Genomic DNA, 116,691 nt, shown 5'->3' on the forward strand with positions numbered 1-116,691 from the left:
GCCAAATGCAGGACACTAATTTGAGGCCCCCGCCTTGATATGAAAGTTTAATGTTAGTGCAGCCCGCGCAAGTTTGATATGGATGCTGTATGGTATCATGTACCCAGAAAAAATTATTACGTTTGATTAATGTTCATGTTAAAGGTTAAATAACTGTTAATAGTTATCCTCCCTATCCGTGTGGAAGTGGTAAGTTTTTGGCTATTTAAGTTTAAAGGAAATAACTTGAAGGCTACCGTTTAGGTCGCTAGCTCTCTAGTTTGCGAGTTAGCATGTGTCTCAAGTCCCTGCAGTTGCGCAATATGTTGTAAATAAAAAGAGTATAAATGTGACTATAGTCGTGTTTTGTCATGTCTACAGGGCTCTAATAATGCTTTGTTCATTTTAATCTGAAAAAAATAATTTGTCTACCCACCAACTATATGTGGTTTCTTAAGTTTTTATTATTTGCCGTTTTATTATATATATTAATTCTTGATTTGTTTATTTATTTTTCATCTTATTTTGTGCAGAAAAATAAAAATTAAGATATTTGAGAACAGTGGACTGTTTTATCAGAGCTTTTATTGTAGAAAATCGGAACCAAAGCACTGAAAAAGTTTGTATATTTTTCTGTTTTTAATAAATGCGTTTTTTTTTTTTTTGGGAAAACCTGATGCGGCCCAGCCTTGCCCAGACCCTAGCTCCAGTGGCCCCCAGTTAAATTGAGTTTGAGACCCCTGATTTAGTCAAAACATACTTAATAAATAATGACTAATAAACAACCACAAAAGAACATTCATACCTTTTCTATGCCGCTTACCCTACTAGGTTTGCGGTGGGTATGCTGGAGCCTATCCCAGCTGACTTCAGGTGGGAGTTGAGAGGCGGTGTACACCCTGGACTGGTGAGACCCGAGTTCAATTCCACCCTTGGCTATCTCTGTGTGGAGTTTGCATGCTCTCCCCGTGCATGTGTGGGTTTTCTCCGGATACTCGGATTTCCTTCCACATTCAAAACTTTTAATTGGAGACTCTAAATTGCCAATGTGAGTGTGAATGGTTGTTTGTCTGTATGTGCTCTGCAATTGGCTGGCGACCACTCCAGAGTGTACAACGCCTCTTGCCCAAATTCAGCTGGGATAGGCTCCAGCATACCCTTGTGAACCCAGTGAGGACAAGCGGCATAAAAGATGGATGGATGGTATTTATTTAATAATTGTTTACATTGAAGAGCCAAAGTAAAATACTTACTATGAGATTATTTGTCCAGTTGTCACCATTATAAATCTTATTCTTTCTGCACTTTTAATGCTTTTTAATGGAGATAGTCACTTTTGGATAATTCCTGTGCAAGACAACATCTCCTCCCAAAGGGTAACCGCTTGGTTTGTCTTCATCATGAGCTGACATTTGGCCCTGATTGAAGTTTTCAGAGTGTTTCATCTAAAAAAACTAAAACACAGTTTATAAAGAGACGCAGTTCTATCGTGCTCTTGCAAGCCTCAATTGGCTGCTTACAAATTGTGCGCTAGAAGGCATTTGGAGAATTTGTGTCAGTAAACAACACTAATCATGAATCGCAACAAAATATGTTAGACTTGTAATACTGTAGTAGCAGTATATACACTTTATATACAGGTATGTCATTTATTGTTTTTTTATACATTTATGATGCAACTATTCAGTAATATAACTGACAGAATTAGTATGTATGATGTTATAAGTGAACATTTTTCCATAAAATGACAACAAAGGTGAATGTGGGTCCTAAACAAATGCATTAGATGATTTATTTGACGTATATAAGACTCCTTACTGCTTTGTGCATATAAAGTGGGTCACCATAATGATTATGCTGAGCAGCATGCAATACATCAACCAGGTTTTGGCTTCAATATAAATAAACGTAGGCTTTGTTTGGTCCTTTAAATGTTGGGATGAAGTACACCCAAGATGCTTTACAATATGCAAAGTCCTTTCCAAAGCTTCTCATTAATTAAGAAGCCTCACACATACATTTTGAGATTGGACAAAAATAGTCGCCAAGGATCATCTAGATGTTAATGGGTGTGTGTGTGTGTGGGGGTGGTCTTAAAAAAAACAACAGGCCTTGTGTTAATTAATAGTGGCAGGCCTGTGTTGCTCCTGGCAGTGTGCGAGCAGACATTGTGGCTTTTCCCTCAGTGACGCCTGGTCAAAAAATAGGGCACCGTAGTGCACAGAAATGATCACAATGGTGACATCATCTTTGCCTTCAATGTGCAAGAGGCTCCCCTCAGTGCTCCTCTGAACAAAGAGCACCGGGCATGGAGGGAGGGAGGCAGATGTCACTTTGTGTCTGGGGAACATTAAGACCAACAAATGTTCTCTGAGTGTTTTGGGGGAAGCCTTTTAGTGCTTGTGTGGGGTTATACTCTGTTTCCGAAAGTCACTAATTGAAAATAAACAGCTCATTTAGCCATCGCAGTACTCTCCACAGCATGTGTATTGAAATAAAACAGTCAGATCAATGGGGTGTATGTTTGGCAGGTAAAGAATGTTCCAAAATAGCACGTTTGATGATGTTGCTACATGCTGCCTTGCTCATTTACTATTCTATTTACCTGATCTGTTCCCAATTGCAAACAATAATAACAAAATGAATCACTACCACCAGAAAAGAATCTTCCAATGAGTGAATCCATTTCCAATACAACCCCGTACACTTGAAGCCTCAGCAAATGTGCTTTTGAAGTTCATTCAACTCTGCCGTGTTTCAAGGTTCTTTCCTTTTGATTTGCACTCAAAATAACTCCCAACCTTTAGCCCGTATGTTCCTTCCGAGTGCTTTCCCAGAAAGCAGCGACTCTTGCTCTCTGTCCTCTTCAAGACACCGAGCTCAGTATTAGCGTCCCATAAAGCAGCTTTTTGTGGTGTCCGTGTGTCTCTCCAAACATAGTGTGAGAGGAAGGCAGAGAAAGGGAGGGAGCGGAAACAGATTCTCAAGACCTGTACGAGCCGTGGGAAAAGAGAGTTCTTGTAGAGGAAAAGCAGAAATGTCTCAGGACATTCCTGTGTGATTACACACTCCTGGACAAATCCAGACATTCTTCAAGTTATTTTGTGTCTTAAAGCAGGGGTCTCAAACTCAATTTACCTGGGGGGCACTGGAGCTAGGGTCTGGGCAAGGCTGGGCCGCATCAGGTTTTCCAAAAAAAAACGCATTTATTAAAAACAGAAAAATATACAAACTTTTTCAGTGCTTTGGTTCCGATTTTCTACAATAAAAGTTCTGATAAAACATTCCACTGTTCTCAAATATCTTAATTTTTATTTTTCTGCACAAAATAAGATGGGAAAAAAATAAACAAATCAAAAATAAATCAGTAATAAATAAATAAAATAATAATAATAATAAAACGGCAAATAATAAAAACTTAAGAAACCACATATAGTTGGTGGGTAGACAAATTATTTTTTTCAGATTAAAATGAACAAAGCATTATTAGAGCCCTGTAGACATGACAAAACACGACTATAGTCACATTTATACTCTTTTTATTTACAACATATTGCGCAACTGCAGGGTCTTGAGACACATGCTAACTCGCAAACTAGAGAGCTAGCGACCTAAACGGTAGACTTCAAGTTATTTCCTTTAAACTTAAATAGCCAAAAACTTACCACTTCCACACGGATAGGGAGGATAACTATTAACAGTTATTTAACCTTTAACATGAACATTAATCAAACGTAATAATTTTTTCTGGGTACATGATACCATACAGCATCCATATCAAACTTGCGCGGGCCGCACTAACATTAAACTTTCATATCAAGGCGGGGGCCTCAAATTAGTGTCCTGCGGGCCACATTTGGCCTGTGGGACGCATGTTTGAGACCCCTGGACTAAATGAAGGTTTTTCAAGCATAGAAATGGTTAAATTAACTAAGAAGAAGCATTCAAATACATTGATAATGTTACTGAGTTGTATTTACAGTGAAGAAAATAAGTATTTGAACACCCTGCTATTTTGCTATTTCTCCCACTTAGAAATCATGGAGGGGTCTGAAATTTCCATCGTAGGTGCATGTCCACTGTGAGAGAGATAAACTAAAAAGAAAAATCCAGAAATCACAATGCATGATTTTTTAACAATTTATTTGTGTGATACAGCTGCTAATAAGTATTTGAACACCTGAGAAAATGAATGTTAATATTTGGTACAGTAGCCTTTGTTTGCTATTACAGAGGTCAAACGTTTCCTGTAGTTTTTCACCAGGTTTGCACACACTGCAGGAGGGATCTTGGCCCACTCCTCCACACAGATCTTCTCTAGATCAGTCAGGTTTCTGGGCTGTCGCTGAGAAACACGGAGTTTGAGCTCCCTCCAAAGATTTTCGATTGGGTTCAGGTCTGGAGACTGGCTGGGCCATGCTAGAACCTTGATATGCTTCTTACGGAGCCACTCCTTGGTTTTCCTGGCTGTGTGCTTCGGGTCGTTGTCGTGTTGGAAGACCCAGCCACGACCCATCTTCAATGCTCTGACAGAGGGAAGGAGGTTGTTCCCCAAAATCTCACAATACACGGCCCCAGTCATCCTCTCTTTAATGCAGTGCACTCGTCCTGTCCCATGTGCAGAAAAACACCCCCAAAGCATGATGCTACCACCCCCATGCTTCACAGTAGGGATGGTGTTCTTCGGATTGTACTCTTCATTCTTCTTCCTCCAAACACGCTTATTGGAATTATGACCAAAAAGTTCTATTTTGGTCTCATCTGACCATAAAACTTTCTCCCATGACTCCTCTGTATCATCCAAATGGTCATATGCAAACTTAAGACGGGCCTTGACATGTGCTGGTTTAAGCAGGGGAACCTTTCGTGCCATGCATGATTTCACATCATGACGTCTTAGTGTATTACCTACAGTAACCTTGGAAACGGTGGTCCCAGCTCTTTTCAGGTCATTGACCAAGTCCTGTCGTGTAGTTCTGGGCTGATTCCTCACCTTTCTTAGAATCATTGAGACCCCACGAGGTGATATCTTGCATGGGGCTCCACTCCGATTGAGATTGACCGTCATGTTTAGCTTCTTCCATTTTCTAATGATAGCTCCAACAGTGGACCTTTTTTCACCAAGCTGCTTGGTAATTGCTCCGTAGCCCTTTCCAGCCTTGTGGAGGTGTACAATTTTGTCTCTGGTGTCTTTGGACTGCTCTTTGGTCTTCGCCATGTTACAAGTTAAAGTCTTACTGATTGTATGGGGTGGACAGGTGTCTTTATGCAGCTAACGACCTCAAACAGGTGCATCTGATTCAGGATGATACATGGAGTGCAGGTGGACTTCTAATGGGCAGACTAACAGGTCTTTCAGGGTCAGAATTCTAGATGATACACAGGTGTTCAAATACTTATTTGCAGCTGTATCACACAAATAAATTGTTAAAAAATCATGCATTGTGATTTCTGGATTTTTCTTTTTAGTTTATCTCTCTCACAGTGGACATGCACCTACGATGAAAATTTCAGACCCCTCCATGATTTCTAAGTGGGAGAAATAGCAAAATAGCAGGGTGTTCAAATACTTATTTTCTTCACTGTATGTCTTAGATGGCTTATTTACTCTTATTATTTCTACACGCGGCCATATGGGGCCCGCAGGACACTAGTTTGAGACCCCTGTCTTAAAGGCTCCAGCCAAATCCAAACTTTGCATAGTTTTTCTTCTTGTTTTCATGTTCTCATTTAGTCATCCAAAAATTAGCTATGTACGTAAAGAAAAGAAATATTCTCAATGACGTAGCAGCTTCATATAGCTGGATGTGCTTCCTGTCCACTTGTGATAAATGAGCAACGCCTCAGTGAGACAGGTAAATATCTATCGCACATAAAAAGAGGATTGCAGTAAGAGGAAGATATTGTGTGCACGTCTCAGGTTACATGGCCATGAGCTGGAAGAGTTTTAGCTGCCCCCAGTGGAAAAACAAGCATGTTCCTCCCTTGTCACTGCTAGCATGAATGAGAAACAGCTCTGAGGAATGCTCCATTATCATCCTATCAGTGGCACTGGGGGAGGAGAGCTTGTTGTCTCTGTTCACACAGCAGTGTGCAGAATCAGTGTGTCTGAAGCGGGAGAGTGGGGGTGAACGGTATGGCATGGCCTGGCCTGTAGCCCTGCAGTTGGTTTGAGCAGCCTCCTCCCCTTCTCCGCAGACCTTGTACTTCCTCGTTTGTCTAGGTCACGCATCCTTTTTTGTCAGCAATTAATTTGCAGCGCCCGCCTTCCTATATTTATCCCTTTCGCTCTTTGATTCTCCTTCACCTCTTGCTCTGTTAGCCTTGAGTAGATTTACATTTGGATGATCACTGTTCTGCTGTATACATGAGGCTGATAATGGATCGGTGGTGCTTTCAAGTGCAACATTTTACCAAGTATGATGAGAATGATGTTGACCTTCACATTATTATGCATATAGCTGTGCAGAAAAATGCTCCGGCTACATTTTCAGCTGCCCTTTCTGGAGCCCCAAGCACTTAACATGACGACAATGTGTGACAGTTCTAGTTGCTGAATTTGTTTTACTCCAGTGCTGTTTAGTTTTAATTATGATATCTGTGGCAGGAAAGCAAAATTAATTAAAAGTAGCCTAATGAATTACTGTGCAGACTTGAACTCAATCAAGGTTTCCTGCTAAATTAGACAGGAGTTAGAGAATGCAAATCAAATGAATGTGGCTAATCCAGGATTTATAGGGATGCCAGGATCTGCAATGCTTTTCAAAACAATTATTCAAATCGGTCTAATTAAACTTGTTAAAACTGGCTTTAATTGTCCCCCTGACTCAACAAACACCAACTTTATTAGTACAAATAAAAAAGAAGCTCTTTACTTGTGTGGGCTGAAAATGTGGAGTGAAAATTGTGAACTACAGCGTCCCTTAGTGGTTACTATTTTCATGTTTCATTTACAATGACGTCAGCTCTCAGTAGTACATGTGCTGTCTTAATGCTGAGTGTATACTAGAGCAGGGGTTCTTAACCTTTTTATACGTTGAGGCCGATTTTTTTCATTAAAAATTAACACTGTATAGATTTTATTGATCTCATTCATTTGTTTTCAATAATATATCAAATCCACTCACAGTTTAAGAAGCTAACAAGCTAAAAACAAAAGATGTTGCTCTTCCTCAGGATTGTACTTAGGTAAACATTTTGTCTTTTGGCGAGGACTGGCACCACTTTTGTCTTAATTTTTCCGTTTTCAAATTCAAATTCATATTGTTCATTGCTACTTGTCTTCTTCTGATCTTCTCTGAGCTTGTTAAACAACCGACTGACACATTACCGCCACCATCTGGTCGGAAGCTGCACTGTCACTGAGCGTCTAATGGATAACATACAGTATTAGCATAGCGGCTAGCCTCCCTCTGGTGTCTTCAGTTGATAACCTACTGTGCAGTCCCACGGCCCCAAAATCTTTTTTGCGGCCCTATAGGTGGCGCTTGAGGCCCAAGTTAGGGTAAGAATCGCTGCACTAGAGCGTATTCAACCACACACAACCAATGTATAATTATATCCATAATAATCTTTTTTTGCAGTAGTCGTCAATGTCGGTTGATATTGGTATGGGCACAGTGACCAATCATGAAAACCAATATTTAAAGGTGACCTGTTATGCTTTTTAAACTTTTCTGACCTATAAATATAAGTTAGAATGTTGTATTCTCGTGTTAAACGATGCCAACGTTTCAGATAATGAGGTTTGCACATTTGGAAGTGAGCCCTGAAAGACTTTTGGCTTGGCTTAAAACGCCTCAAAACGTAAAACTGCCCCTTTGTGATGTCACAGAGGGGTGGACTTCCTTATATGGGCATGTCTGTAACCCCTCCCCCGCCTTCCCCCCTGAGCTGTGCTACTTTGTTTACTTGCTAGCAAAGCCACATGTGGTTACAATTCTCAAAGATACCACCGTCTGGCACAAGAGATTGATTGTTTACCAGCAAAAGAAATGCATTTTAGACTGTTTTGTGAACATGGGCCAGTATGTAGCTGGACTAGCCAACGCGTTTCCAACGTTACCTGGTGTGTGAACTGAGCAAGCAGTAACAATTTATCGGTGGACCGATACATATCGGCATCGGCAGATATTGGTATCAGAGATTGAGAATAAAACAATATTGGCATATCGGTTTTCGCCAAAAAAAAAGCCAATATGGGACATCCTTAATTCATATTGTTCAGTTTTTTATGCTGAGACTGTTATAATCTAATAAAAATGTGATTTTTAAAAATGTCACCCAACGCATCCGAGAAAAAAAATGCTCAGGCAACTTAGAATAGATGAAAAACATAAGCAAAAAGACAAACAAGTAAAAATTGTGTTGTTTTCTAAGCGGATGTTTTGTTTTTTTTACTGGACGGGCAGGGTGCTCCCACGAGTGTTGGCCACGAGGTGACGCTGTTCAATTAAAGGCTGCTCTTACGAGGTTGTTGTTGCCAGATTTACTTACCTTAATATGCTATGAACAACCCATTCGCCGTTAACTATATTCTGGTGGTAATTTCACAGTAAATGTAACTTTTAAATCTTGAACTAACCAGTGCGGACTTCAACGTAAAGGGGCTTATACTCGTCGTCGCATGACATTTTCAAAACGTGTTGCACTGTACAACAAATAATAGTGATATAATTCTTTAGTAGTAGGTTAAAGATACAACAGGTTGTACTCGTGATTAATGTTCTAATCCTTGGGTGAAACGTGTGTGTGAGACTTGAGTGTTTTGGCATCGATCCACAACAGCTCGGTGAAGCTCACGCTATTTATATGCTGACACCTGACTTCCTGGAGGTTTCCTGTCAGAACAACAACGGGGCAAACTTCTTCCATGATACTGCTCAGCTGCAGTCCACACAGACGCCATCATTATTGCCACAAGGAAGGCTGAAATTCAAGGTGAGGGTTTAATACTGAGTACCTTGTTTATAGTCTTGTTTATTTTAGCCATCAATAAGTCATAAACGAACAGGCACCAAATAAATTGCGTTTGCATGCGAGTTTGAACTATAGATAGCAAGCGATGATAACCTGAGCAGCTGTACATAACATCACTGTCCACAGCTTAAACTACAAGCTAATTTGCTAATAGAAGCTAATGTTATTTTAAAGCAAATGTCGCTAAATGAGCGTTCATTCTTAATGTCATGACGCTCAGAGGTGTATAATTTGATGAGACATATGTTTTGCTATGTTGCGGTATGGCTGTTAATATCCAGAAATAAAATATCAATAACATTTTTACGAGCAATATCGGTGGTTCCAACTGGTGTCAAGGCCTGTAGTCACGTTCAAGGACCCAATATCAAAATCGACGTCTTTATTGTCTGTGCAATGCAGTCGAATAATACTGACAACTGCCTTGAGTAAAAAAAATAACGTTGCATACGTGTGCACCTTATATTTGTGTCTCGAATAGCAGTCAGGACTCGCATGTCAACTATTAAAGTGTCTTGAGTAACGTCAAATATAGTCCAGTTGATCAAGAGCATCAAAGCATCTTAAGGACGGTTGTTGGCGGTTCAAAGCCGTAAGTCGGCAGGGTAATTTCATAGGCATTTTACTACATAGTCCACAGGGAAGTCCCCCATCATCTGGATGGTACAACCGTAATATTTGCATGAAGTGGATGTCCCTTTAATAGTGATTAAAAAGACAATGGAAGCAGTGAACATGTACAGGACTTACTGGCAGGTAGTTATTGCATACTATTTATGTCAATGTGAGAGCATGTCAAGACTGATAATACCTTTTCTTGCATATCAAATAATGAGGGATCATATTGTAATGATTTTTCAGCTGACAATTGTAGCAAACCGAAAGTGTACATGCTTGGGACCTTTAGTTTTTGAAGGAAATATGCCAAGTGCCTTGAAGGAGGGAATGCACACAGGAGATTCCCTCACCACCTGATCAAGTTGGAAAATATTTCCAAATCTAGATGTGTCATGCTGCTTCGAGAGAAAATGTTACTTTCAAATGGGTGAACACTGTATTTTGGCAAAATGTAATCAATAATTTGATGTTTTATCTTTTAAAAATGGTGATTATTTTCCTCTCTAATAATTCAGGAGATCTACATGTGCATAGTTCCTGATTGTGCGTCAGAAGAAATCATTACGTTTTCCTGGTGACTGATTTCAGGTGAGTCCATGTCAGTAGCTGTTAAACATTTTGGGTGTGAGCTGTGCTTCAGCTTGTGTTGGAACATAATTAATTGAAAAGTAAATGAAAATAAACAGTAGTGTTATGCATCCAACAGCGTAATAACGTATAGTTTAACAAATGTTGTTCATAGTGCTGTTGTTTGTGCCTAAGTGTCATATTCATGTGACGGAGTTCACAGTCCCAAAGATAGGCTGATACCTAGTCCAGGAAGTCTGCATTTGTTGACGCGCGTGTGCTTCATCAGTAACGCCACACCACTGCCAGATGACGTCACAAGCAGAGGGGGGTCGGGGTCCAACTAACCATGTGAGCCAGATAGATTAAGAAAATAGTGGTAGCATTGCAAAGTTTTGCTTCAATCTTTTCCAAGTTGTCACTAGTAGACCGACTGAATATTTACTCTCAAAGAAGCAAAAACAATATGATAAAGAACAACCCTGAACTTTTGTCTATGAAAAGGATGTGATCATCCTTTTTCGGTGCTTTCCCAGTTGGCTTTGTGACATAAACTCTTTTGAGAACCAGAACAGGTTGTTGCAGTCGATGCCCCGCCTTGACTGTATTCATCAGCAACAGCATTCCTCATGTTCTTGTCATAATAGAGAGCCAGGATGGACTCCAGGTCTCGCAGGCTTCCCTTCTGCCTGTCCACTTCAAGGTCACCATACACTTCTAGTCCCACACCGTCCTCCTCATCACTGGGTTCCAATAGGCTGTACAGCAGGGACACGGGGCTGAATGAGCGCTTTCCTAGGGTGTCAACAACTTTCAAAGCAGACGTGGACCAAAAGGTAAGAGGACTGCACACACAAAATGTTTTTATTCTTATAAATGTAATATTTGATTTAATACCTATTGGTGTGTGGCATCATATTCTGTTTCTATCCAAAGTAGTGGTCAGTGTAAATAATCCACTATAGTCACTTTCCATCAGTGTGTGAGTAGTCTTTTTTTTTTTTTTTTTGGCCACATTCTCTAAACTGCCTTTTTTTGTTTTTGCCCCCAAGCCGCTCTGTATTGTTGGCTCGATTTAAAAGTCAAAAGTTTTCCAAGCAAACCCACGATGAAAGTGTGCCTCCATGCTCATCTGGGATGGCTCCCATCAGCTCATACTTGTGTATTCCCTCAGAGCCATGTGGCCTGGTAGCTAAATATGTATGTCAATGGAGCAAAAGAAGAATCTTGGGGGCGAGGGGGGGGGTCTTTTTATAGGACAGCCTAGATTCCTTGGCAGCCAACATGCGTATTGGACTCCTGCTTTTGGCCATAGCGTTTCTCACAAGATAGTGTTACTGGTAGTGTGATCTCCTTATGTTCCTGTACTTTCCTACAGAAGCAGGCAGGCTATTTATGCAGCCATATAAGGAAGAATCATTTCAGCTGCGACAGCAGAAAAATGTTTTATGTGGTTATGTATGTGATTGACTCTGAACAGATTAGCAGTAGAAAACAGGATCATTTCATGCTACTTGGTACTGAAATGTTATAATGTTGGCCTTCCTAAAGAGTTCCCGCCTCCTGCGCTCATCCAGAGATTACAGCAACATCGACAGCCACAACAGCAGCTGGAAGATGCCAACCTCTGTCATAGCGCCCACTCGACCTTACGAGCATCTGTGGACAGAATTTTCCATCAGCAGCAGGACTAAACTGGTACAAAGGCTGTGATGAGATGTCTTGGCTGATGAATTCTGTCTGAAATAAAACCTTTTTTCATTCTTACTCTTTTTGCCCAGGCTGATTCTGATGAGAGGTTAGGTCGGTCCAGTCTGTTGACGTCCACTGATGATGGGGATTCTAAACGAGCCAAATTGGCGTACAACAACAGAGGACTGTACTCAAGAGCGACTACTACTTCCCTTACAGGGTCCACCTACAACAGTAATGGGCATAACAATAGAGGTACTCAAATAGGTTCTCAAATACCAATGTAGCCATGCCTTTCCGGCTACACACCCCAACTGATCTTTTATTATTATTATTATTAGTATTACAATGTCACCGTCTGTCCTCTTCTAGCTACCAATAAGGAAAAACAAAGTGATCCTTTGGAGTCGTCATGGAGCTCCAGCCGTTTCCTCTCGCGGTCTTCCACCTCCTGTTCAAAGCCACTGTTGTCCAGCAGAGACGCCGAGACACACAATGATCCAAGTCTGTCTGGACAGCGAGAAAGGAGGACGAGGATCTCTGAGTTGACATCTTCATTGTGTAAGGCTTTCTTTGTAGACACACAGAGGACATGTTCTATAAAGGTTGCTACGACACAAACTTGTTCTCGTCTTCGCTGCTCACAGATCAGACAGACCGTGTGACCTCCACGTACGCCCAAGGTGCTCGACCCAAAGACACCGCCTACTCCTCCCTTTCTACTGGACGGGAAAGCTCCCCAGGTCATCATGTGTCGTCCTCCACTGCGAATCGCTTTTCTTTGGCCCGCGACTTAAACAACAGACCTTCTTCTCGTGTTTTGACTGGCTCGTCCAGCCGTCCTTCATCTCAAGAACACACCGACCACTCCTCTTCCTCCTCCTCCTGGTACAGCACCCCGCCGGCTAGACCAGAGGTTCTGCTCCCCCTGAGACCCGGCCTTACAGGTGCAGAACCACAAGGGCGGTCCTCCACTCGCCAGCTTTTGTCCCGCCTCTTCTCACGCAGCTCCAGCCAGGACTCCTCGAGCAGCTCGTCGACTCTCGATGATGACAGTCTGTCCTTGGAAAGTGACGAGGGCTCCAGGATGACTGCAGTGGAGCCCGACTCCAGAAGATGGCAGGCCAACACATCCAGCAGCAATCACCGCAGAGCAGACCTTGCTCCCATCCGGGAAAACAAAGACTGCGACATGTGCGCTGCCAGAATGCCATCACCGGGAGAACCTGACGAGGGCAGCGGTGCAGCCAGCGGCAACTACTCCTGGCTTTCCTCTTCCCTGCGGAGCCGCTGTCCTCCTCTTCTCTGTCGCCTGCGAAGGCACGCTCGTGAGAAGAGCGCCTCCTCACCTGCCAGCTTGGAGGAAGACCTTAGTCGTCCTCAACACCTGCTGAGAAGATGGGACGACGTTGAGCTGAGAACATCGCAGGACAGCAACAACTATGAGGAAGAGGAGGATGAAGAGTATGACGATGACGAGGATGAAGAAGAGCAAGGTGCCGTTGGTTTAGATTTCTTTGGGAGCGCCTGTCCTCGCCGGCAAGAGGAGGACAAGGCACCTGAAGTGGAGGACAATTCAGTTGGCTGGTCACAGCTCCGCAGGGTGCCTCCATTTCAGAACACCAGCAGCACTCCTCAAGGTGGCACTGAGAGGCCACTGGATGGCCTCACGTCTCCTCGCACCACCAGCACCACCACCATCACCAGCAGCAAGCAAGAGAAGCTCCGGATTATTAAGGAAAGGTAAATGACTTTTTGCTAAAACTAAGGCTGGTACTTGACAGAAAAGTCATACACTTCCTTTTTCTCTTCGAGGCTACTGCTGGAGGATTCAGACGAGGACGAAGGAGATCTGTGCCGAATCTGCCAGATGAAGGAGGAGTCTGCATCCAACCCCTTGATCCAACCTTGCAGATGCACAGGAAGTCTGCAGTACGTCCACCAGGAATGCATCAAGAGGTGGCTTTGCTCCAAAATCGGCTCGGGTATGTATAACCCTCCTCTTGTGTTTTACATTTTAATGCATAAAAAGAATCACATAACATTTGTTTATTGCATCAAAGGCTTTTTGACTTTGTCAGGAAACTCTATTTCAACAAAATAAAAACAAAAAAATTTTTTTTACTAAATTTCAAAATGGTCTGGTTGAAATTAGACCACTGTATTGTTAGGGTCGGTTTCGACCCGGTTATAATAATATGACTATTAAGCAATATTTTGAGCCACAACTGAAATCGTAAGTGTACAATTAGCCAACACAATGACATCCAGCTCCTCTTCTCATCATGTAAGCTTCAGGGGATTCTCATTTTGACCATTTTTCCAGTATACCAGCAGAAAAAACAATGTCCAGACATGTGAGGTGAATTCACTCATTTGACTGGCTGATTTCACATTTACCATTTGGATCCTGGAAAGAATGGCAAGAAGTACAGTGAACCAAGATCTGGACCTGTTCTGCTTTTTGATTTCACTTTATACTAAAGTTCTGGAACTGAAAACAATAACTTTTTCTACCTTTTCTTGACATTAATACAGTGAAGAAAATAAGTATTTGAACACCCTGCTATTTTGCTATTTCTCCCACTTAGAAATCATGGAGGGGTCTGAAATTTTCATCGTAGGTGCATGTCCACTGTGAGAGAGATAAACTAAAAAGAAAAATCCAGAAATCACAATGCATGATTTTTTAACAATTTATTTGTGTGATACAGCTGCTAATAAGTATTTGAACACCTGAGAAAATGAATGTTAATATTTGGTACAGTAGCCTTTGTTTGCTATTACAGAGGTCAAACGTTTCCTGTAGTTTTTCACCAGGTTTGCACACACTGCAGGAGGGATCTTGGCCCACTCCTCCACACAGATCTTCTCTAGATCAGTCAGGTTTCTGGGCTGTCGCTGAGAAACACTGAGTTTGAGCTCCCTCCAAAGATTTTCGATTGGGTTCAGGTCTGGAGACTGGCTGGGCCATGCTAGAACCTTGATATGCTTCTTACGGAGCCACTCCTTGGTTTTCCTGGCTGTGTGCTTCGGGTCGTTGTCGTGTTGGAAGACCCAGCCACGACCCATCTTCAATGCTCTGACAGAGGGAAGGAGGTTGTTCCCCAAAATCTCACAATACACGGCCCCAGTCATCCTCTCTTTAATGCAGTGCACTCGTCCTGTCCCATGTGCAGAAAAACACCCCCAAAGCATGATGCTACCACCCCCATGCTTCACAGTAGGGATGGTGTTCTTCGGATTGTACTCTTCATTCTTCTTCCTCCAAACACGCTTATTGGAATTATGACCAAAAAGTTCTATTTTGGTCTCATCTGACCATAAAACTTTCTCCCATGACTCCTCTGTATCATCCAAATGGTCATATGCAAACTTAAGACGGGCCTTGACATGTGCTGGTTTAAGCAGGGGAACCTTTCGTGCCATGCATGATTTCACATCATGACGTCTTAGTGTATTACCTACAGTAACCTTGGAAACGGTGGTCCCAGCTCTTTTCAGGTCATTGACCAAGTCCTGTCGTGTAGTTCTGGGCTGATTCCTCACCTTTCTTAGAATCATTGAGACCCCACGAGGTGATATCTTGCATGGGGCTCCACTCCGATTGAGATTGACCGTCATGTTTAGCTTCTTCCATTTTCTAATGATAGCTCCAACAGTGGACCTTTTTTCACCAAGCTGCTTGGTAATTGCTCCGTAGCCCTTTCCAGCCTTGTGGAGGTGTACAATTTTGTCTCTGGTGTCTTTGGACAGCTCTTTGGTCTTCGCCATGTTACAAGTTAAAGTCTTACTGATTGTATGGGGTGGACAGGTGTCTTTATGCAGCTAACGACCTCAAACAGGTGCATCTGATTCAGGATGATACATGGAGTGCAGGTGGACTTCTAATGGGCAGACTAACAGGTCTTTCAGGGTCAGAATTCTAGATGATACACAGGTGTTCAAATACTTATTTGCAGCTGTATCACACAAATAAATTGTTAAAAAATCATGCATTGTGATTTCTGGATTTTTCTTTTTAGTTTATCTCTCTCACAGTGGACATGCACCTACGATGAAAATTTCAGACCCCTCCATGATTTCTAAGTGGGAGAAATAGCAAAATAGCAGGGTGTTCAAATACTTATTTTCTTCACTGTATATATATAAAACACCATAGATGTTTCTTTAGTGATTAATACTAAAATGGTCAAATAAATAAAACTAATTGATTTAAGAGATATGTTTTGAAATATGAATTGAAATGGAGGAGTATAGTGACAAAAAAAGTCCTACACGCCCACACCAAAAGTATTAAAACCAACATTTTCATGGATAAGGAAACCTAAGAAGCTAACCAAGACATGAGAAGCAAATTTAATGGTAACTTATTGTTTTTATAGCTGATTTAATACATGGGTCAAAACCGACCCGTTAACATAAGAGATGATACCAGCTAACACAAGAGGAAGGATAAACATGTCGTTAGCAGTAATTGCTTTGGAGTTCTTCATGTTCTTCACGTTCTTGTCGGTTTCAGGCACAGATTTGGAGGCCATCACAAACTGCGAACTCTGCAAGGATAAGTTGCGCTTGAACATCGACAACTTCGACATCCAGCAGCTGTACAGGACACACGTGCAGGTTAGTCGCTCTCCCGTCTCTTAGCAAAAAAGCGCGGGCGCCTGTGTGGACGTTGAAGTGTCTCTGTGCTGGATTGGACCGTGCTGAGACGTCTCGTCTCACTCCACAGTCCGAATATGACGACTTCATCAGCAGTGGTCTCTATCTGGTAGTGCTGTTGCATTTTTGTGAACAGAGGTTCTCTGATGTCCTGGGGGCAGTGGATGCAGCAGGGGTGAGGACACACTTTTTCAGTCCTGTATTAATTAATGCACGCCTTTCAATCATAATTAGGGCTGTCAAAAAGAATGCGTTGACGGCTGTAATTAAATTAATGAACATAATTGACGCGCGCATGCTACACCTTTTCTACGGCGGCACAGTGTGGCGTCCCGACAGATGCACACGGTGCAGACTCTTTATTCTGACCCGAACTCAACACTCATAAACACGGGTCTCAAACTCAATTTACCTGGGGGCCACTGGGCAAGGCTGGGCCACATCAGGTTTCCCCCCCCAAAAAAACGCATTTATTAAAAACAGAAAAATATACAAACTTTTTCAGTGCTTTGGTTCCAATTTTCTACAATAAAAGCTCTGATAAAAAAAAAAATCAAGAAAAAAGAAAATCAATCAATCAGTAATAAAAAAAAATAAATGAAATAATAAAAATAAAACGGCAAATAATAAAAACTTAAGAAACCACATATAGTTGGTGGGTAGACAAATTATTTTTTTCAGATTAAAATGAACAAAGCATTATTAGAGCCCTGTAGACATGACAAAACACGACTATAGTCACATTTATACTCTTTTTATTTACAACATATTGCGCAACTGCAGGGTCTTGAGACACATGCTAACTCGCAAATTAGAGAGCTAGCGACCTAAACGGTAGCCTTCAAGTTATTTCTTTTAAACTTAAATAGCCAAAAACTTACCACTTCCACACGGATAGGGAGGATAACAGTTATTTAACCTTTAACATGAACATTAATCAAACGTAATAATTTTTCTGGGTACATGATACCATACAGCATCCATATCAAACTTGCGCGGGCCGCACTAACATTAAACTTTCATTTCAAGGTGGGGGCCTCAAACTAGTGTCCTGCGGGACGCGTGTTTGAGACCCCTGCTCATAAACATGTCTCTTCGGAAACGGGTCCTCATTGGCATCACAAAGGTGTGAGGGGCATTCAGGGACACGCTGAACTCTGAACATTCCAGCTTTATTATGCATGTAAAATAAAGGTGAAGAAAAAGAAAAAACCTATTTCTTATGCTGCAAAATACACAAAAAAATGAGTGAAATGAACTTAAATGGTTTGCTTTCTTTGAACAACAAGCCCTCTAAAACACAGTAAAAGTGGCCATATTTCATATTTTGGGTTCAAATACTGATTAGTCTTTTTTTTTTTTTTTCACTGGTTTGACAGCCCTAGTTTCAAAATATATAATTGCATGTGTTAAAAAAAACAACCATATATTGCATACTGCACTGTGACTCTCAGACGCCATAGTGAATGTTTTCCAAGCATGCAACTGTTCTTATGATTTGTGTTGATGCAAATGTGAAGATTTGAAGAGAGCCAATTCTCCCCTTTCACATCCAGTTATTTAACCTGGTGAGAATTCTTCCAGAAAACGTGGACAATCTTGAAAGTACGTTGGTCACTCTTCTCTCATGTCTTTTTTTTTTGTCACGTGTTGCCAACAAAGCTACACGTGTCTGACACCCTTTTGATGGCTTTTAAATGAGCTCAGCGCCTGCAAGCTCTCACTTGTTTTCTCTTCCCCTTAGACCCCCACACCCAAAGTGATGATGAGAGTGATTATGGCCGCCCTTCTATCGAGTTCTCAGACCTGGACGATGACCTCGATGACTATTGATGACGACAACGGGGGATGATGCACACATTATTGGTTTTGATCACGGCCGATAATCACATGCACAGGAAATATTTGAGTTACTGATTTGCAGATATGCAAACGTGAAATTGAGTTAGTGTTTGGTAAATATTGATTTTCTTTGTATGAGTGCACTTTATTCAGTATAATCATCCACAAATGCAACAGTTAAAAACCGCAAGTGCTTTAATGTGGGAAAGGGTTTTTGAGGGCTCCACGGAATAGAGGACAAGATGGCGGATTATGGGTCACTGACTCTTTGTGTCTGCTTTCTTAGTGAGCATTTATTTCTAGAGTGACTAACTCGCATGTTCATTGTCTTTGTTTCGGTGTTGCAGTTCAAATGTTAATGGTTGAATTTAAGTTTTATAAAATGTTAATGGATGAGTTTAAGGATTAATGTGTTTCATGATGGGAATAAAGACTACATTAATAATCTACCTTTTCAGTCTGTTATTTGGTTTAAGTACAGAAGCTGATTTGGATTACTATAAATGTGATGGATGATTTTCATTCTGTTATTTGGTTTAAGTACAGAAGCTGATTTGGATTACAATAAATGTGATGGATGATTTCCAGTCTGATATTTGGTTTAAGTACAGAAGCTGATTTGGATTACAATAAATGTGATGGATGATTTCCAGTCTGATATTTGGTTTAAGTACAGAAGCTGATTTGGATTACAATAAATGTGATGGATGATTTCCAGTCTGTTATTCGGTTTAAGTACAGAAACTGATTTGGATTACAATAAATGTGATGATTTCCAATTGCAGTGTTGGGAAATATATTTTGTAGTAAAACTATTCCACCTTTATCTTTGCAATTAAAAGACAAACACATATTAGAGAGGACTGTTTTATTGAAGATATGTTGCTGTACCTGATTTAATTTATTTTTTGTTGAAAAAAAAAACTTCACGACTGCACTAATACACTAAATTCACAAGAGTTAGAAACAAAAGCGCAGATCTTTGACATTCAATCCAGATGGAGCATCTTTGGTTTCATAATAAAGCAAACATATGTACAAAGCATGTGCAGCAAACACAGGTGCCCTCAGTGTGTAAAGTGCATTTTTTTTGCTCAGTAGTGAAGTGCATAGCAAAGTCGAGCTACCAAAAAAACAGTTGTCAGACTCATCCTAATCAGCAGGGCAACCTTTTATCATATAAACATTACTGACATCCCCCATTCTCAGATCATGAAACATCACAAATTACAAAAACATTTTCCAGTGATATCGATTTCCCTTCAGGTGAGGACTTCTAAAAAGGCACAGCGAGTGATGGCCAACTTCTACATCCAGACATGAGCATGAATTGATGGGAAATGTAATATAGTAGTCCCTTGTTGATGGTTGGTTGGTTCCAGACCCGACTGCGGTAAGTGAATTTCCACCATGTAGGATTCAATAATGGAATCTTTTTGTATTTAAGCGAAAAGAAAACCTGTTTTGACTTTGAAAATACGTTTAACATTACAGCTCTTTAGACATGGAAATAACACGCCTATAATCACCTCCATTATTCATTGTTTATAACTGTTATGCTAACCAGTTAGCCTTGAATGGGACAACATTTTTCACTCTGACTTCATGCAGCGTTAGTTTCCTGTCATTACTGCCACCTAATGACCAGAATACAACATCCATCCATCTGTTTTCTATGCCGCTTATAATCACTAGTCGCAGGTATGCTGGAGCCTATCCCAGAGAGGCGGGGTACACCGTGCTAACCACTCGTCCACCGTGCGGCCCAAAATACAACATATCAATTGTATTTTAATACGCGTAGACTAATATTAAGACCGCAGTCTACCATGAAACAGCAATTTAATTTTCTGAAAAAAACGCGACATGGTGAGGCAGCAATAATCAAACCGTGATATTGCGAGTATCCCACATTTTAGACCACGTTTGGAGTCACTCACACATACATCAGTGCAATTCGTGTAATCTGCCTGGACAGAGATACACAATTTTGTTCTTTTCTACTTAAAAATGTCAAATTTAGGGGGAACAAAAAAAAAATCTAAAACAATGCACTTAAGACACTTGCCTGATCATATTCATACCCTCCATAGAATCATACAAACGGGTGGGGAACTTGATAAATAAATAAATAGTCATTTAAAAGGGATTGGGTTGAGGGCCACAAACTCTAAACTCCCTGAGGTAAAACAGAGTCTGCTCATTCAGCGTCTGTGATAATATTGGTGGTGTCAGACTCATCCATGGTCCTCTTGTAACGCACCGACGAGGAGAAGTGGCTTCTCTTCTTCCCGTAGAAGAGGCAGCCCACGGCGAGGACGACCACAATGAGGATGACAACGAAGAAGCCCACAGCTACGGGAGAGCCGGATGACTCTGAGAGAGAGAAATAAAGGAGTGCAATCAGGTTGGTGGTCTTCTATGGAGTCAATGAGCAAAAAAAAAAAAAAGGAGCACTCACTGGTTTTGGTTTGGCAGACGACTCGACTGAAGCTCGTCTCGCAGCTGACCAGACTCCAGCTTCCTCCGTCTGCTGTCACCATGACGGCACACGGTGCTTTGGACTTCTGCCCGCTAACGGAGGCGCCAGACTTCCAGTTAGAGAATGACAGAGCAGAGCCGTCCTCCCAGGCCGTGGGAGTACCTGGATTGAGGAGGACCACAAAAACTTCTAAGTTCGAACCCCCAATATGACATACCCTACTTCTATTTCCCACACTCTGAAGAAAGATACCGAGGCATTTTTATTTTCATATTTGTTGACATGCTAATAAGGGCATATTCAGGCAAAATAATGAGTTTGAATAAAATATTAGCATTTGCATCCTGTCTAGACCAGTGATTTTCAACCACTAGTGTACCTTGAGAAACCATCAGGTGTGCCGTGAGGAATTATCCAATATCACTTTTTATAGTTAACATTGATTAATCATCATTTGCAAATATTATGTCAATAACCATGAATATTCATTCATTCATTTTCTACCGCTTTTTCCTCACAAGGGTCGGGGGGGTGCTGGAGCCTATCCCAGCTGTATGGACCCAAATATTCCAATTGCATTTGGTTTATTTGCTCAAATGGAAAGAATTGAACTGGGATGGAATATTCCTTTAACCAATCCGATTGAGGTATCTTGTACCCGCTCAAACGGAAAGTTGTCAGGGTGCGTTCTTCTTCGTGGTGTTTTTCTTCTTCTGTTGTTTATTGGCGGTTGGCAAGCAGCTTTCATGTGCATTAGTGCCATCTGTGGAACAGAATCTAAACCCTTATATACGCCATTCACAAGTCCAGTTTTATTAAAAAAGAAAATATATATCTATATAAAACATGTCCTGAGTTTAATTATAAAATATTAGCAAGATTGAATTTGATCTTTTTCTGTTTAAATTGATCCCGGGTGCATTCTTTCAGCGCATGCTCAGATATGACGTAACACGCAGATCCAGACGTTCTTCACTTTTAAAAATGGAGGCCAGCAATCGGCACTGGACTAAGCAAAGTTTGTTTTTGATTCAAACTAAATTTCAAGACTGGACAGACGAAAAACTGGCAATACGGAGTTATTCCAACAAGTGAAAGAAAAACTTGGGGAAGCCGGTATCACGTGATGTTGATGTTTACGTTTTACTGGGCATGCCCTATTGACTATCCTGGTTGATTTTCACGGTGCATGTAGACAAGAGATTGGAATATTCCTTTCCATGGATACCATTGTTTCCCGAAAGGTCATTTGGAAAGAGAAAACTGGTCATGTAAAAACGTGGCTACTGTGGAGTGTCTGTGGTGTAAAGACTGGCAGAGCAATGGAATATTGGTCCGTGTGGCATCAATATTGGCAACAACTACCTTGTTCCTCCGATAGACAGAGGTCATGGTGACATTTTGTAACATTTTTAGTTAGTGGTGTGCCATAAGATATTTCCAATGTAAAAAACGAGCCACAGCACGTTTTTTTTACATTGGAAAACATCACTAAGTCTATAGGAGGAACGAGCTAGGTGTTGCCACACGGACCAATATTCCATTGCTCTGCCAGTCTTTACACCACAGACACTCCACAGTAGCCACGTTTTTACATGACCAGTTTTTCTCTTTCCAAATGACTTTTCCTGAAACAATGGTATCCATGGAAAGGAATATTCCAATCTTTTGTCTACATGCGTTGTAATAATCAACCAGAATAGTCAATGGGGCATGCCCAGTAAAGCGTAAACACCAACATCACGTGATACCGACTTCTCCGAGTTGTTCTTTCACTTGTTGGAATAACTCCGTATTGCCAGTTTTTCGTCTGTCCAGTCTTGAAATTTAGTTTGAATCAAAAACAAACTTTGCTTAGTCCAGTGCCGATTGCTGGCCTCCATTTTTAAAAGTGAAGAACGTCTGGATCTGCGTGTTACGTCATATCTGAGCATGCGATATGATAAATTTAACCAGGAAAAGATCAAATTCAATCTTGCTAATATTTTATAATTCAACTCGGTATATGTTTTATATAGATATATATTTTCTTTTGACTTATGGACTTGTGAATGGCGTATCGATTCTGTTCCACAGATGGCGCCAATGCACACAAAAGCTGCTTGCCAACCACCAATGAAGTACAGAAGAAGAAAAACGCACCCTGACAACAAGGAATATTCCACCCCTGTTAATCCGATTATATATTCATTCGGATTGGCACTATTCTTTCGGAATGAGGCGTATACAAAAGGTTCAATTCTTTCCGTTTGAGCAAATATACCAAATGCAATTGGAATATTTGGGTCCACGTATACGTGGATATTGACATAATATTTGCAAATGATGATTAATAAATGTTAATTATAAAAAGTGATATTGGATAATGCCCTTAGTGTACCTTTAGAATCGATGCCAACTCCGAGCCACACTCGACTGGTGATGAGAGGGTTATCAGTCACGTACTTGGACACAAAGTCATTCTCCTCTTTGGATTTTATGCTGAGCAGTTGAGCATCTGTCAAGAGAAGAAGAAGAAGAAGAAGAAGAAGAGTTGGAGTGCAAACATGGCGCCTAAGTCACCGCAAGAACTCACCCATGCTCTGACAGATGCTCCTGGCCTGCGCGTTGCTGTAAACGCTGTAGTTGTAGAAGCTCATGTCAAAGGCGTAGCAGTGGTCCTGATGCTGCACCCACTTGGATGTTCCATTGCTCTGAGGGCAGTGGTTGACCTCTGACCTTGCCTGGAGTTTGGCTCCTGATTCACAACAAAAAAACAAAAACAAATGAGAATGCGGAGTGAGCAGCTAAACCGCAGTAGAGCCTCGTCTTACTTTGGGACTGGGTGGTGATGTTGGTCGTGTAGCAGATGGCGCCATCTAGCAGAGAGCTGCAGTTGCTCCGCATCCAAGAACCGGAGGGCATCACAAAAACGCAGCCCACCTCTTCCTTGTCTGAGCTGGAGCCCTCCAACGACTCGGAGATGTTTTCCCGGTATTGGTACCTAGTTCCATCTGACCATTCGTAGGATGGACCCCCAACCTGCATGGAGACAAGACACCAAAATATTATTACAAAGGTTCCTTATATGAATAATATTAGTAGTGGGCTTTTTAAAAATGTATATGTACGTTCTTACCTCCTGGTTGGACAAGCCAATCCAGAGTGGGAAACCATCAGTTTTTGCAAGGAGCTTCACGCGCGCGTTGTGCTGAGCATCATGGACACTTGCCAAATGCCCTCCACGCTCACCACACTTCTCCAGAGCCTGGTACCAATTCAGCTTTTGGGTCACCACCTCGTAGGTTATATTCCCCAAGTATTGAAAGTCCCTGACTGACTTGGAGTACTCATCTTTTGGTTCTTGGGAGAAGAACATTGGTATGTTTAAGAACACTTCAAGTGGACACAGAGTTGCAGTTAAGATGCACCAACCGTTATCCAGTTTGCAGGTCACTATGGCTCTTTGTTTGAACTCTGAGAAAAGCAGTTGGTTTGTGACGAGAAGCCATTGGCCTTGCAGAGTGAGACCTGTCATGAAGGGGCCATCTACTTCTGGTCTGCCATTTTTCCAGTTGGAATATTGGACATTGGTGCCGTCATACCACTTCATCTGGTTACCTGGAGTTGAAAACACACAAAGTCCACAATTTTAAACCAAAGTCTTTTTAGCGTTCTTTTCAGCATTAAGTATGCATGCTAGCCACTACGATAGGGACACCGACAATTGCATGAGATTCAAAACAAATTGTTACTGCCTTTATAAATATTGCGGAACTGTAATTTGGAGTGGTGTATACTATGGTAATGGTAATGGTTTTATTTCATTTGAACATGCATCAGATTACAATTGAATGCATCACATAATCAGTTCACAGTTGCACATGTCCAAAAGGAGTAGGAAGAAGCAAAGCTTATTAAATCCTACCCCTCCATCTGGTACTTTTACAATCAGTAACTGTTACATTTGTTCACTTCCTGCTTTCCATAATACAGTTCAAGGTTTTTTTTGTTGTTTTTTTTAAATAAAAAAATGCATTGCATTATTTCTAATAGGTGGACATCAGGTTATGACATCCCATAATTTCATTAAAACTTATTTTTGGTCCAGAAACACTTGACTCAAGAGCTTGTTACAGTAATATTCATTCATTCATTCATTCATTTTCTACCGCTTTTCTTCACGAGGGTCGCGGGGGGTGCTGGAGCGTATCCCAGCTGTCTTCGGGCGAGAGGCTGGGTACAATCACAGCCAATCGCCAGCCAATCACAGGGCACATATAGACAAACAACCATTCACACTCACATTCATACCTATGGACAATTTGGAGTCACCAATTAACCTAGCATGTTTTTGGAATGTGGGAGGAAACCGGAGTACCCGGAGAAAACCCACGCATGCACGGGGAAACATGCAAACTCCACACAGAGATGGCAGACGGTGGAATTGAACCCTGGTCACCTAGCTGTGAGGTCTGTGCGCTAACCACTCGATCACTGTTACAGTAATATTATACTAAATAAATCCAAACACCCACTTTTGTCTTGGAACAGTCCAAGCCACACGAACTGAACCAAGTTTTGAAACGGCAGAAGTTGTTGGTGGATGAACTCGTTCTCCTCTGCGTTGCGGATGGTGAGGATGTCTGCCCCTTCATCTGCAGCACAAATACCCGATGACGACGTGAAGCTTAAAAAATATTCCTCAAACATTGAAAGACTAAAGAGATCCTTACGCAGGCTAGCACAGATATTGCGGATGGGGCCTTGGTCGATTTGCTCCCATCTGGAAGCAGCAAGCTGGAAAAAGTAGCAGTTGTTTTTGAAGGGGATCCAGTTTGGTCCATTTATCTTATGAGGACACTTCACAGCAACATCCTCAGGTGTGGTAATGGTATCTCCTGAAGTAAAACAACAAAAAAAAAAAAATCAAGTACTCAACACAAAAATGTGTTCTTGCTCTACATGATGCATGCTTACTCACTATGTGGTTTGTGGCAGATAGCGCCGCCAAGCTTCTGCTCACACTCGGTGGCTTTCCAGAAGCCATCGGTATCGAGGTAGACACAGGAACCTGCCGTGACGTCTGCCGACCAGCGACTGAAGACAGTGTGGCTGTGGTCGGTCCAGCGGTAGTGGATACCATCCTGAGCAAGAACAAAGTATTAGGTGACGGGAGCGGTGATGAAAACATGATATCAGCTCGTACGTCTTCACTGAAGAGGCCGATCCACATGGGTGTGCGCGCACGGCTCACGTGCACACTGAGGGTGGACTGCAGCAAGGTGTCTGCCACACTTGCTAGATCCATGCCGTGACTGCTGCACTGCTCTAAGGCCTCGAACCAGGTAAGATTTTTAACAAGCAGCAGGATGGTGTGGTTGTTGACTTGGAAAGACTCTGATGGGACGGAAGGTTCCTCTACTTGATCTGAAAGGAGGAGCGAAAGAGGATGATGATCGAGAACAGATACTGTATGCAAACTAAGACAAGAGTATAGAAGGTTTTATTTTATTCATCAGCAAGGTTGAAGAAAACATGTATTTGGATTAGTAAGGTACATTTCATTCATTGAAATCATCACAGAAGCAGTGATTTACCTGCATAGTGTTGACAAAGAGCCCCATGTTGATACTGCGTGCAAGAGGTGTAGTCCCAGGTACCCATCACAGCTGAATTAGCGTTGTTGAGTAAAAACACACACAGATCCGTGCTGTCTGGTTCCAGTGTCTGCAAAAAATATTTTTTAAAAAGAAAAAAAAAAGAAAAAGAACAGAATCAACAAGTTGCAATTTGCAATATTTCCATCACTGCCTCTGTTACTACCTCAATCATATTTATTTATTTAACAACCCAATACAATACACTCATATGTGACCTTACTCATCTGTATTCACCAGTCATTATTTGCACTATGACCTATTTATCATTGCACTAAAATTAATATATCTGCAATATATCTGCTCCTGCATATGCTCCTGTGCAATACTATGTGTATATTTTGGATATCTTGTATATATCTTGTATATATCTTGTTAAATTGTCTTTTTTACTCTACTTTTATGTACTTTTTTTTTTAACTTGACTACTACACTGAAAGGAGAAGCTCTCCAATCTCCTTGTACATCTTGTATAATGACAATAAAGGCCATTCCATTCCATTCAGTGAAATGCCAAAGAAATCAATGGAGGACTAAAGTACAATAAACCAGATACAATGCAGCTCTGTACAGTATGTCCCCATAGGGCCAAACATGTATAAAGTTTTCTATATTTCATTCATAAAAAAAAAGAAATAAAGTCCACTTACGTTGACTTTTATGGCCTTGTTCATGCCAAGGAGCAGTGGATGGAAATTGACGTAACTGACCCGCGACTGGTCCACCCATTGCAGTTTGTATCGTCTGAGTTTGAGGCCAATCCATATGCCTCCCATGTCCTTCATTGTGGGCAGCAGGCTGGTGATAAAGTCTAAATGCACAAAAGCAGCAACCGCAGATGTGAGTGTATAGTACATCTTCACCGTTAGGAACATACAGTTCTTCAGATAAGGAACTTGGAGGGCAGCTTGATGTTATCATGCAGGCTTTTTCTGCTTCGTGTGTCTAATAATTACCTTGCTCCACTTGGTCTGAGATGGTGACTAGGGTTCCCCTCACTGACTGGCATGTCTCACTGGCAGACCTGAATGATACCGGCTCCACAGCCTTCATCAGCGTGTAGCACTGGAAAAAAACATTATTTCTGTTGGTATTGTTTTCAAGGTCTAAGAACAGGGGGGTTCAACGTGCAGGAGCTTGTTTTTTTATTGGGCCTCAGCATATTCTAAAAAGAAATATAGATATATTATTAGATATTACGGCGGCACGGCGGTCGAGTGGTTAGCGTGCAGACTTCACAGCTTGGAGACCAGGGTTGGAGACTGTGCATGCGTGGGTTTTCTCCGGGTATTCCGGTTTCCTCCCACATTCCAAAAACATGCTAGGTTAATTGGCGACTCCAAATTGTCCATAGGTATGAATGTGAGTGTGAATGGTTGTTTGTCTATATGTGCCCTGTGATTGGCTGGCGACCAGTCCAGGGTGTACCCCGCCTCCCACCCAAAGACAGCTGGGATAGGCTCCAGCATCTCCCGTGACCCTCATGAGGAAAAGTGGTAAAAATGAATGAATTAATGAATATTAGATATTACACTAATTATTGACCAACAGTACATTGGATTGGTTTTAGCGTCTGCATAGAATGATTCGTAATGAACTCCCACATACTTACATTTTCAGTACAAAAAGTTTCAACACCCTTGACTAAAACCATTTGAAACTGAGCCAGTTTCCAACATAAAAAATAGAATTTCATAAGCAAAAAAAAACTCAAAGAAAACCTTATTTCTGAAAGCCAGAGAGTTATTTCCACATGGCAGGCCTCCAGGATGAGGGTCTAGAGGGCTTCTCTCCACTGATGTGATGTTGTACTTTTCACACACGAAGGGCAACCGCTGCTTGCAACTGTGCTCATACTCTGCAAGTTAGTATAGTAATGCTCATGAAAAACAATACATCACATTTTAATGTACCCTTAAACACACAGACATTGTGTACTCACTTGGAAAGGAGCTCTCAGGGCTGATGGAGGTGCATCTGCCGAAGAGAGCTGAATAATAGAAGTGCAGCTGAGGTGCCCTAGAACACATGTATGCATGTATGTATTGTTAACTGTCTTGCACCTATGCAATATACAGTATGCGTGTACCGTCTTACGTCATGGGAAACATTCGCTTGGTGTCTTTCAGGTTGACCCACCAGCCTTGCTTCTGAGAAGTTGACATCTGCTCAGAATCATTTTATGATAAAGATCATTAAACTTTCATCAATATTATACATTATTGATAGGTTTAAGTGTGTGTATTTAATGAATATATGCAATACAGACTTGCCTTTTCGATGTACTTGTGAATGAGTCTGGCAGCAGTGGAGCTGGGCGCTGAAGCCAGTTTGCTGCCATTCATGCTGCAAAATAGCATTGCCTCCTCAAACGTCAACTGGGGCTCATTCACAAACCAATACTCGCCACCATCGATGAAGATAGACGTTTCATGGTGCACGCCTGTGAAGTACAACACATATTTGAAATTATGACATTTTAAAACTGGAAGACCACAACAGACATATAGTGGTATAAAAAAAGGTTTGGGCACCCCTGATCATTTTCAAGATTTTCCTTTATAAATCACGGGTTGTTGGGATCAGCCATTTCAGTTAAATATATCATATAGCAGACAAACACAGTGATAGATAAGAAGTGAAATGAAGTTTACAGCATTTACAGAAAGTGTGCAATAATTATTTAAACAGGTGCATAAATTTGTGCACTCTTGTTTTATTGATTTGAATACCTTTAACAATAATTAAATGGAACACAAACATTTGTTTGGTAAGCTCATTGACCCTTGACCTTCATATACAGTCGTGAAAAAGGGTATTTAAGGTGGCCAATTGCAAGTTGTATCTTCTCTGAAGAGTAGCAACCTGGTAGCCTGTAAACAACTGTCAAATGACTCGAAGGTAAAGATTGTTCAACATCATGGTTGAGGGGAAGGATACAAAAAGCTAGCTCAGAGATTTCATCTGTGAGGTTCCACGGTGAGGAACGTAGTAAGGAAATGGGAGACCACAGGTACACCAACAACCAATCAAAATATTGAAATTATCAAGGGTACTCAAATTATTTCATACCACTGTAAATGACAATACACAATCAGACACAAAAGGTCTTGAACGCAGCTTGTGTAAGTAGTTGTTCATTACCAGGATTGTACCAGTCCGGATACTTTGGCGTCCTTCCTATTGAATGAAACACAAAGCAAGTCAAATACAGTTTATTCTATGTAAGACCTCCATGGAATATGCTTCACACGCTTCCTTCCATGTGTCGTCTTACCACGAGGGATTTGACAGACCCATTCCAACTTGGCATCACAGTGAAACGGTGTAGCATAGAACAATGCAGGAACATGGTCGTGGAGCACAAACATAAAGAGGTGCTTGATGGTGCTCTTCATTGTCTAATGAGGACAGAAATTGTTTGCACAAATGTCATCGCAGCACAAATACAGTGATATCATAACATCAGAGATCGTGTTGCCCCCAGCAGGTCAATGATAAGTAATAAACGTATCTTTCTGACAACTCTAACTAAGACAATACAAAGTCTACTGATAAAAAGTAGGTCTTAAATCAAGTGACTGCAGCCTTGTGAGAAAATGGAGAGAAACCAATGTTCCAAGTAAGCAACCCCAATATTTCAAGATCACTGTGGGACACAGAAACAGTCAATATTGAAGAACGTACAACAGACCAATTGGATGATCGGTTTCAAGTCTTGCAACAATGTTGTCCCTTCTAGTTGTGAAAGCAATACATTTTCCAAACACAAACCCAAAGTTATTTGAACCCATGGCCATCACACCTGCTTATAGTGATAATAGAAGAAAGCATGAAACCACAAGGGGTTCCATTACAGTCAACGTCTATGTGATATACTGTTTGTGTTGCAAGGTGCTCACTAAAAAGCGTTGCCTCTATTTATAATTGATTTACAATGCAGTCTGAATCAGTTAATCTGGGATCGATTGCCTATGTCTGCTAAAGCAGAAAGGGGGAGCTCTTGGCCGCGGCACTCCATTCTGGATGAAGATGCCAGAGGGAGGCATCGTGTCCGGCCATCATTATTCACATATTTCCCCCTTTTCAGTTATGTCACGGGCATTAAATGTACTCATTGCTGTGCTGCAACATGTGAGCATTTTTAAGCATGTTTGGTGGGTTGCGGAAACTTTTTGAGACATAGTTTGGTACCAAGTTGTAGATGCTACATGGTACTGTAAGCTAGCTAACCGACGTCTGTTAGGAGGGTAATGGGACGGTTTATGTTTAATATGTGTATTTGTTTAGGTAGACGTGTACAGTATATGTTCTTTCTTTGGATGTTTAAAATAACATGCGAATATTTTGTGTTTGTGTTGTCTTAAAAAGTAGAAAGGGACACTGTTGTCTTATTGATTTGCTGTGCAGGTCTACTTGTGGGAAACAAAATGGCTGTCTGCTTGACATAAATGTTTTTTTTGTGTGTGAAATAAATAAAATAAAAGAATTCTGGATGAGGATGCCAGAGGGAGACATCGTGTCCGTCCATCCTTATTCACATATTTCCCCCTTTTTTAGGGTTATAACATTTACTCTTCCATAAATCCTTTTTTTGAGTGTCAGTTGAAATGTTTGCCCAACATCGGTCTTCTAGTTCATCTTAAAGGTGGTTTAAGGTCAGGGCAAACTAAGTTTGGTCAATGAGCTTACCAAACACACTTTGTGTTCCAATAATTAGTGTTAAAGGTGTTAAAATCAATAAAACAAGGGTGCCCAAATTTAGGCACCTGCCTACTTTAGTTTTAATAATTATTGCACACTTTCTGTAAATCCCATAAACTTAATTCCAGTTCACATCTATCACTGTGTTCATCTGCTATATGATATATTTAACTAAAATGGCTGATCCCAACAGCCAGTGATTTATAAAGGATTTTTTTTTTTCAAATGATCAGGGGTGCCCAAACTTTTTCATACCACTGTATGTATATCTAAAACACACATGTACAACTTACCTTAAATGCTGTACAGTCTCGACTGTATGCATCGTCCTCATGGAAATCATGATGTAAAATATCCAGGGATACCTGGCGCACAGGCGACAAAATTATTTTATTATTATTCATAAGAAGGAGACCCGAGTTCAATCCCACCCTCGGCCATCTCTGTGTGGAGTTTGCATGTTCTCCCCATGCATGCATGGGTTTTCTCCGGGTACTCCGGTTTCCTCCCAGATCCCCAAAATATGCTAGGTTAATTGGCGACTCCAAATTGTCCATAGGTATGAATGTGAGTGTGAATGGTTGTTTGTCTATATGTGCCCTGTGATTGGCTGGAGATCAGTCCAGGGTGTACCCCGCCTCTCGCCTGAAGACAGCTGGGATAGGCTCCAGCACCCCCGTGACCCTTGTGAGGATAAGTGGTAGAAAATGAATGAATGAAGAATATATGAGGACATCCAGTGTCACCAAAATATTACTTTGCAAAAAAACAAAACATCAAATTTGAGTAATTTTAGATAAATAGAAATGTATTTATAATAATTAGTAATTCAATACCGCATAATTCAACGTGGTGTATATATCAGGGATACAGACATAATAAAAAATCCAAATAACACCCTTACTGTGGTCTCTGGAATAAGAATAATGTCTACTCACGGGACGGCTGTCGCTCCACTGCCAGGAGCGGTCGGCTGGGTTTCTTCTGTTCAAGCCGACCCAAAAGTACCGATCATCGCTGCAGAATAAATATTGTTTTATCATTTGACAGGTTGCGGTCTTAAAGGGGCATGCCTTGCTTTTTTCAGTTGCATGCTTCATTTCATTATGTGTACCTGATGGTGTCCCTCATGATAGTATGCAGCGCATTCATCTCGTCTCTATTAGTAAAACTGGGCAGGTTGGCTCCAAGTGCCTGACAGAATCTTTCAGCTTCCTCCCACGACCGTTTGCGACTCAGTCGCTCCTCATGAAACACCTGACTCAGACAAACAAACAAGAGCTTTTAATAGAAGCTGACAACTGCACAAATATTTAGAAATATTACAAGAAGCTTTGAAATGATGCATTCAGTTCCAGCTGGGTATGTTTACTCTGCTTATACAGCCTGCACCAGTGATTTAACAAACATTATGCTTCATTGTTAATTGTGACAAAACATCTCCACTGTGTCTAAACATTCACCTTGAAGCAATATTTTACACCAGGTACGGATACCCATCCGTCCGGGCAAGGAGTGTCTGGCTCGGGTGGAGGTGGCAGAACTGGACTGAGGTCTGTCCTACAAATGGTGCCGGCCTTAAAAAGGGTACAATTTTTCACCTCCCACTTGCCAAGTGGTTTTGTGGTGGAGATTACAGCACAGCCGCCATCCTTATCTAAAGCAAACAAAAAAAAATCTGTATTATTATGCACAGTAATGTCATTTTTCAGATCAACTGATATGATGCATGATAAATACTGATGTGACGGACATAAACTATTAGCTACAAACATACAATCTATCTATCTTTACTTCACCTTGTATTTTTTGTATTTTAGTAAGACACTTTGACTTTATATTCACAATATTAACAAGAGCACATAGAGAGCAGGGGTGGGCAAATATTTTGAGTTGTGGGCCGCATTGAGTTAACAAAATTGTTCGGGGGGCCAGAACATATATTAAACACACTCACACACTATTTTATGCTTTTTCCTTGAATTATCTGTGTAATTTTATCTGTAAAACTGTATGTTCTCATGTCCCTTTTTTCAGGAGCACTCTAAACATCAGAGCACATCAAACTATGTAATTTAATTTTACAGTTTTGTTGTTGTTTTTTTAATAAATAAGACTTACAAGTCATGTTACCAGTTTGTATGTTAAACGTTGAAATAATTAGAAAGCAACAGGTGGGCCGGATTCAAACCATTGGTTGCTCGCATGTGGCCCCCGGCCGTAGTTTGCTCACCCCTGACGTAGAAAATTCAGTTTTCTGCCAAGACCAAATTAAGAGAGTATAATACAAAAAAATTATTTGACAGGCTCTTCATCGCTACTCTACTAGGTTTTGTGGAAATGTGTAGTTTTTATGACCAAATGACCAAAAATGTATTTGACAAAAAATATTTAAAAAATATTATTTTGTGGAGAACAACCCGATGAAATGTTCCGGAAATTAATAAAAGTTGGACTGGTGTATCCCTATTCAGGATAAGCGGCAAAAATGTATTCAGTGTACAGTGCTAAAGTACAAGTGCATACCTGGTTGAAACCCGCCCCAGTTGGTGTACGTAACTACACTTTGGGAATTATTCTGCCCCTGCCATTGGTACTCTCCTGTGTTCTTAACGTCCTGCAGCCCAATCCAGAAATACTGAGGTGTATTGCTAATATAATCTCCAAGCAGACGGTTGATGAAGGCTTGTTCAAATCTGAAGAGTAGAAATAAATATGAGCGTTCAGACACAACAGTAACAATAAGCGGCAGTGTGTTTCTTGATGCCAGGTGACGCAACACCTACCTGTTTCTAATAGTGACATTGCAGCCATCTTTAAAAAACACTTGTGTCGTGTTCACAAGGTAACAAGAGTTGCCGTGTCTCCTCCAGCCCTGTTAATTTACAGCACAGTAGCAACACACTTTTAAATCATGACAGAAATGACACAGAATAAATGCCATCTTTCCTGTAGTATTGTATCATGTAGAAACCCCCAGAGGTACAGCAATTGTCATTGTGGGTACGTGAATAAAAATGAAAAACAATTAGCCACTAACACTCACAATGATGAATGCGCCTGAATGCCTCATGGTACAAGAACAGAATAGAAAAGAGAGAGGATGAAATTGTTGCTCTATGTGCATCATATGAACAAATAAGTACATATTGCAGACATAAACCATAGCCATCGTGAGTGGACAAAAACCGCTCAAATTCAATCGATTCAAACGGAAGGACGGAATAAAAGATATTTGGGATAATTAATTATCTATTTACCAGTGCTCAAATGAAACTTCAACAAAATGTGACTATGCAAAACACATACTTTTGATCCGGAATTACTATTCTACAGTACAATACAGTATACTAATTTACTTGGTGAACTATTAAGTGCAAAAGCCATTCAACTGACATTCAAATCAGAATCGTAATTGTTCAACTGACATTCAAATCAGAATTATAATTGTCTGGTCTTAAACTTACATGGTTCCATAAGAGGTATTATTAGACTGGAACGGCAACAAGTCTTAAAAAATAGGAATACATATTTAATATAAACAGATAAAATAAATTATTATTGCAGGTTAGCTGAAAAATACTGATCAAAAACCTGTTTAAAGAAATGTATGCAAATGGAACAATATAATAATAATAATAAGGACCTCAAACAATGCACAACGATGAGCCAATTCAAGAAACAATACAAGCAGTTGATGTTTGCTAAATACAAGGATGAAGAGTCTTGAACCAGTCATGATGTGCTATATATATCACTATATTGACTATTTACTATGGTACCCATTATGTCATCGTATGGTCATATCACCTCGTACTTCGGTATTATTGCATTATTAAAAAAAACAAACAAAAAAAACTTAAACTGTATTGTGGAAAGCAGGAAGTGAACAAATGTAACAGTACCAGTACAGTAACAGTAAAAGTACCAGATGGAGGGGTAGGATTTAATAAGCTTTGCTTCTTCCTACTCCTTTTGGACATGTGGAACTGGAACTGATTATGGGATGCACTCAATTGTAATCTGATGCATGTTCAAATGAAATAAAACCATTACCATTACCATAATTACAATGCAAAAAACAGCCAACATTTGAGTGTATGGTGCTGCTGGCAAAAGTGAGGGGACTTTACTTTAATTTACTTTGTAAATGGATTGTACTCACATCCTCAAAGCGACAGCCAGCCACTCCCAATGATTCGCTGACTTCTCCTTTGGTCTGACACATGAAAGCTAGTGTCTCAGAGCAGCGGCCAACATGCCAACCAGACTTGGAGAAACACAAGGATTTTTTTTTTCACAAACTCTTCTGTGGCACATCACAAACCCCCAAGACTGAAGAGGTTTATGATGTAGTTATACTCATACACACCACAGAGTAGAAGACGCAGCTGGTATCCTGAGAAGGCTGCATTGGCTGATTTGGGCCCCAGAATGTGAAGGTGACTGGTGCTTGGTTGATCCATTTGAAGACAGCAGGCTTCATACCTTCACCGATCAGACCGATCCAAACATCCGACGACATTCCGTCTGATGGACGGTTATACAAATGTGATGGGGTTTTTTTTTCAACAGGTATTAAAAGTGTGATGCAAATCATGACATGAACCTGCATGAAAACTTGTGCTGATCATCTCCTTGCTGTCGATAGAGTGGAGGCTGGCCAGAAAGCTTCCATCCCCTGTGCTATTACAGTACTTCTGCGCATCAGTGAAGTTTTGAGGCTTGTCCGTCACTAACTTGTAACACCAGCCATTCCATGGCACCCAACCAGAAGCACACACCGTTTCATTATACATGAGTGACTCTGCAGGGGGGCAGACAGAGATCCAGGAAAAATTAGATTCAAAATGGTCAACTGTACACAGGCTGTCCAGATATGAATTAGCCTACCTGATGGTGTTGTTTGAGAAGAATTGACTTTCTTCTTGCAGATATATGGTAGTTGTTTGCTGCACGCTTCAGCTTCATAGTTCTGGTTGGAGTTCAGGACTCCGCAGTCTGACTCAATGATCATGGAGCTGGGTGGCATTCCTGCCATAAACCAGTAGAATATCACATCATGAAACGGTCATGTACACAGAAAGTTTTCGTACAGTGAGGCTGAGCTGTTAACAGATAACTTGGGATGTCCCCCCTGCCTCTGATCCAAAAGGGCTTCTTCAGAGACTGCCAGACATGTCTGGGCGAAAACAGCTTCAAGAATCTCTAACATGCAGCTCCTGAATCCCTTCACAGAAACAATGGCAGCTCGTGTCTGCCTAATAGCATCAGTTATGTTCCACTTTCACCACAGAGACAGAAAGTAGCAACCATATTACAATAGCTAGAAAGCCTCTATTCATTGCAATTAATGGGCTTGTTCAGCAGAAATAACACCCCCGATGCAACACTGCGTCCAACTACTGGGAACAATGAGATTCTTTACAACACTAGTCACATTGTTTACACTGACTGACACCAAGTGTTTATAGCGGGACAGTTTACAACAAGATGCCAATTTGAAATCAAACTAAATAAATAGGATGAATATTTCACTGATGCATGTATTCAATTATGTGGAAAAGGCTGTCATTGAATGTCAAATTTAACACATTCAAACATAGTTATGAATGATAAAAATCTATTTATTTTATGTATTATTGTTTTTTAACTTCCCTTTTTTAAAATGGGCAATAGGCCTGGATAGACTGATTTTGACTCATTTGACTCATTGACTCACTCAAGCACAGAAAGAGTCCATAACAGCAACTTCTATAAGACCGATTTTCACAAAATGAGTATAAGAAGAGTCCTCACCTGTTTCCCACCGCAAGATGGTAAGCGGGGAGCCATCTGACCACTGCCAGCCCTGAGACGTATCTAATTGATGGAGGCCTATCCACATTCTCTCAGGCATCCTGTTGAGGCCGTCTAAAACTAAACAAAGAAGAAAATCACAGAACACAATTAGAAAAAGAAATGTGAGAGTGGTCAACATCATTTTTTTTTTTTAAAACAGATTTGCACCAAAGACAGCGCACAAATATAAAATGATGTTGAACTATTCTATAATATGACAACTATGCAAGGGAATCAGCATGTCTTACAGGTTTTGGAGTGGAGATCATCCGGGCCAGACACGCTGAGCAAATCCGCTCCTTGGCTCCGACATGAATCTAAAGCTTGCTGCCAGGTCATGGCAGCATTGGGTACAAACTCATAGCAGGAGTCCCCCTCTGGCCCAACAAACAGAGTCTGGCAACCCTTCTCTGAAAAACCAAAAGGGACAGTGAGCGTTTCCAATCCCGGCTTTTGTTGTGATCATTGACACTAATCTTTTAAAAACGACAACATGCCAGGTTTTAGACAGTGCCCCTTCTTTCGGTCCTGGTCGTAGTCTGAAGAGGTGGAGCACCAGGAGAAACCCGGGAAGTCAGAATCTGGGAGGCATCCGTGATGCCAGCTTCCATTGTACTTGAAGGGAAACTCACAAGGAGCGCCGGCAGAGTTCCCATTGATGGTGTGAATGACTGCATGAGAACGACAAAGAAAGATGACAAGAAAAGAAAAGTAGAGTTTAAAGACAATATCCCCTTTTTTGCAGAAGGATCTTTACTAGGAACTGGTAGCTTGATATACACCAAAATCTACCCGGGTGACAAGGTACCAATCTCGTTATGGTAGGCATGGGTTAAAAAGGAAGGACTCCATATGATTTGATGCAGTGTACAAACAAACAAACTGTTCCTTATTATTGTGAGAATTAATACTAGTCCGTAAAAGGTGGATTTAATTGATGACAGCTTGTCACACGCTCAGCCCATCGATGCCAACATGTGCGATGGTTTCAAGTTTCAATCTCCTACTTTCTGGCATCTATGTTTACACATTTTGCCAGGCTCTCACTGCTTCTCTGGCAACAGTTAGCTCGTGTTACTTAACAATTTTACTCTTTTGTTATCTTTATTATAGTTATGGGTAGGCCTTTCACGATAACACATTTTGCTAGTCAATAATTGTGCTATTATCGACCGATATTTGATCATTTCAACTTTTGAAACAATATATATATTAAGATTATCATTCAGAGATCATTGTATCATGTCACATTGAGCCACTAGATGGTGTAGTGTACCTGTGTGAGACATACTATATTAGCCGAGTGTCACCATACAATTCCTACTCCTGGTGTTATGAGAAATACATACACACAGCAACACTGGAATCGTGGTATTAGGTTGACAAACTATCGCCTTTGTGCCTTCTTTGTGTATTCACATTACTCTAAAACAGGCATCAAATTAATTGTGTAATAATGTGTACTTTCATACAAGTCACAGTGCAATTGGTCTAAATAGGTTAGGTAACAAAAGAAGGCTCTGAGTTCTCTGTAACTTTGCCATTAAAATCAACAATTTTGCAATGTAAGGACCTCAAACAATGCAACGATGAGCCAATTCAAGAAACAATACAAGCAGTTGATGTTTGCTAAATACAAGGATGAAGAGTCTTGAACCAGTCATCATGTGCTATATATATCACTATATTGACACTTACTATGGTACCCATTATGTCATTGGATGGTCATATCACCTGTATCACCTGTAAACTGTATTATGGAAAGCAGGAAGTGAACAAATGTAACAGTTACTGATTGTAAAAGTACCAGATGGAGGGGTAGGATTTAATAAGCTTTGCTTCTTCCTACTCCTTTTGGACATGTGGAACTGTGAACTGATTATGGGATGCACTCAATTGTAATCTGATGCATGTTCAAATGAAATAAAACCATTACCAATGTTGGTGGTTCATGTTCTGCTGGTCTTAGTTTCACACAATACATAATCCAACCATCCCTTTTCTACGCCGCTTGTCCTCATTAGTGTCATAGGGGTATGCTAGATACTATCCCAACTGACTTCCAATAAGGTAAATTACATTGCTATACTGTACGCACTGCTACTATTTACATGAAATTCTCATCCTTAGTCACAGTAAGCTAAGGTGCATGCACAACCCAGCCCAGGCCCTCGCATTGCTTAAAAGATGCAGTCAATTGGTTGCTAGGCTTGCCATATCCGGTGCATGTCTCTACAATTGATGAATGTCAGGATTTATGGCTGATTCTTATCCATCCAGGAGGCTGCTACCAATGCAGCCGTATCTCTCGCTTGTCAAACCGCATATCTGGTCCCATTGGTTTATCATTCACAACCCTACTAGCCACAAGGTGTTTTTTGGAAGTTCCTAGCGGAGCTGGATGTGCTGAAGAAAGCTGCTGATGATGATAAATCATGGTGATTATAATACTATAGTAGAGTTGGTAGGGTTTCCCCCAATACTATGTGATTAAACCACACATTTGCATGCACTCAAGGCATACAATGCCACCTTACTTCATATCCTGTCTTTGCAAGACAAAGTACATGCAACATATTACAATGATGAAATAAGAAATGGCTAGAAAAGAAAGATGCTTCGTCAAGAACAGTAGCAAGAAGCTAAGTCACACGATAAAGTGAAAAGATAACATTAGCCATCAGATGAGGGTCTGCTAACATCACAAGACAATACATGTAACACAATCACCCACATATAAACATGAGCGACTGACACTCTTAGACTAAATATCAGCAACTTATTTTGTGTAAGCCTTTTAAGCATTTATTATATTTTTAGAATATACCACAGGGTAATTCAAAGAGCTCCAGATCGCAAATGGATCCCGTCCTGCACTTCGGACACCGCAGCTGTAGTGCATTCACTAACACACTTGAATGTGTGTGCCTGGAAGTGATGACTTGTGCAGTACAGTAAAGTAATCCAAGGTAAAAGTTCAACAGCCTCTACTACATGATTTATCAAAAGAGCATGGAGGATTTATGGTGAATCATGTGACACATGACATGAGACACTCTCTTGGGAATAAGAACTGACCGACTTTTTTGTTGTTGCAGACAGGAATGAAGATAACTCAATTGGGCTGTGTTAGAAATGTACAAAAACCAGTTTGGTCATTTGACATACACACCAGCAGGCACACCTACAAAGTACATTGTGTTTTGTCTTTCGTCTCATGGGATAGGTATTTTTTTTTTAATTCTCATTTTTGACCCGTTGTGTTGAGTTGAGGACTCCTATAGAACTGCTACACGCAATAACCCCCACAGAAAGCTTTCGAGATCTTCCAGATTATGCACATATTCCAGCTATATTTCCTTGGATTTCCAAAACGGTCTGTTTTAATTTATTCCACCCATAGCCCGCCACCCGGCACACCCACTCCGCTGTGATTGGTCCCACTTAACTTGTACAGCTTGTACCCAGGCATACCCATATGAGGAAGTCCACAAGCCAAAGCGAGTCTTCAGACCCATCCAAAACTTATTTCAGGGCTCACTTCCAAATGCACAAACCTCGTTATCTTAAACTTTGGCATTGTTTAACACGGGAAAATAACATTCTAACAACATTTAGCGGTCATAAAAGTGTAAAAAGCATGATAGGTCCACTTTAACAATATGTTTATTACTGTGGTTGGATTGTGTTGTGTACAACTAAAATCTGCAAATATTTTGGTAGCCTTATTTTGTTGCAAATTTATACAAATATACAAATTCAGTGTGATGCAAAACCCTCATAATAATAAACACATTTTAATGACTCTTGTGGTTCTTATTTTGTGGCTGCTTCTCACTTACCGCGGTATGGAATCTGGCAAAGGCTGTCCTGGGATCCCCCTCTCACCCACGTGTCATACGTATCCCGTCTGGCTGCTAACTGGCCTCCGTCGACTGTGAGACCCATTTGGTAAACTGTGACCACAGCCCCATCCACGCAGTGCCACCATAGCAGGAATTCTGAACCACAGTCCACCAGGGACAAAGACTTGGAGTGGACATCTAATGCCAAGCAGAGGGAGGTTGCCATGTGGAAAAGTCGGTGACCTGAACCCCACTTCCAGGAATGGAACGTATTGTTTGGCTCACAGGCTGAGAGAGCCAAACTTCCAGACTCCTGAGCAGATAAACACTTCCCTGTGCTGGAGTGCTGAATGGTGAAGGCATCCTCGTCTGTAACAGGATAAACATAAAACACTGAAACTTTTGCCACTTCAGGGCAAACATTAGAATCCTTGTAGTTCATTCTCATTCTGTTTTTATTAATCATCCGATCAACCAGTGGAGAAAACGGAATTTAAGCAGTAGCATGCACAACACCGCAAACTGGATAGCAATCCAATGCAGTCTTTAGTCTACTCTTTTCAACAAATAAACACGAGGTACATCTGCATAGATGAACCTTGGTGTTTCATGTTTTTTACAAGTCCAATAACTATGAACAAAATGTATATTATCTAGAACATTTCTCAAGGATTAGATCATTCATGGAAAAAAATGTAAAAAGGTGGGTCCTTTTTACATTTTTTTCCCATGACTATTTGCTAACTATCTGAGAATTGCTTTTTTCTTTCTGACATTTTCTTTTGACATGTTGTTTTCCAAATCATGGTTGGCATCATATGAATGTGAAAACTAGTCATTACAATGTATACCATGTGTCTATATCTAAAAATGACTTGACCAAGTAGAATAACTTAAAATTGTGCCACGCTAATTGATCATATTTTTACTAATGATTTTGGAAACAATGATATGTGTCCGTTACAGAAGCGCATCTCAATAAAGCCCTATTTCCTGTGTTATATGTGTGCTTGAATGTTTAAATATATATATTGTTTTAATATAATGAAGTGATGTCAGATCCCGATTTTCCTTCATTCTTATTTTCTTTTATCACCCAATAGTCAATCTATACTGTATTTTAGAGCATCAACAATTAATCGATGGTTAATTGATTACCCAATTAATCAACAACTATTTTGGTCATTGATTAATCCTTATTTTATTTGTGTATAAATATATTTCAGCTTCTCAAATGTGTATATTTTAAGATTCCCCGAGTCATCCATGAGAGCAGACCTATTATCTTTGTGTTTTAGCCAAAACAAGATATTCACACATATCAGCTTTGAAAACAGGAATGACATTTTTGTAGACCCAATCACTAACTGTAACATTGTATTATTTAACATTATTTTAACAGAATATTCAAGCAGCAAACACCTAGTATTTGTGCATTATTTCCTATTATTTCTCATTATTTTGTGCATCTGTTCAAATTTTCTATTTCTGAACAAAGAATGGGAAATTAATTACAAATTACATATTTTTAATCCAATCGAAAATAATCGACCGATTAATCTGTTAACATGTTAAGCAAAGTAATTGTGGAGAGGGGGTGGCTTTTTTTAATCTGCTTCTTCCTACTCCTTTTCGGACATATAATGTAACATGCTATAAGCATGTTGGAAAACAAAAAAAATCACTACCATTATAGGAAAATGGCTGACTAACTGACTGAAACCTAAGTTGCATATCACTTTCTATTTGCAGCGTTAGCTCCATTGATTTTGGCCTTAGCAATACGCATATTACCGTAACGTGTAGGCACACCCCTAAATGCCGATGTTTGTATCAATTTAACTATGTTTAACTTGGCAATATATATATATAAAATATGACATGAGTGTGATTTGCCTTTCAATGAAACTCAAGTTAGCATCTTTGACAATGCTAAAACTATCAAGTCACTGACTAATATAAGAGTAGCAGTCTCTCCCCTTAATTGTTATGCAGTCGGCCAGCATCTATTGTCCTGATTCATACGTCGACCAGCTCGACATCAAAACCAATCACATTTAGGCTTCGCACAATGACGAAAGTAAAGTGAAATCCTTTTGAGGAGGCTGCTTACCAAAAGTCGAGCATGTCCCCCACAATAGAGTTGTCCCAAACACCGACAACAAACAAAGTGCAGCTCGGAACATTTTCAATATTGTCGCCTTTTGTCAGGCATAAAGATCACGTCTTCTTGAAGAGTTCAGCTGTGAAATTAAGTGCGACTGATTCCCTTAAGTATGAAACGAAAGTGAATACACGGCTATCCGCCGCCTGCTGTCAATTGCCCAAGCTTCGATAACAGTGTTTGGGAAAACTGACAAGTGAGGGCTGTAGGGCATGTAGCTTCCGGTGGAGCCTACAAAATAATGTTACGGTCCGGCAATAAAATAAATTCACTGAAATACGCAATTAAAAGTGATTAATTTGGGGGGTAACACAGACCACTGAGACTCATTGACAAACGTTAGTAACACTATAAAATTGTATTGTAAAACTGGTAAAAACTGTAAAAAAAAAGTGAACACACGGCTATCCCCCGCCTGCTGTCAATTGCACAAGCTTCGACAACACAGTGTTGGGGAAAACTGACAAGTGAGGGCTGTAGGGCATGTAGCTTCCGGTGAAGCCTACAAAATAATGTTACGGTCCGGCAATAAAATAAATTCACTGAAATACGAAATTAAAAGTGATTAATTTGGGGGGTAACACAGACCACTGAGACACATTGACAAACGTTAGTAACATTGTAAAATTGTATTGTAAAACTGGTAAAAACTGTAAAAAAAAGTAAACAGTAAAAAGCAGTAGCAGTAAAAATGAAAGTGAATTTAAAAATGATATGGTGAAATACCCCACAGCCTTCGTGAGGATAAGCACGTAAGGCAGGGCTGTGCAAACTTTTTAACTCACAGGCTGCACCTGGAATTATTTGTCGAATTTTATCTGTAAAAATGTTATACAATCTGCTATATGTGTTTGCGTCCCTTATTTCAGGAGCCCTTTAAACATCAGACCACAACAAAACGATGTGTCGTATACAATATGAACTAAATGATAAAACATTCTGATAAAACAATGTCTCTCCTTGGTTGTGTGTCATACACTAATTCAAAACATCCTTGCGGTTTCATCTTGTTTGTTCAAGTGAAGTACCTTGACTGTATGTTGGAGAACAACACACATATTTCCACTTATTATGCATTATGTCCTAAACACAGTGACGTTTCATGCAACAAAACAAGCTTAATGTTATGCTTTCCTCCACAAAAAGTGGTGTTTACACACACACCCTTTCAGCAGGGAAACATTTAGTTATTATGTTATAATTTAACTTCAAATTTAGACACAATAACTGTTCTGTTGCAAAAAAAACATCCTGAAAAAAACAAAATAGATAGAGAAAATGAACAGCAGTGTGTATTGAAGTAATGCACATGTCACATTAAGTCATTCCATTACACTTTAGCTCAGCAACATTTCTTTTTTTAGGCCCACTACAAATGTATTGAAATACGCCCTTTGTAAATGTCAGCTTATAGTCTGCTTTGTATAGTTTGATATCTTTGAACATAGAAAACCTTTAAAACATGGATTTCCATCTTATATTAAAGTAATACTGACAAATAATGACAAAATACTGAATTATGATTCCCCTTTTTTTGAGATGGAGGTGATCTTCGTCGTTTTTTGAGTTGTGCATGATAGTGTCCCGTTTTCAATTTTATCAAGTCTATACTCTGCGGGCTTCCACTGCAGGCCGAAACAGCTCAGTTGGGGGAGTGTTAGATTGAAGATTAAAGGTCCCTGGTTTCGGCAAGTGGGTCCCTTTTGAAGGAAGCTCATTGCTTGCAGAGTCAGCTTTATAGTCATTTGTAGCCTCCGGTAAACAGACACAACACTATCCGGAGTGATCTTCCAGCTCTGTGATCAACACGTTACCATCAGACTCTGTATCATGGGATCCGCCTTGTCTGTAATACGCGCTACCCAAGGAAGGGAGCCCCTGAAAATGTGCAGAATTTCTCCTGTAGGCAAGCCACAGCGCTCCTGCCAGCAGAGCAAAGATCAACGCCGCTACCAGCACAGCGGCAAGGATGACTCCATAATGCAATCCTGAAATTCAGAGAACACAGTATGGTGATTATATGTCAATAAATGTTTGATCATGCTTAAAGCATGTTAATTCTGGTGCTGTATTTAATAATTACATACAGTATGTATAGCATAAAAATATATATCATTTTATTTGTACTTTAAGTCCACCTTACCATTGACTGGTTCCACTTTCACTTCAGTGGTAACATCTGAAAAAACGCATATCAAGTAGTTAGTAAAGCGAACTCAAGTCAAAATTGTCTTTGATATTGGAATCAGATAATCACTCATGATTTCAGAGCCTTTGACACAAGTTGCACTGAACAGTCAACAACAGGAGTACATCTGTCAAAAGTCAATAAAGCAATATTTGCATGTCTCTTCACACCACCAGGTGGCGGTATTGGTAATATTAAACAAAACAGCAGTTGCCAATCATTTTCACACTGAGCTCCCACCAGTTGGACTACATAGTTAATGAGAGGACGTATTTACTTCTAATGGAGAATACAGGTGCCAGTCACTGTGTGTATCCTAATATGTTGAGCATTGAGCATGCCATTTTGATGAAACTCAAAGATGACGTGACTTAACGTCAGTTTACTTTATCATTTTTCATTCATTCATTCTCTACTGCTTTTCCTCACAAGGGTCGCTGGAGCCTATCCCAGCTGTCTTCGAGCGAGAGGCGGGGTACACCCTGGACTGGTCGCCAGCCAATCACAGGGCACATATAGACAAACAACCATCCACACTCACATTCATACCTATGGACAATTTGGAGTCGCTAATTAACCTAGCATGTTTTTGGAATGTGGGAGAAAACCCACACATGCAAACGCCACACAGAGATGGCCGAGGGTGGAATTGAACCCTGGTCTCCTAGCTGCGAGGTCTGCGCGCTAACCACCCGACCACCCTAGCATTTTTCATTCTTTATCAATGTCAGTAAGTAGTAAATACTATTCAATTTACCTGAGATTGTTTTGCAAACAAAGCCCAGCCTTTCCGTGCACCCAGACAAGTACCACACTCCATCCACGGCCCTGGTGGTAACACAGGTATCTGCAGTCATCAGCTTGGAGTCTGGAGCTTTGCTCGGCCAGCTGGTGTAGTCTAAAGGTGAACCGTCCACCCACGCCATAGAATCTGCTATAAATAGAAGCCACTGTAAACTGACATGCGATCTCAGAGGCTAGTTATTGTATTATGGCTACAATGGGAAAAAGGATGCTCACTGTCAATGTTGAAATAAAGTCCCAACCACATTCTTTGGTGAAGGAACCCTGAAGACCACAGCTGCTCCAGAACAAAGCGGTTTTCTACCTCATTCTCAATAGACAGGACATCTGACATGTTGACTGGAAAACATTCCACAATTAAAAAAACGCCTTTAATATTAAGATATTATATGGCTGTCTATCATGGATAGGTACTGTAATGAGGGAATGTACTATATCCTACACTCTTCAACTGTCAATATGACCGATATTTGCCTGTTTATGAGCCATGAATGAGTGACAGCCATTAATTGTCTGACTTGGAAAATATCGGAAAGACAGCTGGCATTTAATCCAGGAGGAAATGGAAGACAACCTTAATGAGAGCATCAGAGGAGGATCACTCCTACGGAACCTTTCCTCTATTATCAGAATTGAATGGTAGAGTTCTGTCTGCATGGTTGTATTATTTATCTACCGTATGTCTTCTGTCATTCTCAATGAACCAGAACAAAAGTAAACAACTAGCTAACAAAAATGAACATCCAAATACAACCACAGGCCAGAATGTTCCAGTCTAATTTTATATTGACCATTGGGGCACAAATGATTGAGCAGTATGAATTTTTTTTTATCAAACTGATTCTGTTGACTTCAATAAAGCACAGCATTTACAGTAAGTTAGCCGTTTGTACAGCACAAATTTTCTTTCCCTCCACTCTACCTTTCTGTCTGCAGTGCTCTCGTGCCTCCTCAAAAGTCAGTCTCTGCACCACCGGCTCAAAGTTGTAACATCCGTGTCCAAACTTCACCCACGTCGACGGGCACACCGCCTCATATGAGATGAATGGTTTATTTCCTGCAAAGGGTCAAGCAGCAGACAAGTGTGGTGTTAAATTAGAAGTACCAAAGGCTTGGAATCAAAACTGAGGCAGTGTTTGATATACATCTCATATAGATCATATTTTACTTGGTGGAGGAATGTGACACAGGGCTCCTGGCAGCAGAGTTTCACAATCGGCTTGCCGCCATCCTCCACTCACGTCCATGTATACACACTCCCCTGTCACAAAGTCATCTTCGGCCGAGTCCCAGTGTGTGTAAACCGTATCGCTGCCATCGGACCACTGATAGTTGATACCACTCTGTAAACAAAGAAGAAGAAGATGTAGAAGATCAAGACAGGTACAGCGTGGATGCCAAACTGCAATGGTGTGTGACAATTAAAGTAGATATCATTCATTTTCTAACGCTTTTTCCTCACGAGGGTCGCAGGGGGGCTGGAGCCTATCCCAGCTGTCTTTGGGCGAGAGGTGGGCTACACCCTGGACTGGTCGCCAGCCAATCACAGGGCACATATAGACAAACAACCATTCACACTCACATTCATACCTATGGACAATTTGGAGTCACCAATTAACCTAGCATGTTTTTGGAATGTGGGAGGAAACCGGAGTACCCGGAGAAAACCCACGCATGCACGGGGAGAACATGCAAACTCCACACAGAGATGGCCGAGGGTGGAAATGAACCCTGGGCTCCTAGCTGTGAGGTCTGCGCGCTAACCACTTGACCGCCGTGCCGCCCAAGTACATATCAAATAATGCTAATAAACATTTAGCCACACAATACAAACATGCACAAGCTGATCAGACAACATAAAATGAAGCGAGGCAGCATCCATTTTCCCTCCATTTTCTATGCCGCTTATCCTCCCTTGGTTTGCGGGGGTATGCTGCAGCTTAAGCAAGGCAGCAGAAAGATTAATTTCCACACTTCCTGTAATTGGTTTCACTCCATGACAAAGACATTCCACAGGGGCTATATTGTTAATGTTCTATTCTGTCTGAGCACACCCCCACCGTGGATATGGGCCAAATACCAGAAACACAAATACATGCCAGGTGACAAGTGTTTCGATCCCTGTCTGTGTACAAAACTATCAAAACTACAAACATTAACAGTAGTTGATGCAATGCATATGATGCATTGAAGCTCTCAATTAGGCATCGGCCAGGGTGAGATTCTGACAGTATGATAACCTTGGGGAAAAAAAAAATCATGCATCTGCTAAAACGGACACTAGGACCTACTGTACTATTTTCTAATGTACAGTACTTCATGAAAATCAAGTGATACTGTTAGGACCCAAGGTTGTATGTTTTGCATTTTATTTTTGTGTGTTGTTGTCGAGTGGTTAGCGTACAGACCTCACAGCTAGGAGACCAGGGTTCAATTCCACCTTCGGCCATCTCTGTGTGGAGTTTCCATGTTCTCCCCGTGCATGCGTGGGTTTTCCTCCCACATTCCAAAAACATGCTAGGTTAATTGGCGACTCCAAGTAGTCCATAGGTATGAATGTGAGTGTGAATGGTTGGTTGTCTATATGTGCCCTGTGATTGGCTGGCGACCAGTCCAGGGTGTACCCCCTCTCGCGCTAATAATTAATATTTACTATCTGAGCATATGTATGGGAGGTTTGCGCATTTGAAAGTGAGCCCTGAAAGAACTTTGGGATGGCTATGAACGCTCAGTTTAAGAAAGTTTTTAGTAACACCAGCTGACTGTGACGTCACAGTAACCTTTCAAGCCAGCCATTGTATGTTTTTAGCAAGTGTAATTCAAAGGAAATATCCAGTGATATACCTCATTCTAAAAGGCTGACCAGAAAACACACAGGACATACTCCATAAGAAGTCACTTACATCTTGACTGTACAGTCCAATCCAATGCGGGACACCCAATCTATTGACAAGGACAGTAAGGAAAGCCTGGTGGTAGGCATCCATGATGCTCACTAGGTCCGAATCGTTGTCAATGCACATATGCATGGCGTCGTACCAGCTCATGTTGCCAGACATCACCTTGTAACTGCGACTTCGGTACTCAACGTTGTCGGGGAGAGGATGGCGAGAGGAGTGGGTGGGAGGTTTGGATGTATCTGGGTTAAATATGATCACAATCAAGAAACAAAATGTGTTTTTAGTATTTTCTCCAATTGTGTAGCTAAACAAGTTAACCAAATTATAATTAATTAGATTAAATTATAATCACATTATTAACACTGTAAAGGAAGAATAATCAACACAGCTCTTATGCAGTATTGTATTGTGCATCTATGTTCTATTTAATGATAATCATGTGGGAATATCTTGAGGGCTGGGTGTTTCTAGAAACAGGGCTAGGGTGGCTCATACCTTGTGGTTTTTGGCAAACAAATCCATAGCCATCCTCACTGCACTTTTCATCATACCACTTGCCCGTCAGATGGAAGTTGTGGTTGTTGGACAGAACAATGCACAGTGGTTCATCAGACAAGCCTGTCATAAACTCATCCTCCTGTAGATACATCAATTATATATGAGTACACATATTCACCGTTTTTAGTAAATGCAAGCACTGTCCAGTTTCCATCAACCAAAGTAGAAAGATAAAAGATAATTTTGAACATTGAGCTGTGTCCTATGGATATTGTCAACACATGAAGTATAATATGATGGTCATGTACAGTATTTACCTGAGCATTTTTTTTTATTTTGCAGACTGACATTATGTATGTAAGAAGATGTATGTATCAATATGGGTCAATGCTTCCCTTCAAATGAGCTTACATTGAGGTTGCTTTTGGGTTCAACAGGAGACCAGTTGGTGTAGCTGATTGGTCTCCCATTAGTCCATTTCATGGTGTCCTGAGTCCACAGACCAATCCACACACCTACAGAGCTTCCCTGGAGCAGCATGGTGATGTAGGCTGGCAAAAAAAACAATGCAAAGTACAGTAACAATTTAACAAGGGATTGGTTTCAAAGATTGCTTTTACCTTGTTCAATCTCATCTTCTACGGCTACTAGTGAGCCTTGGAATGAGGAGCAGATGGACCGGGCATCATTCCAACTCTTTCCCTCCTTTGGACTATCAGGGAGGTGAAGCAGGAGACACTAAACATACAGACACACAATGAGAATGGCCTCATTTGCATGTAGTTGCCTTTGATAAATTCAGAGGCACTGGATGCCACGGTTTAAGAAACAACAAGGGAAAGTATGGACCTGATTACATTTGAGGCAAATGAGACAAACAACATCGTAGAAATGTTTCATTTTTATTAAAAAAATTGTAATCTTCACTCTATTAACTGGACAATGTCTTAAGTTAACAATTCATTAAGAACCTGTTTCCATTCATTTTATCATGCAGATAATAACACTGTCTCATAATGTGATGGGAAGTGATTTTATACAAGCAACATTAAAATAGTATCGGATTTAACTCATCGTATGCATTTAAATATACATTAGTCCCTCTCCACTTTGCGTTTAAAATTTCATGTCTTCGCTCTATCATGGTTTTTAAAAAATATGTTAATAAATTGTGCTCCTTTGTGGATGAGTACAACCTATTATTACTCAAAAGTATGCATACTCAAGCAAATTATATAACAATATATATAACAATAACAATATAAGGCATTCAGAAAACTCATTCAAAGACACTGTGAATGATATGCAGTATTCTACGCTGGTCGCTTGGTGTAAATAATGTTACTGTAATGTTACTGTAAATATAATAATGAGTGTTGAGGTGACAACAGGGGTATATTTTCCTGTCTAGAGGGCTCTATTGATGTTAAAAAACAAATTTCAAAAGTCATAAATGGGTTTTCTACACTCTTAACTACATAATATTCTGAATTATAAGGATAAGATGTAGAAAATGAATGAATGAATTATGTCATGTGTCACGATAAAACAACAGTAAATGAGAGATGACTGCAATGTAAAAACAACCTTACCTGTCATCGTCTGTGATAAGTGCATAGTTTTCTGTGTGTGTATGTACCTTGTGTCCAAAGTACAGCCATTTCTCTGGACACCCTCCAATGTAGTGTGGCTCTCGAGGTGTCTCCACCACAGAGACAGTCTTTCTCTTGCAAACATATCCATGAAGATCACTGCATTTACTGGTCGACCACTTCCCTGCATCACACAATGAACCCACACACATGTTCTAATACTCAGAGGTGTCACAAGTGCGTGTGTGTGTGTGTGATGTGTTGACCTGTCGATGAAGACATGGTGACACACAATGCAGTTTTTCGAACATCACGTATATCAGTCTCCTCTTCCCAGTTGTGAAAGTCAACCTCTGTCTTGTCACTCCACCTGCAAAATGTAACAAATACTGGATATACTGTACGTTGTCAACCCAAGCAAGTGACACTATGTTTACTTTTAAGACATTCTAACACACTTTTTAAACTATATGAAGAGTGACTTGAGGAAAACAGCTTGTGTGTTGCCCATTGTGGAATTTTGTGGAACAGTGCTTCTTAATAAATGTAAATTCTGTCAATATGCCAGAATTAGCCAAGAGGATAAACATGTCACAAGTACAACATGCACAATCTAACATCCAATTCAAACGCTGTATCCAAAATTGGAAATGCAGAAGTGCATTTTTTAAGAGCTCGGCATAGTTCTCTCCCATTGAAATCCATGCTCTGCAACAACCAGGAAGTGAAAAGGCATAGGTGGAGTGCATAGGCAGGTACGCATTGCACACGCATCCATTTTCTTTGCCACTTATCCTCACTACAGTCGCGGGTATGCTATCCCAACTGACTTCGGGCGAGACATCCTGGACTGGTCCCCAGCCAATCACAGGGCACATATAGACAATCATTCACATACCGACGGACAATTTTGAGCCACCAATCAACCTAACATGCATGCTTTTTGGCACACAGAGATGCCCAAGCTGAGATTCAAACCCAGGTCTTCTCAATCTTCTGACTGTGTGGCCAACATGCTAACCACTCTCCCGTGCGGCCTCGGTTGCAAATGTCAAAATTGTAAATATTTATAAAAAGCCTTTTTTCTCCTTTTTTGGTTCAGAACTGATATTTTGCTGAAACTTACCTGTGTTCTACTGCTGATTTCCTAATGAAAGTCTAATCTTTTGTTTGGTATATACCTCGAGGACACAATATTCTGTGTGCCTTTTAAAAAATGTCTGGGATTGAATGAATTAAGCAGCTCCAAAACACACACACCTGACCTCCTCTCCATGCTGGTCCAGAGAAAGTCCAACCCACCAGTCAGTTGGCCCCACTGAGAGCTGTGGAGAGACAGAGAAAAAACAATGTGATTAAGTCCTCACTCTGTTGGAAGATCAGCCTTTCAGTGCCTCTGTCCACGTTTGTTTCTCTCCTTGGCCTATTTCAACACCGTACACCCCCTTCTTTTGTGATCAGTGGCCTCAGCAAAATGAAAGATTCATTAGTGATTCAAAAGTGGATCATTCACGCATGAGAGTGAGTATACAGTGAGTGTGTTTGAGCTGGATGTGTGTCCATAAATGCTCATATGAGAAAAGAAGGTGTATATTGAGATGACACTGTTACAAAGAATTGTACTAGTGGGCCATTTACTAATGAAATACCCCAGTGGTGAAGTACATTTCAACTACACGACAGTATATCACACTGAGAGTTCTAATATTTATACATGATGCAGCACACTTCCCCATGACTGTAAATCAACAAAAAAAAAAAAAGTCCTTCGAGCCGGATTTGAACCAGCGACCTAAGGATTTCCATTGGCAGCCTCTACAGTCCTCCGCTCTACCAACTGAGCTATCGAAGGATTAGGATTAAAGCCAATTCGCTGTGTATGTTATTCCAGATGCGATAACTGCATTGTGGTCATGATGACATTGTCACTCAAGCACTCCTTGTTATAAAAAAGATTGTACTCCTGTTATGTTACACCCTCATTAAAATATACTCCTGTAGTACAGAAAACACTTCATCAAAATAAAATAATAAAAGTCCAGATGGCATTAAATTCGGACTCCTCTACAGTCTCGGGAGCTGCACTTGTGGCTACTTTGTGACTACTACTCATTGAGAACACAAACTGCAGAACAATAGGTGCTTTCACTGTTAAGCCCCCAAATACCAGAAGACTCTCCAATGTCGAAAAAGTTCTTAGTCACCAAGTCGGCATCACTGTCTCAGAGTTTCGCTGGACCCACAAGGTAGGTGTAGTTTCCACTTGCCTTATGATTGGGCTGCCAGAAGATGAAGCCGGACATTTGATAGATTTTCAGAAAGATGGTGAGGTTCTGTGATAGGCTTAGAAAGATGGAGCCGGTCCTGCCCTTTGGCTTAGAAAAATGGCCGAAAGATTGACACGGCTCGTTGGTAGGCTTGGACAGATAGAGGCAGCCACAAAATTACTGTCAGCAAGGATTGACTAGCGATTACCGCCATCGAAGGGTGACTAGTTCTCAAGGTATTGAATTGATAGCAACTGGACTGTTTTAAATATAATACAATAATATACGGTATATAAACGAACCCGCCTCAAGCGCTCCTTTACAAAGTGCAGCTCATCTCTGGAGTGAATGGACAGCAGGTAGGCTCCCATCATCTGACAGGCCAAAGAGACAGCGTCCCATTCAAAAGGCTGCTTGGCTACCAGGTACTCAGCTCCGCGGTAAAACACCCATGGCTCACTCTCTGTGGGGGAACCGCAGGTCACTATTGCCTAATTTGCAACACTTCATAGTAGGGGTGTGTATTGGCAAGAATCTGGCGATACGATACGTATCACGATACTAGGCTCACAATACGATATATCACGATATATCATGATACTGTTAACAAGGCGATATTTTTTTTGTTTTTCTTGTAGTTAAAGATTATTTCAGGGAAAAACTGAATTACACCAGCAATATTCACTTATTAAACCCATTTTTATTCGATTAGAACAGTATGTTAGAACAGTATGCTGTATCACAAACTTTCCTCTGTAAAAACGTAAAGTGGAGCATTTGGATAAATAAAGCTTTAACATCCAGCTTTAAATTTACAAAAAAAAACATAAAAACTAATAAATTAAATTATGTCTCAAGATCCTGCTCAAATTTTCACATTCTATTAGCTGTGAAAAAAGTATAGTAGAGTAGACTAGAGTATACAGTCCCTGACTTATTCACCATCAGAACAGTATTTTTGTGGAACAAAGTAACTAACATCAGTAAAAAGTCCTTTTAGGATGCTTGAAATAACCATTATTTAACAAAATAGTGATATCAATTTGAAAAATAAAATACCTGCAATATCACAGTACTACTTTTGTAGTATATAAAAGGTCAAGAAATGAACCTTTGCCGTGTCTGCATTTGAATAAATACCATATACAGTCTATGATAAATGCCTAAAATATCGATATCATACTTTTTAATAGCGATACAGTATCGTGGAACGAAGTATCGCGATATATCGGCCGAAACGATATTCTCTTACACCCCTACTTCAAAGAATCAAGTCAAGTAAAAATGGGAATTAGATGAAAACATCAAACTTACGCTCAGTGTACCAGTAGGGTTTTTTCAGTTTATCACCTGAAACACACAGTTTGGTCAGTTTGGTAAATGATGCTGGCATGGTCTTTATATTGAGGTGATGACTTTTACCTCGAGGCAGCTGACAGATCCACTCGTGTTTGCCATCACATGGCTGTGGAATGAGGTTGTTGGTCAGGTCACTGTAGACTGCACAGTCCCTCCTATCGTTCTCATCATTTTTATCCTGTATGAAGGAGGTCATGACCTACAAAAAACGGTCATCAATCTACATCCACTTCATGGCCACAACATGAGGGACGCTTGGATGGATGGATGGATAGATAGAAAGATAGTTAGATGATAGAGAGAGAGAGAGAGAGAGAGATGGTGTGAGAGAGAGAGAGAGAGAGATGGTGTGAGAGAGAGAGAGAGAGATGGTGTGAGAGAGAGAGAGAGAGAGAGATAGTTAGATAGAGAGATGGTGAGAGATAGATAGTTAGATGATAGAGAGAGAGATGGTGTGAGAGAAAGAGAGAGAGATACATAGTTAGATGATAGAGAGAGAGATGGTGTGAGAGAGAGATGGTGTGAGAGAGAGATGGTGTGAGAGAGAGATGGTGTGAGAGAGAGATGCTGTGAAAAAGATGGTGTGAGAGAGATAGATGGATAGATGGATAGATGGATAGATGGATAGTCTTTATTGTCATTGCACAATATCACAGCAGTGAAATTGCCAACGAAATGTCATTGCCTGGCTCCCGCAGAATAATAAATAATAATGTGGAGAATAAATAGATGACATCAAATATGAACAACAATGTACAGCGTAAGCAGTAATTTGTACAAATAATTTAAACATACGAAAGGTGTTTCTTATGTTTTGGTTACGTTGTTCCGCTTCACTGGAGGGGCGTTATCATCTACAGAATTTAGACTTCTAAATTTCTAAGGGTACTTACAGGTGAACCATCAGACCATTCCCACACTCCAGGATGTTCAGGGTCTCTCTTATTTAATCCAACCCAAAACCAGCGACCCTCTGTTCTGAAAAGTAGGCGCAGAACACAAACTGTAGTTAGGTGTTCCACATGCCAGCTTCCTATCACATTCATTTGCATCACTTAAAGGTATATTAATACATACATACAGTATATTTGAATACACATCAACATTTCCAAATCCTGCTTAAAAATGACATACTAAATCTTTGTACATGAAGCATGAAAAATAAAAGTGACATCATACTGTACATACAACCTGTAAGGTTCCTGAATGAATAAGACCCAGAGGGTGGTACCAACCCTTCAAACATGTGGCCAAGGAGTTGCTTGACAAACACCTGCTCCTCATAGTGACAAAAACTGACCAGCTGGCTGCCGAGGGCCTGACAAAAGAAATCTGCTTCCACCCAGGAACGTCTCATTAGAACTTTTTCATCATGGAACACCTAAAAGATACACTTATTTTCATCTGAGGAGTGAACAATTGCTCACATTCACATTAAGGATCGACCGATACATCGGCCGGCCGATATTTGCATTTTTTCCTTGTATCGGCCGATACGCGCGTGGGTTCGCCGATGTATTTTTCCACCGCGTCACGCTGCGGAGGAGCAGTCATCACATCGATGCTAGATAAATTTAAACGACACAAATGTTTTGCACATGGTTGAATATTTAGTCCTTTTAAAGTTGATAATGCCGTTTAAATGTGTGATTAAGAAAGCTGAATCCTACTGTGTTCAGTATTTCCATAAATATTTGTTTAAACATGAGACCTGTAATATTTTCATGTCATTTTTTCATGTAAATTGAGGGATCAAAAGCAGTATCGGCCACAAATATCGGCCCAAGCAAAATCAGCCATTGGCTAAGGGTGATGGAAAAAAATCGGTATCGGCATCGGCCCCCAAAAAAACATATCAGCCGATCCCTAATTCACATAATATTTTTGTGCTAAAGATTAAAACAAAAACCCTTAATATACCTTTGAGACTGATGCATATTAGGAGGAGAAAGTTAATGATTTCACCTTAAAACAGTAAAGGATTCCATCCTGTGATTCCCATCCCGGAGGACAAGCACTAAAGGCATCAATGTGGCTTTCTGGCAACTGGACATCCTGGTAGTTGCTGATGCTCTGCTTACAGACTGAAAAGGCCTTAAAGGAATTGCAGTCTTTGACCTCCCAGTGACCGAGAGCAGGGCCACCGAACATTGCAACACAGCCGTTGGCACTGACTAAGAGAGGAAACAAGAAAATACATTGATAAAACAATTTCCAGATTTACTATAATGAAGATAGTTTTTTTTTACATTGATAGCAATCTAAAGTGTACCTGGCTGATGTTTGTTCCAGTTTGTGAAGGTGACAGGCAGAGTGGACCCATTGAGATGAAGCCAACTGTACTCCCCCTCATTCTCCACGTCTACAAGGCCAATCCAGTAATACATGCTGTTGTTGGCCCCATTAGCACTCAACAGACTGTTGACAAAGGCTTGCTCAAACCTGTTGGATGGGGAAAAATGTGAAAAAAAACCCAAAAAGTAGCTATTCTGTTAAATGAAGGCAAATGTAGGAAGCCAAAGTACTATTTGTCAAAGATATCAAGGAACTAGGTACATACAGTAATACTATAAGATACAATATACAACTCACACTAGACTTGGTGTGGCTTCTAGTCAACAACAATCAACAATAAAAACAATACTATGCCAACAATATGAACAAATAAACCATACCATACCAAATGTGTATATCAATAAACCACCTGTTTTCCACAGTAAGGAGGGGAGCATTGCAGTAATAGCCGCTTGGTGCATCCTTATAAGTTTGCTCATGGCTGGTGATGGTGTAACAGGAGTGGCCATGGCGCTTCCAGCCCTACACCATCAAGAAAGATCCACAAAATTAAAAAAATTCCCATTTCAAATCCTCTCTTCTACAAAATCCATATTTAGATACATATAATAATGGGTTAAAAATAGCTGCATACTTGAGTATTCAAATAGTTGTTACGTTATTTTGACCTGAAGTTGTATGACATCCACATCAACAGTGTAAGTCAGGGGTCTCAAACTCAATTTACTTGGGGGCCACTGGAGCTCGGGTCTGGGTGAGACTGGGTCGCATTTATACTCTTTTTATTTACAACATATTGCGCAACTGCAGGGTCTTGAGACACATGCTAACTCTCAAACTAGAAAGCTAGCGACCTAAACGGTAGCCTCCAAGTTATTTCCTTTAAACTTAAATAGCCAAAAACTTACCACTTCCACACGGATAGGGAGGATAACTATTAACAGTTACTTAAGCTTTAACATGAACATTAATCAAACGTAATCATTTTTTTCTGGGTACATGATACCATACAGCCTCCATATCAAACATTAAACTTTCATATCAAGGAGGGGCCTCAAACTAGTGTCCTGCGGGCCACATTTGGAATCACATATCACATATGGAATACAGGAAGTCAAATGAACTGCAACAGATGTGGACCGGGGTAGGGGATTAGGATTAAATAAGCTCTGCTTCTTCCTCCTCCTTTTGAACTGCGATTAGTTATGTGACGTATTCCATTGTTCATGTTCCATTGTTCATTGTTCACAGGGATGTCATACAACTTCATGTGAAAAAAATAGTGTAGTAGTTTAAACTATACCCGGACAGTATGTATGTGCAGTATGTCAGCATACATGAATGGACTAAAACTTGTATTCTGTGTTTATTTGCACAATGATCGGCTTGTGCAAGTTTGTTTGTAGTTTCAGTGGTGTTTTGACAAGTGGTGTCAATTGCAGCCCCCCTTTATACCCCACCCACACTTCATGAGCTTTTTTCCCCCTTACCCTTCCTCAACTTTGAGTCAAAAGGTTTCACCCCATTTCTCCTGAAAATAAAAATACTGACATTGAATAAAATAAGTAGTTCTGTTTTCCCCCCCAATATGAGTCATGTTGCTGTGAAAACTACCACAGAAATAAACACAGCACGCTGTTAATAGCATGAAGTGAGTAAAACGCAGACTTAAGCAGAAGACTTAACAGTCAAGATGCGTCATTGCATCTGCTGACATTGTGGCTTCTGTGCCATTATGGTTGTGTGTTTCCCTGAATGAAATGGCCTGATGACTCAGGCGTCTGATATTTCTGTCAAGTTGAGGCAAGGAGCAACATGAACGCCAGAAATGGCGTCATGAGTCCAGTGAATGAGCTCATTGTTTTGTTGACCAGCAGGTTGCATCGAAGTTGAGCTGTGAGTGTCTCCGCCTGGTGCTGACACAGCAATAACTGCTTTGACTTAAACCTTGTAACATGATGTTATGATACGCCACATAATGAACAATTTTTAAAAAAAGACAATTTTGTGTGTGTGTTCATGCATGTGCGTGCATGTGTCTATGTTTGCACCTCACGGCAACCTTCATCCCAGGTTCCGGGTTGATGAATTGATGTTTGACTTTCTCTTCTGCACACAGCAGGAAGTTGCTCATCACATGACACCAAAAGCCAGGTACCTTCCTGTGAAAAAGAAGTAAAAGAACTTATAGACTCTCTGGACACTTTATTAGATTGACACTCAGACGATATTAGTTTGACAACATATTTATCTTTGTGGTTGTAGTTTGCAGTGCTGTACAACTGCACAGTATGATGAGAAATGACTCAAATATTTCAACCTTTTCATGTCACTAATCATATAGTTGGGATTAGAGTTCCAAGCCAATGTGGGAGAATTGATGACATTTTTCGTCCAATCCGTGTAGAATAGTTTCAACTTCAATATTTTTGAATATTTTTGTAGTTTGACAGAACATACTAACTCCTTATTTCTAAAATCACAAATACTTAAACTTGCTGATATAGTTAATTTTCAAACAGCTAAAATAATGCATAAGGCTAAAAACAACCAATTACCTAAAAATGTCATCCAATACTTCTCTACAAGAGAGGAGAAATATGATCTCAGGGAAGAACTACATTTGAAACACTTATATGCTAGGACTACGTTAAAAAGCCATAGCATTTCAGTATGTGGAATCAAACTATGGAATGGATTGAGTAAGGACCTCAAACAATGCACAACGATGAGCCAATTCAAGAAACAATACAAGCAGTTGATGTTTGCTAAATCCAAGGATGAACCAGTCACGATGTGCTATATATATCACTATATTGACACTTACTATGGTATCCATTATGTCATTGGATGGTCATATCACCTCGTACTTTGGTACGAGGTGCATTATTAAAAAAAAAACACAAAAAAAAACCTTAAACTGTATTATGGAAAGCAGGAAGTGAACAAATGTAACAGTGACTGATTGTAAAAGTACCAGATGGAGGGGTAGGATTTAATAAGCTTTGGTTCTTCCTACTCCTTTTGGACATGTGGAACTGTGAACTGATTATGGGATGCACTCAATTGTAATCTGATGCATGTTCAAATGAAATAAAACCATTACCATTACCATAGTTTCAAAAATGAGACACAACCCTCTGACATTATTATCTCACAGTGCGTGTATGCCAAGATGGCAACAATGACTTTGAAAGCCTTTATTTTAATAGGCTTGACTGGACTGTGCCCAATGAGAAGCATGTACAAATTATTAATCCAAAACAAACAGAAAATCCCATTTTTGTTGCTTTTCGTTCTAATAAAAAATAAAATAATGTGAAAATTAGTAGAGAAAAGCTTTTCAATGGTCAGTAACAATATTAATTTAAAAACCAGTACAGTTACTCGTTTAACTCTATTGGAATCAACAAGTTTGTTTCCCACGAAAAAGAGTTGCCCACCTTTGTGTCTGCCTTAGCACAGAGAGTCGCGCCAGTCAGGCTATGAGGAGGGTGATACTGATGCCACATTGTAAGAGTTACCGGCGAGCCATCAGACCACTCTACACTTGGTGACGATTCTTGTTTTCGAAGACCGATCCACACGCCTGAACTGTCAGTTGAAACTACAAAACATAGCATTTATAAATAAAACTGTATGAAATAAAACTCTTGCATTGGAGGCCATATCTTACAGTTAGCCAGAAGGCTAAGCAGCATCTCCACCTCAGACAAAGTGTGTAGGCTGACGAGGTTTCCCCTGTGAGAGATGCATGCCTGAGACGATTCCTCCCAGCTTCCTGCATCCGCTACTGACAGAACGTGGTAGCAAAAACCGTTATGAGGGAGCCAGTCTTCATCACACACCGTATGGACGTACTGCCAGTTCTCTGGAGAGGGAGAATCAAAACACTCAGGGGCTTAATTTCATAGACTTGGACACACCTGCCTTGCGTCATGCCTACGCCACAACAACGGGGTGTGGCCAGCGCACTTTGCAAATTTCGTGAGCAGTGCAGTCTGGCGCAACGGCGCGCACCAACGCCTCCATCTCTTCAACCAGCGCGAGTGGCAAAGAGATGGTTTAACACAGCGGTTCAGCTTTTGTCACGAAATTGTCAAGCTGAAAATGTAGACTCCACCCCTGGTGCGCTGCTATGCCCATCTTGGCGCAGTCCAGTCCAAATTACCAAATGGGCTGCGTATAGCGGTGCACTGGACCAAATTACCACTACAATTACCACGCAATTAGAGCTTTCACGGATTGTCTACATTTTTAACCATACATATTCACTGCACATATTGTTTTGGTCTTGCTGCTATAAAAAAAGAGGTCAGAGGTTTTCTCTCCAGGAGCCTAGCAGCTGTTCAGACCAGCTAAGCAAATATTGAACATTTTCCATTTTCTTCTTCATTTCTCATATACTCTGCAAATACTAAGATGTTCATGTGTTTATGTTTTTCTTGCGTTCTCACCAAATGGCTCAGCTCTGCGTGTGTCATTGGGTGTCTTCTTGCAGATGTAAGGCAGGGCAGATTCACATGAAAGACTCTGCCAGAGTCCATCGGGGCCCGAATTGTACACTCCACACTGTCTATCATCCTCAAGAGGTCTGGCCGGCAGCGCTGATGGAAACACATTCAGAGGAGAATTCTATCAACTAAATTTGTTGCATTTTCAAAATTGTGTGATTTGCACAGTCTGAGAGAATTTCCCATCATAGCCAAAACGTGAGACCAGAACACACATCTGTCCTTTTTCTGTAAATATTGAAAAACTGGGGACACATACTGGGGAGTCACCTGTTCTGCCCACAAATCCCTGTAAAAAAACAACATCAACATCTTATATATTATGCCATATTTTAAGCTTGAATTAAGCCTAAATTAAAAAATTTACATAATTTTAAGCTTCCACCCTCGGCCATCTCTGTGTGGAGTTTGCATGTTCTCCCCATGCATGCGTGGGTTTTCTCCGGGTACTCCGGTTTCCTCCCACATTCCAAAAACATGCTAGGTTAATTGGCGACTCCAAATTGTCCATAGGTATGAATGTGAGTGTGAATGGTTGTTTGTCTATATGTGCCCTGGGATTGGCTGGCGACCAGTCTAGGGTGTACCCCGCCTCACGCCCGAAGACAGCTGGGATAGGTTCCAGCACCCCTGCGACCCTCGTGAGGAAAAGCTGTAGAAAATGAATGAATGAATTTTAAGCTTCTATCCTGGACACATTGATTTTACAAAGCCCATAGCAACGCTTCTTCCCTCAACAACATTAGTGCTAAACATTTTGTTGACAAAATAAGAACATAAAATAGTAACTTACAATGTCCGATGTCAGTGGGATGCTGACGGACATTTGGACTCCCTGATGAGCTGGTAAATTCGGCGTAGACCGTTAAAAATGCGGAGAGCAAGTACCTACAGTAGCTGAGTCTCCCTAGCCTAAGTTGAGAGCCAGTATCCTGCTTCAGTTCGTTCAGATTTTTGGTTGGTAGCTTATCTCAATGATGTCCGCCTTTTCAGTAGACATGATTTATAACTTAGCATTAACTTTTCAAAAGTCAAAAGTGATGCCCCATGCTAGTTTTTCTCTATTTTGAATGCACAGAAAAGGTAAAGATGTGTGTTCATGTCTCATGACAGAGTGAATCTCTAAGGTGCACTTTCATCATCAAATGGCATCCAATAGAACCGACTGACACTGCCTGGCAGGGGTTCATGTAACTGTTTTGTTTATTATTGTGATGGTGGACTGCAATCCATACCTGTTGTGAAATTAACCAACATTAGAGGTGCTCCATCAGACCACTGCCACCCCTGCCTGTCCTTGAGGTGATTTAGCCCGATCCACACCATCGCTCCAACACTAACCATCCGATCTACAGCAAGAATCAAACAAATCTGAGTGAAAAAAATAGGTTGTAACAGAATTCTGTACACGGTTATGATCGTCTCACAGAGCCAAACCTCTGATGTATCTGTGCTCTGCCAGGCTGGTGATGCTGAGCAGATTTCCACCTTGAGCCTGACATGTCAGCAGTGCTTGACTCCACGTGAGAATGGTGTACAAGTTGAACTGGTAGCAGGCATTCAGCTCATTGTTTGACTCCCAGAAATGTTGACAGCTGTAATCTAGCATGGAAAGTTTGAATTTAAAAGTACAGTTTAGCCTCATGATAAAAATCATTCACGTAAATATAAGAAGGGTGTGCACAGTAAAACACTATATGGACAAAAGTATTACAACACCAAGCCGTATTATTATGTGTGTGTGTTATCCACACATTCATTTATTTGTGGTGGCCGACCATAAAAAAATGTATCCGCCACAGATAGAATAGACGTGTTTGGTTTTTCTTTTACATTTAATTTACACGAAATGAAACCAACACTCATTCATTCATTCGTTTTCTACCGCTTTTCCTCACGAGGGTCGCGGGGATTGCTGGAGCCTATCCCAGCTGTCTTTGGGGCGAGAGGCAGGGTACACCCTGGACTGGTCGCCAGCCAATCACAGGGCACATATAGACAAACAACCATTCACACTCACATTGATACCTATGGACAATTTGGAGTCGCCAATTAACCTAGCATGTTTTTGGAATGTGGGAGGAAACCGGAGTACCCGGAGAAAAAACCACGCATGCACGGGGAGAACATACAAACTCCCCACAGAGATGGCCGAGGGTGGAATTGAACCCTGGTCTCCTAGCTGTGAGGTCTGCGCGCTAACCACTCGACTGCCGTGCCGCCCGAAACCAACACTCATTAATCAATAACTTCAGATTCTATTGTTAAATAAGGTTTGAGACAATGTTACTACACATGGCACAAACCAAAAAGCTAAAAAAAATATATACAATGGTGTCATCCCCCCCCCTCCAAAAAACACTAAGGGATGAGATCGAGGTCATGATGTTGGACCCTAATCCGGGCCTACTGACTCACTTTTAACCCCATCCCAAAGGTGTTTGATCGGGTTGAGGTTGTACAGGTTGATAAGGACCCAGTGATAGCCCTTTACAGACCTGTGACCAATTAAAGTGAATGGGAAATCTAATAACATACTGTGTATAATCATGCTCACAAACCGATCGCAGCAGCAGTTTGCAGGCATAATTACTTCAGTTATTAAAGCTAACGTCACTCAAAATTAGCCAATGATGCAATGCAAAATATGTGTGTTGTAGGGAAGTGGTTCTCAATCATTTTCTGTCACACCTCCAATGAGGTGCAGAAATACTTTCATGCCCCCTTGATTTGAAATAAAATTGAGAAACTGATAATATCTATTTATCTGTCTATTAGACTGAACTCGAAACTGAAACCAGCAAATGCAATTTTGTTTCGCAATACTGTTGTCCATATAGTGTGTTTTACAGTATGTACAGGTACGTGTCATTTACCATGCACAGGACAGAAACCCCATTTTTCTGCCTCATCATATCGAGTGGTGGTCGAGCACCATGGTAGATGATCTTCGCGACCCTCCGTGGTGCACTCCGAGTACCATTTGTTGTTGTATTTAAAGGGAAAAGCACAGGGCATGCCATGTGCATTTCCTAACAAAGTGTGGATATCTGGAAACACACAGTATGCATTAATAAGTGCAGACATCATTTATGTTGTTTTTGAACACCACCTGCTTTCGTTTACCTTCATAGGGTTTTGAGCAAGGGCCCTCTCTGGGTGTGTTGTACCTTTTCCACTCATGATAAGAGTTTCTCTTAACCACCACCGTATTTCCAGACACAGCCACCTTCCAGCGAGAAGCCGCATACAGCATGTTTCCTCGACAGCGCCACCACAGCACAGGAAGGGACATGTCACACTCGAACATGCCGAGGGGTTGGGTGGTTTCAGACATGTTGAGGCCCAAGCACGTGCTGGTACCCAAGTTGAAGAGGCGATGGTGGGAGACCCACTTCCACAGCATGCGGCGTGTGGGCTGCTGACAGTCCCTGAGCACCAAGTTAGAGTGATCCACTGTGACACAGCGCTTTAGCGGCTCGCTCTCCAGGACAAAGAGACCCTTTTCTAAAGAAGATGTGGGTCGGACATTACAGGGAGGAGGAGAAGAAGATAAATTAAGGATTTTAGTCACAAAGCAATGTTGTCACTAAATGTGACATCAGAACCTACTTCCTGCAACATGAAAGGTGTCTTTATACCAGGGGTCTCAAACTCGAAGCTAAAGATCCAATCTATTTATCCTCCTTTATGCACCAGGCTCTCAGACTCCAGCTGTCCTATCTAGTCTGACTGGCGTGTGTCCCACCTCGTCTTTGAGCATAGACTGTGATAAAGGCTGCTCAAATGAGAGCTCTGACGCTCTAGTACAGGGGCGGGCAAACTACGGCCCGGGGGCCACATCCGGCCCACCGAGTGTTTAAATACGGCAAGTATTTCATTGAAACTTAACATACAACCTGGAATCATGGCTTTGAGCCAACCTTTTGATGGTCTAGGTAGCTTTTTTGGTTATTTGATGTGGTCTGCTGTTTACAAAGTGCTACTGAAAAAAGGGACACAAGCACATATAGCAGATTGCATGACACTTTTATAGATACAATAATTCCAGGTGGACTGTTGGAATTCTATGTGTAAAATATATAGTCTGGACCACCATCAATTTCCCTAAATCAATGCGGCCCGCGAGTCAAAAAGTTTGCCCACCCCTGCTCTAATACCTGCACCGCTTGGCATAGTTTACATTTCCTAAACATATACATTGTGTCCATCCATTGAAACACTACTAGCATCAAATATAATCTATATAAAATAATAAATTTCTTACTGGAGTCGGGGAAAAAAACACTCATTGGATGTTTTTCCGTATAAAAAGTCTGAAAAGATGCCCTATCCTATATCTCGCTATCCTGGAGAGATGTTGTCCTGACACAGAGATGTCAAGTTTGGTTGGCAGTACAAATGCATCATGCTGAGGCCTGTTCCTAATATTATGGAGATCATACGTTGAAACACGAGGGGCAAATCATTAGGCACACCTTCCAGAATGATTTAGATGCATCTAACAACAACATTTGTAATACTTTCTGATTCATCATACCTTATAAAATTAGTGATTACTGTATTTTAATTGTCAATGTAATATATTTCATTGTGACCATGAATGCACCACGACACACAGAATCTTGAACAGAAGAAACCCGAAGACATATTTCCATCATAGACTCAACTAGTGACCATACAAAGCCGGTGGGTGTCAAAACTATGGAACATATGCATTATATAATTTTTTTAACATTTGTACGACACGTCATTAGTCTTCCCAGATGATTTGTCCGTAGATTAAAACAGGACCCACTAATGCAACTATGACCAGCAGTGGACTTACTGTAAAACTCCGTGAGCTCTTCTCGCTCCAGGACTTCGTTGTCCTCCTTCTGGGCAGAACACGCACATCTTTTCAGCAACAACAAAGCTACACAAATAGCCGCCACCACGCGGAACAACTGGAAAAACATTTCGACGGCGCTTTGCAAGATCCAAATGTCCGAACATTCCGAGACTCCGGTTCTATATGTAACTCGGGCTTGTTGTTTTCCCCCGCTCACACAAAACTTTAGCAGACTTTCTAGAGTTTCAGTGGGGGGTTTGCGACGTCACGTCTGACGGAGGAACTGCTGCAGCTCACTGGACTGAAAAATGAACTACCACCCGTCCGAACTGGACAAACCTGGAACATTTGTCTTCTCTTTAGATATAACACAACAAACACACCATGTGCTCGCATTTTAACTGTTGCTTGGAAACCATGGCCTCTTCTCAAGTACGTTTGTCAGTAAAAAAATAATACATTTCGAATTAAAATACCTACGTATATATGTTCTGTTTAGATACAGTTTATGACAACATGTAAACAATGTGCTACGAGTTAGCTAACTCCTACCTGTTCATTGGCAATCATGGTGCTACGTTCACTAACAGTATAGTTCAGTATAGTACATACTGTTTATATTGAGTTTGATTGGCGTCATTAAAACGCGACGTACACAACGTGATTAGAACAATTTAGCAACTTTCTAACTGAAATGGTGATTGACAAATAGATAGATAGATAGACTGGGTAGTCATCTTTATTGTGCCACATCATTACATTTGATTATCAACATTGAAGGCTCAGCCTTACTTTTACAATAAAACAAAAACATAACCATAGACATAACATTTACATTCATTGGCTGGACACAAGAACATTTTGTTTCAGTAGTCGATCACTCAAATATTTTAGTGTTCTCTTCCCGCAGCTGCATCTTGGAAGCTTGTAGTTTCATGCAGCAGCAGAGATCCGTGTGTGCAGCTGCAGGCAAACTGCACTTAAACAGCAGCAAATAACAAATGTAGGCCTATTTCACAGAGTCTCGTCTGCACGCAGGTTTGTCAAGATGTGTTTTAAAATATCTGTTTCCCACAGAACACATTCACACCCAAACACATAGGCACACCACACACATACAAACGTTAAGTGCACTCAGATGCTGGATGGCATTGCCTACAGCTAATAATCAGTAGTGATCCATTGTTATTATCTTGTCCCGCTCTCTGCTCTTATATGTAACATTTTTAAATGTAGATGTTGAGCTTTTGAACAGTGGGTTGGTCCCCTGAGTAGAAACACAAAAACACATCATGAAGTCATAAGGGGCAGAAATGAAGAGGAAAAAATATATAAGTATATGTCATTTTGTACACCTGTAATGTTTAAATGAACCTACAGTATGTGTAAAGTTGGAGCAGATATTAAAATGTGGCTGATGTGTGTTTCTTAAGGTTTTCATCTAATAGGCGGCCATTAACCAATGAATAGACTCATGGTTGACCTTAATTAGACCAACGGTCAGTGAGGTTCTCCAGTTTATGGCATCTATGTCAGTCTTACTAGGTGGTGAGCCATCCTGCAGACAGGATCAACAGCCATGTGCTGAGCCCCTTGCCTGGGATCTCCTTCCCTTCTCTTTTTCAGGTGCATTCAGGTACACTGTCAGTTCTGCTGCACTGGACTTTGGCGCAATACACCACTTTCTTGGCATATTAAGTAGAATATTGCATAATGTTGTAGTGACCTGACTATAAGATGGTCATTTTCTCCGGGGAAAAATATGGATCTTCTAATTTGGCTCTAATAATGTTTTTGTAATGATTTCCCACCAAATTAGTCAGAGCTTTTCTTCCTATCACTCACACCACAACACTGAGAACCACTGGGAAAAAGTTTGTCATAAGTTGGCCATACAACAGAAAACAAGTTAGGGTGCCAAATTTAAGATAATTGTGATCAATGAAGTAGAATCATCATATTTTAATATTGTTATGATATTTTTGCATTTTAGATGTTAATATATAATAATATAATATAATAATAATTTCTTTTGTTTCTTTGTTTTTTCCTTTTAATTGTGGTAATTGTTGTAATTCTGTAAAGCACTTTGTGTTGCATGTCTTTGCAGGAAAAGTGCTATACAAATAAAGTTGATTTGATTTGAATAAGGCATTCCAGATTCTCACCGACTGCCATTTTGCCTTTGCCCTCTCAGCCTCAAACTTGGCCACCTCTTTACGGTCGTGAACTGACACCAGCACTTTCCAAACTGCCAGCAGGATCAGCCCAATACACACAATGGAGAGTGAGACCCCCAGGATGATCATGGGGATGTTGGGCGGTTCAGGACAACCTAGTCAAGTACAAATGATCAGACCGGGTACCCACCAGTACAACACCTTATCTTGCTTGTTAACTTACCGTACATGCGCAGATTGTAGACAGTTGTTGTGTCGCTTGCGACCACGCTAAACGAGATCCAGCACTCATTTTCAGACATCAGTGTGCATTGCATAGAGGAGCTCTTGTCTACTCCTAAAAAGGGAAATTTGAAGATATATAATGAAGGCACGAATGAATTGTATATCGCCTTCCCTCTCAACATTGTGGTGAGAATGTAAAAGGATAGCCTCACTTCTGTTATGCTGTCATTGTGATTTCCATATCAAAGACTACAATCTGCGTGTGTGTGTGCGAGTGTGTAGCCTCCACCATTGTATTTCACATCTGAAGCCTGAAAATCCTCAATGATGATCAGATATAGTTCTCAGCTTGCACAAGTATAGCATGTTTAAAATAATCTCGTCTTTAAAGGAAACCACGCTCCATTGGTCGTTCACATGCCTTGCCTGTATAACGAGGTAAAGAATATGTTGTCCATTGTCCGACACTGGCTGAAGAACATGGATCACAATCAAATAGGGAGGGTCTGAAGGACGTAGCAGTCACAATTCATCTCAACCATTTTTAGACCTTAACACTAATAGCGCATGCACTAAAGCAGGGGTCTCAAACTCAATTTACTTGGGGGCCACTGGAGTTCGGGTCTAGGTGAGACTGGGCTGCATCAGGTTTTCAAAAAAAAATACGCATTTATTAAAAACAAAAAAAACTTTGCCTTGGTTCCAATTTTCTACAATAAAAGCTCTGATAAAACATTCCACTGTTCTCAAATATCTTAATTTTTATTTTTCTACACAAAATAAGATGAAAAATAAATAAACAAAACAAGAATAAAGAAAATCAATCAATCAGTAATAAATAAATAAATATAATAATAACAATAAAACGGCAAATAATAAAAACTTAAGAAACCACATATAGTTGGTGGGTAGACAAATTATTTTTTTCAGATTAAAATGAACAAAGCATTATTAGAGCCCTGTAGACATGACAAAACACGACTATAGTCACATTTATACTCTTTTTATTTACAACATATTGCGCAACTGCAGGTTCTTAAGACACATGCTAACTCGCACACTAGAGAGCTAGCGACCTAAACGGTAGCCTTCAAGTTATTTCCTTTAAACTTAAATAGCCAAAAACTTACCACTTCCACACAGAGAGGGAGGATAACTATTAACAGTTATTTAACCTTTAACATGAACATTAATCAAACGTAATCATTTTTTCTGGGTACATGATACCATACAGCATCCATATCAAACTTGCGCGGGCCGCACTAACATTAAACTTTCATATCAAGGCCTCAAACTAGTGTCCTGCGGGCCACATTTGGCCCGCGGGCCGTGTGTTTGAGACCAATGCACTAAAGTTTTGTTAGAGATAGTAGAATAAATGCCACAATATCACTCACTTTTTTTTTTTTTTTTCATAATTTTTGGACTTCTACTTAAACGAATTTAGAATTTACATGATATTCCAGACATACTCAGAAAAAAACAAGCTTTTATCGTACCTGTTGTGCTGTTGATGTAAATTTTAGGGAGGCTGCAATTTTTTTCACACAGCTTAGCATCCTCCTTTGCCTGGAGATGGCACTCGACACATGTCCTATTGTGAAACAAAAATCGCATAACTGAATAGTCTACATAAAAGCTTCAATGATTGACACACAGTGAGAACCTTTTATTTAAATGTATCTTTCACTTTAGTCGGTTTTCACAAAGCTTTACTCTCTCCCATTTAACGAAGCTATCGAATGGCACGAGAACCAACAGCTGCTTTACAATAAAGAAAGGAAATCCTTCACTGCGTTACTTGTCTTTTGATGTCACCTGCATGGTGCAGACACATGTGAACAAGGAGTCCAAAACCTGATATGCTTGTACTCAAGAGAAGACAATTCAGACTGATTGTGTGGTGTAAGGATAAAACATCTTATATGTTACACATTCTGAAAAACAAGTCCATCAGGGGGTACAAAGGCTTGTCACTGGGGTTATAGTCTCAAGGGTACTGCTTTGTACCCTTCACACTTATATAGTTTGAAAATTTTTCTGGACCTGGAACCGATACAAACAGTCCAATTTGGCTGGGGCAACTTTTCATAATGGGAAGGGTGTTTTTCTTTGTGATATCTAGAACAGTAATTTCATTCATTCATTCATTTTCTACCGCTTTTCCTCACAAGGGTAGCGGGGGTGCTGGAGCCTATCCCAGCTGTCTTCGGGCGAGAGGCGGAGTACACCCTGGACTGGTCGCCAGCCAATCACAGGGCACATATAGACAAACAACCATTCACACTCACATTCATACCTATGGACAATTTGGAGTTGCCAATTAACCTAGCATGTTTTTGGAATGTGGGAGGAAACCGGAGTACCTGGAGATGGCCGAGGGTGGAATTGAACCCTGGTCTACTAGCTGTGAGGTCTGTGCGCTAACCACTAGACCACCATGACAGTAATTTGCAAAAATGTTTTTTTTTTGATAGATTAGACGTGTTTGTTTGTTTTTTTTACATTTAATTTACATTAAATGAAACCAACACTCATTCATTCATTTTCTACCGCTTTTTCTCGCGAGGGTAGCGGGGGGTGCTGGAGCCTATCCCAGCTGTCTTCAGGCGAGAGGCGGAGTACACCCTGGTCTGGTTGCCAGCCAATCACAGGGCACATATAGACAAACAACCATTCACACTCACATTCATACCTATGGACAATTTGGAGTTGCCAATTAACCTAGCATGTTTTTGGAATGTGGGAGGAAACCGGAGTACCTGGAGATGGCCGAGGGTGGAATTGAACCCTGGTCTCCTAGCTGTGAGGTCTGCGCGCTAACCACTAGACCGCCGTGACAGTAATTTGCAAAAATATTTTTTTTGTCCTATATCCTTTAAAAACGTGCGCTCACCTTGCAATGGAACAGGCATCTCCACATGTCGGGCACTTCTCACACATATCTCCTGATGCTCCTGGTACCAAGCAGACACAGTGACCACACTCACACTTGCCTCTGCCGCTGCACAGGACTCCGTCCTCGGACATGCATGCCTCACTGCTGCTACTGCAGTTACAGTACTCCCCTACCCAGCCACTTTGGCACTGACACTCTCCACAGACACATTCTCCGTGGCCTGAAACAGCAACATAACAAATCAAAAGGGTTACATAGAAACACACGAACAACACACAAGAATGGAATTACTCACCTCCGCAAAGTTCCCCACGGAAGCGAACACATGAGTAATTGTCACATTCGCAGTAAGGCCCGTAGATGTGACCAAAGCTGGATGCGTCACACACACACTCTCCGCAGTAGCATTGCCCCTGTCCGCTGCATATATCAGTGTCATTGTTTGCAACGCAGTTACTCAACACTGCGTTTTCTTCATTGCATTCACACTCGGCTCCTGAAAAGCCTGGTTGACACGCGCAAACGCCACATTGGAAAGTCCCCTGACCCTCAGTGCACTGGCTGCCGTTGGCTTCGGGAGGCTGCAGGCACTCACAGGAGCACTGAGACTCTAATTCAATGTCCAAAGTGTCCTGCAGGCCTACTGGCTTTAAGGAGAAGCGCCTACTTCCAGAGAGGCATCCTGGATGCTCAACCGACACCCTGAACACCACCTAAGTGGAGCAGATGTGGAGAAAGTAAATAACCAAAACAGAAAGGTAATATTTTCTTTTAGTTTATGTACATCTGTGTAATACTTGCTTTTATAGTCAGTATAGTTACTCCAGACCCCATTCACTGTGCAATATCCGATCAACCTCCATGTGCAATATTAAGGGCTCTAAATGCAATATATTAAGTTCTATGTGAAGTATTTCCATAATGCCTCATATTAACTCACTAGCAATATCTCAGTGTATAGACTGGTCATATATCTCATCTCATTTCATATTATCTACATACTGTATTGTATATAACTCTGGGAAAAACTGTTGATTTTGTTAATACTTGGGTTGTTTATATTGTTTATTTTTCTATATTGTGTATTTTGTACTGCTTAACTGATTCTGTACTCTTGCTGCTGTGCGATGCAAATTTCCCCACTGAGGGACGAATAAAGGCATATCTTATCTTATCTTATCTTAGTTTAGTTTTTAGTATTCTTTTACTGGTTAAACTCGTGATATTGTTGAATTTGTTATGTCATGTCTAAATGAGTTCCATGTGTTAGATGATGACTATTGCTGTGCATTTGAAACATGGATACAAGTAAAACATATCACTATTAGCTTCCAAAGCCCCCCTCCCTTTTATTTTTCTATTTATCTATTTATTGCCCCCTTGTTGCCCCTGTTACCTGGAGCTGCCATAACTCTCTCTTGTTATATGGCATGTCTGGCCAATAACACTCATTATAAACACATAAACTGTCCGACTGCTATCGTCTGATTTCACTCATGGATGATCGGTATCGGAATCAGCAGCCTAAAACCCTGATCAGAGCATCCCTAGTTTATATGCCTCTTTTTAACCACTGTAAACTAACTACTGTGTTGGTTCCTATTAGTTTTAAGAATAATATGAAAAATAGTGCATGAAAGGTACAAGTACACTGTAATGTCTGGACACATTGAAAGTGACTGAGTATGAACAGAACTGACCGTCTCTCCAGGTTTGACATGGGAACAACGTTTCACATCTGGGAAGACGGTCCCATCTGGACAAACGGCAGTGAAGGACATGCTGAGCTCTTCTGTATCTCCAAGGACCTCCAGTTCAATCTCTGATCGCAGTTCCTGGGAATCATCATTTCATAAGAAACAAACATCAAATCACTTTGCAGATATTTTAAGTACAATTTTACTCTGCGCTGACCTCTAACACGCAAAGCCTTATGCCTTTATCTGCTTTCCAGGGTGAGTCACTTTCCCAGGTGTGCTGGGACATAAAAAATAACCTGAAGAAAGAGTGATGACTCACCTCAGCATGGGGAGAGGCTAACTTTTACAAATAAACTCTGTCACGGTCTGTCTGGATCAGGGGTCTCAAACACGCGGCCCACGGGCCAAATGTGGCCCGCAGGACACTAGTTTGAGGCCCCCGCCTTGATATGAAAGTTTAATATTAGTGCAGCCTGCGCAAGTTTGATATGGATGCTGTATGGTATCATGTACCCAGAAAAAATTATTACGTTTTATTAATGTTCATGTTAAAGGTTAAATAACTGTCGTTATCCTCCCTATCCGTGTGGAAGTGGTACGTTTTTGGCTATTTAAGTTTAAAGGATTTAAAGGATTTATTTATTTTTCATCTTATTTTGTGCAGAAAGGTTTGTGATGTTTGAAGGCTGAAGACAAGTGGTAAATATTAGAGCGAAAAATAGACTTCAGAAAACCCTGATGAACTCCCCTTTTCCATTACATTGCCATCATCACTATTTAGTATCACTACTGTTACAAGTATTGGGACACACCGGCCCATTGCCCCAACAGCAGTGGTGATTTTTGGCCTGTCGTTCATTTTTTTTATTATTCTCAACACATAATAAACATTACATTAATTCATTGCTAATGAGATATAGTGCATTATTAGATAAGATGTTGATATTTTGTTCAGATAATTTAGCATAGTGCTGCATTGTGGCCACACAGTCAGGACATCAGGAAGACCCACGTTCGATTCGCCACTTGGGCATCTTCGTGTGCGGTTTTTGCCGCGTAATCCGGGTACTCCCACATTCATAAAAACATGCTAGGTTAATTGGCGACTCCAAATTGTCCATAGGTATGAATGTGAGTGTGAATATATGTGCCTGTGATTGGCTGGCAACCAGTCCACGGTGTACCCCGCCTCTCGCCCAGCTGGGATAGGCTCCAGCATACCCGCGACCACAGTGAGGATAAGCGGTATAGAAAATGGATGGATAGTTTAGCATAATTCATTTATTACAATTAATTGGTTTTAGCCTCTTTAAAGGACAAAATGTATCAAAGCAACTTCCCCCCTCCCTCACATCTTTCACTTTTTCTACAGGAACTAAAAATGGAAGAAAATATGCAGCTGTATCAACTTCCACTCTTCTAGGAAGACAAGATGTTGGCTTAGAAGAACATTTTTGAAGACAAAAGTGACTGATATTGGACCTGAGAGAGGGTGTGCTGACTTACCATTTCAATCCACTTTTCAGGCTGTTCCCACATAATTGGGGACACAATGTTATGGTAGGCATTAGATTCAAGAGTTTTTGATCAAGCTTCAGATTAATTAACTTATTTTATTTAGATGCATTAACCACTAAAATTATAGGATGTCCACCTCTTCAGTCACAAATTACCGAACTGTCACTGACTGATATTAAATTTGCCACCACAAACTGGATTTACACAAAGTAGAGAAGAAAAAGAGGCCCGAGAAAAACGAGCAAGTCAGTATCAGAGGCACAAACAGATGAAACGTCCTGGACAAGCTGAGACTCGCTGTTCAGCATGCTGACGCAAAATTCCCGGGCAAGAGGAAGGAAGCAAAAGTGATAGAAGAGAGAATGAAAGGAAAAATTGAGAGAAAAACACAAAGACGTTTCAACCACAAACAACTTTTTTTTTTCTCACACTTACTTTGTATGCTGTTAAAATCAATTCCAGGATGTTGCGAGAATCTGTGGCTACGACTCCAACAGTGGCGCCAGGTATGAGACTTGCGTAGTTCTAAGAGATGAAGAAAAAACAACAGTCCCACAGTTTAATGCAAACGTCATTACTGCAGAATCTTTTTTTTCCAAGGAATGCTTTACCTCATAGTTTAGCTTCTGCTTTTCTGTCACAGCAAAAACCAATAAGATATTGTTTTCCACCACCTTGTCAATAATCTGGCCTAGAGTTGGATACTCCTAAAGATTAAAAAAAACATGTGAGATATGTGAAAAAAGTAAAATAAAAATGTTATCAAACCTGCTCTGTGGACATGGAGTACTCATTGTTGGTGTCCAGGTGACACTGGCAGTCGTTGGGAATGACAATTCCAGCCATTTTGCTGTCCATCCCAAAGTGTGAGTCAGCATCACTGACAAACACCAGCAGGCGCATGGAATCATTCCTCCAACCTATCTTGTCCTATCAGAAAGAGGAGGAGTTGTAATTTTAACTGGAATCCCTTTTTCCGCGTTAAAAAGTAAAGCTTACCCCGCAAACCGCTGCCTGCATGACAGCATCAAAGCCGCACTCTGGAACATCAACGTTAGCAGACACATGCTGCATGGAGACCATCTCGTTGAACTTGTCAGTGTTGCTCGTCAGAGACAAGACGTGTTTGTAGCCAAACGTCGGCATGCAGGTTTCGCCGGCGCTGCTGTTAAATTGAAAGAAACGAGGAATTGTGATTCATTCATTCATTCATTTTCTACCGCTTTTTCCTCACGAGGGTCAGCGGAGGTGCTGGAGCCTATCCCAGCTGTCTTCGGGTGAGAGGCGGGGTACACCATGGACTGGTCGCCAGCCAATCACAGGGCACATATAGACAAACAACCATTCACACTCACATTTTGGAGTCGGCAATTAACCTAGCATGTTTATGGAATGTGGGAGGAAACCGGAGTACCCGGAGAAAACCCACGCATGCACGGGGAGAACATGCAAACTCCACACAGAGATGGCCGAGGGTGGAATTGAACCCTGGTCTCCTAGCTGTGAGGTCTGCGCGCTAACCACTCGAGCGCCGTGCCGCCTTAATTGTGATTCAATTCACTGAAAAAAAATACAAGTGCTGTCTCTGTTTTACCTGCAAGGGTTGGCGAGCTCTTCTTCTGTCACCTTGATAAATGGCAGGACGGGTTTCTCCACAAAAGAACCAAAGCCCATACGAAATTTACTGGTGAGGCTCGCCATCTCCTTGGACAGCGTGGAGCCAAGGTCCTTGATCATGTTCAGATCATCAATCATGGATGCTGACAAGTCCATCAAGTAGTAGAGATCCACAGGGTAGTCTTCAGTGTGCTGGACTTTCACCTGAAAAGTCACCTGACTGCCTGCCCCAAACATATTTCAGTATGACAACAAGACGGAGAAATCGCCGGAGATGTTTGGTAGATTCCCAAATTACCTGGTCGTAGCTTGAGTGCCATTTTCTGTGGGGAGATCTGAGTTCGGTTCATGTTGGAAGTCTTCTTTCCAAGTGGTTGATCCTGAAGAATTTGGGCTTTGGAAACAGGGAACTCCAACAGACTACTAGCACAACCTTTTTCTAAGAGGTTGTCAATTGAGTCACATCTTTCATTGACTGACAACCAGTTAGTAAAATTCTGAGGAAAAAAAAGACCACACGTGAAATATATTAATGTTAGGATCAGCAAGTGCTGCTGCTGCTGCCTACCTCCTGTGTGCACCAGGCACAGTATGGACCAAGTTGAAGACATTCATCACAACTCACAGCGTTTCCATCTGAACATGAACCTGCAATACACACACAAATATTGACAACAGTTCTTTGTAATATGCACTGCTGTTCCACCATGTAGTATTTCATACAAAATCAAGTGAGATCAAACAAAACAAGTATTAAAACCTTGGCATATAATAATAATCATTATGCCAGGGGTCTCAAACACGCGGCCCGCGGGCCAAATGTGGCCCACAGGACACTAGTTTGAGGCCCCCGCCTTGATATGAAAGTTTAATGTTAGTGCGGCCCGCGCAAGTTTGATATGGATGCTGTATGGTATCATGTACCCAGAAAAAATTATTACATTTGATTAATGTTCATGTTAAAGGTTAAATAACTGTTAATAGTTATCCTCCCTATCCGTGTGGAAGTGGTAAGTTTTTGGCTTTTTTAAGTTTAAAGGAAATAACTTGGAGGCTACCGATTAGGTCGCTAGCTCTCTAGTTTGCGAGTTAGCATGTGTCTCAAGACCCTGCAGTTGCGCAATATGTTGTAAATAAAAAGAGTATAAATGTGACTATAGTCGTGTTTTGTCATGTCTACAGGGCTCTAATAATGCTTTGTTCATTTTAATCTGAAAAAAATCATTTGTCTACCCACCAACTATATGTGGTTTCTTAATTTTTAATTATTTGCTGTTTTATTATTATTATATTTATTTATTACTGACTGATTGATTTTCTTTATTCTTGATCTTATTTTGTGCAGAAAAATAACAATTAAGATATTTGAGAACAGTGGAATGTTTTATCAGAGCTTTTCTTGTAGAAAATCGGAACCAAAGCAAAGTTTGTATATTTTTCTGTTTTTAATAAATGCGTTTTTTTTTTGGTTTTTTTGGAAAACCTGATGCGGCCCAGCCTCGCCCAGACCCTAGCTCCAGTGGCCCTCAGGTAAATTGAGTTTGAGACCCCTGGCTTATGCTATTCAGAGTCATGGGTAACCTGAAGCCGATGACAGCTAATTTGGGGACTGGTGCACACACAGTGCACACATACAACCACACACTCACACAATCACACTTACTGTACATTCACACCTGTGGACAATTTAGGGTGTCCGATGGAAACTCCTCAGAGAAGGGTTGCTGTCATAACCCTTTATTGTGATAATTCATTCATTCATTTTCTACTGCTTTTTCCTCACAAGGGTCGCGGGGGGTGCTGGAGCCTATGCCAGCTGTCTTAGGGCGCGAGGCGGGGTACACCCTGGACTGGTCGCCAGCCAACCGGAAACTGGAGTACCCGGAAAAAAACCCATGCATGCACGGGAGAACATGCAAACTCCACACAGAGATGGCCGAGGGTGGAATTGAACGATGGTCTCCTAGCTGTGAGATCTGCGCGCTAACCACTAGACCGCCGTGCCGCCTTATTGTGATAATATCATCTCCAAAATAATGTTAGTGTGCTTGACATTTTCCCCAGCCTACACATATAGACAAATAACCATTCATACTGACATTCATACCTGTGGACAATTTATGTTTTTTTTTCAGAATGTGGGAGGAAATGTCCTTACTTATGCATACAATATCTGTTTTATTGCATTTATTGCACTTAAGTCTGATAAAAAAAAATTGTGTGAACGCTAAGGAAAATGCACCACATTTTTTAAAACCTATTTCTGATCCAGACAAAAATACCAACCATAAGTGTGAATAGTGCAGGGTCTTAAAATAATTCCTAAATCAGGGGTGTCCCATTTTTTTCTTCAAGGGCCACATGCAGAAAAAATGAGAGTATGTGTGCGTGGGGGGGTTAATGTGATTTGGTAGTTCCAGACATAATAGGTAAAAGCCTACATCTCAGCTTTACATTATTTATATTGGTATATTATTCATAATGTATGGAAGTATGATCCATTCAACTTTGGTATTTTATGTTGAGTGTGGCCCTATCTTTGAGAATGTTTGCATGCAGGCTATGTTTAATTCCAAGTTTAATATATTATTATTATTATTATTATTATTATTATTATTATTATTATTATTATTATTATTATTATTATTATTATTATTATTATTATTATTATTATTGTTATTATTATTATTATTATTATTATTATTATATTTAATATAATATATGGAATTATTATTATTATTTATAATATATAATATAATACATTGTATAATATAATATATTATATTATATATTATATGATATAATATATTATTATTATTATTATTATTATTATATTTAATATAATATATGGAATAAGGTGCAAGCTAATAAAAAAAAAACAAGCTATGAACTGCAAATGGCCCCTGGGCTGTGCTTTGAATATCACTATCTTAAATAGTGACTACTTTTGTTCATCGAAAACTACTACAAGTTTATAAACCTGCAAATAAAGAAAAATGTGCTTATTTATTTATGTTAATATGCATGCTGTATGGAATCACCAGCCACAATTGAGCTCACCTCCTCAATGTAACTTATTCTACATCAAATTATGAATCATTTTGTAATATTAAGTTGACATGTTAGTGATTGTATTGATGTAGTATAGTAACACCATAAAAACTGCAAACTACTACCACAATGATAAACATATTACATTAATTATTTTGTGTGCAAGCATCATTTGCATTTAATGAAGGTTGCTACAAATGATAACGCAAAGAGTTGCAAATAATAAACACAACTTGATGCGGTGTAACTCTTTGTTTGCACTGCATACAGTATAAGAGTATACTCACCTTCCACAGCGGTGATCCAGTAGCGGAGAATCAAGCTCAGGCCCAGCAGGAGAAGACCCATTAGTCCGTGACGTGTCTTGTTGGTAGGATGTACAACAACTTCTCAGGTTGTCTCATGTTTACACGACTCAAAGTCCAGCCTCATGCTTGCTCTTTTCAATCGAAGGTGGACTGGAGGAGAGGCGCCGCCGTGTAGTTTTACCTGCGGGCAGGAGTAAGGAGGCGGAGGAAGAGGAGGTGAGCTGCTGCCTCACCTGTGCTGCCTTTTATGCTCACTTCCGTCCAGGTGAGGCAGCGAGTGTGAAACGCTAAGACCGCTAAGGAGTCTAACACGTCATGTTGCTGACACGTTTATTGAGGAAGCTTTAAAAAAAAAAAGCAGGACAATTGCGCACTGCCAAAAAGTCCAACACACGCATGCGCTCACGCACAATGCAGCCATATATATATATTTATATTTACCGTCAAATATTACTATTAACTGTCAAATACGGTACATATAGTCTAAAATCAAAGTTAAATGCAACATTAATATTTATTTATCACGTGATCTGGAGCCTACCCCAGCTGACACATCATTGACTGGACACATACAGACAATCACTCGCATTCACATATATTAATTCATTAATTAATTTTCTACCGCTTTTTTTCCTCACAAGGGTCAGCGGGGGTTGCTGGAGCCTATCCCAGCTGTCTTCGGGCGAGAGGCGGGGTACACCCTGGACTGGTCGCCAGCCAATCACAGGGCACATATAGACAAACAACCATTCACACTCACATTCATACCTATGGACAATTTGGAGTCGCCAATTAACCTAGCATGTTTTTGGAATGTGGGAGGAACCGGAGAAAAACCCACGCATGCACGGCGAGAACATGCAAACTCCACACAGAGATGGCCGAGGGTGGAATTGAACCCTGGTCTCCTAGCTGTGAGGTCTGCACGCTAACCACTCGACCGTCGTGCAGCCCTTAAGTACATTTAAAATGGGTTTAATTTGATTTACTAGAAAAATTTAAATATCATCTACTCATGATAGTTGAGCTTGAGACTATTTAGGCTCTACTTAAAAATGACTAGTTCAGTCAATGTAAACAAAATATCTAGTTTCAGATAAAATTATTTTTATTATTTTATTGCCACGGTACATTTTAAATATTCATTCACATCTATTTACATATTTATGTACATGAACTGGAGCCTACCCCAGCTGACATATCATTGACTGGACACACACATGCATGCACACAAACATGCATTCACTCACATTCACATATATTACACATTATAAAAGTTATATTTTGTAACTTTTTCAAATATGTCCATGAATAGCATTATATAGATTTATCTATACTGTATCTATCTACTGTATATACACACACAAGAGGTATTCTTCAGCTCATACACTCACCAGCCAACACATCGGGAACCTTCACGTTTGACAATGTTCGCTTTGGACTGAGAATCAGAGCGTCAAAGTAGTTCTGAAGGTAGCGTGGTTGATATGAAGCTTCGGTGCTAATAGTAGTGAACTATATAGTTGGAGGAGACTAATAAAAGGCAGACAGGCCACACCATTTGTAAATAACGCCTTTCAGGCCTTATTACCCAGGCACCATAACAGCAGATATGTCAATTATTAACAACACCAGCGACCTGAATATGAATCACAGTCTCGTCAGACATTTGTCAGCCTTTTCTTTGAACTCCCATGAAAAACAAGACAGCCACATCAGTGAGGGGAAGACGGTGTAGCTTGGGAGGTGTTCAACTGCTAACACCTGCAGGGCAAATTTCACCGTTTTTCTCCGCTCGGCTGAATCTCTCCATTCAGCACCACACCCATGTGGATCTGGGTGAGTCCTATCTGTCACCCCCAGAATCCACCCCCCTGGACTAATCCCATGACTGCGATCCCTTGGTGTTTTCGTGACAGGCCTTCTCAGCTTGCTGTATCTTGATCCACCTTACCATCTTGAAGCGTCACTGCGTGGAATGATTGTGTTCATGAAGCTCCATAAAGCTTGTTCTTCTCATTAATTATCACTTTTACTTGCCTCACCACTAAGCCTGAAACACAATGCTCTTTTGGCCACACTCCAGATAATATTTTAAAATGTTGCAAATGACAATGTGACTTGGGTCACTCATTAAAAATTCCCCTCACAGCACTTTGCATAGAAATGGAAGAATATGCAAGGAACCCTGCAATGTGTCAGCTCACCTTCAGGGGCGTCCTCTGGAAACATGCTGGCCTCTGTCGTCCTTGTCATCCAGTGAAAAATAGTGTGAAATGGACTTGTACACTAAGTGCTATTGTATCTCAGCTCTGTGGTGAGAGTAACAGGAAAGCCATTGTAACGGCGCCCTTTATGAAGCATGGGGTGACTCCGCTGCCCATGCCACTTGGCTCATGTGTGCGTGTGTCCGAACGTGGGTGAGTGTGTGTGCATGCATGCTGGGGTCATGCGTGGGTGTTTGAACAGGCTGCAACTTGCTTGCGTGTGTGTGTGTGTGTGTGAGATGACAATGAGTGACAGTAGCAACTGCTGCCTATGAGAGCTCCACTGCAGTGTCTCATCGAGAATGCACTGAAATGACCAGAGTAAAAAATATTATTTGGATATGTTGAAGGTCCACATGTTTGCTCAAGTTTAATTCTTTCTTGTGGTGAGGAGGAGGACAGCCAAAGAGGTGTGCCAGTGTTGGAATACAGCCTCCTTGGTATGGCTGGAATGCAGGTGTACACATTCTCTTATAGGTGAGGGGAAATGAATAATAGAGCTTAATGATTATGGTCAGTCTCAGTGTATTCAGCATAACTTCTATTGCTTTTGAAGGAATGCAACACTTTACATGGATACTTACTTCCTGGATAGGCTAGATCCAAATACAAACTACTACTTCTACTACTAATAATAATAATAATAATACTAATACTAATGCTAATAATACTACTACTAATACTACTACTAATAATAATAATGGGCTGCACGGTGTTCGAGTGGTTAGCGCACAGACCTCACAGCTCGGAGACTAGCGTTCAATTCCACCCTCGGCCATCTCTGTGTGGAGTTTGCATGTTCTCCCCGTGCATACGTGGGTTTTCTCCGGGTACTCCGGTTTCCTCCCACATTCCAAAAACATGCTAGGTTAATTGGCAACTCCAAATTGTCCATAGGTATGAATGTGAGTGTGAATGGTTGTTTGTCTATATGTGCCCTGTGATTGGCTGGAGTACCCCGCCATTCGCCTGAAGACAGCTGGCATAGGCTCCAGCAACCCCCGCTACCCTCGTGAGGAAAAGCGGTAGAAAATGAACATTAATAATAATAATAATAATAATAATAATAATAATAATAATAATAATAATAATAATAATAATAATAATAATAATAACTAGAAAATTCCTGCGGAAATTTTGATGGGCATGCAACCTGTGCTGTGAACCTCGGGCCCGGTGTATGCTGCGCCATGCCACCAAGCAATGCCCTGCGTACATTTCACGAGGAATTTAGCAAAAAAGCAAACATGCTAACTGTTAGTACGCTAGCATCTAGCAAGATGGCACTCCATAGCGAAAGTGTCGAGGCGGTCCTACAATATCCCTGCATCGCGCCATGTCTGTATTAGCCTTTATATGTGCGGAATACAGCTAAAATGTTAAAATGCTAACAGATATCATGCTAGCACCAAATGTGCAGAGAAAGCATTCTTACATCAGGCCATGTGTATATAGGCCTTTAAACATGAGTAAAATAGTCAAAATTCCAACATGCACATGAACAGTTAGCATGGTGACACCTAGCAAGATAGCACTAAGCGACGAAAGTGCCAAGGCAGTCGGCAGTCCCATAGTGTCCCTACATCATGCCATGTGTGTATTTGCCTTTAGACATGAGTAAATTAGCTAAATGCTAACATGCTAACAGTTAGCATGGTAGCATCTAGCAAGAAAGCACCAAGTCCCAAAAGTGTTAAGGCAGTCCCATAGTGTCCCTACATCATGCCATGTGTGTATTTGCCTTTAGACATGAGTAAATTAGCTAAAATGCTAACATGCTAACAGTTAGCATGGTAGCATCTAGCAAGAAAGCACCAAGTCCCAAAAGTGTTAAGGCAGTCCGATAGTGTCCCTACATCATGCCGTGTGTATTTGCCTTTAGACATGAGTAAATTAGCTTAAATGCATGCTAGCGCCTAGCAACATAGCATCAAGTAGTGAAAGTGGCCAGGCACTCATGTGGTGTCTGCATATGATGGTATGTGTTGTTTTACAATAGCATACAGCACTTGCATTGTCATGCAGTACTAAAGTGCAGAGAGGTAGTGAGGTGACAATTTGGAGTCGCCAATTAACCTAGCATGATTTTGGAATGTGGGAGGAAACCGGAGTCCCCAGAGAAAAACCCAAGCGTACACGGGGAGAACATGCTAACAGAGATGGCCGAGAGAATTGAACTCAGGTCTCCTAGCTGTGAGGCCAGTGCGCTAACCACTTGTCTGACATGCAGCCTAATTGGCCAGACTATGTTGTAAATTCATATTGTAAAAAAAGAGAAAGAGAAGAGCATCGTTCACTATAAAATGGAAGTCTATGCAATATTAAATATGTGAACCAAATGCCAATGCATATTAATAAGCTACATACGGCGTAACATACTACTGGTATGAGTCTTGTTTTATTGAGTACATTCATTTAGTTATGTAATAAGCATATCATTGTATAGCATTGTTTTTAATAAGCATATGATGAAAAGTTTGGGCACCCCTGATAATTGTCAAGATTTTACTTCCTTCCTCCAATATATATATGTAGTATGTATGTATGTATGTATGTATGTATATATGTATATATATGTGTGTGTGTGTATATAGTATATATATATATATATATATATATATATATATATATATGTGTGTGTGTATGTATATATATGTGTGTATGTGTATATAGTATATATATATATATATATATATATGAGATATAAGTCATGTGTTAAATTGTTAATTTACTGATATGTATGACACTAAATAAACCATATTAGACAGTGTGGCGGACTCCCCCTTTTCATGTTGATGCCCTGTGTCTAACCTTGGGCTTTCTCAAGGGATCAGTGCCATGTGTCCCTTCAGCTGTGCTGAATTAAAAGAGAGTCAGAGAGGAAAGGAAGAGGGAGAGATACTTGGTATGTTCCACGCGCTCACAGGCTTGATGCCATTAACAAAGGAATGTGATTGACATCTGTGTGTGTTGGGTGTATAGGAACTCTGTATGTACTGTATGTGTATTCTTGGACATGACATTAGATGGTGTGTGTGTGTGTGTGTGTGTGTGTGTGTGTGTGCTGTACAACCAACAGAGGGTGTGACTGCTAATCTTTCACCCCAATGGTTATGATCCCTTTGACTTGTAAGAGACGGAGCGTGGTGCCTTTATGTCTCAGGGATCAGCTGTGTTTAAGTCAGAGCTTAAATAGGGAGATCCAGCCTTAGAATGAAATGACGAAGGTGGAATGCCGGAAATAATGTAGCATACAGTGCAAAGACACTCAAGCGGGTCATTGGCTGTGGTTTCACAGCGCCCTCTGTTGGTAGATGACGTGTAACGCGTTTCTATTGCAGAGGAGTTTTATTCATTTGGTGTGAAGACAACATACATTTATAAAAAACTAAAGCAGACCCTAAACGTCACACAAAATACATGAAATATAATTAATGTCGGGGCCACATGTTTTTGTACATGAATGTAGCTAAAAATTTAAAAATATAAAGACTACATTTTTGTATATTGGTTTAAACATACAGTATTGTGCACAGTTACACAGTTACTGTGCCTTTTTGCATTTATACACCACCGCAATTGAAATGAAAGATGCAATTCAGCTGCAGATTTCAAAATATGACTTTTATAATAAAGGAATCACAATCATTTTATGCAGTGGGCCTTTATTTTCCGACGCTCCAAAGTATTGAATATTAATTGGCCAGGTGCAGCCCAATTCCCTTGTTATTTCAAGACAGACCACGGAGATAAAAGAGTGGACCTAATATCAGGTATTAAGTGATTATTTGGCAGCTGTTGGTCTGGAGCTACCAATATGAAGTCCAAGGAGATCTCTATCCTTATCAGGCTGAAAAAACAAAACAAATCTCACATAACAATGCCTGACACCACATACAATTTTATCTGAAACTAGATATTTTGATTGTGTTGACTGAAGTGATAATTTTTAAGTATAGTCAAATAAATTATATTATAAAACTCAACTTCAACTATTTTGAGTAAATGATACTCAACTTTTTACTAAATCAAATTAAACCCATTTTACCTCACCACTCGTCCATCATGCAACTAAGTTGATTCTAATTAAACAATGACAGCAGGTTCCATCCAAAACAACTACTTTTTAATTGAAATATGTCCTAATTTGATTCAAATGAAATATTTTCAGCTATCATACATCATACAGAACCACAAAATGTGTGTCCACAACCACCATTAATGTAGTACAAATTGTTCATTACAATGAACTTACGACATATTTCAATTAAAGTAGCCGTTTTGGAGGAATCAACGTAGCATGTTCGATAAGTGGTTGGCCACACAGTTAGGAGAGCTGTGTTTGAATCTCTGCTTGGGCTGTGTGGAGTTTGCGTGATAGCTAAACTGTCCAGGATATACCCTCCTTTTTTCTCAAAGTCAGCTAGAATAGGCTTAATTTATTTAAGTCAATTGATTCACAAATAGACAAACAACCATTCACACTCACATTCATATCTATGGACAATTTGGAGTCGCCAGTTAACCTAGCATGTTTTTGGAATGTGGGAGGAAACCGGAGTACCCGGAGAAAACCCACGCATGCACGGGGAGAACATGCAAACTCCACACAGAGATGGCCGAGGATGGGATTGAACTCCGGTCTCCTAGCTGTGAGGTCTGCGCGCTAACCACTAGACCGACGTGCAGCCCTTAAGTACATTTAAAATGGGTTTAATTTGATTTACTAGAAAAAGTTGAGTATCATCTACTCAAAATAGTTGAGCTTGAGACTATTTAGGCTCTACTTAAAAATTAGTTAAGTCAGTGTAAACAAAATATCTAGTTTCAGATAAAATTATTTCATGCAACCACTTACAATAATAAAATTATGTTAATTCAACAAATTGCCATTATATAACATTATTGCCAATGCCATTCAATTGGCTGGCGACCAGTCCAGGGTGTACCCTGCCTCTCGCCCAGAGTCAATTGGGATAGGCTCCAGCATACCACTGCAACCCTAGTGAGGATAAGCGGCACAGAAAATGGATGCATACTTCAACAAATAATCTTTTCAGTGCAGAATACAATTAAAGTGGATGATTGCAGAGTCCTTTATCAGTAAATATATTTATATTTAGTAAATATATTTACTGATAAAGGATTCTGACTTTCATTCATTCATTCATTCATTTTCAACCACTTTTTCCTCACGAGGGTCGCGGGGGTGCTGGAGCCTATCCCAGCTGTCTTCGGGCGAGAGGCGGGGTACACCCTGGACTGGTCGCCAGCCAATCACAGGGCACATATAGACAAACAACCATTCACACTCACATTCATACCTATGGACAATTTGGAGTCGCCAATTAACCTAGCATGTTTTTGGAATGTGGGAGGAAACCGGAGTACCCGGAGAAAACCCACGTATGCACGGGGAGAACATGCAAACTCCCCACAGAGATGCCCGAGGGTGGAATTGAACCCTGGTCTCCTAGCTGTGAGGTCTGCGCGCTAACCACTACACCGCCGTGCCGCCCGGATTCTGACTTATTCTTAATATTTTATCTTAATACTATATATATATATATATTTTATCTTGAGATTATATCTTAATATTCTTGACATTGTTGACATTGTTAAGGGTTTTATTATATTTATTATAATAAAACCCTTAACAATGTCAAGAATATGTTGGACGTAACACTGTCGAAAGACGTCGTAAATGTAAAAACAGAGGTAATATTGATGAACGGAAAATACATATTACACATTTTCATAAAAAAAAAGCCTCCAATGTTCTGGGATCACAGTATGGCGAAGGAAAGGAACAGCTCACGATCGGAAGCATACCACACCATGTGTTAAACATGGTAGAGCAGGGGTCTCAAACTCAATTTACTTGGGGGCCACTGGAGCTCGGGTCTGGGTGAGACTGGGCCGCAAACTAGAGAGCTAGCGACCTAAACGGTAGCCTTCAAGTTATTTCCTTTAAACTTAAATAGCCAAAAACTTACCACTTCCACACGGATAGGGAGGATAATTATTAACAGTTATTTAACCTTTAACATGAACATTAATCAAACGTAATATTTTTTTCTGGGTACATGATACCATACAGCATCCATATCAAACTTGCACAGGCCGCACGAACATTAAACTTTCATATCAAGGCGGGGGCCTCAAACTAGTGTGGCCCGCAGGCCGCGTGTTTGAGACCCCTGTGGTAGAGAGTATTCTGTATGTGACATACTATACATGATATCATTAATTTGTGAGCTTTAGAGAGGTACGCTTCCTGCTCCCATTCAGACAAATGCTCCTAAATTGATAGCTTGGCGTTTCACTGCATGTGCAGGTGAATAATGACTCTATACATGCTGTGAAAGTAACACACAACACCATTTACTTTGCCTTTGAAGGCAAAGCAAATGAATATTCTTTAACGGTCATGCGTGTGACCTGATTGCAAGCCAATAGAGGATGTTTTTTTTACTTACAGAAGAGAAAAAGCAAAGGCAGGTGAAGGCATTTCAACGGAACGAATGTCAATTATCTTTTTTATTAAAGTCTAAAACTGAATATTGTTATAATATAGTTAGAGTTGTGTCTAAATAGCCCAATACTGCCGGGTCCCTGAAGATTGGCATACATAAAATACAATTTGATTCATGGTGGCAGTTTTTCACATTGCCTGGACCTAAGATAAAGAACTTTAGCATCAATGAATTAACAGCACATATGAAATATATCAATAAACATCATGTGACTTATGTGTTAAGCGGCTGGACACTGGCTTCATTAAAGAGGCCAAACAATTGTCAGAGAAAGAGAAGAGTTTATTCAGCACTGTTTCAAATGTTTTCAAAGGAGAGAACAAGGAGATGATTGTTTGAGAATCAGTTCAGGGTGAAGGGGCAAACAATGGGGATAAAAATTTACACAACTTTTTTTTTTTTTTTTGCACCTCAGGAATAAATGCAGAATATGAAATCACTTCCAGTAAAATATTGGTTACTGTAGTATCTGCATACATTTCTGAAGAAGTACTTTAACAGTGTGTGAAGCACTGTGACCTTCTAGCTATGACCTTCTGTCGTGTGTCATAGCAGTGTCAAGTTCATCTTTCAACAAGTTAAGGAGAAAAGTGAAGCAAACAATAATTATCAATTCTTTTTCCACATTTAGCCACCAATTCATATTATAGAATTGTATTATTTTCCAAACCAAACAACCGACCTAGATCTGACCATGAAGCCACTCGTGTGACTTCTAATTGCAGTTTTGAATCAAATACTGCATAAAAATTAGTTCTCAAAGAGTGCCACTCATTCAAATCTTTTTTTGCATAAGCAAGTGACCAACAATTCTGGTACTATAAAGCTTATAGAGCGCTTCATAGCAATTGTCTGACCTAGAGTAGTGACCTTACAGACAAGCTCAGGGGCAGTGCTCTGATAGATTGACAAAGGCAGAAACATTCACCTAAAAAAAAATGCATGGTGCCAGCATTCATTTGTTGAAGGATGCTGAAAAGTATTTAAGCAACTAAGTCAAAGTAATTCTTTAAAATGGAGCATCAAAACTAAACTACACTCACATTCTTAAAAAAAAAACACAAACACAAGCAATGACAAATAAAGATGAAAAAAAGCGAGTAACAGAATTGCTGCATGTGGGAGACAAACGCTTGAAGTCCGAGTTAGCCAGCTCCTGAGCGTGGCTTTTGTTCTGTTTCATCCACTCTGGTGCAAAGGGCTTTACCTGCAAACCCAACAACACCAGCAGACTCAGAACCATGAGGTAGATCACAGGTCACGCTGACCACAAGAGGAAACAAAATAACAAAATTACACCTAAAAAGATGATAAATTTGGTGTAATTCCATAAAAGCACAGCTCTTGCTTCATGTAATTTCGGCAGTTTAAAAAAAAGCAAAGAGAAGAAAAATAAGCAATACATTGCTCTGAGTTTGTCATTGTTTGTTTTTTTTTCCCCTAAGTATTGCAGTGGGACTCTCATTGTCATTATTGCTACCAGAAGACTAGATAGCGACACACCTCCAATGACTTTAAACACCACGTGGGATCCATCAGATAGAAATAGAATGAAAATATGACACCTGATTGAGTTCAATAATGTTAGAAGATGTTAGACGTGACATAAGGAAGGCACCTTTTCTGAGAATAATTTCATGAAGTTCTAATAAAAACATGGTCACCTGTTTTTAAGCACGTGATTCTGTGGATTCCAAAACTTTAAATGTCAGTGCAAACAAGGTTTTGCATGGGATTGTGTATAATCACACATAAAGTAACAATAAAACCATAAAAAACTAGAAAGGGGCGGGGAAAAAATCTCAATCTCATGCATTTAAAATCACATCATACTGTGGATAATGGGGGTGGGGTGGGTGTCCTCTGGAATTGTGTTAGATAATCCTTCTTGAAAAAAAAGGGAAAATTATGAAGAGCATGTAGTTTCTTATCAAAATAAATCTATTTTTTGTTTATTTTTTTGTGATTAGCCAACTGCTTGAGTGCATTTTCACTGTCCTTGTTTTTCCAACACAAGCGTCGGGGCTGTGCAAAAAAGTTTGTGTGTCTGGTCCAATCAGAGAGGGCTTGCTATCGAGGTGATGTCCTCAATCACCTCCCACCTCCCTCTGGCTCACTCAGTGGTCACAGAGCCTAAAAATGCAAACACAGCAGGAACAGGCAAATTTGAAAATAAGTCAGGAGAAAAAGTTTCTGCTTATTTAGAAATATTTGCCTTTGCATCGGATTATTATGTGTTGTTATCATTATATTATTGGCCTTTTAATCGGGGCAGTTGCTTGTTGCCAACTAACGTCGGGTACACCCTGGACTGGTCGCCAGGTAATCACAGTGCACATATAGACAAACAACCATTCACACTCACATTCATACTTATGGACAATTGTCACAATTGTGTGTCGCGTTTTTGGAATGTGGCAGGAAACTAGAGTACCCGGAGAAACCCCATGCATGTGCAAGGAGAACATGCAAACTCCACACAGAGATGCCCAAGCGGAGATTCAAAAACAAAGGCCTTCCCGATCTCCTAACTGTGTGGTCAACATGCTAACCACTTGGCCACCGTGTGTAGTTAGTTACTACTAACATGTAAGTAGTGACATGAGTAGGGCAATATAGATATGTATATTAGAAACGTCGGGATTGGGAAGACAATGACCCTAAACACTGCTCAAATTCTACTGCAGAGGACGTTCCGGAATGGCCATCTCAGTCCCCAGACATATATATGGCTGCACGGCGATCAAGTGGTTAGCATGCAGGCCACACAGCTAGGAGACCCGAGTTCGATTCCACAAAGCATCTCTGTGTGGAGTTTGCATGTTAGGTTGTTTGGCAACTCCAAATTATCCATAGGTATGAATGTGAGTGTGAATGGTTGTTTGTCTATATGTGCCCTGTGATTGGCTGGCAACCATCTAAGCTGTACCCCGCCTAGCTGGGATAGGTTCCAGCACCCCCACAACCCTCGTGAGGATAAGCGGTAGAAAATGAATTAATCTGTGGTGTGATTTAAAGTGGGCTGTCAATGCGGAAACCATCAAAACTGACTCAACTGAAGATGTTTTGGAAAGAAGAAAGGTCAAAAATACCTTCAACCAGAATCTAGACCTCATTGGAAGCTATAGGAAGCAAAAGGAGGATCTACTAAATATTTTATTCATTTTTCTGTTGGGGTGCCCAAATTTATGCACCTGCCTACTTTTGTTTAAATAATTATTGCACACTTTCTGTTAATCTTATAAACTTAATTTTACTTCTCATCTATCACTGTGTTTGTCAGCTATATGATATATTTCACTGAAATGGCTGATCCCAACAACCAGTGATTTCATTCATTCATTCATCTAGCTGATCCACAATCAGTGATTTATAAAGAAAAATCGTGATAATCAGGGGTGGCCGAACCTATTCATATCACTGTAGATGTGCTTCCATATCACGTCACTTATAAGAAATTAATCTTGTGCATAGTTCAGTTATGTTACTGGAAAAAACACAACATCGCTTCCGACGCAAACAGTACCTGTGGTTACTTGCTGAGTTGACTGTAAGGGGACGAGTTGTTGGAAGAATCCACTTGTTGGGGCGTGCTGTTTTCCTGAAAATCAAAACAGGTTCATTGGCACTCAACACCACAACATACTGAGATGTATTTTAATAACTGCGTTATGAGGCACCCAACTCATGAGACAATGCTCCAGATCAGACAAGATTTAATATAAATTTTAAGAAAAGTACAGTGAAAGAAATGTAACTGGACAAAAACTTATATTATGACTTTTTGCTATATTTTACTACTTTTGCTGGATTTTTGTTTATTTTATTCCCTGAAATGAGCTACGTTCCAGAGATGGCCCCTGTGCCACACCTTGGACACCCATGCATGTTTTCGCCAGCAAGATGAGGTGTTGCCAGGGGATGGAGCAGTGTGGCCAAGCTCTGCCTTCTTGGCTTTGTCGCTAGTTAGGGTTGGGTTGCTGTGCTTTGCACTGCGGATACTCCACCTTTGTTGACTACTTATATTTAATTACCTAATAAATGCATGATGGAAGAAACACTTCCAGTCTTTCACTTTTAATACACAAACTCTCTTGTACGTATGAGGTGTGTTATGAAGTTGATGCTCAGGCAAAACTGCATAAATAGAACTGCTTAGTGATTAAGGGTGCAGACAAGAATCTGTGTGTATTGATCTGACAAATCTTAAGCAAGTTTGATTATAGATAGATAGACTTTCTTTATTGTCATTGCACAATAACACAGCAGTGAAATTGCCAACAAAATGTCATTGCCTGGCTCCCGTATAATAATAAATAATAGTGTGGAGAATAAATAGATGACATCAGATATGAACAATGTACAGCGTAAACAGTAATTTGTACAATTAATTTAAATAATTTAGAATAAATAATAATAATTTCAAGTTGTGCATGTGTGCAGGTAGAGGGGCTATTGAATGAAATTATATGAATTATATATCTCACTCTTGTGGAAATGCAGAATGGACCTACCGGTGGTGCAGGCAGGGAAGTATACTGTGGCATGTAAGCACCTTGAACCCCCGCATTGGCTGCAATATACTGTAATAAAAACAACATTATAATGTTATTCCATATTGAACATATCCAATCACATTAATGCTTATTTTATTAATGCTGGGAGCCAAAAAAAGATTATCCCAGAATTCCACTCACTGCTCCAGTGTTTCCTATGGACAGCTGACCCATCTGCTGAGTAATCATGGTTGTAGGGTGCAATGGCATGGATGGATCCACAGAGGGAGACATCACCGGGGCCTGCAGTATAAAGAGGCTGTTGACTCAAGATCACATGATAAATCTACTTGATATAACAAATATAACATGCAACAATGAAGGCAGACAGCTTCTGTTTAAAGGAACATGCACAATATACAAGTAGATGCAAGTTATTTGGAGAGCATATAAAATACAATAAAAAAAAGTGCTGTTCGTGGGTGAGATTAAGCAAATAGATTCAGGTGGTGCATATTCAGTTCAATGTGTCGCTTTTTCAAAATACAGTGTGGAGGAGGGGCCGATCAAGACAGACACTTGTTCCATAGGAAACCATCTGTTGGAAGAGTCAAAGAGTCACAACGGTTGCTGCTTCAGGCATTTCCTGCTGGATTCAGATAGAGCGAAGATTGCTGGAGGGGCTCAGAGTCTTTCTAGTTGTTCCATTTCCTGCACGCGCACGCGCACGCGCACCGCATGTAATGTGCTTTCGTTGATCAAGACACCATCCTGCTCTATTTGGGGGAAGTTGATGTTTTAACTGTGTCAGCAGAACAGGCTGAATTAAAGTAATGACTTAGTGCTGTAGTAGCTGTGCTGTAGCTGCGGTGGAGGCACACACCCATTTCCTGCACATATACACACACACACACACACACGCACAAGGACTTGGTGTGTAAGTGCATGTTGCCTTACCGGGTGCTGCATGATATATGGCTGATGTGCCACCCAAGAATGACTCTGCACCTAAGGAATGACAGGAGACACAGTCAGACACAGAGAAACTATTGTGCATCAAAATCATTTGTTGTGTGAATGCTGAGAGACCACCGTAGAAAATAACCCCACAATTGTTCAACTTATCAAAATACATTTACAGAACACAACATGTCACTCAGCCATCAACATTAAATATGAATATGATCAGGACAGAACTTTGAATTCAAGAGGAGACTGAGGGCAGCATGAAAGCGGACTCCTGCACCATAGTGGAGACTGTGGTTTATGTGCTGCAACGCCCAGAACATTAATGGCGTTACTTCATTTTTACATGTAACCTCATGTAAAATGTATATAATTTATTGCCACGTATTCTCAAATGTTACAATGTTGAACCACCTAAGGTAACGAAGTAGAAATGAAGAGGAAACATATTATTGCAAAGCCAAATGCCACAGCTCATGTGTGGTCATGAGCAAGGAGCCCATCCACACAAACCAGTCAGTGTCCTGAATTTGTTTGGTGGTGGCAACAGAAAAGGCAACAAAACAAACTCAAACAGATCCACCCAACCCAGTTTTCTCATTTGGAAAAAATACTACAGACATAGTCAACAATCACCGAGGCGTTGAATCGGCAAAGTAAATACAAACACAACAGTGCAAAATGATAACGTTCACAGATTGTAGATTACTATGTCGGAAAAGAAATGCTCCTTTTTAATACAGTTGAAAAGTCAGTAGATCAAATAATGCTGCAAATGTTTGATAGACAGTACGAATTGCCTGTGACAAACTATATGTCACAAATGCCAATTCCACTAATTTAGAAAGTGAACGGTTAAAGGAAATATTGCATTATTATTAGGGATGGACAATAATATTGGGTCACCGATAATATCAGCCGGGTATCAGCATAAAAAATATGATATCGCCCCGCCCCGCTTTTACTCAATTTTTTTTAACCAATGAATGTTGTATTTTGGCTTCTATTCTGTTTACTTGCTTTATTCAACTTCATTCTTCTGTAAAGTGTCTTTGAGTATTTTGAAAAGCGCTATACAAATAAAATGTATCATTATTATTATATCGGTAAACATCGGTATCAGATTTTTTCCCCAAAATGAAAGCCAATATTAAATAAATGCTGTATGGCGGATTTACAGAAAGTGTGCAATAATTATTCAAACCAAAGTAGGCAGGTGCATAAATTTGTGCACCCCAACAAAAAATGACATCAATATTTACAATAATAATAATAATAATAAAGAGAAAGAAATAAAGAAATAAATGCTTCATATAGATTCCAATGAGGGTCTCGTTTCTGGTTGAATTTATGCACCTGCCTACTTTCGTCTAAAGGTGACCTATTGTGCTTTTTCCACTTTTCTGACCTATAAATGTAGTTAGAATGATGTATTCTCATGTTAAACAATGCCAAAATTTCAGATAATGTGCTGGAATAGATTTAGAAAGTTTTCTGTGCTAGTTATTGTGTGTAGCTGCTCTATAGGAGACCACAACTCAATACAAAAGGGTCGGAAAATGAGCATAATAGACCCCTTTAAGTCCAGTCTGGACTCTACATTGTGAGATACAACATAAATTATGACTAATTGTAACAGAACAGTCACATGCTTGAAGCAAAGGCTTGAGGCAATACTCAACGTGCAAAAGAAGACAGCCCCAAGTTTCAAACAAACACTGTTGTATTTGATAGACACCAATGAGCCAACATTTACAACCGAGCAAAGCCACCAGATAATTGGTTAAAAAACAGATTCCCAAGGGAAGATGGGGTGAATAGTCTTGACCAATATCAATGTTTCTTAGAAAAACAGTGTAGTACTAGACTAGTAGAGGGTTTTATCTGAAGACCATCTGCCAGAGGACTATTCAAACCTGGCATTGTGCGTCACAACACGGAAGACCAAGCAACATCAGATTCTTATCTCATTAAAAAAGTCCATCTATACATTTTCTATACTGTTGTTTAAGGTTATCGGGGAACATATAGTATAGCTTAGCTAATGGTACCACTACACTACCAGTTGAGCATGCAGTTCAATAATACCTGTACAAACAAAGCCATTCAGATGTTCTGAGAGGATGGGGCCTATGAATAAGGGCATTTTTGGTTGAATTATATAATTAATAAAAGTTCCAGCCCTTTTCATATCTGTGTACTTGTATAGCCCAGACACCCACCCTAATGTGAGAAGCAACATGGAGAGGAAGTGCAAGGATACATTACACGATTGGTGTTACCTGGTAAGCAGAGACAGGGGACATGTAGGGAGACATGGTCGGCTGCACGGCCATTATCCTGTTGGTCACTGGATATGGGCATGGATAGTACCTAGGTAACAGAGCATGTGAATATAAAACTCCAGAATGATAGAAAAACGCTTATAATAATTCCATATTGTGCATGTGACTTACCCATTATGCATAGCTGCTGAAGAGGGGTCATATGTAAGAGTCATTGCACTCTACAATGAGGAAATTCACATATTGAATCAAATATTGTCAATCCATATAGCCATCCATTTTCCATGCAGCTTATCCTCACTAAGGTTGCAGGGGTATGCTGGAGCCTATCCCAGCTGACTTGAGGCAAGAGGCACGGTCACCCTGGACTGGTCGCCAACCAATCGCAGGGCGGATATTGTCAAATGATTATTTAAGCAATTAATAGTAGGTTTATCTATCTAGTGTCAAATATTATTAAATAGACTTTTCACTTCATAGGAAAGAGACATACTAGTCTGAGATCTCCTGTCTGTCCATTGGGAACGAATCCACTGTGAGCATGTTTCTTCCTTTGACTGTCTGCAAACTTGCACAACAAGGGCTGAGAGGGAGCTGATGGAAAAGCAGAGGGACCTGGTTAAAATTGTTTTCAAAAACACTTTCATCATCATCATCATCATTTCCTACCCAGAGCTCCGGAGGAGATTTTGATAAATTTCCCGTTGAAGTGTGAGATCACTGCGTTACACTGCTCAGTTGTGTCCATCCTTAAGGGAGAGGAGAGAAGGCAACAACCGCCAATCAGTAAGTCAAACAAAACACACAATTTATTTGCAATAAGTAATATTAAAAGGTGATGTCTGTCATGGTTAGGTACTGCAAAGGGGGCACTCAAGGTAGAATGTACAATATCCCGCCCTCCTCCCACTCTGGCATGGGTGCTAATCGTCGAGTGTGTACGTGTATGTGCGTGTACACTATGGGCATGTACCTTTGCACAAGCCATGGATGAGAGGTGAGTCCCTTAACGGCATTTGCTTTATTTGGACCAAACAACAAATCTCATATTTTGGGGGGTAAAAAAGTGCAATTTGGAGCAAATGGGCATCTTTAAAGGAAAACATTTTTCTGTAATTTTGCCCATCATCCACAATCTTGTGAGACATAACACATAATGAATGTCTTTCTCTTTTCTGTGAGTTCTAAAAACAGCTAAAAAGACATTGCTAAGAATGGACGTAATGGGAAAGAGTTATTCCGCCTATAAAGCCTTCTGAAACAGACTCAAAAAAGCACCACCACGCTCCCTTTACATATTAACTAGGGATGCTCGATATTGGATTTTTTGCAGATAACCGAAATGCCAATATTGTCCAACTCTAAATTTCTGATAGCAAAATCATCCAATACAGATATGTGTAACGTGACATATCTCCTGTGTTTTAATAATAATATTTTGCTTGCTTTGCTATTATATTTTTGATATTTTTGCTCTTTACTGTATTTGCCATTTGTACTTTATTTTGTTTTATTTTATTTTACTATACTATTTTACATAGTACCATTCCCTTATTTTTGTAAGCTGCTGGATCTGTGAATTTCTCTTGAAGATGAATAAAGTATGTACCGTATTTTCTGGACTATAAGTCGCTCCGGAGTATGAGTCGCACAAGGCCAAAAATGCATCATTAGGTAGAAAAAAACATACACAAGTCGCACTGGAGTATAAGTCACATTTTTTGCAGGTAATTTATTTTACAAACTACTTGACCAAAACAGACACTACGTCCTCTTGGAAGGCAAGTTCTAACAATAAAATAGTAGAGAACAGGTCGAATAGGTGTAAGATATGCTAACACAATGGTTATTCAGCTACATGAAAAATAAACATGAACAGAAAAATTGTCCAGTGTTTATGTAACATAAACAGTTTTTTCATTTAGAAGTCGCTCTGGAGTATAAGTCACAGGAACAGCCAACCTATATCTATCTATCCATCTATAATAGTGGTCTTGGTGGGTCCTATTACATGCAGTAATGGTCTCTTTTTATATCTTCAGAATGCACAGACGTGTTCATGTCTCACATACAGATTGTGGATGATGGGCAAAATTCCAAGAAAGTGCACTTTTCTTTTAAAATATAACTGCGTTGTCATCCTGAGATTCACAGAAAACTATTTTAAAGATCATAAGTGCTGTGCCGCACTTTTACCCATGTTTCAAACGAATTAATGTTGTATTTTAATGTATCTTTTAGTCTGTTTACTTGCTTTCATTCAACTCCATTTTTCTGTAAAGTGTCTTTGAGTATTTTGAAAAGTGCTATACAAATAAAATGTATTATTATTATAAGTAAACATGATCAGGTAGCCTTGTGTTGCAGGTCTTTAGCACACCTCCCTCACAGCAAGAAGGTTCCCGGTACAAATGACTTTTCTGTGTGAAGTCTATGCATTCTCTTTCTGTGCTTACATAGGTTTTCCCCGGGTATCCTCTCACAGTGCAACAACATGCATGTTAGGTTATTTAGCAGTTCTAAATTGTCCACAGATGTGAATATGAGCGTGAATGGGTGTTGTCTACTGTATATGTGCCCTGTGATTGACATGCAACCAGTCCAGGGTGTATAAAACCTATCGCCAACAGTAAACCAGGATAGGTTCCAGCTCACCCACAATCCTGAGCAATAAATGATTGAATCATGGGCGGAGCACAAAATGTTGCCGTGCAAACATAACTTTTACAAAAGATTACTGACAGCAGTCTAATGTCATACAGGACATACATGATGTGCAGGTGAAATACACATATAGCATGGCTGGCTTCAACTAGTCATGAATTTGACTACAATTTTGTAATGTGTTATATCTGTTTTAACAATATTATTTTTATTATATACCTACTCTATGTACCTATGTACTGTATGTATCTCTCTACGCCAACCCCTGTTAAAATACAGTTTATTTTTCCTTTTGTGGAAAATAAAGCGGTCAACTGAATTTAGGTGTTTTTATTTTTGTACATTTCCCCTTGCAGATTTGTTTCTTTCTTAAATTGTCAACTGTTAGTCATAAAAAAGATTTACTGTAGTTTCATTTTTTTCATATCAAAGAAAAATATTAGTGTATTTGGAAATAGATTCATTGGGTCCCCTGTGACTGACCTGGCGAAGCCCACGCCTCGGCTGTTTCCGCCGTAGTCTCGGAGGATACGTGTGGACACGACTTGGCCGAAAGGCTGTAGCATGTTCTCCAGCTCTTTCTCATCCACAGACAAAGGCAAATTGGAGATGTACAGGTTTGTCGGGTCTTGTTCCTGTTGCTGTTCAACGAAATACAGAATAGGAAGCGCATTCTGTATTTGAAGGATCCATACAGTGAAATGACATTCCAAAATGTGTGAATATTTTCTTTGAATTAAATGCAACATGATTCTATTTTGTGAGAAAATGAACAAACGTTCTCTGCAGTCTTTTGACAGTCAGCTTAAGCTTCAGAGAGAGACATCTGGTGATACACTGTAATAAGCACCACTCACATGACCATACACAGAAACACATCCATCTGCACTGCAGCAGCTCAGTGCCTCGTCGGCCTCCCTGAGAAACATCGGGAGAGTGGCGTAGCTAAGCTACAGCGACACACGGCACTGTTTGTTCTCATCAGCACTGCTACATGCAGGTCTACAGAGAGCAACCTTTCACTAATTAACTCTTATCTGCGGATTCAAGCACATCAACACATTCTGGGCTGAGGAAGTGGCTGACAGAAATGTGACAAAATCACTTATGAGACAGAAAAAAACAACCACGGATGATTCACGGATTTAATTATGCACCTATACTCTTGCAACAGGATGTGACAACACTTATAGTCATTGATAATAATGTGTTTGAATACTTGTGATTACATAAAAACATGCCTTCCACCCAATTAAAATACTGTACATCAGGGGTCTCAAACTCAATTTACTTGGAGCTAGGGTCTGGGTGAGACTGGGCCGTATCAGGTCCCCCCCCCCCAAAAAAAACGCATTTATTAAAAACAGAAAAATATACAAACTTTTTCAGTGCTTTGGTTCCAATTTTCTACAATAAAAGCTCTGATAAAACATTCCACTGTTCTCAAATATCTTAATTTGTATTTTTATGCACAAAATAATAATAATAAATAAAACATCAATCAAAGAAAATCAATCAATCAGTAATAAATAAATATAATGATGATAATAAAACGGCAACCACATATAGTTGGTGGGTAGACAAATTATTTTTTTTTCAGATTAAAATGAACAAAGCATTATTAGAGCCCTGTAGACGTGACAAAACACGACTATAGTCACATTTATACTCTTTTTATTTACAACATATTGCGCAACTGCAGGGTCTTGAGACACATGCTAACTCGCAAACTAGAGAGCTAGCGACCTAAACGGTAGCCTCCAAGCTTTTTCCTTTAAACTTAAAAAGCCAAAAACTTACCACTTCCACACGGATAGGGAGGATAACTATTAACAGTTATTTAACCTTTAACATGAACATTAATCAAACGTAATAATTTTTTCTGGGTACATGATACCATACAGCATCCATATCAAACTTGCGCGGGCCGCACTAACATTAGACTTTCATATCAAGGCGGGGGCCTCAAACTAGTGTCCTGCGGGCCACATTTGGCCCACGGGCCGCGTTTTTGAGACCGCTGATGTACATTGTTAAATACACAGAAGCTAAAACATGACCCAAAAGAGTTTAGTATAGGATAAGTTCATAAGAGAGGAATTGTGTTGCCCTACAATATCTTATGTACTGCATACAGCATGGATGAATAAGGGTGGTGTGAGTGAGCCGGTGGTTTGGTATGCGACATGACTGACAGGTTACTTGGCAAAGAGAGACACGACATCTGGTTCTCCAGTAAAAGTAAATGAGGTCACTGTAAGAACAGCTTGTCAGCTGAGGTCATGTGACCAGTCTTGTGTCATTTTGCAGCATGTAGCGCACACATTCTTTGAGGAAGAACAACCTTGTGGAGACGTAACACAAACACACATCCATACAATACACACGCATGCATAAACACACACCAAACTCCTCACCTTGGCCATCTGGGCTTGAATGCCGCTGGTTTTCAGAGCATGCACGGCCTTCAAAGCAGCCGCTGGGCTGTCGAAGTCCACAAAGCCGTAACCTGTAGTTGGCAGAGGAGTCATTTACATGAACGGACAACTTAAACTTAAAAAGGTGCAGTATTTGGCAAGAGCTATCGATATGTGCATGAAGAAGCTTTACTTTCTGAATTACTCTTGCAAGACCAAACCTTTTGTTTGCCTTTGAAAACAGGTATGAATAACTTACTAACTAAATACGCAGTCATACATTTGTATAACAAGAAAATCCACCTGCAGACTGACAAATTGGTTTTATTTTTTATTCTAGCATTGTTTGATATAGTGTAGTATATCACATACAGTATTACAACAGTGGGGTTAGTGATGCTAGTGATGTTTTACTATGCCCTTTCAGCACTGTTGCCATGCCACAACTTGGTCACTGACACAAAGAGACATCAACCTTTTTACAGTTTTTGTTCAAATGACTATAAGACTCATGTGGCTGTGTGCATTTAAGTTAATTAGCTATAAAAAAAAAGTAGCATGTGTATCTACAGTATAGATCATACAATCTAAAAGAATTGACTTTTGTATGCAAACACAATGGTATAATACCTCCTGAATGTCAACACACTACTACTTGGAATCAATTACAAACACAGGAAACTATGGTATGTAATTGTTTCAATGTTAGAGAACAACTAACGTCTAGGACTAAATAACAGGGGTGTCACGAGACTCTCAGTTAACGAGACAAAACAATACAGGGGATGGGGCCCGTGACAACCATACAAGACTTTAACATTACTTAAAAAAAAAAAGTACAATTAAAAAAATATATGCTAATATGTTGCAATCTACTAATATAATTTCTACAATGTTAAACTCTTCTGCAGTTTGTGTATGCGCGCAGCCCTGCCTCCAAAGAGACTGTATGTCTGAGAAAAGGGCTCAGTCCGTTTGTGCCGTTGTTCTGTGGAACAAACGCAGCCAGGTGCTGAAACCAATGCATAGAGTGAGTGAGACCTCTTACTGACACTTTAGAGGGAACAGACGAGACTTTTTTTTTTAAACAAAATATCTAAATATGCTGCACAGCAGTTGAGTGGTTAACGCGCAGGCCACAAAGCTAAAAGATCCGAGTTCGATTCCAGCCTCAGCCATCTCTGTGCAGAGTTTGCAAGTTCTCCCCGTGCATGTGTGGGTTTTCTCCAGGTACTCCGGTTTCCTCCCACATTCCAAAAACATGCTAGGTTAATTGGCGACTCCAAATTGTCCATAGGTATGAATGTGAGTGTGAATGGTTGTTTGTCTATATGTGCCCTGTGATTGGCTGGCGACCAGTCCAGGTTGTACCCCCACTCTCGCCCGAAGACAGCTGAGCTGGGCTCAAGTACCCCACCATGACCCTTGTGAGGATAAGCAGTAGAAAATGAATGAAAAAATCTAAATAAAACACTAAATAACTATACTGACCTTTACATTTGTTGGTGGTCTTGTCCAAAATCGCCTTTGCTGACTGAATCTTGCCATACCTGGGAATGTAATATTCAAATGATATAGTGAAACTCATACTTGGATATGCTATTTGTATCAATTAAAAGACCGTACATCTCTTTGCAGAATATTAACTTCTATTCGTGTACTTCCGTACTTCAGTAAAACAATAAAAGGTAACTGAGGCTCAAAAATCAGGAAGTGTAAGTTGGTTCCAACCTTGGTCGGGCGCTCCATTCCTCATATTTTTAGTACCACAAATCACAACCTTACACCTTTAAATGTGACCCCCACTGCACACTGACACAAACATATACACGGACACACACACACACACACACACAACCAAACAGACTGACTGGCGAGCTGACATCACCATTCAGACCTTGTTGCTTCGAAAAAGCGCTTTCATTTCTGCTTTGTGCTGGCAAACACCATCGGGAACACGAACAAAACAAGCGAAAAGGACACAAACAGCTGCTGCTGGTTACATGGCTGAATGCCTCTCTCCATATGCTTGTGGGGAAAGACTCACAGAGGAGACCAAACTCAGCTAATTATGGTGTCCACCACACTAACTAGCCACATGGACAATGGCCCGTGGGATCAAGTATCCTGTAGACTAGTATGCTTTATGTTGTACTTTAAATACCAATTCCGTCTTATCATACGGCTGAACAGTGTGCGTAACAAATTAATCAGAATAAACAAAAAATAGAGTACCAAAACAAAGCATCCACATGTTGGTGACTCTGTCTCTGTGAAGAATGGATCGTGCTTCTTTTAGATTTGGGACACAGTAGACAAATTCTGGCCAGGAAAACCATTAATCATCTTTACTGTATGTGTGTGTTCTTTGTCATAGAACGCAAAGAAGTGTGCCACAATATGGCTTCCAGGTGTCAGGTGAGTGACCATGGTGTTGGTGTGTGTGTGTGCATGTATGATTATATTTAGGGGCATGGGGGTTGGATCCGTGGGGCCTACTTGGTGCTGGCTGTGTGGGCCGGAGCTTGCTGGGTGGTAGGAAGCAGTCCCTCACCTTTCATACAGTCTCAATGACAATTTGTGCATGTACATACATGCATGTATATTCAGTACAATGATACCTGTACATGTATACATACACACACGTACAGTACATACGTACTTCCACACATAACTCACTGATTGGTTCTTCCATTCCCTGCCCATCCTCCCTGCACTCATCACAATGCTCATCAAAAAGTCTTCAATGAAGGTAAAAGTTAAGTTACTTGTTTATTTATCCATTTCATTTGTCCTTCCTTTTTTTCTTTGTTTTCTGTGTGAAAAAATTAGGAAAAAAAATTATAGATTTATTTTCCCAATATGTGTACAGTATGGCTCAATTTTTTGTATTGAGCAATTATTACAATACAATTGCAGCATCTTTTTGTGAAGGAACGATACTGAAGTTGCTCAAAATGAAAGTGAAAAACTAAGACAGAAAATAAAACTGAAAGTCGTGGTACATCTGTTGTCAGACAATCGCTTAATTGCTGCCTCATGTGTACAATATTTTAAAGAAACAATAACTACAGTAGTATTATCCATTATCCAAATTACCCATAGGTATGAATGTGAGTGTGAATGGTTGTTTGTCTATATGTGCCCTGTGATTGGCTGGCGACCAGTCCAGGGTGTACCCGCCTCGCACCCGAAAACAGCTGGGATAGGCTCCAGCATGACCGCAACCCTTGTGAGGAAAAGCAGTACAGAAAATGGATGGATGGATGGAGGTTGAGTGAGACCATTTATCAGTGGTGTGCAGTCAATACCAGTAAGGCTCTCTCTGCTGACCTAACCAAAACCACAAGAACTGACCTACATTTAGTTAAATATCTGAACTTAAGGTCCAAAATACTTATTTCATAGTAGAAAGACATGTTTCTTACCAGGCCCATCTATGTTGGACCAATTTGTTTATGTATCTCAGTTATATTATTTAGTGATGCTGCCTGTCATGGTTGGGTATTGCAATGGGAGTGCTAGCGTTCAAATGTACCATCTCCCACCGTCTTCCTGCTCAGAGCATGCAAGCCACACTACACGCAACACTCACACAGGCAGTTAAAAGGTGAAATGAGTTTCTCTTAGACTGTGGCTGTGCATGAGATGTGAGTAAGAGACAGCCATTAATGCCACTCCCCTTTTTGGGCCGGGAGACAAATGTATTTAACTCACAATTGGGAAGAATAAACATTTAATTGTATAACCTGTTCTCAGAAACCATTATTGGTAAGATATGCTATCAAGTGGTGACGGTATTATGTACAAAATAATCTGCCAAGAGAACAAGAAACGTCACAAATTGTCAAGTAAAAGGGTGTTATTGCAAGTGAAATGCTCTTTTTAATTTTTTTAGACATTTTGGGCAAATGTATGCTTCCTATTTTATGGTAACAGTTTGGGGAAGGGGCACGGCGGTCTTGTGGTTAGCGCGCAGACCTCACAGCTAGAAGACCAGGGTTCGATTCCACCCTCGGCCATGTCTGTGTGAGTTTGCATGTTCTCCCCGTGCATGCGTGGGTTTTCTCTGGGTACTCCGGTTTCCTCCCACATTCCAAAACCATGCTAGGTTAATTGGCGACTCCAAATTGTCCATAAGTATGACGTGTGAGTGTAAATGGTTGTTTGTCTATATGTGCCCTGTGATTGGCTGGCGACCAGTCCAGGGTGTACCACGCCTTTCGCCCGAAGACAGCTCGTGAGGAAAAAGCGGTAGAAAATGAATGAATGAGTTTGGGGAAGGCCCTCTTCTGTTTCAGCATGACTGTGTCCAAGTGCATAAAGCAAGGCTCATAAAGGCAAGGTTAGATGAGTTTGGTGTGGAAGAACCCGAGTCCTCAGTGACCCCTTGAAAGCTGTTATAGTTGCACAAAAGGACCAACTTCATATTTATTACATTTTTGCTCATCACAATCCATTTGTCCATATTGTGATGCAACAACAATAATTTCCATTGTTGAATTATTGGACATATCTGACATATTTTTCGATATATTCACATCTGCACAGTAAATAGATGCACATATAAAAAAAGTGTGTGCAATTAATTTAAAACCTTGACAGCTAAATCGATTAGAAGATCCAGGGTTGCAGCAATGGAGGTCAGAGATAGAACTCTATAAATCTGTAAGAAACGACATTATTATGTGAGGCCACAGCCCCGCAATCTAGCTTTTACGGTTGACACCCCCGTCCACACACACACACGGTATACATAATTGCACTCACTGGTGACACAGTTTGACCAGGTCCAGGTCTGTGGTGGCAGGAGGCAGACCACGGATGTACAGGTTGGTTTTGCTGAGCTGCTCCAGGCCTGTGCTGCTGCTGTTGCTGCTGCTGCTGGGACTGGACGGAGTCATGGGGTACGACTGCACACAGGAGGGCTACTGTTAGATTAGAGCGTGTATAGGATGCACATAATCAAATTTAAACCCCCTGGTCAACTGTTATCGCAATGAATTCTCTTCTGGGAGGATTAAAATCATCGGACAGAATAGAAAAAAAAAACTATAAACCTCTGCACACATTCCACATTAATGTCTCGTGTTTTTCAGCAGTTTTAACTTCAAAAAGCTTCAATAACTTCTCAATATTTTGTTATACAATGGAGTCAACATCAAGATATTTCATACCGGATGAGAAATAGTGGTTCATGAGCAGTAATGTTCCTCTATGATACCTTACTTGTTTTTCATTCTTGTGAGCCAAATCATGCAGCACAGCCCTGCAAAGCATTTCCTTCCCCTTACTCATCCATTAAAATAGCTCCCAGCCAACCCAAACCCTCTCCAGATCTGTTCAAACACAAAGCATGGCAGCATCATGCCATCTGTCTGTAACCAAGGACAATTCACTCAGAGACCCAAAGCCATGGATACCACCACAGTCATGCCAACCTCAAACACTGACATACTCTTACCCAGTCATGTGATGCTTGAATTTTCATGGAGGACACTTTTACAGAATGTTTCACTGTGGTGGGAACATCTGCTAGGCCTCCAAGTAAAGGTCTTTTTTTTTGTTGGTATGCAATTACTACTCCACTAATTTTTGGGGAGCATCAAAGGCTCATGGGACCACAAGAGAACAGCATCAATGAGACAAAAAAAAAATCACCTTCGCTGTTTCCCAGCACAATCACATCACCATGGTTTGATTGATTAATATGGATGGAATCGGAATGTGCTGGAATAATTCAATCAATCTGAAGCTGTGCTCATATTTCAATCACAAGCCGCCGTAAAAAAAAAAAAAAAACTCTGCTCCTGCACCCTTCATCATCAATCTTCCATCTCAATCAGAAGGCGTGACTGAAAGCATAGAGGCCCTCCTTTTCCCCCCCTTTCTGTTCACCTGAAAGGTCAAAATGAAGGATACGGCCATGATCACGTTTGAGGCAGAATGCATCGAGGACTACAATAACCGTGGTGCATGTTGAGCAGAGCTGCTGGCCAAACAAGGTTATATATGACACAACAATTAAAGCCTCTGGATGGGCTCGGCAGCTGTTTTCATCTCCATCCTGCCTGATCACAGGATCATATGGAATCACTCCATCTTCGGCGCTGTTCGTGTAATATTACAAAAAGGAAAGCCAGGAAGGGCTTCCCAATGTCATGTATGGCTGCTGTTAATTGAAAAGTGGTGGAGCTGGTGGTGGTGAGGGGGGGTGGGTGGGGGAGTAGAAATGGGAAATTTAAAAAAAAAAAGACCTACCTGCTTGCGATTGGCAGTTTTCAGCGGGTTGCCTGTGTTAGCAAAGATCATCCTGGAGGTTATAGATATTTTATTTCCTGACAAGATCGCAGATCCACGGAAGAAGTCGGAAGCGGGTATGTAGGCTAAAAAAAACAGTCTGTTTAAAACATCGGCATCATGAGCGGGCGGTTTATGTTAAATGAAGCCAGTGTGCCCTCTCTCTTGCATAGGTAGTGACACATCTATCCAGTCACTTGGACGATCGAGCGAGCCTCCGGTCCGGTTCATTGATCTACGACGTCCTGGTGCAGACCGTTCGCCAGTCCCACCTACTACGGAGCAAACCATTCCTCTCATCTGGGGGGGTGTTTGGCGTCAATCGACTGCGTGGTTCCCCCAATGAAACGCTCAAATTTGACGTTTCTTCCTCGTCGTGTATCGCACGTCGTCGTATGAGATCCATGGATCCGTTATTAGAGAATAAGAAATGATTCCAGGTTTAATTTCGAAGTGTTCGACACACTCGACGCCTTTCATGATGTTGTCGTCCGCACATACCAAGCATTTTTCACCCCCACCTCCTCCAACCACACACACACACACACACACACACGCTTCCTCTTCCTACCCTTCCCCCCATCCCACACACACTACATGTCAGAGAATCAGGATGTAATGAAATATAAGCAGGCACTGGCCTGGGCTGGAGGTCACACTTCCCCCCCTACAAAACAGCTAAGCACAACCACAATGAATTTGCACATCTTGATAATAACACATACACACCATCTTGTCAGATATGACCTATTCTGTATGTTTCACATACACACTATTTAGCATCAAGAAAACGAACCATCTGCATCAGTACATTTGCCTGGTTGGTTGATGTGCTCTTTTACGACAAAATAAAAATGTAAACTTAGCATCTATTCAACAATAACTTTAGACAGCAGTTGTTGACGTGACTGTGACAGCATATTCATACAAATGTACATGTTTTGTTGTTCTTGGCTTGGCTTTTTCTTCTTGTTTTCTTTCCTTCCTCTCCAAATAAGCTATATATATTTATTGATACACATTCTCCTTTTTTCCCTTTGGTTGTTGTTTATTCTAAAACTACCATTTTTAAAACACCTGCTACTGCAGTTGCATATTTTATGTTTGCACACACATCTCTTATCACTGCACAAATAATTTGGGCACATGGTCTATATTTTTGCACTGTTCACTTTATTATTATTAATTGCTTATATTTATCAGTTATTCTTAGTTTATTTTATTTTTTTACTATATGGCCTATATATTTACCAACTGTTGGAAAATAAAGTGACAATGTCATTGTACAGGGAAACTTGTTTCCTCACTGTGAATACGACAAAAAATATCATATCTCAATTAGAAAACAGTGACATTAAACTCCTGACAAAATTGCAAGCAAACAAAATATTGCAGGTGTCAACGTGTAAAAGATAAACATGGAGAAAGAGGTATAGGATTAATGAGTTCTCAAACAAATAAACCATACCATAGCATGCATTGTATCAAAAATGGTCACTCTAATAAGTAAAATAATGACACACTGCAGTTCAGGTCTTCAGTATTGATTTCAAGATGTTTAGTATTGATGCTGGGAAAGGACATTGGTGTTTTCCTCTGTTTGACCCTTTATGACCATCGGCTTGGCCCAACAAAGCTCTTAGGCGTTTCACCTGGGGGGGGGAAATACCGACCTCAGTACACAGTGCCCCAATCCCAATCAATCCAAAGTCATTTTAAACCACCTCTTTTCTATGTGAGCCTGTGTCTTTATATTATTGTTTTTATTTAAATCTCATAAACTCCAATGTTAGACTTATTTTTGTCAATGAGATGACCTTCCATTAAACATGACATGTGGAGAATGCAATCATGTGACAAAATATACGCTGCACTATTTAATACACTATTGTCCATCATATTCACATCCATACATACCTACAGGATGTACATTCTGAAAGGTACTGCTAGAGATTTCGAACCAAATCCAAATCTCTTCTGTTTGTAGGCAAGCTTTCAAAGCATCACATTTCTCTGCCTTCTCTCTGCTTGCTGGTGGGATTACTGCTTCGTACTGGTGTCAAGTTACAAGCTCCAGTCATCCCAAATCGAATAATCAACTGCAGCAGTCTTTGTTCTGAACATTCCCCGTGCTTGTTATGAACCACAGCTGCTGATTTAGTGACAGAAGAGGATCCCCATCAAAGGTTTTTCATGTGCTTATTTTACACATAAAATACGTTGATGTCATGCCTTTCTCCTTTGTTCTGCTTTTAAATTTGCTCAAATGGGAGCTATAACCAATATAGGTCAATTGATTTGAGGTATTTATGTGATTTATCCAAACGTTTGTGAAGCGTTTTTTTCTGTTTAGGAATGACATGAATAGATTTTGAGCTGAATAAATGGCAAACTGTCCACCAATCCAGTGCAGAGCTGAAATGAATGAGGTGACCCAGTCAGCAATAATGATTCAGCAAACACTTTGCTTGTTTCCTGCTTTGTCTTGACCCTGATCAATGTATGCCGAACACCTGTCACTTCAATATAAATAAAGAAGACAATAGTAGCAACCAGCACACATTAGGGTATTGTTTGTCTTATATATATATATATATATATTTATAGATTATATTTATAGATATATGTATATGCATAGATATATATACATATATATATATATTAATGCCAGTAGGTCATTGTGGTGTTGAGAGTAGTAAATCCTATCTCAAGGAAGCACATCCTGGCGGGCCCTATACTGCATGTTGAGCAGGAGGTCCCATGGGTGTGGAGAGGGAGGGACTGTGGAATGTGGATGAGTTCTTCATCATGCTCAGCATAAGCAAGGAATTCAGGCCCCAGCCAAGACCTCAGCTTGCCAGCAGACCTGTCTGGTAGGACTGTTTGGCAGTGACGCCGCTGGGTGGATTGTGGGAGCTGCTCTGCTGGAATTTAACTATTTGACAAGAGCAAAAGGAAACAGTGAAGCTTTTTAACAATCTTGCTGCTTATGTGGTTTGGTTTAGGGATTTGCGACTCCTCTGGGTGTACTGTAGTGCTTGCATTTTGAAATATGAGAAACCCTGCAAACATTGTGGCAATTTTTAGTCTTAGTTCACTTAGAAAAAAAAACACACAAGGAATTTCAAGTCTTCCAATAACCTAACATTCATGTTTTTGGACTGCAAGAATATTTAACCCTTTGCTCCAATACCATATCAATGCAGACACATGCCTTCTTTAACATTTAATTTGGCCTATTGGACAAGGGTTTAAAACACTATTGCCACGCATCCCATATATATAATATATGTGCAGCCTTTCCTTCTCCAGGAACATTTCTTATACTTAGTTGTAAAAGTTTGATGACCTCCTGGTGAGTGTATAGGATATACAAGTAGAAGTATATACAAGTATATATTCCTCCATCTTGAGAGTCAAATTAATTCAATAAATTGAATGCATTTAAATTTCTTTTAATTAGCACTGTCAAAAAGAAAAACAAAAAACAAAATTGTTGGACCCTTTCCTCTGTGCAAAGACGGCAGTGACAAGCACCTTCCAGCTCACGCAAGCCTGAACCCTTCAGGATGAAAGGTGCTGCAAGTGCATCCCGTATGACATTTCTATGCATTTTATTGTGTGACGATCATGATGTCACACTTCTATTAAATACATCATAAAGACTGTAGGAAGTCATGGTGTATAATAAATGTTTCTGCAACACTATATTACATGCTGACAAACAGAAACTGGCAGACACCATGAACCAACTCATTATCCATTTAGTCCTTGGCCAGTAAGCTGAGAAGCCAAATTTAACAATTTTTTACTTAAGGAAATGTTAAAATCGACTGGAATCATACACATAGACTATATTTATAATATAGTTCAATAGAAAAGTATAAATACTTTATTTTATGTTATTATTTGTTTTTGCATTTTTCATCATGACCAGTTAATTGGTGACCAGTCTGCACTCTAAAAAGTAATTCAGAGTATCTGTTGACACCACTTGATTTAACACATAAATGCAATGTAAAAAATGTAATTAATTGATTTAGATAAACTTTCCAAGTTGCTAACTTTATTTTTGAAGTTCTGTTCAAATAATAATGTTGGCTATTACATGAACTTAATTTAGCATGTCATGTACACTCAAATTTTATTGTTGGTGAGCTTAAAACAAAATTCAAGTTGCCATGACTTAATAAAATTAGCTTGGTAACATAATACACACACACACACACACATATAAATATATAGTTACTGCTACTTAAAAAGCTATGCGCATTGTTATTATAATTAAGTAGACAACAAATTAAACTACTCTGAATAAAATGATTAAGTCAGTTGACTTAACATATTTCTTTGAGTTACGAACTTAAAAACTTGTCCCTATGAAAACAATTATTCAGTAAGCATTATTTAAAATGAGCTTTGAGGGAAGAGGAAAAGCTAATATTGTTTGTTGGTTCAAAGCAATTTTAAATTAAGTTGTCATAACTTAAACATAAGAAAGACTAATGGAAATTGTTGCGTAGATTTTTTTTGTTGAGGCTAAACATTTATTTTTTGAGTGTGGGGCGTACACCATCTACCTCCTAATGCCAGGTGAAATAGGCCCCAGTTCACCCACCATCCTTGTGAAAATGAATAAATGGATGGAAAATGTTTCTAATGTTGCAGAAATATGAAAACAGTGGTACCAGCAAACCACCATCCTACATGTCCTTAAAGTTATCCAGAGAATGTCATTCCTCCAGCGCCCCACCGTGCATACGACAATATTGCATATTGGGATGTTAGGGCATTACTAACCAAAAATGAATGTAGCGCCCTTGTGTGTCTGATCTTTGCAATTACAAGAAGGTGATATGTGACGTCATTTTTGCGACGGAAGCAGTTCTGTCTAAAACATTCTGGCTGATTCATTGTAGGCAGTCGAGCTGATTAGCTTTTCTGCATTAAGGCGGTCTGTTATCTCTCAAAGCTGACAACCAAAAGGTAAATAAAGCGAGTTCATATATACGAATATGCGCATTCATTAAATTTGGTGCAATTGGAATCTGTAAGTCATTTGTCGCTTTTGCGAGATGGCAGAGGCTAGCCTGATGAGCATGCTAACAGAACGCTACCGTAAACGGTGTGGATGATAGCGTTACTTGATACTTTATACGGGGTAGCGATTGAACCGTATACATATATAATATTTAACATAGCTCATATATTTCGATTTGAATGTTTCAGTCGTAATCTGTGGTTGTCCGCATACCGTTGTGAAGTGCGGTTAGATTTGCCAAATCATGCTAAGTAATGCTAACCGGCAAATATTATGTTAAATATTAAGATTCTATAATAGTGTTCTATAAATGTTGTTCCTTAACAAAGACAAAGTATTCACTTATAATTGATTATACTAGCGCTCCCATGCTAACATGAGAAAACTATACTTTTTCCATAATCAAACATGCCATTAGCATATAACACATTATAGTGGTGAAGCCTTATTTGAGGCATACTACCTATTTTGTCAAGTGGTGTTCATGATCTACTTAAAGTATTTTTACACCTGAATGTGTATTGTGTAACAGATCCTGACATGGACCGTCTGTTGAGACTTGGAGGTGGAATGCCAGGGCTTGGCCAGGTATCAAAGTTGTACTCATAGTTTCAAGAAATGTTATAATTGACTTATGAAAATCTACTTTGCTCAGGGCCCCCCAACAGATGCACCAGCTGTGGACACAGCGGAGCAAGTCTATATTTCATCTTTGGCACTGCTCAAGGTGCGTGCCACCTACATCTGAACTTATTTTAACAATGTTATATACTGTTCTGTGACCACTGTTCTTTAATGTTTAGATGTTGAAGCATGGACGTGCAGGTGTTCCAATGGAAGTCATGGGATTGATGCTGGGAGAATTTGTTGATGACTACACAGTGCGAGTTATCGATGTGTTTGCCATGCCCCAGTCTGGAACCGTATGTATTTATAGTACTACACTAAGTACATAGGAACACAATCCATAATGGGAAGCTGATCAACCTGTGATTTGTTACTATTTTTAGACAGGTTTACACTTGGGAAATATTAGAAATAGAAATAATGTGCAATTTATGCCACCACAAATCTTTCAAAATACAACAATGAACAGTGAATTTTCACCAAGTAGGATCTCTCATTTATCAATGGAATATTATTATAATATCAATTATTATTTTAAATTTCCTGTAGTGTGATCATTTAAACCTTCAATAAATTCTGGTGCTTGTCTTAGAGAGCACTTACTGACACCTAGTGACCAATGTGAATGTGACTACATTCACAAATGATGCCTTGTATTTTTAATAATAGTTAATTTAGCAATTTTATGCTTGAAAATGCTTTATTTGGGCAAAAATTTAGTTTGCGTAAATTCCTAAATTTTAAATAAATAATGGGCCGTATTCAGCATAATTTATTAATGGATGTATGAAAAACCATGATAAAATGAAGCCGCAAGGGACAACTGTAATTTACAATGTTGGTTTTAAATCAAACTGTACAACTATTAAAGACAAAAATGCACCACTGAAATAGTGAAATGTTCAGACAATAAAACACTGTTTTAATAAACCTACAATAAAGGTGTCACGTGAAGGTGATATTATGTACCTCACGTCAAGCAAGTGTAAAAGAGCTACTTTTAATAGTAAAATGTAAAAACAAAAGTGGTGATGCTCGAGTCATGCTGTTTTCCATTGTGTAACTACTAGTGTACATTCTTATCCTTCTCTTAACACCACTTGTTGAGGCAGATCCATCTCTTGGAATAAGAGTCACATAGTATAAGCAGTACAAAAAAACACAGTTACGAGTTAATACATTGATAATGCTTGCTGAGGACTCGCAAGCTTTGTTGATGTCTCTTGAGTTGAACTTTAGAGTTTTTGCTGTATTTACGATGTCAATGTGTGGTGATGAATTAAACATTCAACTATGTTTTGGCACACAGGGCGTGAGTGTGGAGGCAGTGGATCCTGTATTCCAAGCTAAGATGTTGGACATGCTCAAGCAGACCGGCAGGTAAGACATCTGTTCAGTGTTCACATGCACTGATATAGTGTAATAGTATCATAAACTCATAATTGAGCAGGGATGTTGCTAAATTCCGGTTGGGGTTATTAGTTATTTAGCTGTACACATGGCTGTCCACTGCTCATCAGGCCCGAGATGGTGGTGGGTTGGTACCACAGTCACCCTGGTTTTGGCTGCTGGTTATCTGGGGTGGACATCAACACCCAGCAGAGCTTTGAGGCGCTGTCAGAGAGAGCTGTTGCAGTGGTGGTGGATCCCATTCAGAGTGTCAAAGGAAAGGTGGGGATGCGTTGAAGCATTATACGACAGCACTCTTATTTTGAACCATATAAAAAGCCGCACAAATTCCTTTTCAGGTTGTCATTGATGCCTTCAGACTGATCAATGCCAATATGATGGTGCTGGGTCATGAACCAAGACAAACAACATCAAATCTGGGCCATCTGAACAAACCCTCAATCCAGGTAACACAAGACTAATTCCATCATAATAGCCCAATAATTGTGTTAGGTATACAAAGACTCCATCGGAATTTAACACAGTTTAACAAGTGACCATGACCTGAAGGAGTCATGACCTTAAACAAACATTTACTTTATTTTTTTGTTGGTTGATTATTAGTGAGTGAATAAAATATTAATTCTATTATTTGTCATGTATTTCCAGTTATATATGTACTTCTCATTTCCCTGATATTCAGGCTCTGATTCATGGACTGAACAGACACTACTACTCAATCACCATTAATTACAGGAAAAATGAGTTGGAGCAAAAGGTATGACCCTTGGCCATGTCCACACAAACATGGATGTTTTTAGATACACGCATTTATCCCACTCTGGTACATTATTGGCGAAAAAAATCTTCATCCACACGACAGGAAAAAAAACTGACTGGCTTTCCTATAGATGCTGCTGAACTTGCATAAAAAGAGTTGGATGGAAGGTCTCACCCTTCAGGATTACAGCGAGCACTGCAAACTGAATGAAACCATTGTCAAGGAAATGCTGGAACTAGCGAAGAACTACAACAAGGTAATAGGCTTTCTTTTTCTTTGATTAATAGGCAGATAAGAATAAAATTAAATACTTCATATAAAATACAAATATTAGGAAGGAATTTAAAGGGGACCTATTATGCCTCTTCCTCTTTTCTGACCTATAAATGTAGTTAGAATGTTGTATTTTCGTTTCAAACGATGCCAAAGTTTTAGATAATGAGGTTTGCACATTTGGAAGTGAGCCCTGAAAGAAGTTTGGGATGACTCAAAAAGCTGGTAAAACTTCCCCTTTCCCTGCTCAGGCTGTTGAAGAAGAAGACAAAATGACACCAGAACAGCTGGCAATCAAGAACGTTGGCAAACAGGTAACATTTTGTTCTTAGTTTTCCCCTACGGTAATAGATCATTCCACTTTATATGATCATTTAAGACAATTGTATTACAGCAGATCCTCGCTTTTTATTTTTTAATTTATATATATATATATATTGTTTAGTAGTGAATGACATCTTTGTCTCTCTCCCGTAGGATCCCAAGAGGCACCTGGAAGAGCACGTAGACGTGTTAATGACATCTAACATTGTCCAGTGTCTTGCTGCCATGTTGGACACTGTCGTTTTCCAGTGATGTTTATAACTGTTAATAAATACAACCATTTTTTTCTTTTATATAAAATAAATGTATGTATAGATGATGACTGACTTCATCTTTTATTGAGGGTTTTTAATACGAAAAATCTCATACATTATCTGTATCCCCTTGGGGCTGTGTATTATCAGAGTTGCTCATTTGCCATCAATGCAGAATTTCTTTTGTAAACTGCTCAGAGGTCATTTTTTATTTTCAACAAATCAAATCGCATTGGCTGAGAATAATTGCTCCTGAATAAACTGGGAGAACATTCCATCAGGCAAAGGTGATTTGCAGCAATGTCCTG

At 40.2% G+C, this 116,691-nt stretch overlaps 6 protein-coding genes and 1 non-coding gene across 12 annotated transcripts; 2 read left to right on the forward strand and 5 right to left on the reverse strand.

Moving 5' to 3' along the window:
* Positions 1-8,456: 8,456 nt before the first annotated feature.
* marchf7 (membrane-associated ring finger (C3HC4) 7) lies at positions 8,457-18,781 on the forward strand. Of its 4 annotated transcripts, XM_058088509.2 has the most exons (12): positions 8,461-8,919; positions 10,092-10,164; positions 10,791-10,979; positions 11,695-11,841; positions 11,925-12,090; positions 12,208-12,396; positions 12,483-13,578; positions 13,651-13,820; positions 16,358-16,461; positions 16,571-16,675; positions 18,057-18,105; positions 18,245-18,781. In XM_058088509.2, the coding sequence occupies exons 3-12, from the start codon at positions 10,800-10,802 to the stop codon at positions 18,331-18,333; spliced, it is 2,295 nt and encodes a 764-aa protein (XP_057944492.2). In that variant the 5' UTR covers positions 8,461-8,919; positions 10,092-10,164; positions 10,791-10,799; the 3' UTR covers positions 18,334-18,781. The 4 variants fall into 4 exon arrangements, with proteins under 4 accessions (XP_057944496.2, XP_057944497.2, XP_057944498.2 ...); XM_058088513.2 differs by lacking the exon at positions 18,057-18,105 and having other exon boundaries at positions 8,457-8,919; XM_058088514.2 differs by lacking the exon at positions 16,571-16,675 and having other exon boundaries at positions 8,459-8,919.
* Positions 18,782-19,195: 414 nt separating this feature from the next.
* On the reverse strand, positions 19,196-43,358 carry ly75 (lymphocyte antigen 75). The gene is made up of 35 exons (XM_058088505.2): positions 42,967-43,358; positions 40,851-41,222; positions 37,506-37,679; positions 37,257-37,418; positions 36,967-37,086; positions 36,061-36,201; positions 35,777-35,974; positions 35,540-35,697; positions 35,333-35,437; positions 33,954-34,042; positions 33,694-33,863; positions 32,631-32,824; positions 32,282-32,424; positions 32,106-32,184; positions 31,461-31,532; positions 29,741-29,864; positions 29,608-29,643; positions 28,737-28,906; positions 28,561-28,628; positions 28,406-28,482; positions 28,185-28,321; positions 27,420-27,528; positions 27,114-27,274; positions 26,404-26,533; positions 26,013-26,233; positions 25,788-25,950; positions 25,540-25,704; positions 25,342-25,461; positions 24,239-24,424; positions 23,943-24,166; positions 23,638-23,845; positions 23,400-23,561; positions 23,205-23,321; positions 20,804-20,986; positions 19,196-20,718 (listed from the first exon to the last, which is right to left on the reverse strand). Exons 1-35 carry the CDS (start codon positions 43,037-43,039, stop codon positions 20,543-20,545), a joined length of 5,187 nt encoding a protein of 1,728 aa, XP_057944488.2. The 5' UTR covers positions 43,040-43,358; the 3' UTR covers positions 19,196-20,542.
* A 929-nt stretch (positions 43,359-44,287) lies between these two features.
* Positions 44,288-66,692, reverse strand: pla2r1 (phospholipase A2 receptor 1). Of its 2 annotated transcripts, none has more exons than XM_058088507.2 (30): positions 66,263-66,692; positions 64,561-64,941; positions 64,311-64,484; positions 62,872-63,036; positions 62,670-62,783; positions 61,378-61,527; positions 60,597-60,791; positions 60,364-60,527; positions 58,972-59,082; positions 57,330-57,442; positions 56,898-57,067; positions 56,591-56,799; positions 55,861-56,006; positions 55,519-55,603; positions 54,689-54,824; positions 54,581-54,616; positions 53,569-53,729; positions 52,260-52,324; positions 51,266-51,369; positions 51,047-51,183; positions 50,028-50,145; positions 49,819-49,958; positions 49,405-49,546; positions 48,913-49,148; positions 47,178-47,352; positions 46,932-47,066; positions 46,226-46,348; positions 45,963-46,136; positions 45,161-45,196; positions 44,288-45,005 (listed from the first exon to the last, which is right to left on the reverse strand). In XM_058088507.2, the coding sequence occupies exons 1-30, from the start codon at positions 66,390-66,392 to the stop codon at positions 44,791-44,793; spliced, it is 4,440 nt and encodes a 1,479-aa protein (XP_057944490.2). In that variant the 5' UTR covers positions 66,393-66,692; the 3' UTR covers positions 44,288-44,790. The 2 variants fall into 2 exon arrangements, with proteins under 2 accessions (XP_057944490.2, XP_057944489.2); XM_058088506.2 differs by having other exon boundaries at positions 45,963-46,139; positions 66,263-66,691.
* Positions 52,764-52,851, reverse strand: trnay-gua (transfer RNA tyrosine (anticodon GUA)). Its single transcript is given in 2 exon segments — positions 52,764-52,799; positions 52,815-52,851. It is a non-coding gene; the product is annotated as a tRNA-Tyr (tRNA).
* Positions 66,693-66,998: 306 nt separating the features above from the next.
* itgb6 (integrin, beta 6) lies at positions 66,999-82,075 on the reverse strand. Of its 2 annotated transcripts, XM_058088508.2 has the most exons (16): positions 81,971-82,075; positions 79,743-79,944; positions 76,973-77,052; positions 76,703-76,901; positions 76,382-76,628; positions 75,787-75,952; positions 75,556-75,717; positions 75,399-75,494; positions 75,223-75,312; positions 73,270-73,404; positions 71,865-72,282; positions 71,567-71,789; positions 70,170-70,264; positions 68,669-68,782; positions 68,434-68,600; positions 66,999-67,532 (listed from the first exon to the last, which is right to left on the reverse strand). In XM_058088508.2, exons 2-16 carry the CDS (start codon positions 79,801-79,803, stop codon positions 67,434-67,436), a joined length of 2,352 nt encoding a protein of 783 aa, XP_057944491.2. In that variant the 5' UTR covers positions 79,804-79,944; positions 81,971-82,075; the 3' UTR covers positions 66,999-67,433. The 2 variants fall into 2 exon arrangements, with proteins under 2 accessions (XP_057944491.2, XP_078651812.1); XM_078795686.1 differs by lacking the exon at positions 81,971-82,075 and having other exon boundaries at positions 79,743-79,974.
* A 6,760-nt stretch (positions 82,076-88,835) lies between these two features.
* LOC131139689 (RNA-binding motif, single-stranded-interacting protein 1) lies at positions 88,836-108,203 on the reverse strand. Its single transcript, XM_058089514.2, has 14 exons — positions 107,656-108,203; positions 106,165-106,307; positions 102,886-102,944; positions 101,395-101,486; positions 99,461-99,618; positions 96,983-97,062; positions 96,807-96,907; positions 96,485-96,534; positions 96,311-96,401; positions 94,020-94,070; positions 93,264-93,365; positions 93,081-93,149; positions 92,093-92,167; positions 88,836-90,699 (listed from the first exon to the last, which is right to left on the reverse strand). The coding sequence occupies exons 1-13, from the start codon at positions 107,704-107,706 to the stop codon at positions 92,099-92,101; spliced, it is 1,116 nt and encodes a 371-aa protein (XP_057945497.1). The 5' UTR covers positions 107,707-108,203; the 3' UTR covers positions 88,836-90,699; positions 92,093-92,098.
* Positions 108,204-112,532: 4,329 nt separating this feature from the next.
* psmd14 (proteasome 26S subunit, non-ATPase 14) lies at positions 112,533-116,448 on the forward strand. The gene is made up of 11 exons (XM_058089108.2): positions 112,533-112,680; positions 113,268-113,323; positions 113,391-113,462; positions 113,539-113,658; positions 114,672-114,742; positions 114,883-115,033; positions 115,111-115,218; positions 115,455-115,529; positions 115,663-115,788; positions 116,057-116,119; positions 116,283-116,448. The coding sequence occupies exons 2-11, from the start codon at positions 113,276-113,278 to the stop codon at positions 116,379-116,381; spliced, it is 933 nt and encodes a 310-aa protein (XP_057945091.1). The 5' UTR covers positions 112,533-112,680; positions 113,268-113,275; the 3' UTR covers positions 116,382-116,448.
* The last annotated feature ends 243 nt before the right edge of the window (positions 116,449-116,691 follow it).

The sequence above is a fragment of the Doryrhamphus excisus genome, linkage group LG13 (assembly GCF_037039965.1).
Source record: "Doryrhamphus excisus strain RoL-2023G ecotype Guam linkage group LG13, RoL_Dexc_Guam_v1.1, whole genome shotgun sequence".
NCBI classification, from domain to species: Eukaryota; Metazoa; Chordata; class Actinopteri; order Syngnathiformes; family Syngnathidae; genus Doryrhamphus; species Doryrhamphus excisus.

Bases quoted from the DNA above. Each gene is read 5' to 3' on its own strand.
- marchf7 (XM_058088509.2), top strand. From the start codon at position 10,800: ATGGACTCCAGGTCTCGCAGGCTTCCCTTCTGCCTGTCCACTTCAAGG. The intron at 12,091-12,207 runs GTACTCAAATAG...GTCCTCTTCTAG, and splicing joins TAATGGGCATAACAATAGAG to CTACCAATAAGGAAAAACAA. The intron at 12,397-12,482 runs GTAAGGCTTTCT...CGCTGCTCACAG, and splicing joins TGAGTTGACATCTTCATTGT to ATCAGACAGACCGTGTGACC.
- ly75 (XM_058088505.2), bottom strand. From the start codon at position 43,039: ATGTTCCGAGCTGCACTTTGTTTGTTGTCGGTGTTTGGGACAACTCTA. The intron at 34,043-35,332 runs GTGAGTACAATC...GTAAATTAACAG, and splicing joins CTGGCTGTCGCTTTGAGGAT to GGCTGGAGGAGACACGGCAA. The intron at 23,322-23,399 runs GTGAGTTCTTGC...TTCTCTTGACAG, and splicing joins GAGCATCTGTCAGAGCATGG to ATGCTCAACTGCTCAGCATA.
- pla2r1 (XM_058088506.2), bottom strand. From the start codon at position 66,392: ATGTTTTTCCAGTTGTTCCGCGTGGTGGCGGCTATTTGTGTAGCTTTG. The intron at 55,604-55,860 runs GTTGGTACCACC...CCTACTTTTCAG, and splicing joins CTTGGCCACATGTTTGAAGG to AACAGAGGGTCGCTGGTTTT. The intron at 47,353-48,912 runs GTAAGTGACTTC...CTTTGTTTACAG, and splicing joins TTGGACTGTACAGTCAAGAT to AGTGGTATCAACTATCAGTG.
- itgb6 (XM_058088508.2), bottom strand. From the start codon at position 79,803: ATGGGTCTTCTCCTGCTGGGCCTGAGCTTGATTCTCCGCTACTGGATC. The intron at 75,953-76,381 runs GTAAAACAGAGA...TCAATTTAACAG, and splicing joins GAGCTCGCCAACCCTTGCAG to CAGCGCCGGCGAAACCTGCA. The intron at 68,601-68,668 runs GTAAGTTAACAA...GTACTTGACTAG, and splicing joins CTACAATCTGCGCATGTACG to GTTGTCCTGAACCGCCCAAC.
- LOC131139689 (XM_058089514.2), bottom strand. From the start codon at position 107,706: ATGATCTTTGCTAACACAGGCAACCCGCTGAAAACTGCCAATCGCAAG. The intron at 106,308-107,655 runs GTAGGTCTTTTT...TCCTGTGTGCAG, and splicing joins AAACTGCCAATCGCAAGCAG to TCGTACCCCATGACTCCGTC. The intron at 101,487-102,885 runs GTCAGTATAGTT...TGCCAACTACAG, and splicing joins GACCACCAACAAATGTAAAG to GTTACGGCTTTGTGGACTTC.
- psmd14 (XM_058089108.2), top strand. From the start codon at position 113,276: ATGGACCGTCTGTTGAGACTTGGAGGTGGAATGCCAGGGCTTGGCCAG. The intron at 113,324-113,390 runs GTATCAAAGTTG...TACTTTGCTCAG, and splicing joins GAATGCCAGGGCTTGGCCAG to GGCCCCCCAACAGATGCACC. The intron at 113,659-114,671 runs GTATGTATTTAT...TTTGGCACACAG, and splicing joins CCATGCCCCAGTCTGGAACC to GGCGTGAGTGTGGAGGCAGT.